This window comes from Chionomys nivalis, chromosome 9 (genome assembly GCF_950005125.1).
Source record: "Chionomys nivalis chromosome 9, mChiNiv1.1, whole genome shotgun sequence".
NCBI classification, from domain to species: Eukaryota; Metazoa; Chordata; class Mammalia; order Rodentia; family Cricetidae; genus Chionomys; species Chionomys nivalis.
The window spans coordinates 22,495,001-22,626,879 of record NC_080094.1 but is presented as its reverse complement, the minus strand read 5'-3'; the positions used below and the strand labels follow the sequence as shown (position 1 = coordinate 22,626,879).

The 131,879-nt window shown below is 45.1% G+C and overlaps 4 protein-coding genes across 10 annotated transcripts in view; 2 read left to right on the top strand and 2 right to left on the bottom strand.

Moving 5' to 3' along the window:
• Positions 1–13,910: 13,910 nt before the first annotated feature.
• On the bottom strand, positions 13,911–42,117 carry Ggt7 (gamma-glutamyltransferase 7). Of its 3 annotated transcripts, none has more exons than XM_057780592.1 (15): positions 41,818–42,117; positions 31,815–32,050; positions 31,424–31,575; positions 30,136–30,253; positions 28,806–28,873; positions 28,521–28,594; positions 28,016–28,212; positions 26,848–26,935; positions 25,055–25,182; positions 24,792–24,880; positions 21,433–21,582; positions 21,195–21,312; positions 20,369–20,506; positions 19,131–19,223; positions 13,911–15,096 (listed from the first exon to the last, which is right to left on the bottom strand). In XM_057780592.1, exons 1-15 carry the CDS (start codon positions 41,984–41,986, stop codon positions 15,034–15,036), a joined length of 1,881 nt encoding a protein of 626 aa, XP_057636575.1. In that variant the 5' UTR covers positions 41,987–42,117; the 3' UTR covers positions 13,911–15,033. The 3 variants fall into 3 exon arrangements, with proteins under 3 accessions (XP_057636575.1, XP_057636574.1, XP_057636573.1); XM_057780590.1 differs by having other exon boundaries at positions 13,913–15,096; positions 19,124–19,223; positions 41,818–42,110; XM_057780591.1 differs by lacking the exons at positions 31,424–31,575; positions 31,815–32,050; positions 41,818–42,117 and having other exon boundaries at positions 13,912–15,096; positions 19,124–19,223; positions 28,806–28,915; positions 30,136–30,248.
• A 4,427-nt stretch (positions 42,118–46,544) lies between these two features.
• Acss2 (acyl-CoA synthetase short chain family member 2) lies at positions 46,545–83,317 on the top strand. 2 transcript variants are annotated; one of them, XM_057780344.1, is made up of 19 exons: positions 46,545–46,808; positions 51,028–51,223; positions 69,073–69,164; positions 69,362–69,465; positions 69,685–69,757; positions 70,026–70,101; positions 70,258–70,372; positions 71,073–71,111; positions 75,233–75,370; positions 75,941–76,111; positions 76,386–76,519; positions 76,770–76,902; positions 76,984–77,040; positions 77,221–77,301; positions 78,368–78,476; positions 80,799–80,867; positions 81,208–81,384; positions 81,926–82,000; positions 82,133–83,317. In XM_057780344.1, exons 1-19 carry the CDS (start codon positions 46,631–46,633, stop codon positions 82,258–82,260), a joined length of 2,145 nt encoding a protein of 714 aa, XP_057636327.1. In that variant the 5' UTR covers positions 46,545–46,630; the 3' UTR covers positions 82,261–83,317. The 2 variants fall into 2 exon arrangements, with proteins under 2 accessions (XP_057636327.1, XP_057636328.1); XM_057780345.1 differs by lacking the exon at positions 71,073–71,111.
• On the bottom strand, positions 83,316–117,251 carry Gss (glutathione synthetase). Of its 2 annotated transcripts, XM_057780346.1 has the most exons (13): positions 117,177–117,251; positions 109,272–109,406; positions 101,153–101,298; positions 98,414–98,489; positions 97,998–98,137; positions 97,205–97,321; positions 92,254–92,334; positions 92,080–92,157; positions 90,505–90,571; positions 87,481–87,675; positions 86,951–87,032; positions 84,888–85,077; positions 83,316–83,824 (listed from the first exon to the last, which is right to left on the bottom strand). In XM_057780346.1, exons 2-13 carry the CDS (start codon positions 109,398–109,400, stop codon positions 83,701–83,703), a joined length of 1,425 nt encoding a protein of 474 aa, XP_057636329.1. In that variant the 5' UTR covers positions 109,401–109,406; positions 117,177–117,251; the 3' UTR covers positions 83,316–83,700. The 2 variants fall into 2 exon arrangements, with proteins under 2 accessions (XP_057636329.1, XP_057636330.1); XM_057780347.1 differs by lacking the exon at positions 117,177–117,251 and having other exon boundaries at positions 101,153–101,251; positions 109,272–109,405.
• A 14,052-nt stretch (positions 117,252–131,303) lies between these two features.
• The window catches only part of Myh7b (myosin heavy chain 7B), a 23,831-nt gene continuing 23,255 nt past the window's right edge, over positions 131,304–131,879 (top strand). The window contains exon 1 of one of the 3 annotated variants that reach the window (XM_057781939.1): positions 131,304–131,409. In XM_057781939.1, coding sequence (XP_057637922.1) covers positions 131,319–131,409 — 91 coding nt within the window. In that variant the 5' untranslated portion in view covers positions 131,304–131,318. The remainder of the gene's footprint in view (positions 131,410–131,879) is intronic. The other 2 variants (XM_057781937.1, XM_057781938.1) reach the window with 2 other exon arrangements.

Below are 131,879 nucleotides of genomic sequence, written 5' to 3'. Positions count from 1 at the left end.
CTCCAAGAGTGCTGATTTTGACTTTAATAACTTAATTACCCTGTTGTATTTTGCATTTGCATTCTCAAAAGTCAGATTCAATTATTATTTGTCTAGCGTCTGAATTTAGTATCATTCTATTTACTGCTAATGTCAATCTTTGATGTGGGATTCCTCTCTGTATGCTGTGAATATGTTTTATTACCTTTTGTTAATAAAGAATCTGTTTAGCCAATGGTTTAGCAGAGTAAAGCCAAGTGGGAGATCTGAACAGAGATATAGAGAGAGATTAGGCAGAGTCAAGGAGATGCCATGTAGCTGCCAAAGGAGAAAGACGCTAGAATGCCAGCACCTTACGTAGGCCACAGCTTTGTGGTGATACCTAGATTAATAGAAATGGATTAATTTAAGATGAAAGAGCTATCTAGAGAGATAACTAAGCCATTGGTCAAATAGTATTGTAACTAATAAAGTTTCTGGGTGATTATTCAGGTCTGGGCAGCCAGGGAATGAATGAGCAGTCTTTGTTTACAAATCTTTGTAAGAAATCAGTTAAGGTTTCTTTTGGGTCTTGTACGACTTTAGTAAATGACTCAATTTTCTTTCCTACTTCTTCAATTCTGTCCCAAGCATTCAAAGCTGCTGCGTGGCATAAAGTCAGGGGGTAGCCATCATATAGAGATTGCTTTTATACATTAGCATAATCTCATCTCAAAGAAGTTGGTCTTGTGAGATTTCCATACCTCTGTCCCTACTTTGTTATTCAGTGTTCTTAGCTTTATCTTTCCATCAAGTCCTCCATTGTAATTGAGGGCCAGGCTCCAAAACTGCTGTAACCAAGTCTCTCCAGTATGGAGGGATAATTCTATTATGAGTTGACCAAGAGTTTAACATCTGCTTCACAAAAGGTGACTGCATGCCATCTGAGACTACTGCTTCCTTGAATCTCCTTAAATAAAACATTTGCACAGGATTCCAGTCTTGGGGACTTCTGTCATTTGGCAGGTCCTGTAAGGTGACTGGATGTATTAAGTTTGGTTGTTTGAAAACCTTAGATGTTCCTCTCTAACCTTAAAATGCAATGCTGAAATTGATTCTCCTTTAAATTCTTCTTTCTGGATCTGAATATCTCTTTTTTTTATTTATTATTTATACAATATTCTGTCTGTCCATGTGTCTGCAGGCCACAAGAGGGCACCAGACCTCATTACAGATGGTTGTGAGCCACCATGTGGTTGCCGGGAATTGAACTCAGGACCTTTGGAAGAGCAGGCAATGCTCTTAACCACTGAGCCATCTCTCAGGCCCCTGGATCTGAATATCTCTTATCAAAATAATTAATATTATGATAATACCAGTTAGGTTAATTATCCCTTCATTTCATTGATTTAATTCTTCCAATTTTAAATCATGCATTGCATAATCATACAGAGACCTAACTCTCTCCATTGTAATGGTGTTTTCCTTTTTTTTTTAACATGGGAAAAACTCTCTCTTTTAACTAATTCCTCCCTTTAAGAAATCCCAATTTTCTCACCAAATTTGCTGTCAATGATGGTGAAGATGTGAGGCTGACTTCTGCTGAGTAGAACAGTAGACATCTGAGTGGGTTTCAAGGCAGATCTCTAGTTTGGCAGCAGCCTGAGAAGTGGGGTTCAGGGAAAGCCCACAATCCACCAGGAGAAAAGAAAAGAAAAACCTAGCTGACAGGCTGCTGACTATGGCTGTGTGTAGCTCTGGTCTGTGCCATTAGCTGCAAAGCCACAGGCAAGCAGCTTTTTTTATGAATTCGTGCCCTAAAGTCGGAAGCCAGATGTATCACGAGTTCTAATCAGTCTTGATAATAAAAACCCAGAGTCAGATATTAGGGGGTGAAAGCTGAAAGATCAAAGAAGCAGATCAGCCAGAAATCCTCAAACCAAATAGGGAATCCTGTCTCTACAAGTCTCAGACTGAATGTGCTGAGCTCCTGTCTCCTCCCACCTTATATACCTCTCACCACCCAGCCATATTCCTTCCTGTATCCACCTCCCTAGTGCTAGGATTAAAGGTTTGTACCACCCCTGCCTGTCCTCTATGGTAGCTAATAGCTAACTCCACACTCTGATCTTCAGGCAAGGTTTATTTGTTAGATCACAAAGAAAATATTACCACATATATACAATAAAATGAAAAAAATTACACATGTACATTATTATTATTATTATTATTATTATTTCTGGTTTTTCGAGACAGGATTTCTCTGTGGTTTTGGAGCCTGTCCTGGAACTAGCTCTTGTAGACCAGGCTGGTCTCAAACTCACAGAGATCTGCCTGCCTCTGCCTCCCGAGTGCTGGGATTAAAGGCATGCGCCACCACTGCCCGGCTGTACCTAATTATTTTTGTGGTGGCAGGAACTTGAACTCAAGGCCATGCACATGCTAGACAATGCTCTCCCACTAAGCTATATCCCTGGTGCATCTAATAAGTCTTTTATTTATGTTCCTGTGGTACCACCACTCAGATCAAGTTGCAGATCAATCAACCTATAAAGTTCCCTTTTGTCCCCTTCCAGTGAATCTCTGTCCCATTAGAGGTAAGAATTTTTTAAACTAATTTCTAGTATCATAAGCTTATTTTGTCAATTTTTGAACTTCTTATAAACAGAATATGTAACATGCACTCTTTTGTGTTACCCTAAAAATGTGACGCAGCAAACGGACCACTCTTGGTTATGATACAATGAATGAACTGCTTGGTTAATCAGACTTCATCCTGCAGAGACGGGGTTCTGACGACCAGCAGCCACCACCAGTTAGAAATGACGTCATTCATTCATCCAGCAGCTCCACAAAAACCTTCAGAGGTGTGAAAACTCTGAAAGGTTCCAGAAACTCAATAACAACAAGAATCCCATTTTTCAGTTTTAAAAATGGATAAAATTTGACTACAGACAAGCCTCCAAAGAAAATAGACAAACGACAAATAAGCAAATGAAAATGTTTAACTTCAGGGGGAACTGGTGAAGTATAAATCAAAATCACAGTGAAGGATCTGGGGAAACAGCTCGTGGAAAATGCAAGCATAGGACTTAAGTTTTACTTTCCAGCACCCATGGAAAAGGCCCAGAGAAATTGTTTGCACCTGTAATCCTGGTGCTGCGGAGGCAGAAAAACAATTCCCTCGGGCTTCATGTCTAGATAGTTTTGTAGAGTGGGTTCCAGGTTCAGTGGGAAACTATCTTTAAAAAAAAAAAAAAAGACAGAGAGTGATAAATGAAGAAACTCAGCTTCTATGCTACACACACCACACACACACAATGCACAAATTAGTGCTCATGTACACAGCCACAATCACAATGAGAAACTGGCTGAAATATAGCTCACTTGCTAGTGTGCTTGACTAGTATTCAGGAAGGAATCTGAGACTGATCCCCAGCACAGCAAACATCTGGAATCCCAGTACCCAGGAGGCTGAGGCAGAAGAGTCAGACGTTTGAAGTCAGCCTAGACTACGTGAGATACTGTCTCAAAAGGGTGGGGGGAGGGGGCAGAAAATAACAACTATCAGCAAGGACATGGAGGAATAGGAATCCTTATGTATTATGAGTGGGACTATAACTGTGGAAAACAGCCTGATAATTCCTCAAAAAGTTAAATATGGGATTATTACATGATTATTAGCACTTCCATCCAATTTAAGATATTTATCCAGAAGGAAAAAAGTGGCCTTGAAAAGATCTCTGTACACTCATGCTCACGGTTGTTATGACAACCAAAAATGGAAGCACTTCACGTGTCCTTCCGCAGATGAAGAATGAGCAGAGTGTGGCTTATATTGTGAAACATTACTCAGCCTTGAAAAAGAAGAGGCTACGAAGATAATGTGTGCTTGACATAAACAAAGCCTTAAATTCAATTCCCAGCACCAAAAAGAAAAGAAAAAATAAAGTTTGATACATGCCACAGTGTAGCTGAACCTTGATTTTTTTTTATTTTTTTTGGTTTTTTGAGACAGGGTTTCTCTGTGGTTTTGGAGCCTGTCCTGGAACTAGCTCTGTAGACCAGGCTGGTCTCGAACTCACAGAGATCCGCCTGCCTCTGCCTCCCGAGTGCTGGGATTAAAGGCATGCGCCACCACCGCCCGGCTGAACCTTGATTTTATACCAAGTGAAAGAAGCTTAAAAGAACAAATATTGTGTTCCTCTAATTGAGGAAGCACAGTCAATTCACAAGGACAGAAAGTAGATTACTGGTTCCAAGAAGCTGGAAGAAGGGGGACTCTAGAAGCCTTTCATGAGTGCAGGGCTCCTGTTACTGAAGGGTGATGATGTGGGTGGCAGGGTAGAGTTAGATGGTGCCTCTCTCTCTCTCTCTCTCTCTCTCTCTCTCTCTCTCTCTCTCTCACACACACACACACACACACACACACACACACACACACAGGGAGAGAGAGAGAGAGAGAGAGAGAGAGAGAGAGAGAGAGAGAGAGAGAGAGAGAGAGAGCCTAAACTATCATCAACCTCCACCTTTAAGACAGGGTCTCACTATGTAGCCCTGGCTGGCCTGGAACCTGCAGAACTCTCTGCCTGTCTCTACCTCCCAAGTGCTGGGACAGAAGGTGCTCGACACCATACCTGGCACCAACTCACTCTTTATTATTGCATTGTTATTATTTCAATTATACGTATATTGTGTTGGGGGAGTGCAGTGCCCACAGAGGCCAAAAGAGGGCATGGAGTTGCTGTTACAAGTAGTTACAGGCCACAGGATGTGGGTGCTGGGAAACGAATTCTGGTCCTCTGAAGAACAATGCACATTTCTAACTGCTGAGTTCTCTTTCCAGCCTCCCATAAAAACAAACAAACAAACAAAAACAAAGCCTCTTAATTTCATTTTTTCTCTTAATTACACTTTAAAACTGCACTTTAGAAAATTTATTTTGCAGGGCTGGAGACATGGCTCAGTAGTTAAACACTGACTGATCTTCCAGAGGACCCAGGTTCAATTCCCAGCACCCACATGGTGGCTCACAACTGTCTTTGACTATAGTTCCAGGGGACCTGACACACTTACACAGGGAAAACACCAATTCACATAAAAATAACATTTAAAAATTTATTTTGCATGTATGTATGTCTGTATGTGTGGGGTCATGCTTGTGCAAAAGTGTGTGTGTGGAGATCAGAGGACGACTTTGTGGAGCTGGTTCTCTCCTTCTACCATGTGGGTTCAGAGAACAAACTCAGGTTATCAGGTTTGGGGGCAGGTGCCTTTACCTGCTGAGCCATCTCACCAGCCCCTAGTTTTTGTTTTTGTTTCTGTTTTGAAAGTCTCATGTAGCTCAGGCTAGCCTCAAACTTGCTATGTAGTTGAGGATGACTTTGAACTTCTGAACCTACTGCATCTACATAGTAAGTACTGGGATTGATTACAGGCATGAACTACCATGCCTGGTTTTGATCATCCTATTTATATTTTGTTGTCTATCTCTTTAAACTAAAGTTGATGAGTTTTTAGGATGTCCAAGGATGCAGGGAGTTGAGGAGATAGGGAGCCACTTTGTAGGCAGAGACTGCTCGTTCGTTTCCCGACTGCTCAGATCCAAAAACATCACACAGAAACCACATTAATTACAACACTGTTTGGCCAATGAATTAGGCATGTTTCTAGCTATCTCTTACATCTTGAATTAACCCATTTCCATTAATCTATGTATTATTAGCCCAAGGCTGTGGCTTCCTGGTAAGGATCTGGTGTCTGTTTCCTTCTGCAGCTACATGGCATCTTCTTGACTCCTCCTACTCTCTTTATATATCTCTGTTCGGATTTCCCACTTGGCTTTACTATGCTAAGCCATTGGCTGAAACAGATTTTTTTATTAACCAATGGTAATAAAACATATTCACAGTATGCAGAGGGGAATCCCATATCACCTCTTCAGCATCTATGCAGGTAGCAGGATTATAAATACTTCTTGTCCAGGGGAAGGCAGCAGAGGAACAAAGCAGGCCATGAGTTTATTGGTGATTATCCAGGAGGATGGTTAACGGGTCAGAACTGAAGCCAAAGCACCCAAGGCAGATTCTATCTCTTCTACCTATTAGCTATGTGGCATCAGGAAGATTTACCCTCCCGTACAGGTGAGGAAACGAGAGCCAAAAGGACACAAATCATGTGTCCTACATGGCCCAGGGTATTTTCTCTTCTATCTTGTTTGTGAATGATGTATGTGTGTGTACATGTATGCACGTATGTGGAGGCTAGAGGTTGAGGAAGGGTGTTCTCAAGGGCTGTCTACATGTGTGCTACATGAGAATGCAGGTGCATGCAAAAAAAAATTAATTTGGGATTTAACTGAAAACAAGAAATGATGGCCAGCAATAAATCTGCATCTTGTGTGGGGGAAAAACAAACAAACAAACAAACAAACAAAAACAAATGGGGTTCAAAGAGCAACATCTCACTGTTTTCAGGGTTCACCATAAAAAGGCCAAATGATAAGGCCGATATGTTTAGTTGCCACCTAAGTGGGCACCATTCACTAGGCAAACATTGCACTGTTAATTCATTGATAGGCAACTCATTGACCAATAGGTGGCAGGAAAGGGCCTTGATACACAGAAAATGGAGGTGTGCCTCCTTAAGGGAAGGATTACTTTGTATAAAATTTATACTATAAATGCTTAATGTGGGCAAACAGTGGAAGAAAGAATTAAAAATGGAAGAATTATAGTGATCACTACATAACTCAAAAACCTGAATGGTATCAAGAAGTGACCTCCCTGAAGGTAGGTGATCTTAGAATTCAAAGATCAGTTTTTAAATATCCTGAACATTTAAAACTAAAAAAAAAAAAAACCAAAAAACCAAAAAACAAAATTATTTTAGGTGTGTGAGTGTTTTCCTTACATGTATGTATTTGGATCTCATTCATTTAGTGTTTGTGGAGGCCAGAAGAGAGCAGCAAATTCCTTGGAACTGCAATTACAGATAGTTATGAGCCTTTGTGTGGGTGCTGAGAGCAACCAGTGATCTAAACCCCTGAGCCATCTCTCCAGTTCCCTGAAAAATTTAAACTTCAAATAGCAAATAATACAAAAGGCATCAAAGTGTACAAATCATAAATCTGATGAGTCTTCACAAAAGGCACATGTCTAATCAGCATGTATATGAAGAAATAAAAAATGGGCTGGGGAGACTGCGCAGCAAGCAAAGGTGCCTACTACCAAGCCTGACGGCCTGAGCACCATCTCTGGGACCATCCAGGAGAAGGAAAGAACCAACTTGTGCATGACAGTGCCTGAGCAGGAATGCACGCATGCACGCACGCACACACGCACGCACGCACATTTAGAAAGAGGAGAGGAGAGAGAGAAAGAGTAAGGGAGAGGAGGATGAGCATGAACATGCATTATGAGCGCCATAAAAGCCCACTCAAGTCGCCTTCTAGAAATTACTAGGACTCTCCTTGGGATAAACAGCATTCCGACTTCTCACTCCACAGACTAGGCTCCACAGTTCGGCTTTATATGCTGTAAATGGAACCACACAGAATGGAGTCTCTGAATCTGGTTTCTTTTGCTTGGTCTTTATATTTTTAAGATTCATCTATATTGTTGCATGTAGTTGTAATTTACTCCATTTTGTTGCTGGATAGCATTTTACTATGTGGATATAATATAGTTTCTCTGTTCTGTGGCTGCTGACTGCATTTGAGTTTTTCACTCTAAGGGTATTTTGGGTTTGTTGTGTTGTGTTTTTGTTTAAGACAGTGTCTCACTATATAGCTCCAGCTGGCTCAGAACTTACTGTGTAGTCTAGACTGGCCTGGAACTCACAGAAATCCACCTGCCTTGGCTTCCTAAGAGCTGGGAGGAATGTCTGCCCTACCGTTCTCTGAAAGAGCAGGTAGTGCAGCTAACCTGAGACATCTCCCTCCCTCCCTCCCTCCCTCCCTCCCTCCCTCCCTCCCTCCCTCCCTCGAACAAGGCCTCATTATGCAGCTCTGACTGGCCCAAAACTCACTATGTAGACCAGTGTGGCCTCAAACAGAGATCCACTTGCTTCTGCCTCCTAAGTGCTGGGATTAAAGATGTGCACGACTGGTGTGGGAGGTCCTTCTGTATATGTGTCGCTTTTATTGGTTAATAAAGAAGCTGTTTTGGGTCAATGGCTTAACAGAGTAAAGCCAGGCTGAAAGAGATATATATAGAGAGAGAGTAGGCAGAGTCAGGAGACACCATGTAGCCACCAGAGGGGAAAGACATGAGCTACCACCTGGAACCTTACCAGCAAGCCACAAGCCTCGTGGTAAAATATAAAATAATAGAAATGGGTTAATGCGCTGGGCGATGGTGGTGCACGCCTTTAATCCCAGCACTCGGGAGGCAGAGGCAGGCGGATCTCTGTGAGTTCGAGACCAGCCTGGTCTACAGAGCTAGTTCCAGGACAGGCTCCAAAGCCACAGAGAAACCCTGTCTTGAAAAACCAAAAAAAAAAAAAGAGAAAAGAAAAAAAGAAAAGAAAATGTAAAATAAAAAAAAAAGAAATGGGTTAATGCTAGATGTAAGAACTAGCTATCAATATGTTTAAGCTATTAGCCAAACAGTATTGCAAATAATATAGTTTCTGAGTGATTATTTTGGATCTAAGTGGCCATGAATGAACAAGCGACCTCCACCTACAGATTGGTGGGTCAATGTGGCCAACTAAATCCACTTAAAACCTGAGAGAGTTTGGGAAGGAATTCTAGACACACACATACACACACACACAAAACCAGATTTTGATACAGCTTCTTGCTCTGTTGGGGGGGGGGCATGCAATTCCCTTAAGAGAAATCTTCCTGATTCAGCAGTAGCAAGAAAAAACAACCAAACAAAAAACTGTGTGGTTTCAAAATGGTGGCTCTTGAGCTATGCTGCTAGCACAAACTTTGACTTTTTTCAGGAAACTAAGCATTTAAGTGGGGTTTGTGAGCAGAGTGCCACAACTTACTTAATGGCAACACAGACCTGCTGTGACCTGACCCTGGATCTGGGCAGAGAAAATGGCTCTCAGGCAGGGAACATGTTTCTGCCATGTTGGACTGGGCAGAGCCAACAGGCAGTGCCATGGAGTTGGTCCTAGCCATGCCTGCTTAGCATTAAAAGAAGCCGTTTCTGGTCAGAAAATAATTACAGATACACAATAAAGACAGATTCAGATAAAAAAGACCTCTAAATGGGTCACAGTGTTGGATAAATGTACATAGGCTTGGGAGAGAAAGGAAAAAGAATATAGACAGTTACAAAAAGAAGTAAATGTTTTTTTAAAAAGGTAAAGTCTTTAAAGAGACAGAGTACAGACAGTCAAAAATTAAGGGAATAAAGAAAAATAAGCCACTTAAAGATGGAATATATACAGAGATTCTGGATTATATGTAATATTGTGTTTTCTTTAAATTATTTGACTGTGAAGGAGCTAACAACAGAGAAACATTTCATAGTATGGGTTGCTAAGCTCAACCAACATATATATTTTAAAGGTTTATTGACTTCAAAATTTGTGTCTAAGGATATGTTGCTTTGGAAAAGAGATTCTTCTTTTGTTTTCACGGAAGATGGCAGATTCCTTCCAGACTAATGTCATTTGATGGACTAAGACCTCCTGAAAGGTCGCCGTGAACAGCCCCCCCCCAAATTACTTTGTCTAACAAAAAGCAGGAAGCAATTTGGAGAGAACTATGCCAAAATTCCTAAATATTGTTAATAAATGTTTGTTTACATTTAAAGGGGGCATATGTTATAGATATGAATACTTTGCATTGGTATGGATCTTGGTTATTGATACAAATTTTAGATTAATTTTGTTTTATATATTTCTGCTCTTGACTAAAGTATTGTGTTTGTGCAGCTCATTTAAAAATTAATATAAATTAAGAAATACAGGTTGCCAGGTGGTGGTGGCACACGCCTTTAATCCCAGCACTCGGGAGGCAGAGGTAGGAAGATTTCTGTGAGTTCGAGGCCAGCCTGGTCTACAAGAGCAAGTTCCAGGACAGGCACCCAAAACTACAGAGAAACCCTGTCTCAAAAATCAAAATAAATAAATAAATAAATAAAAAATTAAAAAGTTATTTTAAAAAAAGAAAAAATACAGGTTAATAGTCATCTATAATAGTAAAGCTTGTAGTCATGTTAGTGAGGTTTTCTAAATGTACAGAGATATATTTCAGATGGGTAGAGATTCTTCAAATCTTTCAGAGACCTTCAGAATATGGCATTTAAAATGTTTTAAGAACTTAGAACTTTTCCTGGCAGCACCAATAACTTCAAAAGGAAGATGGTTATCGAAGAGGCTCCTTATGAATGGAGTTGGTTAGCCATTTGGACAAGAAACTGCTATTGTCTGCACTGCTTGATGGTATGCTGTATGAACTGGACATGCAGGACCCACAGAAAAATGACTGTTTAACTTGCCTAAAGGTGAGACGATCCTTCAGGGTTCCTGCTTCATGAAAGAATCTGCCAGACATTCTGCAGGACACAGAAGGAAGTGACTAACAAACTGCCAATATAGGCGGAACTGTCTTTGAAATTTCCTGCTTCATGGAAAAGTCTGCAGGACACTTTGGGCCTGTAGGCTGAAGAAGGATGCCCCAACAGTACAGAAGAACTTTGGGTGACTGTCCAGGCAGCAAGATGTCTCTGTCAATTCTAGAGTTTTGGAAGTTGCTTACAATGCACTTCCTGTTAACTTAGGTAATACTGCATTCTTTTGGGGTCTTTGACAGAATTGAAGAATAGATAGTTATAATTATAGTTTTCCTTAGCGATGATAAAAGATAAAGTAGATATAAATATTTTAACTGTAATTCTTGCTTGATACCTGTTTTGATATATGTAATTTTACTATGTTAAAGTTAAAACCTTCCTTTTCATTTAAAAAGAAAAGGGGAAATGGTGTGGGAGGTCCTTTTGTACATGTGTTGCTTTTACTGGTTAATAAAGAAGCTGCTTTCAGCTAATGACTTAACAAAGTAAAGCCAGGCTGAAAGAGATATACAGAGAGAGTAGGCAGAGTCAGGAGCCACCATGAAGCCACCAGAGGGGAAAGACACGAGCTGCCAGCTAGAACCTTGCCAGTAGGACACAAGCCTTGTAGCAAAATATAAAATGGGTTAATGCTAGATGTAAGAGCTAGCTAGCAATATGCTTAAGCTTTTGGCCAAACAGTATTGCAAATGATATAGTTTCTGAGTGATTATTTCAGGTCTAAGCAGCTGGGAACGAAAGAGTGGCCTCCGCCCACTCATGGCCACACCAGGCCTCTAAATTTTTTATATTGTATTTACATGAGATATTTTTCCTCATTCCTTATTTTTTGACCTCTTTGTATTTTTGAATCTGAAGTGTGTCTTTTTATAGACACTGAACTGCTGGATCTTATTTTTCTATCCAGTCTGATGAGGTTCCTTGATCAGATTGTTTTATCCATTCACATTTAATGTAACTGTTTGACAGTATTGGGGCTCAAGCCCAGAACTTCTTACATACTGGACAAGTGCTTTGCTACAGAACTACATCCTTGGCCCCATTCCCATTTATTTATTGACCTCTTGCATCTTTGAATGATGTAACTGACCCATATTATTTTCTTCCTCTTGTGAAAATATCTCTGAATTAAAAGATTTCTAAGAATCTGGCCTATAGAATTGATTAGTGCAATAATGATCATTTAAAATGCTCCCTAATATTAAGCAAGGGTCAAGAGATCCTGAAATAGCTGACTTCACTTGGTAGAGTGCTTACCTAGCATGTACGAAATCCTAAATTTAGGTGTGGTGGCACAAGACTGTAATCTAAGCTCTTGGGAGACGAGGCAGGAGGACAGAAGTTCAAGGTTGTCCAAACTGCACAGTAAGTTTGAGGCCAGCCTAGGACACTACCTCAAACAAAATGGTAAGGGAAATACCAAAAATTAATAGGCAAGTACTTTTAACCTTAGGTTATTTGAGGCTCAGAGACTATTGTGACATTCTTCAAAGTTCCAAGTTTCTTATTTTATTTCATAATTAGTCTTAATATGAGGCAAAATTTCCAAGTTTCTTATGCCATTACAAGACAGCACAGTGTAAATCAAATGAAGTGGTTAGGAGTGGGTCTCAGAGAACACCGACCTTGTCTTTCTCATCAGTGTCTCCTGTTCCATGGGCAATGCATGTCAGTGTAGACTCATACTGAATTTAATGGGATCAAATTTAGTGCTCCACATGCTTCATATACTAAATAATAAAGGGGGCTTTCCCTTCCTTCCTACCTTTCTTCAATTTTTTTTTTAAAGGATTTATTTACTTGTTATGTGTATAACATTCCTTCCATGTCTGCCTGTGGGCCAGAAGAGGGCACCAGATCTCATTACAGATGGCTGTGAACCACCATGTGGTTGCTGGGAATTGAACTCAGGACCTCTGGAAGAGCAGTCAGTGCTCTCAACCTCTGAGCCATCTCTCCAGCCCCTTTCTTCAATTTTTTTGAGGGCACTTGCTATGTAGCCCAGGCTGGCCTTAAAGTTATGATCCTTCTGTCTCAGCCTTCAATATACAAGGACAGTATTGAAACAAACTTCCTAAATCATCACAATTTCATTCAAGCTAATATTCAAGAATCTTAGCTGGATGCAGTAGCTCATACCTATAATCCAAGCTCTTAGGAGGCCATGGAAGAGGACTGCTGTGAGTTCTTTCTAGCAGCAGAGGAAGGGGGAAAGGTGGCATTTGTGAAATTATAGTTCCATTTTTACTTTTTAAATATAATCTATAAATGTGCAGAGGAAGGAAGTTGGAGGAATATGTGCTGAGTTATTGATAGTGCTATTCTTGCAAAGTGAGTTCTTTAGGACAGATAAGCTATATCATACATTTTTGAAATGCTTGACATTTGAATAATTGTTACATCTGTCATGTGCATACGAGGCATAGTATAGAGCTTACTGTGTTGATATTGTACCTTAACTTCTCTATATCATTAGCTTGTTTTATATTTTGTGGTGGTGGAGCTTGAACCCAGGACTTTGTGCATGTTGGGAAAGTGCTCTACCACTAAGCCACTTCCCACTTCCCAGCATCTCTCACCTTACTTAATGTTTGTCTTGTTTAGGACTGAAATCTAGGACGGGAGAGATGACTCAGCTGTTAAAGGCTAGGCTCAACCAAAAATATAAGGGCTGAAGTCTAGTACCTGAAATATAGTGACTAATAAAACACAATGTGGTGGTTTGCATGTGAACGGCCTCCACGGGCTCATATGCTTAAATACTTAGTCTCCAGTTGGTGGAACTGTTTGGGAGCAGGTTAGAGGAGTTGTGTTACTAGAAATGGGCTTTGAGATTTCAAAAAAATCTCCCAGCAATTCCTGGTGTTCTGTCTTCTACCTGCAAATCAAGATGTGTGATCTCAGCTGCTGCTTCAGCCACCTGTGGGCATTCCATCACTCTGACATCATAGACACTAACCCTCTGGAACCATAAGCTCAGTTAAATGCTTTCTTTTTAAGTTGTCTTGACTATGGTGTTTCATCACAGCATTAAAAGTAACTGATGCAGCTCGTACAAATGACATTATCTATGAAAGATACTTGTCTGTTGTGTGAAATATTATTGTTCATAACGAATAGCTCACCCAGTAGTTGTGAAATTGGTTAAGAACACAAGTTGTAGAATCAGTCATCCTGAGACTGAACCCATGTTCTTCTGTTTAATAGATAAGAAACTTTGGACAAGTCCTTTAAACGACTTTTTGCCCAATTCCCACCAATAAGGATAACAGTACCTAATTCATGAGGTTTGTGGCAAAGATTAGGCAAGATCAACCCCAGAAAGTGCTTAGCATTAAATGCTTGATAGATATCTACAACAAAAGTTGTTATTATTTTTTTATTACCAGTACAAGTTTTGGAAACACAACCCCTACAAAGTTGATTCCAGGTTGTCCTGGTGTCACAGGCCTCTGAGACAGGATGAGACAAGGTTTCCTCTCTCACTCCCACTTCCAACCCCACATGTTTGAGCACTTGGTCCCTAGCTGCGCATGCCTTGACATTTTTGGAGGTTATAGAAACCTTGGGGAGGCGGGGTAGGATCTAGCTGGAGGAGGAGGATCTCTGGAGAATATTCTCGAGGTTTAATTACTGACCCCTTCATCCCAGTGTTGTCTCTACTTGCTGATCTACCCAGGTGCAAGCAAGCTTCCCTGCCACAGCTCCGAGCTGCTGTCGTCATGCTGCCCCTGCCTGAGGGACGAGATTCCCTCGAACTGAGAGCTAAATGAAATCCTTTCTGCCTTAAGTTGCATCTTGTCAGGTGTTCTATCAAAGCAATGAGAAAGCAATCACCACATCAGTTAGACAGAGATCAAGCCAGAGTCGTGGTTAAGCAATATTCTTTCTTTAATTCCCTTTTGCAAATGGAAGCCCCTGAGCTGATACCCACCCCCACCCCTACCCGACTGCCTGGGAACCTTCAAATGCAAGGCCCCTGCCTAAACCTGGTGGAAAGGAACGATTACCTCTCCCTATGATGGCCTATTTTAAAAAATCCTAGTCACTTAAGAAATGGGGCCAGGTACAGGAGCTGGAAGACAAGGCCTAGGTCAGATCAGTCTGAAGGTGTCGGGGTTGTGAGACCCTTGAGAAGGGTTTGCAAGCACATCCCTAAGCTCAAGGGCAGCATGGCTGTGAGAGGAGAAGAGACAGACAGACAGTCTGACTCCTCAAGGTCCTGCCTGCCTGGTCATGGACACTGACGTCACCATTACCACCAAAAGCCTCCAGTTGGAGAATTTTCCAGTTACTCTGGGATAGGGTTTGCTAAGCATCCCCTCTGGCCCCTGATCTGAGGCATCCGTGGGGTCCCCCTGAGACCAAACCTGGGAGAAAGAAGGACTCTGGGGACATGCAAAGGCGGGGAGCAGAGGTCCCGCCCACCCCAAGCTCTACAGGATGGTGGCTCCGGCTGCATCTGGGCTCCGAGGGTCCTTCACACCGATGATGAAGTTGTTGGTTCTCCGACTGCCGTGGACCCAGGATAAGACATCTACCTTCTCCACATGGTGACCCCTGGCTTCCAGGAACTCAATCTCTTCCTCGGTGAACTCACCTGGAAACCATCCCCCCGGCAAACATGCATTTGGAGCACTGACTCAGGAACCTATGATTAGATCTGACTCAGTCTGGACTATCGCCACAGCAGGAACAGTGTGATTTTGCATAAACTGCTTTACTTCAGTGGGTCTCCTTGTCCTCCTACACAAAATGGGAGATTATAGAGAACCCACTACATAAGGATTACCAAGCTCGGAGCCTTACATACAGACAGGGATCAATGACGGGTAATCACTCTTTTTGTTTGATTTTTACAGACAGGGTCTCTTAATTATGTAGCTCCAGCCGTCCTGGAACTTGCTATGTAGATCAGGCTGGCTTCAAACTCACAGAGATCCGCCTGCCTCTGCCTCCTGAATGCTGGGATTAAAGGCGTGCGCCACCACACCCAGCCTCAGCACTCATTTTTAACAGCAAAAGGCCTGGACTCTATCTCCAGGTGTCACCACTGCTGTGTGGGTTACCGCATGATCTACTTGACGGTCATTCACCCAGTCCTGTCTTCTTCACAGCTTCACGCACTGGCCAAAGGCATCTTTCTCCCGCTCTCTGATAGGTCTCGAAATAAAATTCAAAGTTCACCTCTACGGCCCACCACCAGCTGGGACCCCAGTCCCTCTCTAGTCTTCTGACTTCCTTCTGTTCTCTACCTTGTTTAACTCACTTCCAGCCATACTGCACCCTTGCTGTCTCTTAAGGACAAGGCCTTTGTCCCTGCTAGCACTCCATTTTGGAATGCTTTCCCCTGGTTGTCACAAAGATGGCTCCTTTACTTCATTCCTGCCAAAGGCATCTCTTTGAGAATCTCCCTGTTATCTAGAATATTAGTCTCTGCCAGGTCTTCCTCCCTTCCTCCCTTCCTTCCTTCCTCCCTCCCTTCCTTCCTCCCTTCTTCCTTCCTTCCTTCCTTCCTTCCTTCCTTCCTTCCTTCCTTCCTCCCTCCCTCCCTCCCTCCCTTCCTTCTTTCCTTCTTTCCTCCCTCCCTCCCCCTCCCTCCCTCCCCCTCCCTTCCTTCCTCTCTCCTTTCCTTCCTTTTTTTTTTCCTTTTGAAATAGGGGTCTCATGTAGCCCTGCCTGACCTCAGACTCCCGATGTCCCTACTAGCGGAGATGCCCCTGAACTTCTGATCCTCCTTCCTCTACTACCGGAGTGCTGGAATTCAGGGCAGCACAAGCTTCAGTTTATATGGTACTGGAATAGAGCCTGGGGCCTCATGTACTCTGGGCAAGCACTCTACCAATGGTGCTATGTCCATAGTCATATCCGGCCATTTTCTTTGGTTTTGTTTGAGACAGAGTCTCACTGTGTATCTTTTGCTGGTCTGGAAGTTGCTATGTAGACCAGGCTAGCCTTGAACTCACAGAGCGTTGCCTGCTTCTACCTCTCAAGTGTTGGGATTAAAGGCGTGTACCACTGCACCTGGTACCCCCTGCTTTTCCCACAAAGTATTCACTATTATTCCTACTGATTGGCTGCAACCCTCTCCTTAATTTAAGGTTTTTTAAAGCAGGTTGTCTTGTTTGTGATTGCTTCCTAGTGCTTACAGAAAGTCAGCACACTGTAAAAATTAAGTCTATGTTTGCAAGATTATAGTTGCTTCACCTCTGGTTTGAGTTCAGGTTTTCATCATCTCCTGCCTTGGGCCATATCCCACGTGCTCCTCTAGACTTCCATTCTCCTCTCTTTAATCCACCTTCCCTTCCCAAAGCAAATCCGGCCGTAAGTCTCTCCCCAGTTGAGTGCTTCTTAACTTAGACTCAACAGACGGTCTGGTTTATGTCACTTCCCTTGTTCCTTTATAAAGATTTGGTCTCCTTATGTCCCCAGACAGGATGATTTTAAGTGGTTCTTAAGAAAAAGCATTATTATTTACTTATTAATTTTTTTTTTCAATAGCATCTTTCTGTTATATAGCTCTGCTGTCCTGGAACTCACTCTGTAGACCAGGTTGACCTCAAACTCACAGAGATTTACCAACCTCTGCTTCCTAAGTGCTAGGATTAAAGATATGCACCCTCTAGCTTGGCCGCTAAAACTCCGTATTACTGAATAGTATTAAATCATCACATCAGAAATCTGTTTCCTTTGTGGTTCACTTTTCATCCTTTTGATTATGGCAAGGAGCAAGTTTCAGGCTGGTCTCTAATATTTCCTGAACTCTTTCACAGTGAGAATGATCCTCCAGGCCTTTTGTAGACAACACCACCTAGCAATAACCTAAGCATATTTGACTTTTAAATAACTATTCAGGATCTATTTGTTGCAAATGCTGCCATTTTCCTATTTGTGATTTAGGTTTAAGTTCACACTACACTTAGTTAAAAAAAGGGGGGGATGAGGATGGTTTGAGCGATAGCTCAGTGGTTAAGAGCATTGGCTGCTCTTCCAAAGGACTCAGGTTCTGTCCCAGCACCCACATGACAGCTCACAACTGTCTGTAACTCCAACTCCAGGGGATTTGACACTCTCATACAGACATATGCAGACAAAATACAAATGCACAGAAAACAAAAATAGGTCATTAGAAAAATGAAGTGCATCTGTAGAGATTATGCACAGTGTGGCACAGGGTTTGTGTAAAGTCACAAAGGGGCTAGGCAAATTTAGAAGTTTGGAAAGCTCTCCCACGCCATTCTTTCTGGGTTCTTCACAGATTGTTCCTCCTGTCCAGAAAGTCATTTATCACTACGTGCTGAATTCCCACTCCTAATCCAGTCAGTTGCCACCTCCTCCGTGAAACCTCCAAAAGCCACTTGCTGGTAAATTTTTAAAAAATATTTCTTTTTTTTTTTTTTTTTTTTTTTTTTGGTTTTTTCGAGACAGGGTTTCTCTGTGGTTTTGGAGCCTGTCCTGGAACTAGCTCTTGTAGACCAGGCTGGTCTCGAACTCACAGAGATCCGCCTGCCTCTGCCTCCCGAGTGCTGGGATTAAAGGTGTGCGCCACCACCGCCCGGCTAAAAAATATTTCTTATAGTTTATTTAACTTTAATTTATGTGCATTGGTATGAAGTGTCAGATCCCCTGGAACTGGATCTTCGGACAGTTGTGAGCTGCCATGTGGGTGCTGGGAATTGAACCCGGGTCCTCTGGAAAAGAAGTCAGTGCTCTTAACCGCTGAGCCATCTCTCTAGCCCCTTGCTGGTAAATTTTTAACTAGTTTATAGTCTCCATGAGCTTCTTTAGCTGCAAAATAGTGATGATACTGACGGAGCAAAGACTGTCTCCATCAATCCTAGATCCTCTTTGAACTAGCCGAGTAGATTATAATAAAAACTACTCAAAAGTGCGGTGTTTTCCTATTTATAAAACTAAACCATGTTCAAAATGAAGCTTTTGTTGTTGGGACAACTCTGTCTCCTCACCATAAACTGCTGAGGTCGTGATCTTGTCCCTGCTCTCCTCTCTGATCCTAGCATCTCCTCATTCACCTTGATCTCTTTTTATCTCTTAAAAAGCACGAAGCCCAATTCTGCTCCAAGTTCTCTGCACTTGTTCTTCGTCTACAAAGCTCTGCCCCAGTTTCTGGCATGGCAGGGGCTTTCTCATTCTTCAGATCTCGGCTTAGATGTCACCTAAGAGAAGCCTCCCCTGATCCCTGAAGGTCCAGTTACATCATGCTGCTCTGATGCAGTGCCTGAGCTTTCCTTTTGCTAGCTCACACTCCTCTGATTATTCTTCCTTCTGCCTGTAAACGCAGTATCCCTGAAGCTGGGATGCTGCTTGGCACATAGTAGGTGTTCGTCATACCCCACAGAATGGAAGCTTGCACAACAACAACTGTTATTTTATAAAGGAGAAAATGAAGTCTCAAGAGTTGAGATATGGATTTCCTAATGTCACAGGAAAGGCCAAGATGGTTCCAATCTCCAGATCTTACAGTAGCCCTACAGGAATTTGTTAGGGGAACTCCCCAAAACCTTCACAAAAAGGAAGTTAGTGCTGGTCAAGGCAGGTGAAGCCTTGGGAGAGCCCTTCTCCACCAACCCCTGTGCCCATCCCACAGGATTTTGCTCTGCACTCACTGTCCACCTGCAGGAGGTTGGACTGCAGGTCTGGATGGAGGCGTCCTCGGGCCAGGCTGTCACTCAGGTTCCGGTTCAACGTCAGGACATTCAGGAGAACCTGTAGGCAGGCGAGGGGAGTTGAAGGAAGGGGCGCAACCAGCACCACTCTTCTATAGTCTAGCCAGGGGCTTCCTTTTTCCTCTCTGAGAAGGCAGGGTTAACAGTTAGGAAGATTTAGGGATCAACATGGGTAGTGTAGCTTAATGGTCGGGAGTTGGGTAGACTCCGGAACTGAACTTCCTACCCAATGCTACTAACCGAATCAACGTGAGTCAACTTCTTAACCTGCCTGAGCTTCAGTCTCCTCCTCTGTAAAACCAGAACAGTCATTCTGCCCAGAGTTGGAGGAGTTAAAGGGGTCAACACACACAGTGCCTAGCATCTAGCAAGGACTCTGATGTCAGTTATTGTTTTCTCCACTTCACAGGCGAGGACACTAAGGATCAGGAGGATAAGGATAAGGATCAAGTGATTTCCCCATTATCACTTGATTATTAGCAGCACTTGGGCTGGAACTCAGGGAAGTCTAGTTCCAGAGCTGTTAACCCATTCTATTATTTTATATTTTACCATGAGGCTTGTGGATGGTTATCTCTTGCTTCTTGGGCGGCTACAAGGCGTCTGCCTGACTCCACCTTCTTTTTCCCTGCATTCAGCTCAGTTTTTTTTTTAACCTACCTATATTCTGCCCTGCCACAGGCCAAAGCAGCTTCTTTATTAACCAATAGCATACAGAGGGGAATCCCACAGATTTAGCTCATCACCTGTCAAAAATATGAGTATTGTGTGTGTTAGGTGCTCAAGGCACTCAGGGAACTGTCTTCAGGTATTCTGAAGAGTAGCACGACCTTCCTTTCAAAATAAGAGTCCACAGAGTGCTGGTGGTCTATTCAGATACAGAGCAGGGGATGATGGGACTTGAGGCTTACAGAACACAGGCAGCCCAGATGTTATAATACTTCGGAATTCTATGGCCCTGCGATTTCCCCCGGAACTTGGGAAGACAGAGATCGTCAGGACCCCATTTTCACTATGAAGGCCAGCCCGGCATACCTGTGCCCGGCACAGGACCCGTGCAATGTGGTACAGCTCGTGATTGCTGGAAAAGTGATAGAAGACAACCCAGAGACGTGTGGGGTACCTGCAGACCACTTCACAGCACGGCTCCTGACTACAAAAGACTCCTAACGGAGTAAATCTCACCTGGGTCAGGCCACTGAGGCCTCGGGCGGCTCCGTTGGCCCCCAGAGCGAGGTAGGTCCCACAGAGGCCCTCTGCTGGTCGGACTACAGTGGGCAGCAGGAAAGAGAGGGGCCGCTTCCCTGGCTGTACCGAGTTCTCCTGTTGCCAGAGGCAGAGATGAAAAGGGAGATGGAGAGTGGAGCGACACGGGGAAGGGACCAGTTTAGCGCCTTTCCCACTGCTCTTCTACACGGTCCACAGATTCAGCTCCTGAAAGATGGGTCCCCTCCTGGCCACAATGTGAAAGAGGAAGTGTTCCTGGAAGACTAGCGCTGTAAGAGCGAGTGAGATGTGGAACCGTTGAGTTATGGGGTTGGTATGGATGGAAGGGGGAAAGACAGTCAAGAAAAATGGTAATGGGGACAGTAGACTTCCCATTGGACCATCTCTGTGTTTTTGCCCTATAGGAAGCTTGCCGGAGTAGAAACGCTGGTCTCCAAGTGGACAGTAATACCTAATTCCTCCTCCTGGCCCCTCTTTAGTATCCAGCCACAGATCCGAGCGCCATTAGCCCAGCATTATATAATCTTAGCTCTCTAGTGCTAGAAAGATCTCAAGCCCTAACTGGGGTCAGTTGTCTCATTGCCCAGAGAGGACGCAAGGTTTTTTCCCTAGTCTCACTAAGATCATGACAGAGTGGCTCAAGAACTCCTTAGACCCACCAGCCTCCATGTTCCAGATTTAGCAGGGTTTAACAGAAGTTCTTATAGGAAATAGGGGGGGAAGAAAGCCCCATGGTCCTACCTAGCCTCAAGGTCCCTGGGAGAGCAGAGAAGCAAGAGCCTACCAGGCTGGGTGCAGAGTGGTTAGCAGTCCTGTTGGGCCAGGAGAAGTCCAGCATCTGGCTGTTGAGTAGGATCCCAGAGGGAGTGATGAGGCCACTACCAAAAGGCCGGTTCAGGGAGCTGGGCAGGTAGAAGTGAGGTTGAGTGAGCTCTATGGTGCCTTCACCTTTACCCAGCCCCCACCTCCCATCCTGCTTGGAATGATTTCTTGTCACTGGTGCTAAGCCTAAACTGACATACCTGACCATGGCCACAATGAAGTCATCAGGGCCCATGATCAGCACCTGGGCAGCTGTGGGAGCTCCATCCAGCTCATAGACAGGCAGGAGTGGGGCAGGGGCTGCCTGAGAGTCACTGATGTGGCCCCGGAAGTTGGCAGCCTCCACCTTGCTGCAAAGGGGGCGGTAGAGGAATGAGAGCACAACAGCTTTGATCACATCCCACCTGTCTGTGACGTTCATGTGGTTCCTGGGTTAGATCTGCCTGCTTTGCTGGAATAATAAGCCTACAATGGTAGTTCGCACTGCTCACACATAGGAAACTCCCTTGGTTAGATCTGCCTGCTTTGCTGGGATAATAAGCCTACAATGGTAGATCGCACTGCTCACACGTAGGAAACTCCCTTGGTTAAATCTGCCTGCTTTGCTGGAATAATAATAAGCCTATAATGGTAGATCACACTGCTCACACATAGGAAACTCCCTTGGTTAAATTTGCCTGCTTTGCTGGAATAATAGGCCTACAATGGTAGATCGCACTGCTCACACAAAGAAAACTCCCAGGAGAGAACTACCGAATTGAAGCAACTTATTTAGGTGTTATTCAGCAAGCTAGAGTCAGCTTTTTATTTTACTTAATGTTCCAATCAAGCATCACAGTTATTTGGCTCTGCTCCTTTCTGTGAAAATGCCTGGGGCCTGGTGGATGCTCTGAGATACTTGTTTGGATAAACAAGCTTGCCTGATTTGGCCTAATGTTTGTAGTTTGGAGCTAAAGTTCATTTAGAATTTAGTTAGATGGGGCCCATGAGATGGCTCAGTGGGTAAACAAATGTTGCAAAATAGAAAGGACAATGCAGTAATCTCCATCATCAATCTTAAGTCAACACGGCATGCAGTTTGCTTCCTTCAAGGCTAGCTGCTTTCTGTGCAAGCCTGATAACGTGAGTTGTCCTCTGACCTCTACACACACAACGGCAAGTATACGGCTCTGCAGGCATTCACAAATCACACATCATCCTCATTAAATAAATAAAATAAATATTTAAAAACTGTTTAGTTAGGAGGTTAGAGGGTTGGCTCAGTGGTTAAGAGCACTGGTTGCTCTTCTAGAGGACTCAGGTTCAATTCCCAGCATCTACATGGCAGTTCACAATTGTTCGTAACTCCAGTTCCAGGGGATCTGACATCCTCACACAGACATACATGTAGGCCAAACAGTAATGCACATAAAATTAAAATAAATCTAATAAAGCAAAACAAACAAAATATTTAGTTAGAAGCCAGAAGTGAGCCGGCGATGGTGGCCCACGCCCTTTAATCCCAGCACTCAGGAGGCAGAGACAAGGTGGATCTCTGTGGGTTCGAGGTCAGCTAATCTACAAAACTGATGACCACACACAGTGAGCTACAGTGCTTTGGTCAGGCAGAAGAAGCTCAATTTTCACCCTTCATCCTTGCTGCTTTGATGCTCTTTAGTTTGCATTGTTCTTATTTTTGCTTTGTTTCGATCAATGATATTAACTTTTGTTTTTTGAGACAGGATCTCTCTTTATAGCCCTGGCTGACCTGGTACTCACTAGGTAGACTAGGTTAGCCTTACATTCAGAGATCTGTCTGCCTCTGCCCCAGAGTGCTGGGGTTAAAAATGCCTGCCCCCACTATATCCAGCACGATATTAATCTTTGTTATAGTGTGTGTGCATTTGTGTTGTGTGAGGGCACGAGTCTGCCGTGGTGAACACATGACATGATGCACATGTGGAGGTCAGAAAACAATCATGGGCATCTGTCCTCACTGTTCACTTTGAGGCAGGCTTGCTGCTGTTTTGTTTTTTTTCCCCACTGTCTATGCCAGGGTGGCTTCTGGGAATTCTAGCCCCACCTCAAGAGGTTACTAGAATTACAGATACTCATGCTGGGTTTTTAATATGGGTTCTGGGGATTAAAACTCAGGTCCCGGGCTGGAGAGATGACTTAGTGGTTAAGAGCATTGCCTGTTCTTCCAAAGGTCCTGAGTTTAATTCCCAGCAACCACATGGTGGCTCATAACCATCTGTAATGACATCTGGTGCCCTCTTCTGGCCTGCAGACATACATACAGACAGAATATTGTATACATAATAAATAAATAAATATTAAAACTCAGGTCCCCACACTTGTGCCGAAAGTGATTTTACCCACTGAGCTATCTCCCAGTCTCTATGGCTTTAAATTGACAGATACAATTAGATGTATTTCATACAAAGCAGCTCCCATTGTAGCTCAGGTTGACCTATGACCTAGCTCAGTAACTTACTGTATAGCCCCAGCTGACCTTGAAGTTATGGCAGTCCTCCTGCCTCATCCTCCTGAATGCTGGAATTATAGACACAAGACACCAACATATTGTGAGGAGGAGGTACTTACACATGGAAGAATGGTCAGATCTCACTAATTAACAACTGTGATAGTCCACAGTTATCATTTTTGTAGTGAAAATACCGAACTCTTTGTATTATTCAAACTGCAGTAGCTTGTCACTAACTCCAGTCACCATGTTATGCGAGAGCTCTCTTGAATTTGTTCCTGCTACTTGCAACTGGGCATCCATCCCTTTCTCTGAAACCTCTGAATCCTCCTCTTTTTGCTTTTAAATTATAAGCTGCTCACAACTGAATCCTTAGAGTGATGTTTGAGTAACAGTACAAATTTACATAAACCATATTTTTGGCTTCTGGTTTTCCTGGAGCTAGACTGTAAGTCAGGTACCGTAGCAGTCAAACAATTAACCCATTCTTACCTCTATGGCCAATTAATAAAAACAAATTGCATTTATTGCACATTTACTATGTTGCCAGTTAATGTGCTAAATGCTTTACATGTTTGTCTTTTACTTATTTACAGGTGATTATCATCAAAACCTCACAGAGTGGATACAGATTTGCCAGGGTCCCTGTGGAAACAGACTTAGTGGGTTTAAGTTCCTCTCCCAAGTGAGAGCCGGCAAATGGTAAAGTGTAAGTCTAACAGAAGCAGTCTCACCAGAGCCCAATCTCACCACTGTGTTTCTGGCAAAGACAGAACTACTCAGAAGCTCCATCCACTCCAGCATCTGCACAGAGACTATTTTGTTGCTCTCAGACTTTCCTTTTCTACCCAAAGTGGAGAGCAGCTGTGTCCATATGGGTGAGATCCATGCAGGGGTCAAAAAGGGTTCATAAGCAGTTGTGACCAACTCACTGTGCAGACAGGGAAGGCGATGCAGCCAGAGGCACCTAGTGTCACACCGAATTAGGGTTCAGCTGAAAGGGACTCGAGACTTCACTAGCTGCTTACCTGATCCCTTCTCCCATATCTACCCCGATTTCTGCAGCACCCAGGGTCATGTCCCGGGACAAACCTGAGCATGTCATCCATGCTCTCGGTGATGGTAGAATCGTAGGCAGGATCTCCCAGTCTGCTAGCCAGGGCCAATGCAATCTTCAGGGTCTGAAAACATAGCAGGGATGTGGGAAAGGCTGCCAGGCCCCTCCCAGCACCCAAACTCAGGGGATCCTCGTGTTTAAGAAAACTTAAAGGTGTTTCAGTCCTGCTCCAAGGAGATCCTCCATTTCCCCACTTCTCGTGGTCCCAAATCCAGGTAAGGTGGAGAGTGGGCCTTACCTCCGCTACCCAGTGAAGCGCCTGCTCACGGGACACCAGGCTGGTAAGGTTGAAGCCCTCTAGGATGTTGAGAGCACTGATGAGGGCAGGGCCTGTGTGTGGGGGTGGGGGACTGAGAACCAGGTGGCCTGAAAGGATAGGAAATGACCAGATGGCAGGAGAGGAGTCAAGTCATCTTCATATAGCACATCTTAAACGCACACCCCACCATTACACACACAGCAATAACCCTTATCAGACGAGGAAACCACTAAGAGGCAAAGGCACCCACGGAAGCTCACATACTGGTCAGAGGTGGGGCCAAGCTCGAAATCAGGCCCCAACTCTCCGCTCCCTCGGCCAGAGGAGGAAATTAAGGCTTAAGAGCTGTGCTGTACTCGCGTTGGCAGCAAACAAATTAAATCTGTGCTCAGAGTCACATTACAGGTCACTGGCAAAGCAGGGATGGGTGAGCAAATGTCCACAGAATCCTTGTTTGCCATGAATCCTTCAATCACTCCCACAGGCCAGGACCTGTTCAAGAGCCCCGATGGCTCTTCTCAACCTGAAACTTCTTGGGAGTGGCAGCTTTCCCTTCCTACTCTGTAATTTAGTGGCTGGACAATAAAAGAATAATCACAACACTGGCGGCATGGAACACTGACATTAACTACCTCATTCGTCGAATCAACCTTACTCTACAGGGGCAGAAACTGAGGCATGAGAAGCAACTGGGCCAGGACTAGAGGAGATCAAGTGAACCTATGGTACCCAAGGCCCTGGACCAGAGATAACCCAGTGCAGGGAGGAGAACAGAGGACCCGGTAATATTCAGTGTCCACTGTGCTCAAGGCCGCTTCCCATACTATCATCAGATCCTCATGGGCACCCTGAGATGTGGACGCCATTACTGGCTCCATTTGAAGGAGGGAACCAAGGCTCAGAGTGGGAAGTTCGAGGCGAGAGGTACAGCTGAGGCCCTCCTGACTCCAAGGCTATATTCTTTCCTCAACGTCATATACTACTACCTCTGGTTGAGGAATCGGGAAGACAGGCACCTGGGAATATGAACTCAGAGGAAGCCTCACCCGGGACTTGGGGTAACCTGTCCTTCCTAGAGTGGAGAGAACCCAAAAACTCCCGAGGGACCCAGAACCCAGCATCTTGGGGTCAGCAAATATAAATTGCATTCACGCCACAGGCTTGGCTTTCTAAACTTATGATTGGTTTCTTGAGTCAGGCAGGTTGTTCCCTTCCCTCCCTGGGCCTCAGCTGTCTTTTACTGTCAGTGAGGGGCAAGTCTGTGATTGTCTTGACAGGTTGATTCTGCCCTTCCATGAACTTGGGTCTGACAAATTCTTCTTAGGAAGCACAGGTCAACAAGAAGGGAGCTAGCGGATAGGGTTGAGGCAATACAGAACCCAAATCAAGAAAACCTCAGCATCTGGGAATGAAACTCAGTAATGGGGAATTCGTCCTCTATTAGAGTCCCAATTCCCAGCACTATAAAAAAAAAAAAAAAAAAAAAAAAAGCAAATAAATCACAAATCCCCACAAAACAAAAGGTCGTGTTTAGAACCCCAAACTTCCAGGTCTTAGCCATTGGCTATATGCCCCCACACCACATCCTCATCACTTAGGGTAACTGACCCCATGGTTATTTCAGAAGGTGGCTGGCTCTGGCTGCCTAGGGAGTTCATTGCCTCAGTATATCTCCTGTGACATGGAGAGGAGTTTCCAGGCCAAAAAGATGTGGCCATGGACTGGAAAGCTTCTCCTGAGTGGGGACCCTTAGGAGCTGGGGGAGAGATCACCTCGGTAAACTCCACACACAGGCTTCTCCATGAGGGCGCTATAGTTGCTAAAGTCCTCTTCAGTTATGACACCCCCTGCGTGCTGAGCCTGGAGGGGAGAAAATGTCCATCTGTCACCGTGAGCACGATACATGCCAATCACCAATCTTGCACAAATCAATGTGCTCATTCCATTCTCATAGCAATTCATTGTTAATCTTTTAAAAATAATTTAAAATTATTTCATGTATATAGGTGTTTTGTCAGCATGGTTGTCTGTGCACCACATGCATGCAGTCCCTATGGGGGCCAGAAGAGGGCGTCAGATCCCCCTTGGAATTAGAGTTAGGGATGGTTGTGAGATGCTGAGAAGCAAACCTGGTCCTCTAGAAGAGCAGCCAGTGCTCTTAACCACTGAGCCATTTCTCCAGCCCCATGCCAATTTTAAATTAGTATTACCACTATCAACCTTTATACTTTCTAGTTTGTAAAACTTTTGACTTATCTGCCCTTAGTGAACTGCTCACTGGATTTCTAGGGTAGTATATAGTAATGTGTCTGGCAGATTAATAAAGCACAGTACCTGGTACAGAGAATTCCTTCAAGCCTGAATGACACACCTATGTAATCCCCACAGAGACAACAGAGGTTTAGATAAATGTCCCCAAGGCGTAGCACCACTCATCTGGCCTGTGCACACCGTTCTTGAACTTTTCCTTGACAACATTGTCAGAATCGATGATTACCCTAGACTAAGCCTCTTTGGAGTTAGGGGGTACCCTCCTATGTCAATCTCCTCACTCCTGATGGTTACCAGGGAAGAAAATGTTACCATCAGATCTTGGACAATCCCAAACAGAGCAGGGAAGATTCTGGGCCCAGGGGAACTGAGACTAATGCTGACTTTCCACCAGGCCTGGAAGGAAACAGGCCAGCCTCCTATACAGCTGGCACCAGCCCGGAGAAGCCCAGCTTTCCTCTCAAGACAGAACATCTCCAGCCCTTGTTTATCCTGTCAGTATAGGCAATGCTTCTTGCCCTAAATAACCACTGGTCTCATTTCTATCACCAGAGGTTAGCTGTGTTTATGAAGCACACAGCCAGAAACTATATAGAGGAGAAAAGGGGAGGATGGCATCCCTGCCATAGGGTCACTGGGCATACCCCACCTTCCACTGTTAACACTCACCTCGACCACCATCTCTAACGTGAGGTTGCCGCCATTGTAAAAGGCAGCAGGGCCAGAGATGCCAAGTATATCCAGTACTTCGGCTAGATCAGGCCGTCGCAGCAGGGAGCCAGGCAAAGGTGGGTGGCCCGATGGCAGGAAGGTCTCCAGGAAACGTTCGGATGCATTGGGAGGCAGCTGCTCGGCCAAGGCATGGGCTGGGGGGAAGTTGAGAGGCTGGGTGGGTGAGGCCAAGACTGGACTGGATGGCTGAGGTGTGTATGGGTGGGGTGGATGAGGGCTAAGTGACTGGCCCTGAGAGCTCTGGCTCCCCAGAGCCTGTCATGGCGGGTAGGGATACACATAGGCTCTTCCCAGACCCTCTCACTGGAGGCTGCCTCCAGCTGGGATGGGAAGAAGTCTGAGGAGCAAACTGGAAAAAAGAACCCCTTTGCTTGGGGCCCAAATCTCAAAGGCCTCCCCCATTAACCTTGTACCTCCCCCCCGACCTCCAGGCCCCACTGACCTAGATCATGGGTCACGTTGAAGCCATCTTGGGCCACAGCTGCTGCGAAGGCCAGGACTTGGGACCAGGGCAGCCTGAGGGGGCCGGAGAGCAGGGGGTGGAGGAGGTCCTGGGGGGAGGAGGAGGGGTCCTGGGGGAAGGGGGATTCCTGGGAAGGAGAATCCTGGCAAGGGAAGGGGATATTAGGAAGGGGAGTTGGGAAGGGAAGAATCCAGGAGGACAGGAGAAGGCCGCCCAAAGAGGGATGTAGGCAGAGGCCCCTGGTCCCCAGGGGAGAGTCTTTACCTGCCATAGAGCTGATGAGCTTCATGTAGCCCTTTCACCATTCCGGGGACCCCCACCAAGAGCCCAGGCTGGGCGAGGCGGGCAGGCGAGGGAGAGAGGAGACCAGGTCACTGGAAGGGGGGGGCTGGGCTGAACTCCGCAGAGCCCCAAGCCAGGAATGGCTGGCACAGGGGAGAGACACAGGCCAAGGATCCCAAGAGAGGGCCAAGCTTTCCCCAGGGAGTACCTCTCCCTCATCCCTGATTTTTTATATGCAAATGCAGAAAGGTCTTTGGCTCCCATAGTTGAGGGGTTTAATAAGTTAAGCAAACCCTTTCAAGAGGCAGGACAGAAACAATCTGAGTAAAGCTGTTCACACTGGATAATGGGACCCTTATCTTTTTATATGAGGAACAAAGGACCTCAGTTTAGTCAGTTCATTTTCATGCCACCACCATTAGAGCTGTGATAACTCAGGGGTGTGTTTGGGTTTTCCCATAGCACTAAACACCTGCTTTCCCAAGTTACCCTGTTTCCTCCTCTGCTCTCAATAAGTAGTGAGTTTGCCTCTAGTGTTTTTCTCCCAGTATAGCACAGCCTGGGAAAATTATAGCCATCAGGCTTAGAGTGAGAGAGATGAGGGTTTTGCTTGTTTGCTGTTCTTTTGGGGTTTTTGTTTGTTTGTTTTTGCTTTTTTAAGACAGTTTCTCTTTGTAGCCCTGGTTGTCCTGGAGCTCACTCTGTAGATCAGGCTGGCCTCGAACTCAGAAATCTGCCTGCGTCTGCCTCCCAAGTGCTGGGATTAAAAGCATGCGCCACCACTGCCCAGTAGAGATAGATGAGTCTTGTGGCAACAACTGAGTAGTATTTTGGGTACTCAAAGGAGGCCTTCTACTCTCTTCCAGACAGACAAGACTGCCAGGGAAGTAAGATGTTGTGGTGTTATCTGTTATTAGTCATCTAAATCTTTTTGTCCATTTTATTTTAATTTTAAGATTATATTTATTTAATTAGTTTGTGTGTATGAGAACGTGCATATACCATGATGTGTGTGTGTGTGTGTGTGTGTAGAGCAGAGGACAACTTGTAGGAACAGGTCCTCTCCTACTGTGTGGGACCTGGAGATCAAACTTAGTGGCAGACGCCATCACTCTCGGTTGGTCCTTGTTTATTATTCTAGGTGGGGGCAGGCAAGTTGCCCGCCTTTAGATGGCCTAAGAGCATTTTGCTCAACTCATTTTGCCACCCACACAGTAAATATGCAACAAATCAATGCTCAGGTTGCCAGAAGGGAATGTAGGGAGGCCCCTAACCCTCTCCTTGGGCCCTCTCTTCTCACCAGGGTGCTCACCTTGGTATCCCAGGACCTCTGCAGGGCCTCTTCCCTGAGGGCCCCTGGTGCGGACTCCCGGAAATCGATCAGGTGGCTCTCATTCCGTCGGATATCATGAACCAGCATCACACCCCCACTGGGAAAGACACAGACAGTGGAAAGTGATGAGAACATGGCGCCCTTCTCAAAGATTAAACTACCAGTCCCTTAATCCTCTGTGGTGAGGCTGTTTGCCACATTGGGTCAGATGCTGGAGCCCCCTTCCCAGCAGGAATTCAGAAACTCAGTCATCCTACAAGGGTAAAGTAAAATCAAGGGGGTAGGAGACCCAGGTTACTGGAGACTTTAATCCCTGATTAAGAAAAATGCAGAGACTGGGGGAACAGGTTGTTCTGTCCCCTCCCTAGACCAGAGCTGGACCCCTGCCAGCTTCCTGCACCTGCCTGCCTGGTATACCCTCCCTTTCCCCCAGGACTGGATTATGTAAGGATAAACCACGCAGAGCCAAAAGGGGAATTTCGTTGGTAGAGCCTGGAGGGTTGGTCCTACCAAGAGAATGATTTTTGTCAGCTTGTTCCTTTTTTGTGGCATATTTACATCTGAGATGGGGGTGGCAAAGTTAAATACGTGCAGCCAAGTAACAAAATAAGGAAGGCAGAAGAGACAAATGACAGCAAAGTGGCCAGCACTCTGACCCGTCATGGGAAGCACTCTGCTGAGCTCCAAATAACTGTAGCCACATGGGAATGTGGGCTCCATGTTACCAAACCTCTTGATTGTTCCAGAGAGGTTAGCAATCTGGACTTTTAGGAAAACTATTGACATTTTAACAATAGCAAACATTTAAAAAAAATTTTTTTAAATGAGAAACTCAAACCATTCTAGTTGCTGGGTCTGGCTTTTGATTGGCCAGTTTCCAACCTTGGTTTTAAGAGCTCCAAGCCTGGGGTGTATTTTCTGTGGACGGAGTCACGGGGATTTGTAAACCTAAAAGTTGGGGCATCATCACAGCTTCAATCCATGCCCCTCTGCTCCCTGTGTACCCCGTTTTATACATCACAACATTGCTCTCCTGGTGGAAAACCATGACTGCTTCTGAACACGCCTCCATTTCTCCCATATGCTACTGCGATTCTGACTCCATCCAGGGAGAAAAAAAGGGTGAAATTGGGTATTGACAGAGAAAACGCAAGGAGGATAGGCCTACCTTTGCCTCAAGTTCAAATCAAAAGAAACCTGCAGCCAGGCCACAAGAAGTAGGCCTGAGGGACTCAGGCCTCCACCCGGTCCTTACCCAGCTCCTTACCCGCCTAGGCCAGAACTGTGTGGAGCCACAATCCCCAAACACAAGGCTGCGGCCACAGCTGCATCCACAGAAGAGCCTTGTTTACTGAGCACCTCCATGCCCAGCGCCGTACAACGGGAGGCATCCGTCACCACAGCACCCTGCTGGAAGATCTAGGAGGCAAGAGAAGAGTGGCCTAGTAGGGCCCTCTACCACCCGCAAGTACTTCTATTAACCTAGAACCTCGGCCTTCATGTCCTCTTGATTCTTAGAGTCATTTCCTTTGGGAGCCTTCCTCTCTTCCCATTTTCTAGCAGGCTCCCACTACCCAGCTATTCAATTCCCATCACCCTCTCAAGCTTTTTCTCACTTCCTCCTCCCAAGTTCCCTTCTGCCCATCTGCAGTCCTCACCTGGGGGTCCCCGAAGTAGATCTGCATGACCAGCGCCACGGTCACACCTGTGGCAAAAGTGAGGCAGGCCGTGACGATGACCGTGAGCCCATCCTGGCGGCAGGAGCACTCAGCCGCTGCAGCTGAGAATGGGTCCTTGCGTGTCTCCCGTAGTGGTGACCCGTCCTGGCTGCCCATCTCGGATGAGGACGAAGGCAGCCGCTGTAGCCGGGCGGACTTCAGGAAGGAGTCCGGGTCTGTGGGGCAGCTGGGTATCGGTCTGGCAGCCCACTACCTGGCCCTGCAGTCGTCAGGGTGAGGCGTTCCACACGCCCCCGTGCCCCGCCCATCATACAAACCCCACTGCCCCGCAACGCCCAGTTTTTCTCTACTCCAACACACCTTAGGGCCCCGTGGGAAGCCAGTTTTCAGGTGAAAAAAAGACCTCAAACTGGCCAGCTGAAAGGTTGGATTCCTGCCTCTGGCAAATACCCATGAGACTGGTACCCGGGTGTGAGGGTGTTCAGCCTCCCCTGGAAACCTTATCCTGTCTTAGTTGGGTAACAAAGCCTCCAGCACACGGGGGTAACTACCAAGCCAACTTCCTTGGCTTCCCGCCTTGCTCCACGCACCCATTCATTCAATAGCTACAACAGATAATTGCCATGTTTGCTTTCTCAGGCCGATGGAGGAGAAGAAGGTAAACAAGCACACAAGTTGTGGCAGAGGTTATACAAAGTTGTTATACACAAGTTGTGGCAGAGGTTATACAAAGCATGAGGGGCTGGGGCGCTGACTCAGTGTTAAGGTCTCTGCAAGCACGAGGACCTGATTTCAATTCCCTAGCTCCCAAAGAAAATGCTCCTAACACCATGGTGAGGCAGAGGCTGATCCTGAGAGTTAGCTTCCCAATCTACCCGAAAAGGACAACTTCTGGTTCAGTGAGAGACTGTATCAAGGCAATAAGGCCAAGGGCAATGAGGATCTATATTCACAGTTTTACTCTGGCCTCCACACATGATCCCATGAACAAGTGTGCGTGCGCACACACACACCCCAGAGCATAAGATGAAATGTGAAAAGGGAATGAGGACCTGCTTACTGGGGAAATCAGGGAAGGGCCTCCCGAGGACATGATTTTGGACAGAGAATGAAGGGACAGAGAACAAGGAGCTCATGTGTAGAATGTTCTAGGAAGAGAGAGCAGCAGATTCAAAGGCCCTGATGCAGGAATGAGTTTGACGTTTGAAAGAAATAACTAAGGTCTGGCAGTTCTGGTGAGGCAGCAAAAGATGGGGCAGGAAATCAAGCCAGATGGTGCTAGTCCTGTGTGCTGGTACTATGGACCTGAGAACTTGGACTTGACTGGTAGAGGCCACTAGAGAGTTGTACGACTGTGAAGCCATCTATAGGAAGGTGGGAAATCCAGCAGAGATAGAGGGGAAAAAAAGGTGAAGTCAGACAGGCGCCATGTAGCTGCCAAAGGAGAAAGACACCAAAACCTTACCGGTAAGCCACAACCTCATGGCAATACACAGATTAATAGAATGCGTTAATATAGAATATAAGAGCTAGGTAGAAATATGCCTAAGTTGTTGGCCGAGCAGTGTTATAATTAATATAGTTTCTGTGTCTGGGTGGCCGGAAAATGAAGACACAGTCTCTGTTTACAATCTGTGGTGGTTTGAATAAGAACGGCCCCCATTGGCTCATATGTTTGAATGCTTAGTCATCAGGGATTGGCCCAATTTGAAAGGATTAGGTGTGGCCTCATTGGAAGTGTGTCACTGAGGGTGGGTTTTGAGGTTTCAAAAACCCATGCCAGGCCCAGTGTCATGAGACCTGTGGATCCAGATGTAGAACTAGTTACTTTTCCAGCACCACATCTGCCTATATGCTGCTATGCTTCCTGCCAGGATGATAATGGACTAACCCTCTCAAACTGTAAGCAAGCAACAATTAAATGTTTTCTTTTATAATAGTTGCCATGATCCAGAAGGATCTCTGTGAGTCTGAGGGCAGCCTGGTCTACAAAGCAAGTTCTAGGACAGCCAGACAGCCAGAGCTGTTACACAGAGAAACCCTGTCTCAAAAACCAAAAAAAAAAAAAAAAAAAAAAAAAAAAAAGAGTTGCCATGGTCATGGTGTCTCTTCACAGCAATAGAACACTGACTAAGACACCATCTGTCTTGTGTTTTCAAATGATCCCTCAGGCTGCTGTGCGAAGAGCAGAGTGGAGGAAAATAAGAATGGAGGCGAGGGAGAATTGAAAACCACTTATGGATCAGACACTGCAGCTCATCTCTAATAGACAGGTCAGGCACAGGAGTCCAGGAAGTGACGTCTGAAGAAAGTCATCTCCTTTTCTACCCACGTAAAATGCTGGGCAGAGCTGTGTACACCTGTAAGCCTAGCATTATGAGACAAAGCCAGGAGGATCCTGAGAGCTAGCTCCCCCGATGGTCTCACTGCTAAGGCCAGCCACTGGTTGCTGGTCCTGTGAGAGACTGTCTCAAGGGGTAGGCAGAGAGTGATGGAGAAAGGGCCGGGGTCTTACTCTAGCCTCCACACACATTTGCAGTGACGTAAAACCTTCTCTTATCCCATAGTCCTCTCCTCTGGGTGCTACTACCCTTGATCCCACTCCCCAGTACCAGAAAGTTCTACACATTTGTGAACAAGGAAATAAGAGGATGACATTAAACCCTTACTGTTGTATTCATGGTACATTCTCTGTAAGTTGAAATGCTTGAGTGATAACATTAAAATTTGACTGTCATATTTTTCATGTTGACTTGATAAAAATCCAAGGTCTAAGACTTGGTATTTAAGGACCTTCAAGACTCACACCCCCATCTTTTATGTAAATAAGAAATCATATACATAAAGTAATGATATGTTCAAAATTATTGGAATGCATTTATGGTGGTCACTTTTATGAAAAGACACATTCTTATTTACTTTGTGTGTGTGTGTGTGTGTGTGAGAGAGAGAGAGAGAGACAGAGACAGAGACAGAGAGAGAGACAGAGAGAGAGATAGGTAGCCCTACCTGACTTTGAACTTTTTAAGTAGCCCAGGCTGAGGCAATCAGCCTGTCTTTCCTTCCTGAGTACTGTGAGTACAGATGCAAGCCACCATGTCTGGCTTAAATTCCTAAAAATATTTAAAATTCTATTGTTATTGTTATTATTATTAGTGTGTGTGTGTGTGTGTGTGTGTGTGTGTGTGTGAAAGAGTGAAAGAGAGAGAGACACAGAGACAGAGAATTGGAGACAAAGACAGAGACACAGACGAACTAGACAAAGGGCAGAAAGGAGTGTGCGTGCCACAGCAGGAGTGACAGTCAGAGGACAGCTTCTCTGGGTTTGCATCTCTCCTTTCAGAAGGCCTCTCTTCTTGTTTCTGATGCTTTTCACACCCCAAGCGAGAAGGCCAGCAAGTTTCCAGATAATTCTCCTGTCTCTGTCTCCTATCTTACTGGAGACGTTTTGGGAGTAGAGCTGCACACCACCACATCTGGTTCTTTCTGGGTTTGGAGAATCAAATTCTAGTCACCAGGCTTGCATGACAAGTGCCTTTACCCACCGAACCATTTTTCTTTCTGTGTGCATGCACATGTGTGAGAATGCACATGCATGCAAGCATGTGTGGAAGTCAGAGGACAACCTCAGGTGTCATTAGAAATATTGTTCATCTCCTTTTGAGACAAGATGTCTCACTGGTCTAGAGCTTTCCAATTAGGCTAGTCTGGCTGACTGTAAACCCAGGGTCCCTTCTGTACCTTTCTTCCTAGCACTGGGCTTCTACTTGTAGGTCACCATGTCTGGCTTTTTTTTTTTTAAACTTTTATTACATTTAGCAGGCAGTAGTGGCACATGCTTTTAATCCCAGCACTCAGGAGGCAGAGGCAGGTAGATCTTTGTGAGTTTGAGGCCAGCCTGGTCTACATAGTGAATTCCAGGACAGCCAGAGCTACTCAGAGAAATCCTGTCTCGAAAAAACAAAGACATATTTCATTACATTGATTTACTTACTTACTTATATAGTCATTGTATGTGCATGTGTGTGTGTGCATGTACATGTCCACATGTGGAGCTCAAAGGACAACTTAACTTGTCAGAGTTGGTTCTTTCCTTCTACCACATGGATCCTGGTATTGAATTCACAATGTCAAGCTTGCCACCAAGGTCCTTTACTGATGGAGGAAGGTCATTGGCTAATGAAGAAACTGCTTTGGCCCATTTGATAGGCCAGCCTTTAGGTGGGTGGAGAAAACAGAACAGAATGCTGGGAGGAAGAGGAAGTGAGCTCAGATGAAGGGCAGCTCCTCTCAGAGGCAGATGCGATGAAGCAAGCCGCCAGGTCAGACATGCTGAATCTTTCCCGGTAAGACTGGTGCTACACAGATTATTAGAGATGGGTTGATCGGGATATGAGAATTAGCCAGTAAGGGCTAGAGCTAATGGGCCAAGCAGTGTTTAAAAGAATACAGTTTGTGTGTTGTTATTTCGGGGCATAAGCTAGCCAGGCGACCAGGAGCTGGGGCGGCAGGAACACAGCCCGCAGCTCCCATAATACTTTACCCCTGAGCCTTCTCATCGACACCACACCCAGCTTTATCATGTGGCTTCTGACTGAGCTATCTTTTCAGCATTTATACTTCAAAAATTTAAGCATATATATATTGAAATAAAAAGTAAAAATTACACAGAGATAAGAAATGGAGGGTAGGCCAAGCAGTGGTGGTGGCACGCCTTTAATCCCAGAACTCAAGAAGCAGAGGCAGGTGGATCTCTGTGAGTAGTGGATCTCGGTAAGTTTGAGGCCAGCCTGGTCTACAGAGGGAGTTCTAGGACCGCCAGGGATCTTAAACAGAGAAAGATTGTCTTAAAGAAGAAGAAGAAGAATTGGAGGGCTGTGGGTGCAGTGTTACACACCTTTAATCCTAGCACTCAGGAAACAGAGGCCAGTGGGCCTGTGAGTTGGAGGCTAGCTTGGTCTACATGATGAGTTTTGGGACAGCCAGAGCTTTTTAATAGAAAGACCCTGTCTCCAAAAACAACAAAAAGAACTGGAGAGTGGGCCTAGATAACTGGCTCCGTGGCTAACAGCATATGCTATTCTTGCTGAAACTGGGGTTCAGTTCCCAGCACCTATGCTAGGTGACTCATAATTGTCCATAACTCCAACTCCTGGGCATCGACACCTCTGGCTTCTGTAGGCACTATACTCACATACAGAAGCCCACGTGTACACAACATTAAAGATAAAAATAAAGTCATTAAAAAAAGAATAGGCCAGGCATGGTGGCACACACCTTTAATCCCAGCACTTGGGAGGCAGAGGCAGATGGATCTCTGTGAGTTTGAGGCCAGCTTGGGCCAGCCTAGTCTACAGACAGAATTCTAGGATAACCAGGGTTACACAGAGAAACCCTGTCTCAAAAAAAAAAAAAAAATAGAGACAAGGACTTTTATTTTCCTCAGTATTTTATTTTGTTTTTTATAATAAATATTTTAATTTTCTTTTAACTCTATTGCTTTTAAATTATTTTATTTTATTGTAGTTTTATGTTCTGTCTGCATGTATATCTGTGTACCACATGTGTGCCTGATGCCCTGTTTTTAACTTTCCACTTTTTAAGAAAGTCTGTCAGGCTGGAGAGGTGGCCCAGTAAGAGCACAGCCTGGGTTTGATTCCCAGCACCCACATGGAGACTCACAAGGGTCTGTAACTCCAGCTCCAGGGAATCCGATGCCCTCTTTTGGCATCCTCAGGCACTTCATGCATGACATGCACAGATAAGCAGGCAAAAACCCCACATACATAATGATAAAAAGTTTGTCTTCCTGGGGTCTCCCTTAGTTAATCGTGCTTGTGTCTAAACTACAACATCAGCACTAGCAGGTTGTAAACCATAATTCATTAAGCAGTTGTTAAATATCCTCTGTGGCTGGAAAACCCTTCTGGCCCCATAGAACTATCAAAGAAGGGCAAGAAGGGGCTTTGAATTTTTATTTATCTATTGTATGAGGTATATGTATGTGTGTATGATGTATGTGTATCTGATGTGTGTGCACATACACATAAGTTCTTGTATGTGTCTTTGAGCATGTGTAGGAGTTAGAGGACAGCCTTGGGCACTTGTCCTGGTCTTCCATTTCGCCTGAAGCAGACCCTTGTGGGCAGCCATGTACAGAGGCTAGCTGGCCCCTGTGGCTCTGGGCTCCTGCCTCCATCTCCCACCTCACTGTGGAAGCACTGGAGTTACAAGTGTGCCCTGTCTGTTTCCATGGGTTCCGGAGACCTGAGCTAAGCTCCGCACTTGGGCAGCAAAGGCTTTACCCATCGAGTCGACCCCGCCCCCCAGCAAGACTCGTATTTATTGGTGCCGATGATAAGCTAGGTTTTTTGCATATCTTTCCTCATTGAAGTATTTTCATGACTTCACGAGCTCGGCTCCACTTTTCCCACTTTACAGATGAAGAAACGCGAGGCTAAGTGGGACCACCTGTCTAAGACCACCACGCAAGTAAGTGGGAGAATGGGGACAGTGTGCCTCCTTTTTATTGTCCCATGTGTCACTGGCAGCTATTTCCAACCCCCAGAGCCAATTTAATGAACTAGGTGACTGCGGCGGCACACATCTGTGATCCCCATATGAGGAAGTAGAGGCAGAAGTATCAGAGATCAAAACTTGCCTGGGATACATGAGGCCTTGTCTCAAAAACAAAGCACAAATAAACAAGAATTCAACCTTACCGGCTAGTTTTAGTTATTATTTTCAGGCACCTGCCTTTTCATTTGTTTTCTCCAATGAGATAAAATGACTTAAGATGAAGATAATACGGCCCCACCACAACTAGATCTATTTTAGATTATTCAGCCAGCATACCAAGTTGCTTGTCTATTCAGCAAAATTATATACTGAGGAAAAAATATCAAAAATAGGAAAAATGGTTTCTTGAGTACATGATATGTGCCCTGTGTATCTGGTAGGGCAATAATCCCACTAAGAAAAACATGCTGGGGAAAGATTGGTTTGGGCAAGAAGAAAGAAGTTTATTAGAGACAGGTATTGGGGTTTAAACGTGCAGTCCCAGAACTCAGGAGACTGAAGCATCCGGGTTGCCACAAGTTTGGGGCCAGTGTGGGTTACAATAGTAAGTTCCAGAACAGCCTCATTTACATAGTAAGTTCCAATCTAACCTGAGCTACAGAGTAAGAACTCAGTCTCAAAGCCCCAACAAACAAAACAACCCCCCCAAAAAACCCTACCAATTAAACAAACAATAACCTAGTATGTTTTAGGAGAAAGGTGGGCTTAGTTTTGATAACCCTGAATTTGTGAAGCACAAGGAGCTGCTGTTTGAACGTAGCTTGTCAAAATATTTAATTTTCTTTCTCCTATATTTATTTCAACAGATTATAATACAACCTAGGCTGGACTCGAATTCCTTAGGTAGCCTAGTCTGAACCTGAACTCTCTTAAGAGAGATTTCTGAACTTGGGAGTGACGTGACCAGAAATACAGAATGGTGAGTGGATTTGGGGTGAGGGCAGCAGCAACAACAGCTGGGAACTCAGGGGTCACATGGGTATAACAGATTAGTAGCTTAGCCTAGAGTGCTGAGGACATGCTGGTCAGATGGAATTCAGGAATCTCTTAGGAGGAAGGACATAGAAAACCAGGTCACATTTTGAAAGTGAGAAGAAAAGAGGGACAGATCCGAAGGCGGCTTCTAGGCTTCCACTTTGGACACTGCCCTTCAGCCAGTGTCACTCACTGAGAGTGGCACTGGACAAAAAGGAAGTGTGTGGTGAGGACGTGCTGAAGTCGGCATAGAGCGTTCAAGGTAGCGTATCCGCAAGACACGTGAGGCTAATGCCTAGGAGAGGAAGGCCCATGTGGCTTCCATGTGAAAGAAAGGGCACACAGGCATTTCCTAACCTGGAGGTGGTCACTGTCCAGCTCTCTTTTCTCTGTGGCCTCCTTGGGATGCCTGGCACTAACTCAGGTTTTGGCTAAGAAGACGAGACTGCCACTAGGTGGCACTACTAGGTTGAGGCTATAGAAGGTCATATTAGCCAACAAGCTGGTCTGGCTGGACCAAAGGATTCTTGGGACTTGGAAACAGGCCTAAGTGACATGGCATCTAAATGCTTATATTGTTATGATGGCAAGGCACTCTAAGGCAAGGCCCTGGGAACCTTGGTGTACACCCATAGGATAAGGTTTAAGTTTCCAGGAGCTCAGGTAACCAGGGTCTAGGCTGAATTTCTAGGCAAGTGTTCTACCACTGAGTAATACTCCCAACCCCTCTCGGTTGAATTGCCATGCACACCAGGACACAGCCTATACTGAACTCCCCTAAGGCATTCTTGAGGTTTGGGAACTCCATTTCCTGACATTATTTCATCCTGGGATTGTTTCTTTCATCTCTTCATTCAACAATTATTTATTGAGTATCCAACACTTTGCTGAATGCTAAAGAAAGGATAATGAATAAAAAAGCCATGATTCCTGCCCTTAGAGGACTTACAGGCATGCAGAAATCACATCACTGCCCACACAAATAACCGTAGGCTTTTATAAAGCAATGACTTTAACAAGGAATCTGGAAACAACAGATCAGAGGATCCAATCTGTTATTTAGGACAGATGGGCATTCTTTGTTGAAAGAGAAAACTAAGGCCCAGTACAGGGTAGGCACACCTACTATATATAGTGAATTAGGACTGCACTATTCAAATCTCTGAATAGAAAACCTGGGTTGACCAGATGGCTGGTTCCACCAGCACATTCTTCCTTCTACCACCAAAACTAATCCCCCAAGAAAATTAGTTTTAATGTGCATGTCTGATATTTGAGGACCTAAAGTCAGCACACCCCATGACAGGTAAAGTGTGATCTAGTCAGGTTGGTGGAACCTGCTGGTCAGAACCGTATGACCAAAAAACAGAAGAGAACTGCCAGCTGCCGGGCCAGGGGCGACAGCAGAAGAGTCAGACTACAAAGAGCTGGGTCAGAGAAGCAGCATCTTCCAGTACAGAAAGGGACGGAGCTCAAGAGCAGGCATCCGGAGGGAGACAGAGAGGGAGGCAGAAGGATGCTCTAATGCCAGGAAGTGACGTTGAGGGAAAGAGGTCAGAGGGGTGCAGGATAAAGAACGGAGGGGAGTACAGAGCTGAGCCACATGGATAGGAGAGATGAGCTCTTGGCCCTCAGCTCTCTCTCAAACCCTGCTTCCTCCCCCCACCCCCATCTCCTTCAGTTTCTGCAGAGGGTTGAGAACACAGTAAAATTTGGAGACTGCTTCGCGGGGAACAAATCTTGCTGCTGACCAGAAGCTCCTACTAACCCGGCTAACATCCAGGCCAGACCCACATCTCTGGAAAGGGTAGAATGACCCACAAAATAGCAAAGACGCTGTAGTCCCCAAGGGCTTTGAGAGGTCATGCAGTCCATCCCCCTGTCTCCCAATACCCAGAATTCTCAGACAGAAGGAAATCATATTTTCTTTACTCATCTCTGGACATGAAGAGATAGAGTCTCAGCTCTTCTCCAGACTCTCTGCTTCCCCATAATCCCTGGCTGTGGTGAAGTTCGCCCAAAGACCTAGACCCCATCCATCCCTCCTGCTCAGCCTCTGACTTGGTTTCTTCTATCCTGGTTTCTGTGACTAAAGAGAAGCCTTTACTAGGTGATCTCAGACGTTCTTTAGGCTCTCCCTTCCAGCACTCCTTCCTTCTCAATAGATTCTTCCTAGCAGGCAATCATAATCCCTCCTACTGCGGTCCTTGCATCCCTCTCCCGTGTCGCATCCTACGCCTCTAAGGCAAAAAACACCCTTTTCCCCAACACACAGTTAATAGAGCTGAGGGAGAAGGAGAGGTCCAGGATGAAAGGATGAATGAAGGAGATGGGAGACTGAAAGTGGATGCCCAGAATAGAAGAAGGAGGTCCGGGACCCCCACCACCACCACCAAGGCGGGGTAGGGATAGGGACAGAGGGCCTCACCGGTATCCGGGTCTCCCAGGAAAGCGTCCTCGTCCTTGCGGCCCCTCAGTGGGGCGGCAGGGGCTGGCTCGTCCTCGGGCAGCCGCGGGAAGCTGGTGATGCTCATGTAGTCCACCGGTGAGTAGGCGCCTAGGGCACTCTCCTGGCTAGCCTCGTTCTCTGCCGCCATCCTCGCCCTAACCCCCAGCAGCGCAGCGCCTGCCGGAAGTGGCAGTGGAGGGGGGGGTGTGCGAGGGCGGAGGGCGGGGTCTGAGCTCCTGGACAGCCGGGAGGGGGCGCCCCCACCCTCAGCAGTGTCCTGGTCTGACTCGCCCCCGCCTGCTTAAAGTCTCCTTGCAGGCTGCGCGCTGGTGCAGGAGGATGGGAGCCCGGAGGGCAGTGGAAGGTTGCCAGGAAGAGGATGCAACTCTGGGCTCCTCATGCAATCACTGGTCTTTCCTTCTTCCAGTCTGAGTCCTGCTCAGATCCCATACGCTCCTAGGACCACAGACTGACTTCTGATCGCAAACTCCACTTTGACTCCAGATCTTTTTTTCTGATCCACTCTCTTTCTTGGACCCAAACCTCTCTGTGGGCACCAAGATTCTCTTCCTCTGATCTCAGACTAGCGCTCCCACCCAGCTCAGACTACTCACCCCAGACTTACGACTTTGACTTCACCTTACCTCCTAGAGTCCTTTCAAAGCGCCAACCCCTACTCCATCCCGACTGCTTTTTCATCTGCAGACCTCTCTTGAGCCCCTCTTTCAATCTCACATCCTTTTCTGCGTCCTGACGTTTCCCACATTTCTCTTTTAAACCCAAACTCCTGGAACCATCCTAATGTGTCAGCATGGAAGACGGCCTCTTACCCCAATTTTAGGATCTTTAGAAGCAAACCCTCGAGTTCCACTCCAGGAAACGAATTCAGTAGACCAGAACACGATCTTTGGAACCTTAATGGTCTTCTGCGTTTTAAGAGCTCTTGATGTGGTTCTGGAACTAAGGTAATAGAAGTTCTGACGGTGCGGCAAAGCAGACGGGTGGATGGGAAGGATAAAGGTGTAAGATCGGGGCTTAGGCCGGGCGGTGGTGGCGCACGCCTTTAATCCCAGCACTCGGGAGGCAGAGGCAGGCGGATCTCTGTGAGTTCGAGGCCAGCCTGGTCTACAAGAGCTAGTTCCAGGACAGGAACCAAAAGCTACGGAGAAACCCTGTCTCGAAAAATCAAAAAAAGAAAAAAAAATCGGGGCTTAGGAAGTAGCTCTCTGGTAGAATGCTTGCCCGTGTGAAGGTTTGACCTCCAGCATCAGGAGGAAAAAAGAAAGGAAAGAGAAGAAAGAAAAAGAAGGGGAATGTTAAGAATGAGAACACATGCCTGCACTCAAGGTGCCTGCCAAACTCATCTTGCAAACGTCTGCTGTTCAGCCCACAGGCAGAGAAATAGGGCTGGTGAAGCCGTGGATACACAATAATCCTTTCTTTCCCAATCCCTAGCTCCAGGCTCAATGTGAGTTGAACTGTTTTAGTATTTACTACGGACACCAGGAGCCGCAGTGCCACTTGTAGACAGCAGGAGGCAGCAGTAGATAGCGAACGGCTGCGGGAGAAAGGCTTAGGAAGGAGTGCAGGATAGAACTGAGCCCTGTTGTGGAGAAAGGGGTACACTCATCCATTGCTGGTGGGAATGCAAACTTGTGCAACCACTTTGGAAAGCAGTGTGGCGGTTTCTCAGGAAATTCGGGATCAACCTACCCCTGGACCCAGCAATACCACTCTTGGGAATATACCCAAGAGATGCCCTATCATACAACAAAAGTATATGCTCAACTATGTTCATAGCAGCATTGTTTGTAATAGCCAGAACCTGGAAACAACCTAGATGCCCTTCAATGGAAGATTGGATGAAGAAAGTATGGAATATATACATATTAGAGTACTACTCAGCAGTAAAAAACAATGACTTCTTGAATTTTGCATGCAAATGGATGGAAATAGAAAACACTATCCTGAGTGAGGTAAGCCAGACCCAAAAAGAGGAACATGGAATGTACTCACTCATATTTGGTTTCTAGCCATAAATAAAGGACATTGAGCCTATAATTCGTGATCCTAGAGAAACTAAGTAAGAAGGTGAACCCAAAGAAAAACATCTAGGTATCCTCCTGAATATTAACCTTCATCAGGCGATGAAAGAGACAGAGACCCACATTGGAGCACCGGACAGAAATCTCAAGGTCCAAATCAGGAGCAGAAGGAGAGAGAGCACGAGCAAGGAACTCAGGACCGCGAGGGGTGCACCCACACACTGAGACAATGGGAATATTCTATTGGGAACTCACCAAGGCCAGCTGGCCGGGGTCTGATAAAGCATGGGATTAAACCGGTCTCGCTGAACATAGCGGACAATGAGGACTACTGAGAACTCAAGATCAATGGCAATGGGTTTTTGATCCTACTGCACGTACTGGCTTTGTGGGAGCCTAGGCAGTTTGGATGCTCACCTTAATAGACCTGGATGGAGGTAGGTGGTCCTTGGACTTCCCACAGGGCAGGAACCCTGATTGCTCTTTGGCTGATGAGGGAGGGGGACTTGATTGGGGGAGGGGGAGGGAAATGGGAGGCGGTGGCGGGGAGGAGGCAGAAATCCCAAATAAATAAATAAATAAATAAATAAATAAATAAATAAATAAGAACTGAGCCCTGGAGGTAAGAGATGATGATGATGATGCTCTTCAGGCCTATAGGCAAAATTATATGTGCCATCTTCCCCACGGGAAGGTTCTTATCTTATTAGTGAGATCTGTAGGGAGCATTGTTTCCATGATCTCCTACTCTCATGAGTGAGTTTGTCCCCACTAAGTGAGATCTGTCACCCAAGTGTTGTCTGCTCCTTCAGTGAGGATTGAGCCCTCTCATCAAGGTTAGTGAAGTCTGTATCTTCTAGAGGGAAATCTGTGTTTCCAATCCCATTAATGCCATCCATGTCCTGTAAGCAGGGGCAGAGCTCTTCCATAGGATTTGAGACCACCAGAAAAAAATCTATGCCTCCTAACACAGTTCGTGCAATTTCAATTAAGTATGTATCTATTCAGAGGAGCTGACGTCTCTTTGATGAAGCTATCTGTTTTCTCTTTGAGATCTATGTCTATTCTAATAGGTCTGTATAACTTAGTGGGCCCCAAGATTCTCCCCTCAGGATCGGGTAGACTCTCAATCATAACTGAGCATGAGGAGATATTTTTCTGACTTAGGGTGTGTTACACTTATGACTAGTTGGACAAAGATCGAAGTAGCAGGTTGGTAGGTGGGTCACAAGCTCCAAGTATGGATCAAAAGGCAGGAGCTGCCTGCTTCAGACCACAGATTCACTGGTGTAGTTAGATATTTAAAGATCCTGGTCTTGACAGCAAGTCTGTGAACTGTTAGATGAGGTGGCCCCTTCTTGGTGATAACTGTATGTAGGAGATAGAGGGTGTCCTACTGGGTTAAGAGGATAGAGGGAAGCCAGAGATAAGTAAACTCAATTTGTGGCAGATGGGAGTATACTTAGGTGACTTAAAGAATGCAAATGATTCCTCTTTATATTTTTATTATTTTATTTGGCATTTGGCATTTTCAAGATCTAGCGTCTGTTTGCTTTGTGAAATTTCCTTCCCCAGTTTTTTCCCTTCTTCCTCCCTTTCTCCTTTTCTTTCTTTCTCTCTCTCTCTCTCTCTCTCTCTCTCTCCTTCCCTCCCTCCACCCCTCTCTCTTTCTCTTTCTTTCTTTCTTTCTTTCTTTCTTTCTTTCTTTCTTTCTTTCCTTCTTCCTTTCTTCCTTTCTTTCGTTTTGTGGTTTTTCTACAGGGTTTCTCTGTGTAGCCCTGGCTGCCCTGGAACTCTGTAGATCAGGCTGACCTCCAGCTAAGAGATCCCTCCTGCCTCTGCCTCATACATACAAAAACATGCGTGGCTCCTTTCCTTTCCTGAATTTACCTTTTGTGCAAAGAGAACTTGTACTTTTTGGCAAAGATCTGAAGGATCCTCCTTGTCTTCTTTAGAGTTTTGTGCTTTAGATCAGGGTGGAGGATTTATGGAGACAAAAAAAAAAAATGACAACATGTCCTCAGAGGCGGGAGAGGATCAGAATGACCCGAGTTGGCAGGAAGGGCCATATCCGGGAACTGTGCCCTCAAGATCGTTGGAGGAATTTTTCCATGAGAACGGAATAGGGGTGTTGCTCAGCGGCAGACTTGGAAGAGTGTTACTCAGAAGGAACTGTGCTCCACCTGGTTATCCAACTCGGTGGAGTGACAGAATTGTGCAATCAGACCACGGTTGAGTGCACAACGGGATGACCCAACGCCTCTCATTAGCCAGCCGTTTCCGTCTCAAGCTGCGCGGTGCCCTAACCCAACCCCCACCTGTCACTCCAAGACCCTAAGTTGGTCACTCCACAGCCCTGCCTCCTCTCCTGTCACTTCCAGCCGGGCTACACCCCATCACTCCACGACCCGCCTTCTCGCCTGTCACTTCTGGCCCCGCCCCTCCTCTGTCATTCCAAAGCTCCACCCCTCTCCTGTCATTCCCAGACCATTCCTTCGACTTTCACTCTATGGTCACACCCCTTCCGGCAAGTCAGCTCCGCCCCTACCCCGACTTTTCCCGAGAGGTTTCTGTTGACCCCGCCCCTTCACGCACGGCCCTACCCACTATTGGATGCTTAAAGAGCGGCCTTCAGCCTCAGGCTCCACCCCCGCCCGAGGCCCCGCCTCTAGGGTCGACCTGTTTTTTCCCCGCCCCGGCACCCGCAGCGACCGCAACGGTGGCCAAGGTGCGCAGAGCTTGGCGCGATGGGGCTGCCCGAGGAGCGGCGCAAGAGCGGTAGCGGGAGCCGGGCTCGGGAGGAGACCGGCGCCGAAGGCCGGGTGCGGGGCTGGTCCCCGCCGCCGGAGGTCAGACGCTCGGCGCACGTCTCCTCTCTGCAGCGCTACCGCGAGCTGCACCGGCGTTCCGTTGAGGAGCCGCGGGGTGAGGCTGGGCCCGGGCTACTTTTGGGGGCTCCAGTGAGCAGAGCAGCGGGGCTCCAAGGGGCACTTACCGAGCTCCCGTACGGAGCAGAGGAGGCAGGGGGGGGGGGGATTCGAAGAGATGGTGTTCCAGGAGAAGAAGAGGGTCTGGGAAGTGAGGGTTCCTAGAAGTTGGGGGACTCTCTGGCCACTAGGCAGTTTTGTGAGATGGGTGTTTTCACAAGGAGATGTGGGTTCTGCGAGGAGAAGCGGGGTTCGGTGAGGAAAGGACCCTTTGGGGAGACTAAGGGGTTTCCGTCAGGAGAAAGTTCCATTTGAGAGTCCCTGAGGTAAAAGAAGGACTCCAAGGAGCAAGGGCGCGTGCGCCTTGAGGGAAGGAGAGCCCAGAAGAGAGAGAACCTTTGCCTCCGATTCAACAGTTGCCTCCCTCAGATTTTTAGCGCGCTCATCTCATTTTGCTCAGCGGCAGTGCCAAGTCTGGCTCCCTTCTTGGGGTCCTATATCTATTTAACATAGTAGCAATCCCAAAATACGATTGAAAAAGCTGTAAATATGTTGTTTTGTTTTGTTTTTTTTTTTTAAGAAATAAATTTGGACCTAAGTTGTACTAACACCGATTCTAAGAGATAATTCTGTGACCTTAAAAACGTGTCAGGCCAGGGGGCGAAACCACATCCTGATCAGGCCTGGTGGCACACACTTTTAATCTCAAGAACTGAAGAGGAAGAGACAGGTCTTCGTAAATTCAAGGCTAGCCTGTGTGTATAGGTAGTTCCAGAACAACCAGTGCTACATAGTGAGACCCAGCCAAAATAAGACAACAATAAAACCCCACTACCACTTACCGGTTGAGGGGCAGCATGATAAACATAAATCACACTCAGGAAAGTACATAAAAAGCTATTCTTGCAGTCTTAGGCAGATTTAAAAACCTATCTTAAATTTCCTTATCTCCAAGATAGGGATAATAATACTAGCTTCACAGATTATGAGAACTAAAGTGGGTAATAAGGGATCCATTATCAAACGTTTGATGCCCAGCCTCCATTAAATAAGTCATGATTTGTTTAACAACAACAATGAGGAGGAGGCAGATACTAAGCAATGCAAAATCGTATTAAATCAAGTGTGAAGTTGTTCATTGTTACAAGTAGTGTCCAACTCTGAGTCCTTAGGTGTCTTCCCTTCTCTTTCGTATTTTCTTCCATCATGAGTTACGTCTGTTTCCCTGGGGTAAGCTAGCACTACCTTAGTAATTACTAGTCTATGTATCTAACCTCCTACCTTGTATTTCACTTATATTCGGGCTCCAAATTTCATAGGACTATAGACCATTTGTATTTCACACACCCTGAAGATTTACACTGAACCAAACAAGACTGTGAGTGATGTTTCCCAGTTTCTCTCCCGAGCCTGCTTTCTTCCCCATTATCTTTCTCTTTTGCCTTAATTTTCTGTTTTCAGTTGGGGTAGTGTCAGTGGCACTGCCCCAAACTGTAAACCTCTTGCATCATCGTCTTCTCTGATATCTCTTTTATACCTTACGAATTTATAGAACTCTTATTGTTTACTAAGCAGTGAGTGTTTCAGTTTGATTTGGCCTGAGAATGACCCACATTTTACAGAGATAGAAATAAAAGCCTAGAGAGACTAATTCACTTACACAAGGTCATAAACCAAGTTTATGACGGTTGGGGTGTAAACCCACATGATCCTGACTAGAGAACTATACTCTGAATATTGTGCTATTCTTCTCTGACTCTACAGTTTGCTTTTCACCAAATTCTGTCAAATACTACTTTAAAATCTCTCTCAGACTGACCCTTACTACCAATTTCCATAGATACTTTAAGTCGGGAAAGCAGGAGACAATTTTCTAATTTGTCCCTTCCTCCCTAGTCTTAACGCCTTCAGTTGCTCCAGCAGACTTATCTAAACATCATTAGATTGATATCCTGGGAATGCTCTTTTATATGGTATTGTAAAAAACTAACGTTCTTTCTTTCTCCTTCCTTCTTTTCTTTTTTCCTTTCTCTCTTTTTCTTCCTTCTTTTCTTCTTCCTCCTTCTCTCCTTCCCCCCTTCTTCTCTTCCTTCTTCATTCCTTCCTCTCTCTCTCTTGTGACAGGGTCTTGGTATATAGTCCTGACTGGCATGCAACTCACTATGTAGATATAGACAAGTCTTGACTCAAACTTGTGGTGATCCAGCCTCCTCCTGAGTGCTACAGTTATAGACAGATGCTACCATGTCTGGCTTTTAAAATTATTTCCCCTAATTAAGATTTAGTTTTTTTTCCAAGCCTCTGGGTCATCACCTCTTCAATCTTATCTCTACCATTCTCTATTACATTCTTCATTCTAGATAGATCTTCTTGATATCCTAGCTGCACAAAAGTCCCTTTCCATGTCTTTGGTTTTGCCCAGTCCCTTCTGTGCCTATTTACTTAACTAAACCCCACCTGAACTTACCTATAAAATTAATATAATATATATACTTCATAAATCTATGTCATAATGATTAAATTAAATTAATCCAGTCCTAATTAGTTTCATCTTCCATCTTTACATATAATCACTAAATGTCAGTTTTTATTTTTTAAAATGACCATTCAGTATTTTGTTATATTGCAATTTACACTACTAGTTTTTACCAGTTTTTAATCGTTGGGCTTTTGAGTTTAAGGTGTGCGTGTGTATAGACTAGCGGACAAGCTTGGGCATCACAGCAAGCCCAGAAACCCACCTGTCTCTGCCCTCAAAGCACTAAAATGACAAATGAATGCCACTACGCCAGATCTTCACGCTTGTGTGGCAAGCACTTCGTGAATCGAGCTATTTCTCCAGCCCTGGTTTTATTATTTATGAATTTTTTAAATCAGGGTTTCAGGTAGCCCAGACTGGCCTCAAATTTCCTGTTGAGGCTAGCCTTGAACTCCTGATTCTCTGGCTCTCCCTTCCAAGTGCTAGGATTACAGACCCACATCATTGTACCCTCCTCTAGTTTCACTTTGTAGTGTTGCTATAGAAACCTTTTTAGTAATGCCTTCTTTCCTTCTTTTGGATTATCTTCTTGGAATATATTACCAAAATTGAGTTAGCAAATAAAGGTTCAAAAAAGTTTCATAACTCTTGCCAGACAATTCTTATAGTGTTGTTACTGTATAAAAGTATCAGATTCTCTAGACAGATCTCATGTAGTGAAAGCATAGAATTAAATTAAAAAAAAATCTTTGCTAGTTTTATAGGTATACTATAGCACCTTGAGTTGATTTCATTTTTATTTCCTTAATAGACCAAAGGGTGGTATAACATGTGGTTTAGCTTTTGATTTTATTGTCTTGTTCCAATATACCAAATTATGAATTAGTTCCTGCTGATAAGTTTCTTTATTTTCGGTCTGAAATAGTTTCTCAAAACATAAACCCTTGGTTTTCTCTCATACCAAAATAGTCACTTTCTTTTGGCGCAGGAGTAAAGTATATGCCTGTCTTTGGAAAGTTAGCAAACATGTCTTCTCAAGGAAATTCAAATCTTGATTTAGTAACCTGTGAAGTCTTGGCAAACTATTTAATGTCTCCAAGCCTTGATTTTCAAATCTATAAGAAGAAACAAAATAATGCATACCTCTTAGGGATGTAGTAAGGACTAAATAATAATACATATAAATAGCTTTAAGTAACACCTGGCACACAGGAACACTTGTGCAAATAGCAATAAATAATTGCTAAGTGAGAATGAACAAACTAAGAGATGATCGTGGAAGACTATACGGGTAAAGAATTTCCTAATTATTGATTACCTCCTGGTTACTGGTCATTATGCTACGTACTGCACGGATATGATACTTTCAAGTGTGTGTGTGTGTGTGTGTGTGTGTGTGTGTGTGTGTGTGTGTGTACTGGAGATAAGGCTGGGTTTAAATTCCCTATGTTAAGGCTAGTCTTGAACTCCTGATAATTCTGCCTCCACCCAAGTGCCTGGATCATAATAATGTGTGCTACTACACTCATATAGACAGCTTTGGGTATAGAAGGAACAATCTGAATTGAGATTCAGGAATAAACTGTAGGCAGGAGAATAGCAGGCAATTAGATAAGGCAGATACAGAGTCCTGGGACAAGATGATTGTAACTTGGTCCTGTGCATATGCTAGTAACCCATCTGATGATAAATATGGTTGAGATACCTAGTGATATGTGGGCATCTCTTTTTGTTGCAGAGTTTTGGGGAAACATTGCCAAGGAATTTTATTGGAAAACCCCATGCCCTGGCCCATTCCTCCAGTACAACTTCGATGTGACCAAAGGGAAAATATTCACCGAGTGGATGAAAGGAGCAACCACCAACATCTGCTACAATGTGCTGGATCGAAATGTCCACGAGAAAAAACTTGGCGATAAAGTTGCTTTTTACTGGTAAAAATATTTATAGTCTGTGACAGATAAATATCTCATGTTTATATAGTGTTTCATAATTCACAGCACACTTTATTTTTAAATTGAAAATTTTTAAATTAATTAATTAATCAATGTGGGTGGCATGTTAAGGTCAGAGGACAACTTTCAGGAGTTGGTTCTCTCATCCACACTGTGGGTCCTAGGGATTGAACTCAGATCATCAGTCTTGGGGACAAATGCCCTTTACATGTTGATCTATCTTGCTACCCCCAACTCCTATCTCCAGATTTTTTTTTCTTTTTTTTGGGGGGGGGGGTTTGAGACAGGGTTTCTCTGTGGTTTTGGAGCCTGTCCTGGAACTAGCTCTTGTAGACCAGGCTGGTCTCGAACTCACAGAGATCTGCCTGCCTCTGCCTCCCAAGTGCTGGGATTAAAGGCGTGCGCCACCACCGCCTGGCCCAGATTTTTTTGAGACAGAGTCCAACTGTGAAATTCTGATTGGTCTGGTATTTGCTATGTAGTGAAAACTGGTTTTGAACTTGTAACAACCCTCCTGCCTCAGCCTGTTAGCCGATGGAATTACAGTTGTTTGTTATCCACACTGGACTGTTGCGAAGTACTGTAAATTTCATCAACTTACTTGATCCTTACATCACCCAAGAAGAGTAAGCAAAATATCAGTGATTTGATATTTCAGTAAGGAATAATGCATCAAGGAAATTAGTTTCTTTAGATCACACAACCTCTAGTAACAGAGTCACCACAAAATCTTGTTCCTGGTTTACGGTTGGAGGCGAGGAGAGTGGGCATATAGAAGAGAGAGAGACTAGGACTAGGTTGCTTTTTTTTTTCATTCTTACTTTGGAACAAAAAATGACTGTTAGGTTTTTCACCAGATCTATCATTGTTATCATTATCTTTTATTGAGTTAAGGGTTAGATACTATGTTTAGGAGCTGAAGAAACACCTTATTTGACGCCCACAGTAGCGACAAAAGCCACTATGCATGGCAAGATTTCTTCCTTTCTTTTTCTTTTTGGTTTTTCAAGATAGTTTCTCAGTGTAGCTCTGGCTGAACTGGAACTAACAATATAGACCAGGCTGGCCTCGAATTCAGAGATCTACCTGCCTCTGCCTTCTGAGTGAAGGAATTAAAGGTGTGCGCCACCACCACCCGGCAACCTGGCAAGATTTATTTTTAAATTAAATGTTTTGTTAATTTGTTGATCCTTTCTTATATTAGTATTCAACTCCATCCTCCCCGTTTCCTCCTAGATCTACCTTCACACAACTGCCCCCTCAAACTTGTCTGTGCTGGAGCCCTAATGTATGTTAATACTCTTTCTAAGAACCAGTGTTCAATGGAACACCAATTTGAGAAGCACTGCATTGTGTAATCTACAAAGTTACTTCCAATGCAAAATTTTATAACTTTGTGGTAAGACAGTATTATTTGGCTTTTACATGATCACTTGTTCAACAAGAATTTTTAAAGATACTGGGTACTGGAGAGAGATGGCTCAGTCGTTAAGAAAGCATACTGCTCTTGTAGAAGACCCAAGTTTATTTCCCAGAACCCACACTGGGCAGTTTAAACCACCTATAATTCCTGCTCCAGGGAATCCGATGCCCTCTTGTAGATGCCACAGGCATCTGCACTCTCTGTCTTTCTCTGCCTCTGTCTCTGTCTCTCTCTGTCTCTGTCTGTCTGTCTCTCTCACACACACATTTAACAATAAAAAATTGTAAAAAAATATTGGATATTCATCCTTGTATTAGGTGTTATTAAATAAGGTGATATCAACTGGACAATTAATTTTCAATTCTTTTATGCTTATAGTAAACTATGGACAGCATTTGTTATAATAAGATAAAGTGCAAATATGATAGATATATAGCTGCTTCCCTTGTTGAGCCCCATATTTATGAACATTCTTACACTGCTTTCTCTTCCTTCTCTTTCTTTTCTTCCTCTGCTGCTGTTGCTTTTTGTGATATTGGGGATTAAATTTTTGCACATTGCACATGCTAAGCAACTGCTCTATCACTGAGCTACATGCCCTGCCCCATTCTAGTCTTTTTTTTTAGAGGTCAGCTTTCCAGGAACAGATCTCTTTCTTTCTTTCTTCTTTCTTTCTTTCTTTCTTTCTTTCTTTCTTTCTTTCTTTCTTTCTTTCGATTTATTTATTATGTATACAGTGTTCTGTCTGCATGTATGCTTACAGGCCAGAAGAGGGTACCAGATCTCATTACAAATAGCTGTGAGCCACCATGTTGCTGTCACCAAAAAGCAAACAAAAAATTAAACAGCAGCAACTCAGAGGTAGAGGCAAAAAGATGAGGAGTTCAAGGCCAGACATGGCTCCATAGAGGGTTTGAAGCCAGCCTGGGTTGCATGAGACCCTAGTTCCAAAAACCCAGAGCAAAAAATAAAATATCCTTAAAATAGCTTTTATATTATGGAGTTGTCAACTGAATAAGATTAATAGGATAACAAACTCGTGTCCGATATACTGGCATGGTGAAAGAGCTTACTAGATATTAATCACTATTACTATGTATTTGGATGGTAAAAACACCAAGTCTCACCAAGTTTCAGCTCTGAAACTATATCCATAAAGCAATACTAAGCAGACTCAGCAGGTTGTATTTATATATTTATTTACATATATAAAATAATAATAATTTTTTAAAAAGAGACTATGAATTTGACAGAAAGTAAAGAGAGGATTTGGGAGGGGGTTGGATGGAGTATAAATATGTAATTATACTTTAATTTTTTAAATGGCAAAAAATAAAAATAATTTGGATCAGAAACAAAACAAAACTCATCAAGTCTCTTTAGACTAAAAGGTTTATGCAAGGAACAATTTATTTCTTCAACAAATACTTCTTGAGGACTTACTGTATACCAGGCACTGTTCTGAGCAAAACACAAAATTCTTTTTTTATGCAATGTAAAGAGACAGACAGTAAACAAACAAAGTAAAACAAATGGGAGTTGAGGAGATAGCTCGGTTAGGGCTTCCCTTACAAGGACTTGAATCCAGTCCTCAGAACATACACACAAACATGCAGACACACAAATGTACCAGGCAGTGACAAATGTTCTATAAAAATGCAGATCACTGGGAAGGGATGACAGCACAGAGTGGGGCTGGAAAGGGAAGATCCTTGCATAGTGACATCATTTGGGCAGAGATTTGAAAGAAATGATGCAGTATGCCATGTAGATAATGTGAGTAGGGGGAGGAATGTTCCAGACAGACGGAAGAGCAAGCATGTGCTGATGCTCGGTGTATTTGGAGACAGGTGAGATGATGGATGGAGAAACACTGAGGCCCACAGACTGCTGGATCATTTAAAATAATGAAAGTCGATGTCGAGTGTGGCTTTTTGTGCATGGTGAAATGGGAACGCACTAGACAGTCGTGAGCAATGACTTGGATTGTACTTAGGACCTCGATTTTAAATTGAGAATAAAACGTAGAAGCTGTGAGACCAGTTACAAGGGTGGAATCTAGGTGAGCCATGGTAACTTAGGAATCGTGGCAGTGTGAAGGTGGTTAAAAGTGCTCAAAATCTGCATCTATTTTGAATCAAGAGTCCATGGAATTTGCCCCCTGGGAGGTTCTGAAGATCTAGCAGCCTGCTGACTGCAACGCTTCTTTAATAGCAGATAAGGTTCAGGAATGGGAGGTCACAACTCTCAAGATATGTCAAAAATATTCTTATAAAGAAAAATGGTGTGGCCACAGCTAGATTTAAGAATGTTAATCTAGAGCTGGGCAAGTGGCACAAACCCTCACATCTGAGCAGTGGAAGGAGCATCAAAAGCTTGAGGCCAGCCTCAGCTACACTTGCTGGCTTAAGAAGGCCCTGTTAAAAAGAGCTAATGCTTAATCTAGTCATCCTAGTTTTTATTTGGATTTCTTTTACTTCCACTTAAATTGTGAATATACTGATTACAACTTCAAAATTCCACATCTAGGGTCTTTGAACTCTAATTTCTTTGAACGTTTTCCTTTAGGATCGCTTTTATTGTCCATGGATTCTCCCTGCTCCTCACATTCTAACACTGTCCCTAAACATTAATAAGTTCAAATCAGATCCATTCCTTAAGTTATCATACTCAAGAAACATCCTTGTAGGATATGCTATAGGGAAGGCAAAAGAAATTATTAGAACTTTCATATTTTTGTTAACTGTCTTGTAGTTCCTTCTGACAAACCTGGAAACAATCCTGTAAACAAATTTAAACCAGAGTCACTCTGCAAGGTGTTTCTAATAATGTTTGGCTACTGGAGGAGACCCATCAACAGAGACATAAATAATTCTTACCTCCTTAAGTCTTAGTTTTCCCATCTGCAGAATGGGAATAATGACTATTTCTATCACAGATTGTTGTAAGAAGCCACTGGGGAATCTTTGTAGACGCACAGCTAGAAGCCCAGAGCCACATTACACTGTTTCCTTTCCCGTACTCCTAGGGATTCTGATATGTGTGTGGGAACATGCTGAGTTCATGGGAGATCTTTGATCTACTAACGTGTTCTTGTTGTTCTATGGATGAGGTAATACTGAGTCCACATTCTCTGGTTCCTCACATGATACAGTTTCCTAAATAACCCTAAGATCCCTCATCGTCCAGCTGTGGTCTCCCTCACACATCACATGGCTGCCATGCTTTGACTTCATATCCGCGATGATATTAGCTACTCAGACAGCTCTGCTTGACAGCTCAGCTTCTACCGCTTTCCATGATACCTAGGGCTGACTGACAGACTGATTCTTTTCTTTTCTCTTTTCCTTAGAAATAGGGTCTTGTGTAGCCCTGACTGGGAAATCCTCCTGTCTCAGCCACCTAAGTGCCAAGAGTACAGGTATGTGCCAGCACGCCTAGCTATAAATTTCTCCATTTTTTATAATAATAAACTATGTCTCCCACTTGCTGCACTTATGTATTTGTTCCTTTTTTTTTTTAACCTGGGTATGGTTCATAGCATTTGACAGATGAGGGGCTTGTGGCTCAGACTTGGCCAGGGTCTTAGAGTAATTGTAACTTATTCTAGACAGGAAGACAGTTTACATTCCTTCCTCCAGACACCATGCTTCTACCTTCACAGCTTTTCTGACACTTGGTCATTTGTCTAGTCAGTAGTTTATTAGAGGGTGTAGGGCTGCTTTTGGAAGTGTCAACTACTGTTTATAAAGCCAAAGATGTTAAGGTGCAAGCTTAATAAAGTAATGTCTTTTCCTTAACTGAGATATGCTCACTCATTAAATAATTTTCCATGGGATATGTGCAAAATATAGTCTACATAGTAACTTAACTTGAGAACAAGCTTAGGGCAATACATATGGGATCAGCAGAGAGGCACTTTTATAGTTCAGGAAAGAGTTGACAGTAATGATAATGGTAGAAGTCAGGGAAATGGTCAGGTTTTATCTATTATGAAGGCAAAGTCAATAGACTTTACATTGGCTTGAGATAGTATCTAAGAGAATGAAGCAAAAAAGTATCTCCACGGAGAACCTGCAATATGGCTCAGCAGGTAGTGGAGCTTGCCACCAAGTCTGATTACCTGAGTTTGATGCCCAGAACCCACAACTTGTCTTCTGACTTCCATACATATACTGTGGCATGCATACATGTACACATACACAATGAATAAAAAAGTAAATGTAAAAAATACATAGAAAAAGAATATCTCCCAGGAGCTAAACATGGTATCTTACGTATAATCCCAGCACTCAGGAGACTGGAACAGGATTATGAGGATAAATTACATAGAGCAACTATGTTTCAATAAAAATAAACAACAAAAAGACACATCTCCTAAGTTTTTTTCCCATCTGTCTTATCAACAGGAAAAAATGAAATTTCCATTATTCTATATGGATAAAATACTTGAGGGATGCCGGGTGGTGGTGGCACACACCTTTAATCCCAGCACTCAGGAGGCAGAAGCAGCTGGATCTCTGTGAGTTCGAGGCCAGCATGGTCTGCAAGAGCTAGTTCTAGGACAGGTTCCAAAGTTACAGAGAAACCCTGTCTCGGAGAAGTTCTGGGAAAAAGACCAGGACTTTTTGTTTCATATACAAACACACAAATTGTAGTTGTGACAAGTGCTAGCAAGTCATTGAAGTATAGGTATGACAAGCCAGATTTATATTCTGAAAGAAAAAAAAACATTCTTTTAACATTAGTATAGCTGGTGGTAGTGGTGCACGCCTTTATTCCCAGTACTCAGGATGCAGGTAGATCTCTGTGAGTTCAAGGCCAGCCCCGTCTATAAAGTGAGTTCCAGTTCCAGGGATGTTATACAGAGAAACCCTGTCTTGAAAAACAGAAAAAGAATACTTTGAAACTATAAAAATGAAGAAATAATGTGAAAGAGTTCTATGACCCATAAAGTATTGCACAAATGTAAGGAACTCTGATGTAAGCACAGCCTCAGGTCATTTTCTCCTTCCACTAAGGGGGTAGAAAGTGGAAACAACATCATTTGACAAATTAGCAACTTAATGTTCCCTGTGGGTACTTCTGCTCTCACTGCAGCAGAAGGGCTGAAAGAGAGGCGGAGGGAGGCATACCTCCAAAACTGAATACAGTAATCACCAGAAAGGTTAAAGAAGAATGGAGCCTTTTGACATCTATCATTTTTACTTACCCTAAGGCACGGGAATAGGAAGTGATGGCCTTGGGGTTCCCAAGCAGATTACATTATTCTAAAGTACTGCTGTCCAACACAGTAGCCATTAGCATATAGAACTATATGTGATAGTTCTATATGGTGTGTGTGAGTGAAAAACAAAGTTTTCTTCCATTTAATCTTACTTTAAATATAAAATAGCATGTGGTTAGCAGTCATCACATTAGACACTGCAGCATGATATTCTATCAACAGCCATTCAAAACATTTTCTTCCTAAACAACATGGCCTTTTCCAAAACCAGGGAGGAAAGGCATGGAAGAAAATCAGTATGTTAAAATCCTGAAAACTGTATGGTTGAAGGAACTCAAACAGAGATTTGCCTGCTTCTGCCTCCTTGGTACCACTAATGTACAGCCAAGAAATTTTAAGAGACTAAAAATCGAGTTCCTCAATTTCTGTATGTCATCTTTCCTAACATTGATATATTAGGAAATCTGGAGAGGATTTTCTTTCCCTACTTTATCTCACAATTACCCTTTCTCTTGTGTTTTAAAAAATGCCTGTTTCCTATCCTATACGTTATTATGAAGGTAGTTGAACCCTATGCCTTGCCCCACATATTCTAGGTATATGATTTCAACTGATCTATAACCTCAGTGCCGAAAGAATTTTCAGGGGCACTCCATTCATATATAACAACTATTTGAGAAGCTTATAAAAACAGATTCAGGTATTTTATTTCCTAGAGATTCTGATTAAATAGGTTGGCAAGGCTAGGGAGATGGCTTAGCAGTAAAGAGCACTGTCTGCTCTTCCTGAGGACACAGGTTCTGTTCCCAGCATTTACATGGCTGTTCACAACCATCTGTGAGTCTAGTTCCAGGGTATCTGAACCCTCTTCTGCCCTCCACAGCTACTGCACAGATGAGGTTCACGTATATACAATTCAGGCTAAAAACCTATACATATAAAATAAAAATAAATAATAGGCTGGGATGGAGTCTTAGACTTCTAACAAGATTTTCAAGTGCTTATATTTGCATGGAACAATGAATATCCTCTGGTTCTGAATATGGAGTTACTAGACCTAGATTTACTGTTTATCCCTAATTCAGTATATGAATTTACACAAACTCAGACTCTATTTTTTTCCTCTGTGAAATAAAACATGGGAAAAGGGAATTAAAAAAGGGGAAAGGCTGGTGTTAGACAGGATAATCTCTAGTGTATCTTAAATTTGTTGATTATTTTCAATTCTTTAAATTCTCTAACTCAGTTTCAAAGAAAATATGTAGACACAGGAAGGATAGAAACAAGCAGAATTTGGAGTCAAGTCAACAAATGTGCCTGAGTTTCTACAGTGGATCTGTGGGCTCCTTCATGGAAGATCCAAAGTATGAAACTTACCCAGAAATTGAATACATGCTTACAGGGGGTAGAGGGAAAACTTAGCCGATATGAAGATCAAAGAAAAGTAATGCCATACCTGCTCACATGTTAAGTGAGTCAGCACAGGTGCATCTCACTCCCCACAGGACCACAGTGTGAAGCCGCTTAAAAGGTCACCCTCAACCTGATCCTCACAGCTCCCTAGCAGCAGGTAGACAAGTATTACTATTCCCATTTTAAAGTTACACGTCCAGAGGAAGAGGCCTGCCAAGGTCACACAGGGGATTAAATGTAAGCCTGTGAGTAGGGCCCAGGATTTGAATTCCAGACTATTTACCCCATTGCACCAAATGAGCATGGAGAAATCACTCTCCTGAAAACCTCTAAAAGCACTGTGGGAAGTCAAGAACACACCCATCTACTTTGAACTTGAATTGTGGCCAAAAACGCATTTAACATGATCTTTTCAACTGCTTCACAATTTCCTGAAAGACTCACAACCTCAAGCAAAGAAGACCTCATATGCCAACTTGAATAGTCCTTGGTGGCTGGTGAGAGAGCTCAATAGGCAAGGGTGCTTGCTGCCACACCTGCCGACCTGAGTTTAATTCTTAGAACCCACGTGGTGGAAAAAAAGAACTGCCTTCGACAAATAGTCTTTTGGCCTTCACACACACATACACACTAAACAAACTAATTAATTAGTTAATTAATGTAAAAGAAAGACAGTCCTTGGCATTGTCAAGAATCATGGGAGGCTGGGCGGTGGTGGCGCACACCTTTAATCCCAGCACTCGGGAGGTAGAGGCAGGCGGATCTCTGTGAGTTTGAGACCAGCCTGGTCTACAGAGCTAGTTCCAGGACAGGCTCCAAAACCACAGAGAAACCCTGTCTCGAAAAACCAAAAAAAAAAAAAAAAAAAAAAAAAAAAAAAAAAAAAAGGGGATCATGGGAGACACGTAGAGTTGTTTGCTCCTGGAGACATGCCCTCCACATCTCCACTTGAAATATTTTTTTTTTATATTTGTTTCCTTTTTTTCCACATTGATCCTAACAATTCATTCTTTTTTTAAGAAGATCACAGCTGACAATCATGTAAGCCCCATGAGGACAAAGACCTGATTTCTCTTGCTTGTCACCTAAATATTTACTGTAGCATCTGAAACTTACCTATGAATATCAAAAAGTTTAAAACCTGGTGCTAGAGCAGTATTTATGGATAGATGTTCACTGAATCTAGATACCTTATTTAAGAGTCTCTAACTTAATATACACTGGTATGCAATAAATAGCAACCAATTTAGTGTGTAGGTGACATTTTGTTGGCTCTTAAGAGTGAAAAGATAGTCTTATAAAACCATGATAGTCAAGACTAAAGGACTACTCTAGACTAAAGAAAACTAAAAAGACATAGCAGCCATATGTAATATTTTAATATTGTATGTTATATGTTAATTCTATTTAGCTCAGCCCTCTTGCTATAAAGGACAGTACTGGAACAATTTCCACAAAGTGGCAATGGAATCCAAGGGTTAGATGGCAAGTAATACATGAATATTGATTTCCTTGTTTTGGGAGTTGTATTAGTTATAGAGGAAAAAGTCCTTGTTTATCTTACTCTTAAATTGTTTAGGGAAAGGTTATTTGTATTGTATTTGCAACTTTTGCCTAACTCAGAACATTTGCATAACATGTAGAAGGCCCTGAGTTTGATTACTAATACTACTCAAATAAAATAAAGTAAAAAACAATTTGGAAGGCCATAAAGTTAATTTTAATAATCTTCATGGGACATAAATTATATGGTGGGGGAATTTGTTTTTTTGTTTTTTTTTAATATTTATTTATTTATTATGTATACAATATTCTGTCTGTGAGTATACCTGCAGGTCAGAAGAGGGCACGAGACCTCATTACAGATGGTTGTGAGCCACCATGTGGTTGCTGGGAATTGAACTCAGGACCTTAGGAAGAGCAGGCAATGCTCTTAACCTCTGAGCCATCTCTCCAGCCCATGGTGGGGGAATTTGTAAAATGAGAAATCCAAGATCGTTGTGGTGGCACACACCTTGTAATCCCAGTATTCATTGGAGGATTACTGGGAGTTTGAGGCCAGGTGAGTTACATAGCAAGATTCTGTCTCAAATGCCAAACTCTAACAAAAAAATACCAATGCCACATTCTCTGAAGAAGCATGTAGTACAAATAGGTACATAGTTTCACTGAACAATCCTATTCTTTTTTTAAAATATCTTTTATGATTTATTTAACTTTTTTATGTGCATTGGTGTGAAGGTGTCAGATTCTCTGGAACTGGATCTTCAGACAGTTTTGAGCTGCCACGTGGGTGCTGGGAATTGAACCCAGGTCCTCTGGAAGAGCAGTCAGTGCTCTTAACCACTAAGCCATCTCTCCAGCCCCAACAATCCTATTCTTATGTGTGTTTAGGGAGGGTGTTTTAGAATCTGCATTATTGGCATTATTTGAATATACTTTGAGAAAGGCTGATTTTGCTTGGTTCTCATGACAGAATTTGATTTTTAGTATCTCTGCAAATCTCAGATTCCATGTGTTACCTCCAGAGTTAGAAAGTTCCCAAAGGAGCACATCCTGTCTTTGGGCTCTCTGTATACCCAGCTCTCTAAAGAGACTTAACTACTTCACTTAGAGTTACATAGTGCTAACCTGCTTCATTCCCATAATAATCTTTCAGAATTATTAGTTCATCCAGAAAAAGAAATTAAGTACCTACTATTGAAAAAAGGTTCTGTGCAAGACACTGGGGATTTAGCAGTGAACAAGACCAACTTGGCCTCTGCCTTCAGGAGCTATGGGAAACAGCCAATTTTCTTTCATTGATTTGTTATTAGTTTTGGTGTGTGTTTCACGTGTGTGTAGGTAGGTATGGAGGCAAGAAGTTGACATTGGGTGTCTTTTTTTCTGTTGCTATCTTATTTTTTGAGACAGGCTCACATATTGAAGCTGGAGCTCACCAATTCAGTAAAACTAGCCAGCCTACAAGGCACAGAGATCTGCATCTCTTTGACTCTCCAGCACAGGTATTTCAGGCACAGGCTGCTACACCCAGCATTATTGGGGACTGGGGATCCCCGCACAGATTCTCATGCTTGTGCAGTAAGCACTTTACTGACTGGCCCTAAAACAGCCAAATTTAAAAGCAAGTCACAGAAGTATAGCTTGAGAAAAACACAAAGAAAATAGGTAGAATGTGATGGTAAAAACAAGAAGGGATGGTGCTGTTAGGATGAGTAGAGGAAATCTCACCTGGTAGCTGACATTAAACTGAGGTCTAGCATAAGCTAGAACAATCTAAAGAACTACAGGAAGATAGTGAATGAACATGGAGTGTTCTGTCTATCAGAAGCTGGTGTGTGTGGAGCCGTAGGAAGCAGACTAGGAGAATGGCACAAGATGAGGTAGAGGAAGATGCAAGGTTTAGGAGTTTGGTTTTTCTTCGTTATGTAATGGAATCGATTGATGAGTTTTAGGTAGGAGACTCTGTGGTCTGATTTATGTTTTTAATTGAGCATTCTGAATGGTGTGGATAAAAGGGGGCAAGAGTAAAATGGGAGACTGTGTGGAGGCCATTATGGTCATCCAGGCAACAAATGAAAGCAGGTGTAACTAGGTGAAGGCAACAGAGTGGCTAGGGCATCCCTCAATAGCTTCTTCCCCCAAGATTAACATCTGGCTAGTGCTCCTCTCATAAGAGGTTGGAGGATCTCAGTGCATGCTAGGCAAGTACCTGAGCCTGCCACTCACCTTTCTCCCAATCCTTTGGCTCTATTTCAGGCTTTACTTGTAGTTGTAAGGAATTAAAATCTCCAATCTGAAGCCTTTCTTCTGATAGTAAGAAAGGATCTCTAGTCTTCTCTGTTGTTAATCACTTAACAGCCTTCTGATGTTTTGACTATGACCCTGAGTACCCTATTGTGCTGACCTTAGTTGGAAGAGGCAGAGAACTAACATGACCCTTGCCCTCTGGGTGCAATAGGAAAAATAAGACCCATATAAATGCAGTACAAGGTTGTGTGTGTCAGGGAATCACAGGAAAATAAAGTGAAAGGCACTAGAAGGGTGAAAGACTTTTCAGCTTGGGGGTTAGATGAGGGAAAGAGAAACTATGAATGATCTCATGGAGGATGTTCATTCTGAAGGATAGGAGCGTTCTTCCATGGGATAGTCAAGGATAGCCTCACTGAAAAGGCAATGTTTCCTGTAATTCCAGCACTTGGGAGGCTGAGGCAAGAGGACTGCTGTGTGTTTGAGGCCAGCCCAGGCTACATAGTGGTTCCACCCCAGCTTGAGCTACAGAGTGATACTCAGTCTAAAAATAAATAAAACAAGCCAACATTTCATCAGTGCCTTGAAGAGAAAGAGCAAGCCACGTGGGCATCTTGAGGAACAGTGCTACAAGTGGAGGTTGAGGATTCTGGGAATAAGTGTGTTTGCCAAGCACTAAGGCAGTCGAGTGTATGGAGCAGGAGGGAACAGGAGAGGAAGCCAGAACAAGAACATGTGAGTACAAAAGGGACTAGATAATGTAAGAATTAATAAGACTATTGGAAGTACATGGACTCTGACTAAAAACTGCACGAGAACCAAGCAAAAAGAATAACACCCCTGAATTACCTAGTGGTGATTTTGACAGAGACAATTGAAATAATTGTGAAAACACATATACATATATGCATAGACATATTTAAAATTTTATTATTTATGTGTATGAATGTGTAGTTGTGCATGTGCCCAAAGAGGTCAGAGAGGTGTTGGCTCCCTGGAGTTGAAGTTCCAGGCAGTTGTGAGCCGCTTCGTATGGGTGCCGGGAATCAAACTCAGGTCCTTTGCAAAAACAATATGTGCTCTTAACCGCTGAGCCATTTCCCCAGTCCCTAAATATATTTTGAATTAACAGTGGACTAGAGTAAAGTTGGAGGGTATATAAAAGGATAGTTTAAAAAGACTCTCTGCAGAAGAAGGGCTATGTATCCTGTGTTCTCCCACTAACTGTGACCTCCAAGTGAGGCAGGGAGTAAAGGTCCATCAGTAATCTATCAGTTAAATCTCTCACTAATAGTTCTGTTTTGCTTATGGTGTTCTAAACTTTTGAAAATTAGCTACCAGTTTTAAAATTTTTGACAAAAATATATTCCAGACTTTAAAAAAATGACATCATTGAGCCCCATTGAATGAAATTTAGCAGGAGCTAAGTTTAGGTACCGGATGCCTCCTTTAGCCAAAGCATGGATTGTGTTTTCTAGTTGATTCCTCTATTGTTGCCCCTAAATTGAAGCTAAATATCATTTACATATATTATTGCTCTCATATAGAAAGCTAAGAGGAGGGAAAATAATTTCCTATCTCTGTCAAGTTTTATTCATGTGATCTACTTCACTCCCTCACCTGCACATGCTCAGGTTAGTCATGTGATCTACTTCACTCACCTGCACATGCCCAGGTTAGTCATGTGATCTACTTCACTCACCTACACATGCTCAGGTTAGTCATGTGATCTACTCCACTCATCTGCACATCTCAGTTTTTTCCCATTGTGCTGATAATTGAACCTGAACCTTGCACGTGCTTGAAAAATGCTCTGCCACTGAGCTGCACCTCAAGCCCCGTCCCTCTTACTTTTTGATCTTACAATTCCCCTGTGGAAGAAAGAGGACTGAACTCTGAGTCCCTGTACTTGTTCTTATGCAAACCACCCTTTGATTCCCATCATAGCCAACAGTCTCTTTGAATCTCAAAATTACACCTAATTAATTTTTCTGTTAAAAGTTCAAGGATCCTGGTGGGCTTTGGATCTTGAAAAGGCCAAGTTTTGTTCCCTTCCCCCTTCTAAGCAGCCAGGGTCCCCAGTCCGGTGTCTGTGACAGGGAAAGAAGACACTGGAATGAGTAATGCACCTATATCAATAATGTATAGCTTGTGCGCACAGCCAGAGAGCTCTGCATATGTGAGCTGTGCACATCTGTTCCCATTCATCATGCACATACCAGGCTTGTTTTCAGTGCTAGAGATTCAGCAGTGGACTGAATAATAACAAGCAGGTAAAATAAATGAGATTATTTCAAAGGTTTTATTTTTTAAAAAAAAGCAGAATGATTTGATGAAAAGTTTCTAAAAGGCAATGTGCATGTAGGTGGGTATGTAAATGCACTTTCAGGCAGACTCATGTTTGAATTCTGCATATATATATATATATTTATGCTTATTTGTGTTTGTGTGTGTAGCTCAGTTTTTGTGAGTAGACTGTTCCTATATTAGTATATATGACTTTATTCAAGTGCATATACAGAGATACACATTGTATAAGTGTATATACGGGGTACACATTGGGGATGCACACATGAGGACACACATATCAGCATTCCGCTGCAGCTGGAGATGTTTTGAAGTTTCTGTAGCATTTGTCAGTGGGCAGCTTTTCTGCTTGTGGCATTCAGGGACATTTGCCAGCTTCCTCTCTCCTTGTGCTGTCCCGTTTTAGTAAGCTTGCTATGCTTGGCTTCTCTCAGCCCTAGGAGGGTTAAAGCCAAGGAGAAGATAGTAACTGACTCATCAAGCCAGAAGCTGGAAAGACTGATAATTTCTGTGTGACTTTTCTCAGTAAGAAAAGCCCTGAGATCCTTGCCAATCCAGTTCCTTCCACTGTGAGAAAATAGTCCTGACTTGAAAACAGAAGATCTGAGGATCTATTCCTGGCTCTGTCACTTATTGTGTGACCTTGGCTGGCTAGTTCTCCCTAGGTGTCAGTTTCCTCCTTCATAAATACTCTGGATATAAAGAAGGGGAGGGAACACAGATGGCTTGTTGAGGTTGAGGGGTATTATATAGTATTGCATCTGGAAAAGGAGAGCAGAAGCAGTGGCATGGTAGGAAGTGTGGAAGAGGCTGGGCAGATGGTTCACCACCAAGCCTGATGACCTGGGACCCCCGTGGTGAAGGGTGGAACCAGCTGCTCCTGATTGTCCTCTACACATATGCCATAGTATGCACCCTTCCAAACAAGCAAAGAATATAAAATGGAATTTTAATGTGGAGGTAGACATGAACTTTGTGGATCAGGAAGCCAGAGAGAATACACTCAATAAAATTTAAACTTACCACTCCTACAAGGGCCTATCAGATTTGACTGATGCCTAGCTCTTGTTCTCATCTAATCTCTTGTTCGCTATATCATAACTTAAAAATATCTTGGTTTAATTGTTGCTTATATATTACCTACACTGTCATTAGTCTATAAGCTCTGTGATGGCAGCTGTCTTGTTCTACACATGCATATAGCATATAAAATTGTAAATAAGCAAAGAAGGAATTACTAAAAGAAATCAGGCCAGACTTAGGGAGTCAAGAGATAGGAATTATGCTATAGAATGTGGGTGACATTTTCATTGCTGTTTTTTGAGTTGAAAATTATGTACTCACCTTTAATCCCAGCTCTTGAGAGGCAGAAGTAGGTGAATCTCTGTGAGTTCAATGCCAGCCTGGTCTACATAGCGAGTTCTAGGCCAGCCAAGGGTACATGGTGAGACCCCATCTCAAAAAGAATAAAATTTATTTTATTCATTACTTTCTTTATGTATTTATGTATTCATAGGTAAAGTCTCACTTAGCCCAGGTTGGCCTGAAACCTACTATGTAGCAAAGGATGATCTTGGACTTTTATGCCTCTACCTCTTGAGTATTAGGATTATAAGCATGTGCTGCTGTACCCATTTTATACTGTGCTGGAGACTGAACCCAGGGCTTCATGCATGTTAGGCAAGCATGCTACCAACTGACTATATTTTCCGGCCCCTAAAATGTTTTATTTTTAAGGATGTTACCTCTGGAATTAAAACTAAAATTTCATTTTAGAAATTATTTTATTTTTATAAAAAAAAGTAATTAAAAATTGTGGATAAAGGGTTTTTACCAAAATGGTTTATCATGTAAAAGTGCCTGTCACTAATCTTGATAACCTGAGTTTGATCCCAGAATCCACATGGCATAGAGAGAGATCTGATTAACAATTTTTGTTCAGCCATCAAAAAAATAAAGGTTTATAAAAACCAACCATGTTGGTGGCTGGAGAGATGGTTCAGAGGAATAGAGCACTGGCTGCTCTTCCAGAGGTCCTGAGTTCAATTCCCAGCAACCACATGGTGGCTCACAACCATCTGTAATAAGATCTGGTGTCCTCTTCTGTACTGCAGGATACATGAAGGAAGAAAACTATGTACATAATAAATAAAAACCTTAAAAAAAAACCAACCATGTTCAGTGAAATCAAAGTGATAAAAAATATTCCATCCTATGATCATCTTATCTAAGAAAAAGAAAGATTGGAAAAACAGCACGTGAGCCAGGTGTGGAGGTTTATAGCTGTAATCTCATTGCTTTGGAGTCAGAGGCAGACAGGAGAACTGGACACTTAAAGCCAGCATGGTCTGCTTAGACAGACCCTGCACCAAAAGACAAATGAAGGGAAGAGGGAGGGAGGGAAGGAGGGAAAAGAAAAGAGCCAGTGAGATAGCCAAGTGGCTAAAAGCGTTAGCAGTGCTAGCCTGAGGACCTGGGTTCAATCCCTGGTCCCATATACGATGCCAGATGTGGTAGTGGACATCTGTAATCCCAGAATTCTTTCAGTGAGATAGGAGGCAGAGACAGAGAATTGCCTGGAAGCTCCCAAGCCCGCTAGCCTAGAGTACAAGACACAGCAGAAACCAAAGATTCTGCTTCAACAAGATGAAAGGAGAGAACCAACTCTGAGCTCTGTGCCATGGCATGTGTACCCACCCACACGCAAGTAAATATGTAAATATTTTTAAAAAGAAAAAAAACAGTCATGAAAAGCAGGACAAAAGCTCTTTCTGTTCTCTTGGTGCATGCAGAAGCCTGCTGGAAACTGGATTTCTTCTTTCTTTTTCATTCTCCTCCTCTTTTTTTGTTTGTTTTTTTCAAGATAGAGTTTCTCTGTGTAGCCCTGGCTGTCCTGGAACCCCCCACCCTCAACTTGAGAACTTCCTACCTTAGTCTTCTGGATAGTGACATTACAGATGTGAGTCACTACACTGGGCTTTAATTCAGGCTTGATACTTTATAAAAGTCATATATTGCTGGATCTAATGGCACACATCTTTAATCCCAGTACTTGGGAGGCAGAGACAGGCAGTGGGTTAGGCTAGCTTGGTGTATATAGTGAGTTCTGGGTATGAGACCATGTCTCAACAATAGCAGCAACAATTACAAGGCACATCCGCTATGTCATTTCTCTTTAATACAACCCTAGAATAAAAGAGAAGAGCTCAGCACTCCAGTTTGTCAACATAAAAAGATTCAGAGGTAGACAGCACTTTCCAATCTCATAAAACATGCATACAAAGTATCTTGAGAGGCCAAAGTGTCTGTCTAGTCAGTTCAAGATATGGTATCAGGGAACTGGAGAGATGGCTCAGCAGTTAAGAGCATTGCTACTTTTCTAGAGGATCTGGGTTCGATTTCTGGCATCCACATGGTGGCTCATAACAATCTATAACTCCAGTTCCAGGAGATCCAATGCTTTCTTTTGGCCTCTGGTGCAATAGACTTGCAGGTGGTACCCAAACATACATTCAGGAAAAACACTCATACACATAAAAATTTTAAATTAGCTAATTAAAATTTTTTAGAAAGATGGAGCAGAAGATTCACTAACAGGAGAGTGCCAGGCATTGAGATGAGCAGATGGAATTTTGCTACTGCTCCTATCTTGTTTATAAGAAAACAGAGCTGTGTTCCTAATTACTGATTCTTTCTGGTGTATCTCAGGGAGGGCAATGAGCCAGGGGAGACCACCAAGATCACATATCGTGAACTTCTGGCCCAAGTGTGTCAGTTCAGCAATGTTCTCCGTAAACAGGGTGAGTATGGGGTGCAAGAGAGGAACTAGAGAACCTTAACCCTGAGTCCTCTGAGGAACTAGAGAGAAAGAGGACAAGAAATGTGGGGATCTGGTAACAGGACCAGAAAAGTTAGCTAGGAGAGGCCGTCTGAGTGGGAGGGGGCAAGGATAGCAAAACTGGTCCATAGTCCTGTCCTGTGTCTTTCTTTGCTGTAGGCATTCAGAAGGGTGACCGAGTGGCCATCTACATGCCCATGATCTTGGAACTCGTGGTGGCTATGCTGGCCTGTGCTCGCCTTGGAGCTTTGCACTCCATTGTGGTAGGAGCTGGGGCTGGTGACAGGAACCAAGGGTGAGGGACAGGGTTCTGGAGAAGGAAATTGGAACTGGATGGTGAAGGATCATAAGTATAGGTCCAAACCAGATATCCGGTATCTTCTGGAACCCAGTTTTGGAGATGCTGAATTTCACGACCACCCCTTCCTCTATTGCTCAACCCCTAGCCCTCGCCTTCCCCTCAGGTCTTTTTCCCTCCCTAGTTTGCAGGCTTCTCTGCAGAGTCTCTCTGTGAAAGGATCCTGGATTCCAGATGCAGCCTTCTCGTCACCACAGGTGACTAATTCCTCCCCCTTCTCCAGGTCCTCCGATACCTCAAGTTGGTCTCCATTCTGTCTGTTTGTTGATTCGGGGCTACTTGGGATGGAGGGTAGGGACTGCTTGCCTGCCTTCTCCTCATCCTACCTCGGCCGACTCTTTGTCAGCCCAAATCATCTGGAAGAACCAGAATCAAGAGGCCTATTCAGGAAGGGCCCTGTGGACATTAGGCCCACTGGGGAGCATGGTGTGTACTAAGGCCTGGAATGTTTATTGCTCCCCAAAGATGCCTTCTACAGGGGGGAAAAGCTTGTGAACCTGAAGGAGCTGGCTGATGAGTCCTTGGAGAAATGCCGAGAGAAGTAAGTGTGCTGACCTAATGGCTACTAACTTGGGTCGACAGGCCCTTTCTCCATTGCCAGCTTCCCTTTGCTGTATACTCCTAGAGGGGCATGGGTACATCTTGTTAGCTTCTTTTGGACAACCAGACCAATACTTCAGCCTTTTCTTTTCTTTAGGGGTTTCCCAGTGAGATGTTGCATTGTGGTCAAACATCTGGGGCGGGCAGAACTGGGCATGAATGACTCCCCCACCCGGTCTCCCCCAGTTAAGAGGCCATGTCCAGATGTCCAGGTGAGTCTGACACCACTGTACTCTCCTTTGGGCTCTAATTCCCTCTCTTTTCCTACCCAAGGATTTCCTATTTTTTCCCCTTGGCTTCTTCATCATAATACTGAGATCTGGGAACAATTCCAGGAAAGCTTCCTCTAATAGAGCTGGCTGACAGCAAGGGTATGACCTTGAATATGGGTAGAGAAGGAGCCTAGCATGAGAAACTGTGAAGGTTGAGAGGCAGAGGGTACCCTTAGGGCTTAGGCTTGGGCTTGGTTTGGAAATGTGCTGACTTGGGTGACTATATATACCCATTTTGATTGGACTGAGACTTGAATGAGCTACATTTGTGGCTTTGGATCCATTACTTCTGCTGAAGGCTGTAGGAAAGTTCCATTGACAACCTACAGTTTGGAGGGGCATAGGTATGTAAATTCTGTGGTCCAAAAGGAAAAGGGATTACTTAGATTCTTTGATTTGAAGTATCCTGAGCAATGTTGGGACCAGAGAGGCTAGTGTGGGACTAGGGAGATTGGGGCGCCCAATCAGTATTAGAAATTCTGTACATAATAGGGGTAGGAAAACGAGGCTGAGGGCTAGTGAGAGGGCAGGCTGGGAGAAAGAAGGCATCTAGGGGTTTAGGGAACACTGACCCTTCCCTCTCTCACCTCTATCTTTGGACCCTGCTCATCAGCCTTTCCATTCCATGGGCTCTTAACAGGGTAAGCTGAAAGAGAAATCCAAGTGCATCCGACCCCAGGTATCCACTTCTTCACTGCTCTTGATCACTGCTTCCCTGTGTGCTTGTCTGTCTGTTCATCTGCTCTCTGTCTGTTTGCCCCAGTGAGGTTACTGACAGAGCTAAGTCTGTTCCTTTGATCCTGGGCTCCTTGACATCCGTGTTATTTGGAAGGATTAGAAAAGCAAATGTCTGTTCTGTCTCTGTTGACTCACATATAACAAGGATATCAAAGTTAGCAACAGACATCCCAGCTCACTCCTGCTGCACATAGATCCTTTGTGGGAGGGGGACTAGGTAACCTGTCAGAAAGCATATGCTGTGCATTTAGCTGGGTGGGTGGTAGAGCCAGGGAAGATAGGAAGCATATAGAGGAGGTACAAACTCTGATCTTGAGATTTTGCCATCAAGTTGGGAAGTTAGACCTATATTGTAAAAGGAAAAAGAAGTTTTCTATGGGACAGCAGAGAAGAAATTCCTAAATACATTTATATGCAACTTGGAATTTACAACCCGTATATAACTCTGACATAATTAAGTACTAAATTCAACAAAAGTCATGCTGTAGGTGGTACTCAAAGGAAGTTAGCGTGGAGCAATGGCTTATGGTCCAGAGAGACCAGGTTGTATGACTTCAAATAAGTCATGTCTCCTTTCTATACTTCATTTTAAAAAATAAGTAATAAAGACACAATATATGATTAAACAAAATATAAAGGCTACTGTTCCTGTGAGCTTCAACATCTTCACAGGGCACTTTGAACCCTCCGTGGCTGACTTCTGTGCTATGGGACATAAGCCCTTGCCTGACTCTCATGAGTATTTGAACACAGACCAGATTTCTAGGAAACTGTTTTCCTTATAAAATATAGTCAGCACTGGGTTTGGGAATGCAGGCCTTTTATCCCTACACTGGGGAGGCAGAGTCAAGGATCCCTGTGAGTTCAAGACCAACTTAATCTATATGGTGATTTCCAGGCCAGCCAGGGCTGCATAGTGAGACCTTGCTCCAAGTAAAAAGGAAGGAAGGAAACAAAAACTAAATGAAACTTCTTTTGAAAAAGGTAACAAATTTGGTGGTTTGGAATGTAGGCTCCAAAGCCAGACTGCCTGGGTTCAAATCCTACCTACCCTATCTGCTCCAATGTAAGCCTGGGCAATTTAAGCTTTCTTGCTTCAGTTTCTCTCCATGAAATGTAAAGACAATAATTGTACTTACAGGATTTTATCTATATATAGTATTCGGCATGTAGTAACTACTCAAAATATATTAGGTGTTGTCACTGCCCTTAAAAACATCAGATAGACTGGTAATTTCCAGAAAGAAGACTGGGAAAAACAAGCAAACACATAAATATATAAAATTTCTTGTAATTCAGTCTCAAGCAGCAAACTACTGGGTTTTTGTTTTTTAGAGATGAAAGTAAAATCAATTACAAAAACAAAAAAAGTAAAACAAAACCAAAAACAAGCAAGCAAGCAAGCAAAGTGAAATGAGGTACACAATGTTCAGGTGTTTGTGTAAGAACCGCAGCAAAAGCTGCAGAAACCGTGGCAGGCTCCAGGCTCCTGCCCTGTGCGTCTCCAGTGCAGGGCCTGCTCCAGTTTGCGGGTGTTCTTCTCAGTCACACCAGCTACGTACTCCATATTCCCTGACGACCTGGTAGCCTCCGAGACTGTTCTGGTGCAAGGACAAGGGCCAGCTCCTCAGTTTTTATTTTAGAAAACACAGCCCTTTCCTCTTTCAAGGCCATGGGCCTCATAGGTACACACGAAATCCACAAGCAATGTTTGCTTCCCTAACAGCTCCTCTCCTTCCTGATCTCACCGTCAGCTCCGCAGCTGGAGCACCACACCTACCCCACTCCTCCCTACACACAAACACCTATAAAGGAAACAGGGTTTTAAGATTGTAAAAGTTCTCTCATTGCCAAACCACAGTGTAACTGTGTCTTATCTTGTCAATTCAACGTACTATACACTATCTATAAGGAATATTGACACAGCTCCACTCAAAAGCAGAATGCCCTCAGCTCAAGTAATAATTTGACAGGAAGAAAGTATTCATGTGATAATGTATACTCATACTGTATGTAAACTCATACAGATCTTCCACTAAAAGATTAAGGTACTTTATTTATATTTTCTTGCTGGGACAGCTTGTCTCCTTTCCTCCCCACAACCCTTAAGACAGGGTTTCACTTTATAGCCACAACTGACTTGGAACTCCCTGTGCAGACCAAACTGGCCTCGAATTCAACATGCCTCTGCTTCCTGAGTGCTAAGATTAAAGGCATATGCCACCCTATCCAGCCTCTTATTTTTAATGACGCCCTCACTTAGATCATTTTTATAACACTCATTCTCTTGAGTAAAGGGCAGGTAATACAGAAAAACAAGAGTGGTTAAAGAGTCATTTTCCAGTTTATCAAGGTATATATTTAACACTTTGTGATTTTTTAAAAAAAATATTTACATAACAAATTAGCATATGTCTATGTATTAGAGGAAGGAATTCATTTAACATTGCTATATTTACCAGTTAACCAGGGCCATTGCACATTCAAGAATAATGTAATGGACGCAGATGTAATGTCATATACTTGACATATGGAAGCTGAGACTGGAGAATTGTAGCTGGAGGCAAACCTAAAACCTTGTCTCAAAATAAAAAAAAATTACTGACTATGAAAGGGCTTTAAGATAGCCAAAGCAAACCCCAAACATTCCTCACCATCTTAACCTTTCCCCGGTGGTCATTGAACTTCTCCCTAAACTTTCTGACATTAGTTGCTCTCAACCTGCCGCAAAGGCCTGGTGCTATTAGACAACATCTTTCTCTATTGACATTTATAAGACCCTATCAGACCTTTATGGCAAAAGGAACTTGCCTTGTTTAAAACCCCTTAAGAGGTTAGAGAAACTGCTTAGCATTAGGAACACTTGCTGCTCTTGAGGGGAATGGGGCCTCCCATCACTCACATCAAGAGGCTCACAACCACCTGCAGCTCCAGTTCCAGGGAAACCAAAGCCCTTCCAGGCACCTGCATTTACATGGCACACAAACATACACTCACATGCACACATTCACATAAATAAGAAAAAAGAAAACTGAGTGACTTCCCATGGCCATACGGCATAATTTTTGAGACATCTACAGAATCCAACTTCACCCAACAGAAGGGAGAATGGAAAAACTAATTTTCAAAGAGGTGATAGCTGGGAAAAGAAAGCAGTTTCAAAGGAGAGGAAGAGAAACTGCAGGATAGCAGGTCCTGAGGCCATTGTCAAAGGCAATGCAGCATAGTGGGACACCCCTTCCCTGAGAGGAATTCACCTTGGTGCTTCTTTGCCAATTTAAACAAGACTTCCTGCTGAATGGAACCTGACTCCTGAAGTAGGGGCTGCTGTGGGTTCTACATCTGTAAAGATACCAGAGAGCACCCCCAGAATGGAATGGAATCCAAACACGTGGGAAAAAACCCAGAATCCAAATCTGTTGGGTTCTCTTGCTATTAACTAACAGAGTTAAGTGCTCACCTGTAGGTAGTGACTAATTTGTTCTCCTGAGTTGTGTGGTTGTCTACATCCCAGCTGATGTGTGCCACCAGTCCCACAGTACATATGTGTGTATTTGGGCTGTGTACGCATAGTCATATATGCAACAAAAATGTCTTCTGAGTGTCAGATACATTACTAGGTGCTAAGGCTATGGGGAAATGCAGAGATACCACTGCCCTCCTAGAGGTCCCTGTCTAGTTGGGGAGATAATCAAGAAAGCAGAGTGACTGGAAATGTGTGCTGTGTGGGAAAGAAACCAGGTGCTGTGGTGATAGCAGCCGGTGGGATGGAGTCTGTCAGACACTGGTCAGGGATGCTACTTCAGCTGAGTACCGCAAGACTGGAGGAGCCAGGGAAATGGCAAAGGAAAGTCGGGGAAGGGGCGATCTGGAGTAGAGGGAGAGCAAGAACGGCAGAGTGAGACTGTTCTCTCTGCTCCATTGTGCCCTGGAGGGGCCCCTTCTTTTCCTGTGCACCTATATGCAGGGCCCTTACTCCCCCAGATGCCAGACAGGGGTGTCTGCTGTTTCTATCTTGAATTTTTACAGTTTTTCCCTGCCCATTCCTGTTTTCTTCCTCAGATCTCCTGGAATGAAGGGGTTGACTTGTGGTGGCATGAGCTCATGCAAGAGGCAGGGGAAGAGTGTGAGCCGGAGTGGTGTGATGCGGAGGACCCACTCTTCATCTTGTATACCAGCGGTTCCACGGGCAAGCCTAAGGCAAGTGGTGTGTGTGTGTGTGTGTAAGAGTGTGTGTGTGAGTGGTGTGAATGTGTGTGTAGAGTGTGTGTGTGGTGTGAGTGTGCAAGTGGTGTGTGTGAGTGGTGTGCATGTATGCGTGCAAGTGGTGTGCGTGTGTGTGACTGGTGTGTGCATGTGTGCATTGTGTGTGCATGTGTGCACAAGTGTGTGAGTGTGTGCATGTGTGTACAAGTGTGTGAGTGTGTGCATGTGTGCACAAGTGTGTGAGTGTGTGCACGAGTGTGCAAGTGTGTGTATATACAGATGAGGAGTAAGTTTCTGAGGAAGGTTGGAATGACAACAGAAGCCATTAGATGGGGTGCTAGGAATGTGACTCAGATTTCAGAGAATGTAAGTGGTCAATATATTTATGTGACATCAGGGTGTAACAAAGGCAATGGAAGAGAAACAAATGCTATGAAATATGAAAGAGCATCAGCAGGGTTAGAATCTCTAAGAAGGATCTCTTTCCAGCTCTGTGTGGGCTCCATTTATTGGTCAGCAGAGGTGGACACAAAACCCTAGCCTGAGGCTCCATTCTCCCCACAGGGTGTGGTGCACACAACTGGAGGCTACATGCTCTATGTGGCTACAACTTTCAAGTATGTGTTTGATTTCCACCCAGAGGATGTGTTCTGGTGCACAGCAGACATTGGCTGGATCACTGGCCATTCCTATGTCACCTACGGGCCACTGGCCAATGGTGCCACCAGTGTTTTGGTGAGATGGGAACTGGGACATGGACAAAATTCTTCCGGGTGACTACCTCCCAAGTTTCTTAGTCTAAAGATGGGGGACTTACACAGGGACCTACCTCCTGGAGAAAGAGGAATCCCGAGGGGTTGTATATCATACTAAAGAGTTCCTTGGCTTGTGTGATCAGAGGATAAAGACATAATTGGTCAGAAAGGGCGAACGATGAACCTGAGGGAATGGTAGGGGAATGGAAGGACTATTGTGAAGGGCCAAAGTAACCAGATTTCACTGGGGTCAGTTTGAGGGGATCCCCACATATCCAGATGAGAGCCGTTTGTGGAGCATTGTGGACAAATACAAGGTGACCAAGTTCTACACAGCACCAACAGCAATCCGGATGCTCATGAAGTTTGGAGATGAACCTGTCACCAAGTGAGCCCCCTCCCAACCTGCCACCCCATAGGTGTCCTTCAGAGCTGAGCACTGTCCTGTCACCAAGTGAGCCCCCTCCCAACCTGCCACCCCAGGTGTCCTTCAGAGCTGAGCACTGGCCTTTGTGCAGTCTCCTGTTGTCTCAACTTCCTGACCTGGAACAGGGGACGGGGCAAAGATTCTGAATGCATGTGTACTTTGGCTTCTGGTGGTACTCAGAATTGTCCTCTCTTCCACTCTCCTGCCCAAGGCATAGCCGGGCATCCTTGCAGGTGCTGGGCACAGTAGGTGAACCCATCAACCCTGAAGCCTGGCTATGGTACCACCGGGTAGTAGGTTCCCAGCGTTGCCCCATTGTGGACACCTTCTGGCAAACAGAAACAGTGAGTAAAGGGGTTCAGGAAGCTACAGCTTGGGGACAATATGGGAAAACCGATTCAACCCCTGATCTTTGACTTCCACAGGGTGGCCATATGCTGACCCCTCTCCCTGGTGCCACACCCATGAAGCCTGGTTCTGCTGTGAGTAGAGTGCTCTGCTGGTCCTCGGCTTGGCAGAGGGTGGGGTTGGGGCTCTGGGCCTATTAGAGAGTGAGTGTTGGGCTGAGAGCTATGAGGAACTTGGAGTTCTGGGGCCCCTTGGAAGTTGAGTCAGAGTTGCCTCATTCCTCTTCTTGGACTGTGCCTCTTGTCTGCTTTTAGTCTTTCCCATTCTTTGGTGTAGCACCTGCAATCCTGAATGAGTCTGGGGAGGAGCTGGAAGGTGAAGCTGAAGGCTATCTGGTGAGAATCTGGGATCTTTGGGAAAGGAAAAGGGTCTGCTAATATACTTTGTTTTAGAGTGTATAATCTTACTGTCCCTGGTAGCTGCTAAGGACAAATACAGTTGAGAGTTTGTCCTCTGCTCAAAGACACCAGTGGAAACCCTTCCTCTTTGTTACGTAGGCTCTAAAGGCCTTCTTGGAGTGTGTTCCCAGGCTCATGAGGATGCTTTTTTAGAGTCAGGAAGGCTTAGTCCCAGTTCTTCCTTAGACTCACATTTCTAGAGACAGGAGTCTTGGAGCATAAGGAACAGACATGCAGGCTCTGGAGTCAGAATGCCTGCCTGACTCCGAATCTGCCTCTTCTGTGACCTCAGACAAGTTGTTACCTAATGCCTTTGAATGTCATTTTCTCATTTGCAAAATTGAGTTAGAATATATACAAATAATGGTACTTTATCTCCTATGTCTTATTGAATTAGACAATGCACAGGAAAGGGCTAGCCTGGAGCTGAGCAGTCAGTGCTCACAGATGTCGGTGGTGTGGTTTCTGTGCAGTACCTGTCAGATCCCAGCCCATGTCACTTTTCCAAGTTCAAGTGGGAAACTGAGGCAGGACTTGAATCTAAGCTTTCTTACTCAATCTAGATCTCTGCTGACACAGAATACTATTGATTAGAAATACTATGGATTATTCACTCATACAGGCTCCATTTTATATGACATTTTTGCCTTTAATAGGACCTGCTTTCCTGAGAAATCACCCAAAAGAAACCCCAATTTTCTAGGTGTTCATTATTCACAGAACACACTGCTAGGCAATTTTCACATACTATTAATTTAACCCTTATAGTAACTTTTAAAATTTATTTAATTTACAGATGAGAAGTTCAGAGAAGCAAGTTTACTTACCTGAGGTCATACAGAATTGGGATTCCAAGCCAAGCTCATCCATCCCCCAAACCCTACACTTTGCACTCTTCTCAGGGACGGCAGTTAGAGTTTTCCTTCAGGTTTAGCAATGCAATGGTCGTCTTCCCGTGAGACAGCCCGGAGGATCTGACCACTGTACCTTCTGCACTCCTCAGGTGTTCAAGCAGCCCTGGCCAGGGATCATGCGCACAGTTTACGGAAACCACACACGTTTTGAGACCACCTACTTTAAGAAGTTCCCTGGCTACTACGTGACAGGAGATGGTGAGCCTTGGCTGTCCTGCTCAACCCCTCTCTCCAAAACATATACCTTCCCTTTCCATTTCCGGAAGAGTTGGCCAGGGGTGAAGAGTAGAGAAAGGAATGGGCCCCGATGTCCACACCTGGTGTCCAGGAGAGCTACAGCATGGCTGGAAGAGTAAGGACGAGGGCTCACAGCACTTGTTGAGTAGTTCAGAGCACTGGCTACTCCTGCAGAGAACCTGAGTTTGCTTCCCAGCACCTACGCCAGGAGCTCACAACCATCTCTAGCTCTACCTCCAGGGGATACAATGCCCTCTTCTGTCCTTGGAGGACACACACACAGACACAAACACACACACAGGTGAACACACTCAAACATAGATACACATACATATAAATAATAAAGAATATTTTTTTTAAAAAAGAGCAGGGATAAGTGTTGCAGGGAGAATCTCAGCATGGTACCATCCGAGAATAGATTCTAGGGAAAACAGGCTCTTATTTTTACTCTAGTATTGACAGAGATGGGACATGTAGAAATGGGTATTACTAGGTCATGTTGGCCTCACGTCTGGAGCCTGCTTGTCCACTGTCTGTACCAGCTCATCCGTCCATCAGTACTTATTGTGCCTACTATGACCAGGCACTGATCTGATGAGCACATGGGATGTTCCTGTGAATAACACTGTTAATTTCTCTAATCTTATGGGGCTCACATTTTAGTAAGGAGGGGCCAGACAATAAACCAGTTTTATTGGTTACAATTTAGTCACAGGTAGAGATAAGTTCTGTGAAGAAAACAGTGAGATAGTGCCTCCAAGGGTGGTCAGAGAAGGCTTCTCCAAGTGATCCTTGAGCAGAGGCCTGAGGGTTGAAAGGGGGTCAAGCATGGAGAAATCTACAGTAAGAGTAGTGTAAGAAACCACAATCCCGAGAACTTAGACAACAATGCGGACACTAAGAGAGACTCACATAGATCTAATCTACATGGGAAGTAGAAAGTAGAAAAAGACAAGATCTCCTGAGTAAATTGGGAGTATGGGGGCCTTGGGGCAGGGTTGGAGGGGGGAGGAGAGAGGCAGGGAGGGGAGCAGAGAAAAATGTAGAGCTCAATAAATATCAATTTAAAAAAAGTGGATACAACCTTGAACTTCACAAGGAATGAACTGAAGCCTGTGATGCTGAGTGAAGTAAGTCTAGGGAAGAATGCTTCATTAAGTTGGAAGATGAGTATTAGATAATACAGAGTCATGTAGACGGGGTAAGCAGCCTAGATTTTACTCAAAGCATAGTCGTAGGGCTGGGATATAGCTCAGTTGACAGAGTGCTTGCCTAAGCATGTACAAAATTCTGGTTTCTGTTCCCAGCACATTAAACTGGGCACAATGAAATTTCATCACTCAAAAGGCAGAAGCAGAATTAGGAATTCAGTGAATCTGAAGCCTGCCTGGGGTGCATAAGAAGACCTTGTCTTAAAAGGGGAGGGGAGGTAGAGCTATAAGTCGGTAGTAACATAGGTTTGCCTAGCATACCTGAGGTCTTAGGTTTAGTCCTCAGTAACACAAGTAACACATACACACATACACACACAATGGGGGAATGGCTAATTAGTATCTGGAAAGTAATTTTTAATGTTCTAAAAATATACATGAGATTGGGTATATTACTTATTGCCATGGAACAAATTATACCCAAAGTTGGCAGCTTCAAATAACACATTTCTCATAGCTTCCTGAGGGTCAGGATCTGGGAGTGTCTTGGTTGGGTGGTTCTCAGGGTGTCTCATGGGTTAAAATCAAGCTGTTAGTGGAGGCTGTAGTCACCGGGAAGTTTGGCAGAGCTTGGAGGGCCTATTTACATGCTGGCTCACATGGATTTAGGCAAGAATCCTCAGGAATCCACTTGATGCGGGTGCTGGGAATATGGGTGCGTGGGTTCTAGGGCCTCTGAAAGAACAGTAAGTTTAGGCAGAATCTCTCCATAGGATTACTCACAGGACATCTGGCTAAGCCACAAATGACCCAAGAGAATATGACCAAGATGGAAGCTAAAATGTCTTCAATAAGCGAATCTCAGAAGTGACATCTATCATTTCTGTCAAATTCTGCTGGTCACATAGATTAATGAATGCTGTGTAACGAGAAAGAGAGCTGTAGGCTATAAATACTAGGAGATGGAGATCAGTGGGCCATCCTGTAGGCTGGTTGCCAAGGTAAACAAAAGTGGAAGTAGGAAAACTTGTTAAAAGATTACCATAAGCTACTGTAGTAAGTTTGCCAGTTTTTATAATATAAATCGTGTACCCTGCTGTAGGGTTTTACTGTGTTGAATATTTCTTTCCAGGCTGCCGCCGGGATCAGGATGGCTATTACTGGATCACTGGCAGGATTGATGACATGCTCAATGTATCTGGTGAGAGCCTGCATCTCCTCCCATTTCATTAGCTCTTTCCCCTTGCAAATCCTAGCAAAGACTTGAAAGAGAGAGCAAGGACTATCCCATTTTGAGGCTGTGGTATAGCATTTGTCATTCAGTCCTGGCCCCGGGTTGTGGAGGAAAAGTATAATGCGTGCTAGGATATGCCAGGCAAGGATCTAGGATGGTCGAGACAGGCTCGGAGGTGTGCCATGGGGAACAGTGAATGAAAGCCTTCCTTATTGGACCAGATTAGATCAGGCCTGTGCAGATGGAGCAAGAGCTGGGGCAAGGAAGGGCTGAGATCCCTCTCACGCATTTCCCTTCTCTTGACAAGGACATCTTCTGAGTACAGCAGAGGTGGAATCGGCACTTGTAGAACATGAGGCTGTGGCAGAGGCAGCTGTGGTGGGCCACCCTCATCCCGTGAAGGGCGAATGCCTCTACTGCTTTGTCACCCTGTGTGATGGCCACACCTTCAGCCCCACCCTCACCGAGGAACTCAAGAAGCAGAGTAAGGAGCTTCCTTGGGCAGGAACTGAAGGATCTGCAAGTTACCGGGGAGAGGCTACAGCAATCTAGAGACCCCAGGAGTCCTGTGGGGTGACTGGTGTCTTCCCACTTAGTCTCCACACACTGGGGTAATAATAGCCACGAGTTTCAGAAAACTCTCTGTATCACCACCAGGATCAGTGCTTTAAACGCTTTATCCCTTTTAACTCCTATAGTTACCTTCACAAAATAGATCCTGTTGTTGCTCTAGTTCTAAAGGTGAAGAGACTTCAGGTGCACAGAAGTTAAACTATTTGCTCAAGGCTATGCTGCCAGAGGTCTGACTCAAACTTTAGCAGATTCTAGGGACAAAGTTCCATGGACATGGATTAAAATAAAACAAAGGAGTAAAGAGACACCGTGTTAAGAGAGCCAGGAACAGTAAGCTTCAGAGTGACTCTAGGCAGAACTTTGAAGAAGAAACAGCTGGGGAAGCAAAGCCATAGCTTCAGGAAGTCTGGCTAAAGGCACTAAAGAAATGCTTGATAATTTGTTGGTTCCAGTTAGAGAAAAGATTGGCCCCATTGCCACACCAGACTACATCCAGAATGCACCTGGCCTGCCTAAAACACGCTCAGGTAAGTTCAGAGTCCTCCAGGGACTGGGACGGGCTAAAGCCCAGTGGTGGCTGGTGTGTGGTTGAAAGTCCTTAAAAGAGCAGGGATCAGTCAGCATTGTTACCAATTAATAAGAGGTGTGTGGGTTACCAGGCAAAATCATGAGGCGAGTACTCCGGAAGATTGCTCAGAACGACCATGACCTGGGGGACACGTCTACAGTGGCGGACCCATCCGTCATCAGCCATCTCTTCAGTCACCGCTGCCTGACCACCCAGTGACCATGACTCTTGTCCAGGATGTCCCTGTGCTTGGCTCTCCGAACTTCTGCCCATCCACCCTGCCCCCTGCCCAGGAGTATAAGAGCCAACGCTGGCTGACACTTCAGCTGAAACTAGGGAGACAGTTTCCTAGACTAGTGGGTAGAAGGGACAGGGCGCAGGTCAACTTCAGACTGATATGCTCCTAGACCACAGAGAGTCTCCAAGCCCAGGGCAGAGACTTGACACCTGTCCTCAACCACAGTGAGCTATTCAGAGTGAGGGCCTCCACAGAAGCAGGGAAGTAGCTCTAATCTTTTCAGCTTTCTGGAAAAGCACCAGTTCTTTTCTTGGGTAAGCCCAAGCCTTTAGAAATGACAGTTTGTGAGTCTATGAATAATTATTTTTTAAAATTCCTTGTTGTTTCTGTTCCATGTCTGAATTCCTTGCCAGATGGTAGCACTGTCTGCCCATTTGCTCTGGAGACTGTCCAGGTGGGTTCAGTCTGCAACGTGTTTTCCTATCAGCTGTTTCATTGAAAGAATGAGATATGCTTTGTTCCCAGAACCAAGGGAGTAACCTTCCCCGTCCTGCCCCACGAACAGAAGAACCCTGCCCACAAGGGGCACTCTTGGTGAAACTCTTCTTGTACCCTTTTGTGCTCAAGACTCACTGTTGAAGGAATAAAGTTTATGAGCTCAAGAAGAGAACTGGTTTCCAGGCATCTGTGTGTTCGTTAGCTGCTCTGATGTGTGTAGCAGACGGGAAGAGGATTTCAATTCTACAGACTGCCCCAGAACCCTGTGTTTGGGCAGAGCTGGGCGAAGCTTCATTCTCAAGACTTCTGATAAACCCCAAGCCAAGAGTATTGAAGCCAATTCACAACTATGACGTCACATCAGGGGTGCTCTTCCAGTCTTGACCTCACTGTCCTCTGAAAGCTTTAGCAAGTGACTAACGATTAGGACTTCAGGGTCTCTTCTACAGGAGACCCCCAGTACAACCCAGTCACCTTTCCTGCATATCCACCCAGGGCTGCCTCCTCCCAGTGGTCCATGAGACAATGAATCACTGAATCAGCATTGTTGCTTTATTTAGGGCAGAGCTGGGGAAAGTCTATGCCCTTCTCCCCCGCTCCTCAGTCCTACTCCAAGCCAGGCACTGGAACCCCTGGAAAGGCTCACGAGAGGGTAATGAAGACCTGCAGGGCTTATGGCCTTTACCTCAAGCAGCTTCTCCCCACACTCTCCAAGATCTGGGGACCTCCAGAATCATAGCTTTTATAGTCCTCAGACAGAAGGCCAAGAGAAAGTACACAGATTTTTCCTTCCCTGAAGACCCTGGAGGTCTACAGAAGAGACAAGCTTCCTTAAGGTGGGGACAGGGGTAGACCCTCAGGAATTAGGAGAGGAATGCCAAGCACAGGGGACAGAAGGTCTCAAGTGAAGTTCAGGATGTGCCTCACACAGGGTAGGGGTTGTCCAGGACTGCTACTCCTGCAGCCACGCCTCCATCTGCGTGCTCAATGGCTTTGGTGCGAAGCAGGTGCCCCACGTGCTTGTTCATCACAAGGGTCGTTCCCTGTCTGTAGAAATGGGGTCAGGAGACACAGCATTAGGAAGCCAGGCCTTCTCTGATTCTACCTGGCTGGCAGACTGGACGGGGCTACGTTTAAAAAGTGCTGTGACATTAGAGTCAGATTGGAATTGCATCCTAGCTTAGAAATTATTAGCCTTGAAGTTTCCTAAAAATGCCCTTAATTTAAAATTGAGAAATACCCCTTATATACAAGATGGCCATTTGGATTAAATAAAGCAAGCAAAGCATACAGCATGGTTCAGGTGTACATTTACGTCCTGGGCTAGACACTTCCCGTGATGACAGTAAGAGCAGGGTAGGGAGAGTAGCAGGTAAACGTGGCAAGTGGTTAGAGGGTTTGTGGAAGGGCAAGGCTGTGGTAGAGGGCATGGAGCATTTGCTGTCTTTACCTTGCCCTGACCTTAAAGGATTTTGCAGGAAGTTGCATTAGGGCCTTGATTTTTACCAATTTCAAAGTTCTCTTTTCTTTTCTTCCTTTCTCTCTTCTTTATTTGAAATAGGGTCTCACTATGTAGCCTTTGAGGTCCAGGAATTCCCTAGCCTCTAACTCATAGATATCTGCCTGTCTGTCTCCTAAGTTCTAGGACAAAAGGCATGCACTACCGTGCCCACTTTCTTCTTGATTCTTAGTATTCAAGTCTAAATCCAGAAGCCTCTCAGTTCTTCAAAGCCACTGAACCCCCTCCTCTCTCTCATCTTTCCCTGGAATCCCTATTGGTTTTAGAGCTGGACCCAAACTTTCATATTTCCTGGAGTCTCCTGTTCCTTCTTGCCAGTATCTTTTCTCAGTCCTCTTCGTACCACACACAACGTCTTTTACAGCTTAAAGCATGTCTCTCCCAGGCTTCTCTTGTTAGCTCTGTGGGCTGGGTACATCCTGGGTCTTTGGCCTTACTTAACAGACAAGGAAACACATAATAAAACTAGGACTTGGCAGAGCTGAAACTGCAACCCAGGACTCACAACTCTATTCAAGGCTCATTCTGTGCTTTCTTGGCTGGCACTCTTTGTAGGGAAGTAGTAGGAGGAGCTGCTCCTGACTGGCTTACCTGACATAGACTCCAAAAATACCCAGTTCTGAGATGCACTGGACCACGCAGGCAGGGCTGCCAGGCCGCAGGAGGCAATTCCCAAAAGGTTCAGGCTCAATCTTCTCCATGAGGATGTAGGAAGCCCTCTCCTCGCTGTCCTTCAGCTGCTCCAGAGCTTGCACCATTTCCTCCCCATACAGGTTATTACCTGCAATTAAAACGGCCCGTCACACAGACCAGGAAATGTCACCTTAACAAGAAAGTCCTTATGCAAGTGAACACACCCATCACCACACTGTTCTGCCGGCTTTGCACATCTATGGACATTTCTCTTCAGTCACCATTACTGGTTCCTTCTCTTTCTTAACTGTTGGGGTTCTCTGGGCATGGGGAGATGGCTCAGTCTGTAATGTGTTTGTTGTTCAAGCACAAAGACCAGAGTTCAGATCCCCAGCACCCACATTAAGCTAAGTGTGTGTGTGTGTGTGTGTGTGTATGTGTGTGTGTGTAACACTCTCTCCTAGTGCTGGGGAAGTGGAAGGTGGAGACAGGAGGATCCCCAGAGCTTGCTGGCTAGCTGCTAGACTAGTTAGCTGGTGAGTTCCAGGTTCAGTGACAGGCTATTTAAAAAAAAAAAAAAAAGGCAGAGCGCAATAGGGAAGACACTGGATGTCAACCTCTGGCATCTACATGCATGCACATATGTGGGAATATGCACACACAAGTGCACACACACATAAACACAAAGATGTTGAGGTTCTCTAGGAATTCTCTACCCTTGTTCTGTCCACTATGTACTTCTGTTCCTAAGGTTTCATCCAAACTGTATAAGTTATATCCCAAATCTTTAATTCATGCTCTTCTAGAAATCAAAAGCATATATCTCAGGTCTCTACTGCAATATCCACATGGAAATCTGTTTCTGCTAGAACTTGCTTCTCCTGAATCTTCCTACTCCTAATAACATGAAAAGCATCCCTGAGTCCTGTTTAAGTTCACTCTCCCTGTTACCTAAGTTACTAACTCAGAAAAGTCTCCATCCATGTTCTATATGGTCATAACCCTAGTCTGGGCCTCTACATGGGCCTTCTTGACAATGGTGTCAGCCTCCTTCCATGGCCCCTCTCAGCTGAAGCACTAAGCAGTACAAGTTTCCATCACTGCTAAACTACTTGTCTCCTGGATGGCCCACGTGTCCCTTCCCCGCTTGAAACTTTAATGGCTTCCTACCTCAGTTCTGACAAAATGCAGTCTATAGCCCGTACCTGTGTCTACACATGTGGAGACAGACACCAATATTGAAGCCTCTTCTTCAACTGCTCTCGACCTTATGTTTTGAACAGGTTCTCTCACTGGACCTGGAGCCCACTGTTTCAGCTAGACTGGCTAGCCAGTGAGCCTCAGGATCTGCCTTTCTCTGCCCCGCACCCCCAAGTCCTAGAGGCAGAGATGCTTGCCACTGTGCTGGGCTTTACAGTGGGGGCAGGGGTCCAGTGCTTGCACAGTAAGCACTTCATTGACTGAGCTACCTCCCCAACCCCAAATTTCCCCAAATATTTTCAGTATTTCTTATAATCGGGTCTCCAATACCTATGCCCAGTCCAACTCTAGCCTCACCATTCCTTATTAACCTCTAGTCCAGTCCGTGTTTTCATGGCCTACTGTTTTTGCTTAAATGGTCTTCAGTTTAGAATGATCTTTCCCCTTTCCTACCAAGAAAACTCCTACCTGTCCCTTCAGACCCAGGTGGAAAATCAAGTTTGTATGGCAGACATGATCCCTGCCCTCGAGAAGATGACAGTAAACAGGAGTACAGCCAGGTAGTCCCTTAGATCTCAGAATGCACCCATTCTGTTTCTCTATAGTCTGCCCATAGGCATCTCAAACTAAGGTTGTCCAAATTCTCCAGTGTGGTTCATCTGGGCCCCTTGTACTCCACAGGGCTCAGACCAGGGTGCTGGGAGATATGCTCTACTCTATGCAGGGATCTGTGTGGCTTTCTCTTGTAACCATTAAGCCTGAGACTGTATCCACTAGCAAATGCCCTTCACTGGGCAGTTCTACAGAGGAGATCCACCTACCTCCACCCTCTCTCTGGGGCTTCAGCACAAAGTGGCTAGGAGCAGCAAGGGCTTCAGCAATGGCCCGGTCCCCTTCTTCACCCTGAGAGCAGGCAGAAAGTAGTCACTAGAATTCAGACTGAGTCAGCCGAGGTCCGAGTGGTCATGCAGGGTGGTATCAGCGGGAGGGACAGCAGGGGAAATCATCTTAATTCCTGTAGGCTAGACACTCCAATATGGATGTGACCCTTAACTCCCTTGCAGCACTAAACATAGAACAGGCTCTTTAGGACTCTGCAGAGAGCCTGGAGAGTGGGTACCAATGTTCCCTAATTCACCTTAGTTGCTTCCCTGGGTTTCCATCCTTATCGTCATCATTGCTGAGGAATGGATTTTAGCTCCCACATTCTGGTCTCAAGGTTCAAGTGTTCTCCAGAGCACCAAGGATGTGAGTCATGCCAGCCATAATGCCAACTGCACTGCACCCTTCCCAACACATTTGGGTGCAGATCTTTGCTATACGGCCTAAGGTAGGAAAAAACACTACATACCATGTCCAATGAATAGAGGCCAGCAAAGGTGGCACGGAGGCGGGCCACAGCCTCAGGCTGGCCTGGGAGCAGCATTTCCAGCAGGCCCACCCTGCTCAGTTCCTGCTGCACCTTCTTGGTCCCAGCCAGCTGTGTGGCAATGTCCGGACACTTGGCAGCACATGATCTCTCTAGCAGTAGGCGTGCTTCCCAGTTCTGCAGAGGTAATAAGACCAAAGGGCCTTTACTGAATAGGTGCCAGACACCATGCCTTTTAATCTTCAAGCTGATTATCATTGCAACATCCTTGGGAGGCAGATATGACCTCTCGGTTCACAGGATTCTTGCCTTTAGGGAGTTTGTGATCTAGCAAACTAATGCAAGTTCATAACTAAATGGAAAATTACTAACGAGGAGGGATAGGGGCTCACTGTATAGCTTTGTCTGGTCTGAAACTTGCTATGTACATAGAACAGGCACTAAAGGCACAGGCCACCACATTCAGCAGAAGACATTTTCTAAGAGTATAGAAAAATTGGTGAGTTTTTCTCCCCCCATCCCTCCCTCTCTCCTCCAACCATCCTATCTCTTGAGACAGAGTCTCATTTGGTAGCCAGGCTGGCCTGTCTTCCTACCTCAGCCTTCAGAGAGCTAGGACATTTGTCGTTTTTAACAAGATTTGGTTGTGGAACCTGGGACTTGCAATCATCCGGCTCCAGCTTCTGGAGTGCTGGGATTATGAACACGTGCCACCACACCTGGCTGGAAGGTTTGAAGGGCACGGGGCACTTGAATATACTTAGCTTCTCATAATAAAATCCAACACTTAAAAATCCGGTTAACATATAATCTTTAGCCCTTTATCAAATAAAAGTCCATTCCTTACCATGACCTACAAGACCCTGTGAGACCAAGTTCCCCATGGTTTTTCATTTCATGCTGCTGCTTCCAGCTACTCCCCCTAACTATTGACCCCCATGTTCTAGCCAAACAAGCCTGCAATTGTCAAATTTCATTCCTTCTTCAGAGCCTTTTATGTATGCTTTTCTTTTGCCCAAAATTCTCTGCCTTTGGCTTTTCCCATGGATAGTCATATCTTTCTTATTTTCAAGTCTTCGTTCAGTCAATTTCCCCCTGACTATTCTACGTAATGTGGGGTTCCCCACAACATCTAGCTTTTCATCCTGTTCTTTCGGTCAAAGCCAATTACCTCTCAACTAGGGATTCCCCCGCAAGCTGGGTATAGCATTACATATTTGATTTGTAATGCTAACAACGCAGGGTATAGTATTACATATTGGTAATGCTAACACTCTGGCGCTTCAGCAGGGTCCTGAGCCCAAAGCAGGTCAGTTACAATAATGAGTTCCAGGGCAGCCTGGGCTATAGAATATGAGTCTGTCTCAATAAACATAGCAAAACCAAATCTCAAAAAAAAAAAAAAATCATTTGTCTATTGTTTTTCTTCCTGACCCAGCTGTGTGTTCACCATAAGAACCAGATCCTTGGTTTCTGCCTTGTTTTCTCTTGTGTCCCCACAGAAAGGCAGTTTCTGACACCTCCCAGGTACTCAGTATCTGTTATTGTTGCTCAGTGAAGTGAAATTTGAGTAATTTCCTGACAACAGGCAGCCTGACAGGTGAAACTCCCTGGAGAGTGGGTCCTCAGGCAAGCAGGATCAAGCGAACAAAGGCCTGCAGCTGGCTAATCACAGGTTGAATAGTCTTGTTGTGTTAGGAGCTTAGAATACAAGAGACATCAGAGGATTGTGCCTCTAAGCTCTGGTTCCCATTCTCAGGCACTGGGTAGAAAATCTTGTCCAGATTACAGGCACCTGTTCACAACTGGCTCAAGGCTGAGCCCCCACCCAATGCAATGCTCTCCACTGGAGCGGCTTCACCTGATCTTCACCAGTCAGCTAACTAGTGGTTTGAGTACCACTAGAAGCCAAAGTACACATGCCAGAAGGCCCTGGATCTCCTTCCTGGAACTGGAGTTACGGAAGTTATAAACTGCCAAGTGGTTGAGAAGCAAACCTGCGTCCTCTACAAGAGCAGTAAGCGCTCTTAACCGCGGAACCTCTCCCCAGCCCTTATTTCTTTACATCCGGGAAAGCAGGGCTGTGCAGCCTTTCCTCCACGGCACAGATGCTAGCGGGGCGGGGGGGGGGGGGGGGGGGAGAACGGCATATTCAAAGAGCAGTGGTCTGAGAGTCGGAATCCGGGGGAGTTCTTGTGGGGTTTTAGACAAACCTCTGCATGGCTCCCAGCCTTAGTTTCCTCATCTGTATAATAGGGATAATTATAAATCTCACAGGATAGTTGTTAAGAGTTAAATAAAATGTGTAGAAAGTAATTTTTGAAACTACATGGTGGTTAGCAGGATGAGGTAATATCAGGATTGCCATGAACATAAATGAGAACATGATAAAACAAACAAAAAACCTTTCTGATTCAGATAGAGGAGAGATAAGGAAAATAAAAGTGGTCAGGAGAGCTGGGGATGATGACTCACGACTAGACCGTCAGTGTCTGCACGGCTGAGATGGGAGGCTGCCACTCACTGGAGGCTAGAGTCGGGCTGGGCTACAAAGGAAGACCTTGCTCCTCCCCATCCAAAGAAAAAAGCCACAGAAAAGAACAAAGAAAGGTAGGTGGGTGGTTGGCCTGGAACTCTTGCATCAGCTAGTAAGGGCTTACTGTTCCAATCTCTTCCCAGATCTTTGTTCAAAGCTGTGAAACTCAACATTGCACCAAGGAAGTCAGCAGTGCTATAGATTAGGGGTCTTCCTCTTAGGAAGATGTTTGTTCGCCAACACATCTCCAGAAAATGTGTGAATGGCTAACACACCACAGACAGACTCCAAAGGACTCAGAGCCTGAAGATCCAGTGGAGGGGAAGGGAACGAAGCCTACAAGGAGAAAGGCGTTCCCAGGAGCCGTCCCCTGAGCAGAAGGCAAGCAGAGTGGTGACGCCCGAGCTGGGTTTCTGTGGAGCTCTGGTAGGCTTCTGGAGGGAGAGACTGGCCTAATAGAAAATACCAACCTGTGGATTATACTGACTGGGCATGTAGCCATCTCGGAAGTAAACCACAGCAACTTCCTGGTCATCCCTGTAACACAGGATAGAAAAAGCTTCTGAGCGAAATCCTTACTGATATGTTCGGTAGTTCAGTCTATTTCAGGATACATCAGAGTACACGTGGCAGTCCGTAAGGCGAGCCTGGGCGGGGTTTGCTAGAATTAGTGAAAGCAGAAAGCTAGTACGTCTATTAAAAACAGGTGTGCAGCACACAATGCTTTAGAATATTCTGGACCTAAAGTTATTTTAAGACGGCCACAGGGGCCAGACAGTGTAGTACACGTCTTTAATCTCAGTACTTGGGAAGCAGAGGCAGGTGGATCTCTGTGAGTTCAAGGTCAGCCTGTTCTACAAAATGAGTTCCAGGACAGCCAGAGCTACACAGAGAAACCCTGTCTTGAAAAACAACAACAACAAAATGGAAACAAGAAGGTCAGTATAGGTAAAACTAAAAACACGTGTATCCAAAATTCTGAGTGAAAGAATCATATTGCCATAACCAGCAAAGCAGAATTGTATTTCATATTTCTACTGCTTAAAGAAGCAGAAACCGGACAGTCTAAAATTTCTTAAACCAGTGGTGGGGATGTGCAGAAACTTGACTCTAATTAAGATAAGTTCTTCCCCTTTCCCTTGGCCTATTTTATATTATCTAGTTTATTTAAAGAGAAAACTAGGTGCTTTGTGTTGTTATGATAACAGCCCATTTGGAAATATCTGAAGTGGGATTGTGAAAGTCCGTGGAGGCTCTTAACATTTGTGTTACTTTGTTTTTTGAGACAGGGCCTCTCATATCCCAGGATGATCTGGAGCTCACTTGGAAGCTCACCTGGTACCTGAGAATGACCTGGAACCCCTGATCTTCCTGCCTCCACTTCTCAAATGCTAGGATTATATATGTGTGCCATCAAGCCAGGCTACATTCTTTTAAGACAGGCTCTCACTATGTAGCTTTCTAGGTACTTAGAACTTTCTATGTAAACCAGGCTGGCCTAGAACTCAGAGATCTGTCTGTCTCTGTCTCTGGAGTGCTGGGACTAAAGGCACGTGCCAGCAGGCCCAGCCCTGACTAGGTCTAACTCTGTAAACTGTAGTGCACCCAAATATGTTGTACTAAAGCTACAGAGTGGTGGCCCATGGGAAAAAATAGGGTCTGGCTTACAAGACAAATCCAGGCTACAGACCAGACGGGTGAGAATGAGCCTATGCCCCTGCCTGCCCAGCCTAACTGCTCTGGCCTGTCTTGTCCAGTCACAAAGAGCAGCAAGAAAACTTTGAAAACCTCAGGGTGCTACAGGAAAGACTAAGGTCGTCTTTAAGGACGATGCCCTTATCTAGAAGGTCAGCAGCTCTGACATACCCCGTTAGAAGCAGAGCGCGGCTATGCATTCCTAAAGTTTCCTCCAAGGATGAGGTATTTCAGAAATTAGGAGAAAAGAAAACAAGTTATCATATTCCCAAAAGGAAAGCTCATTAGTGATAGGAGGAAGCAAGAGAGGTTCTTCAGCAGCTGTCTAGTGCCTCTTTGGAGATGCTCACATGAACAGCCTTCGGTTCTGGTCTAGGGAACCCCTTTCAGCAACATCTTCAAATCTTCGCCGGATTACATGGATGTTCCTGGGAAAGAAGGATGAGAATCAGAGGTAATGGGTGCAGCGTTTAGAGTGGCCCTCCCACTAGGGGCCACACCCGCACGTCTCTTCCTTTACTTGCCTGTCCAGTAGCTCATTCTCTATGGCACGCTGGTCAAATATGTTCCTTTCTTTCTCTTGAGCGATCAGTAGTACCACAGCACTGGAGAGAGAGCATACGTGAGCGGGGGCTGCTACCCAGCTGGTCCTTCCTGCACTCCTTTAGAGCAAGGTCAGAGCACAGCTGCTCAGGTAGCCCTGAGGATGCAGGCTCTAATCCCAGCACTTGGGGTGGGATGGGGCAAGAGGATCGTGACTTTGAGGTCAGTCTGGGCTACACAGCAAGAACCTGTGTCCAAACAGAAAGGAAGGAGTGAGGAGGTGACTCGGAACCCCCCCCCCCACACACACACACACAAAGCTAAGCAGCCTGTCTGTCATCCCATCACTGGGGAAGCGGAGACAGGGGACTCCCTGGGGCTTGCTGGCAAGTCAGTCTAGCCAGATTGGTGAGCTCCAAGTTCAGTGAGAGGCTGTCTCAAAACTAAGATGAAGAGATATTGAAGAAGACAGTAGACATTGATCACAAGACAGACAGACAGACAGACAGACAGACAAACAGAATATAGCTTCCCTGCAAGAACAGACGCAGTCTCAAATTAGGATTGCCTGAGGCACCAACACATTTCTTTAAAACAGGAACTGGGGTGGGGAAAGGAGGCATCTCTTATCTGTTCTCTAGTGGGAGATGAAATATTGTAATGATATCAAATATCTGTACAACTTAAAATTTAGATTTAAAACCATCTAACCGGGCTGGGGAGATGGCTCTGAGGTTAAGACCACTGACTATTCTTCCAGAGGTCCTGAGTTCAATTCCCAGCAACCATATGTGGCTCATAACCATCTATAATGAGATCTGGTGCCCTCTTCTGTTCTGTAGGCACACATGCAGACAGAACACTGTATACAAAAAATAAATAAATCTTAAAAAAAAATAAAAAAAATAAAACCATCTAACCTCACCCATTTTTTTCCCTAGAAGCCATCTTGAGCCATGTAAGATGGCACACTCTTGTGATCCCAGCACTCAGGTCGTGAAGGCAAGAGAATTAGGAGTTTAAGACTGGCCTGGGCCAGTAATGGAACATGGCTTTAATCCCAGCACTTGGGAGGCAGAGGCAGGTGGATCTGAGTTCGAGGCCAGCCTGGTCTACAAAGTGAGTTCCAGGACATCCAGGACTACATGGTGGGGGTCGGGGGGAAACAAAACTTTGTTTTACAAACAAACAAAAACAAGAGAGAGACAGAGACAGAGACAGAGAGAAACTGGACGGGGCTGCGTGAAACCCTATCCTAAAACAAGCAACAGAAAACCTAATACAATAATACAGCGATTCAAAAATCTGTCTAGGAGAATAAACACTGAGGAATGTTGGGTAAATGAACGACAATGCTGGGGTCAGAGGCTAACGACTCGTTATCAGACAGTAAAGAATATGATCCAAGAGTGGAGTTCTTACATGAAAAAACAAAAGAGCTAAGCGGAACCCTCCAGAGGCAACTACAAACAAGGTATCACCTCTGGGGACCACTCAGCCCTTCGGTGATGTCCACAGAGCCACGTTTGGTCTCACAGTATTATTCATGGGATCACTAAGGTATATGGGCCTCTCTGTTTATCTAAAAGTTTCTTAAAGAAGCAGAGGCTTGAACACTCAGCGAAAAGTTTATACCAGTTAAGATATCCTCAGTGTTAAACACAGGCTCTTCCTTCCCACAACTAGAGTCATGAGACTGGTGTCTTACAGTACCAAACGCCCTTTCTGCTATGGCTGCTCTGTTTTGTGCCGTGGCTTTTTACTCAGGCATTGGGAAGTCCAGACTTTGACTTAGTATTCTAAGCGTATATTCTGACCTATGAATTGGCCCTTCATCCACCTCTGCTCTTTCCAACCTCAGCTGAACGTCTTAGTCTAAACTGTGTTCACCTGACCTCTTTCTACTTGGCTAAATACTCTTCCAGCCTGCCTCAATTCAAGAGGACAGATAGGACATTTAAACTGAAAACTGACTTTAAGCTAGGATATGCAAGACAACATGGAAGTGGTTTCTCAGAAGCCATCTTGCCTTGAGAGGTCCAAGGGCCAAAGGCCTTGCTCTTCCATTTTGTTCCCTGAACCACTCTGCTTTTAGGTGTTTGGGGTAAGTGGGCAGGGTGGCACCTGGCCCAGGATGGCTCACCTCCAAGAAGAGGCAAAGGAGGAAGTTAAAATGGAATTTCAAACTCTGGCCAATTAAGCCAGCCTTTCCACTTGGCAGGCAATGGGAGCCAGGTTCAGAAAACACATTCTACCTCCTTCGATTCTGAGAAATGCGGGCTGAGCAGACTTGGAAAGCTGTCGGTTGAGGAAGGTGACCTGGAAATAACATGCTGGCCAGGAGAGAGGGACAACAATCTCAGTCCCAGCTCTGCCAGTGATTTGTGGTGTCCTTGAGCAGGGCAGTTAACTTTTTCCCTGAGTTTTAATTGTCTCCTCTATGAAACAGAAGTGTTAATATCAATAACCATCCTTCTGCTCATTCTAACTCTGGGCCCTGTATTTTACTGTTGTTTCTTAAAGACTTAATTCTAGTTATGCATGCTTAACTGTGTGGTTGTATGCCATGTGCATGCAGGTGCCCCCAGAGGCCAGAAGAGGCTACCTGATTCCCTGGAGCTCGAGACATAGGTGGCGTAAGCGACCCCATGTGCTGGGAGTCAAACCAGGTCCACTGGAAGATCAGGAAGCACTCTTAGCCTCTGAGCACCTCTCTAGCCCTAGGCCCTTAGTTTTGAAAGCATGTGTTTAACTGAAATCACAATTTTACAGAATGTTATAAGCAACCCATCTGGGAATTGAACTCAGGTCCTTTGCAAGAGCAATAAATGCTTTTAACTGCTAAACCAACTCGCCAGCCCCATTGAAATCAAAATTTTATAATCAGGACAGGTGGTACAGGTATACAACTCCCTACTTTGGAGGCTAGAGCAGAGGATTGTCCTGAGTTCAAGGCCCATGTAGGCTATATAACAAGACCCTGTAGCCGGGCGGTGGTGGCGCACGCCTTTAATCCCAGCACTCAGGAAGCAGAGGCAGGCAGATCTCTGTGAGTTCAAGGCCAGCCTGGTCTACAAGAGCTAGTTCCAGGACAGGAACCAAAAGCTACAGAGAAACCATGTCTCGAAAGATCCAAAAAAAAAAAAAAAAAACAAGACCCTGTCTCCAAAAAGCAAGCGATAATATAGCTGGGAGGCAGAGCACTATTCTGGCACACACAGGCCCTAGATTCGATCCTCAGCCTGACAAAAAAGTTTTTAAAAAGGTAAACAAATGCCGGGCGGTGGTGGCACACGCCTTTAATCCCAGCACTCGGGAGGCAGAGGCAGGCAGATCTCTGTGAGTTCGAGACCAGCCTGGTCTACAAAGGGAGTTCCAGGACAGGCTCCAAAGCTACAGAGAAACCCTGTCTCGAAAAACCAAAAAAAAAGTAAACAAAATTATAATTTAATTCTCAGATTTCTTTTCTTAAAAAGATTTCTTCTCAGGCAGAGTCTGGTCTGTATTCCTGGTATGACTGACCCTGAACTAAAAGAAAGGCCTTCTCCTATTTCAGCTTCCTGAGTACTGAAATTACAGGTGTGTTTTGTTTTTTGAGAGAGGATCTTGATATGTAGATATATGGAACTTGCTATGTAAACCAAGCTAGCCTTGAACTCATAAAGACTCACCTGCCTCTGCCTTCTAAGTGCTGAGATTAAAGATACATATCACCATGCCCAGCTCAAGAAAAAAAATCTCAGAAAAGACATGCCAAGGTCATGTGCTCACTCCACAGACGAGGCTTACCCACTCTCACAGTGGGCAAAGCCAGTACCTGCTCAGGGCCACAGAGCCCTTACCCACCAGTGCCTCACTCTGGGTGCATGACTTTCTCCCCACATTCCTCTTGGCCTGGCCAGAGACTCCCTTTGCAGTGTTTGCCACTGGCAGTTTCTCAGGTGACCATCTCCTGACTTCACCTTCTTAAAATGGAACCTGGCCAAGGATCTACTCGACATCCTGTTTGTCTACCTTGTAAACGCTCAGAACTTGATGGAACCTAGAGAGGCGAGCAAGCCCAGAAAGGCTCGCTTGCAAGCAGCAGTACCATTACATATGTGGGTTCCAGGAGTTTATCACTGGGTTCTACTACCGACTCACCATCTGACTTCGAGCAAGTCACTGTACTTCTCTGAACCTCAGTTTCCTGGTCTGTAAAACAGGGAAGAGGAACGGCACCCCTCAGAGCACTCGTTCTGGGGGCTCAGTGGGACCCTGGGTGTAAAGACTCAGCAGGGGAACTGTGCTCACAGCACAGCAGCTAGCAGCGGCCTCTCAACTATCTGGAAGTCACTTACCCAGCATCTTCACACATCTGGAACATGGTTGAGAAATAGGAAGAAAGCAAAGAAAACACTTCTAAGCAGTTAAAATGGACACCATAAAGTTCCCAGATCAAAACTGACCTCATCAAAGAGGTCCTCACGCTTTTTACGCACGATTAGAACAACCAGGATCCCTGTTTTCCCCCAAACCACAGCAAGTGGGGAGGCAGAGGGAGAGCAGCAGAGGATCCCTATGGCAAGCACACTGAGAGCGGTGAAATGTGAGCGCGGTGACGACGAAGCCAGCATTACAGAGAAAATGGATAGGAACTGAAGCCAGCAGCGCAGGCTCCTTCCAACCCTCGGTGGCACCCCTGCTTTACAGCGATCACCGTCCATCATCACAATGACCCCCCACTCCACAAGGAGACAGCAAGTTACAGTCAGCATCTCTTATTTTAGACGGAAACCCAGAACTCCACTAAAATATTTTTGGCACTTAAATGTGTAGGTTTCTATTCCTAGGAACACCCTTTTGTCTCCTACTGACGTCCAGCAAAGGAGAAGCTGCCCCACCATGACTGCTGACTCTAAAGGACACTGATGGCACCTTTCCACATCTTACTTAGCTGAGCCATAGAGCTCCCAGGCTTTGGCGATCCCCAGGGCCAGGCCCTTGCTGGGATTATTGGAGAGGATCTTGGCAGCTTCTTTGGTCTTTTTCAGGACGTTGAGAACATGTCTGTTGGAAAAAAGATGGCTGCTCAGTAATTTGGCAGACCAGCACACCATTCTACCCGTGACCTCGCAGACACCTGTAGGAGCATTATTCTGAAAAGCAGCCAAGTGCTTAAAGGCTCTTTGCCGCCATTCCTGGAGGACCCGCTATCGCTGGGATGTGCTGAGCTGTCCTTACCTGGATGGACATGCCCAGAGGAGCCCTGAGACCCTGTGTGGTCACTCCACCCCAACTCAGCTTCTAAGGGAGTAGGAGTACCTCACCTTGGGCTCCCAGGTACCACGTGGCATCCTGAGGCAGACCATATAAACTTGTAGTGACCGGGAGCACCCTGTGGCTAAGAAACCATTACTATGGCCTACCCCTCAGATGGAAGCTTCTCGAACCCCTCTGCTTTGGGTTCTGAGCTGCTCTCAGGCTTCAGATATGTGAGGCCTCTCGAAGGCATCATTCTCTGAGCCTGGAGTGTTAATTTGCATAGTGAGGGGCAGGGCTAAAATGCCATGAGCACTCCTCTTTCTGGCACACAAAAGATTTGATTTCAAGTAGGAAACTGTTCTGAGGAGAAGATGGTACCCAGGAAGATACAGTCCCAGAAGGAGATCCTTGGCTTAGCCAGTGACCAGAGGTCCATTGAGCTCTTCCCCACAATGTGCTCACAGCTGCCCTAGGAACCCACCGGTGCACAGCAGGAGTCCGGGAGGCCAAGCCCCCAAAGCTGGCAGAGATGGTGTTGATTTCAATCTGTTTCAGGGCTTTGGATCCATCTGCACTGCACTGGAACATGTAATCTGAGCGGTTCAGGCCCAGGAACACAGTCTGTGGAGAAACTGAAGGCTGAGGATACTGGCCCAGGGCTGACTTGGGGGTCTAGCCACAATGCACTCTGTAGAGCTAAGGAGGACCGCCTAATACTCCCATGCCCAGAAGGTCCATTCTGTCTTCCTGGACTGGCCTCTGGTATGTAGGCCCAATAGAGACCAGTCCAAGGTAGATTCCTATGAGAAGAGACTGAGGCCAATTCTATTAAGAAAACAAAAACAAAACAGCAGAGATAGAAGAGACAAGTTCCAGATGAAGGCTAGGAGTGGTTACCTGGGCAACGCCCTCTTTCAGGACTTGCTTGTAGATGTCAAAGAGACGGGCAGTATAGTCGTCCTTTTTGATGGTGCTAGGGAAGGAAAGACCATTTTTCAGGCTACACAAGACCTGCAAGCTGCGAGTCCCACCCCTACCCACTGACTTCTAGATACTTTCTGGTTTTGAATACCCATTCCAACCCAGCAGAAAATAGTGTCCAATAATCTACTCTAGAGCTAGATGACCTGGGTCCAAATCCAAGCTCCACCAGGCAATCTCAGGGAATCCTATCTGCTCTCTGTGTCTTAGTTTGCTCAACTGTGACAGGAAAAGATGACAGCCTTGTGGGGGAGAGGCCACGACACAATATGGTTTTTAAAAGTTCACACATCATGAATAACTGATAAGTGTTCTGGCTGACCTCACGTTAACTCTCCAGAGCTCCCCCTGTACTCTGGTCACCTCCCAGAGAAGTCTCCCCTCTTTCATGATGGCTCCCAGGGCAGTTTGCTGTATGCCTGTGGGTTTTTCAGGCCAGAGTACATATCCTGGTTTACTGCGTAGGTTGATCCTCGCGTGATGCCATTTCCTTAAAGAAGCCTCGCTATCCGTGCCAGATCCCTTATCTAGGTTCTCCCTCAGCACTGCGAATGGCTCCTTGACAGAGGTGATCAGAGATGCAATGTTCACTTATTATATGACAACCAATGGCATCCCTCCTGTCGGGCTAGAGACCGCATGGATGTGGGGCTAAGTCTAAGTGGGCTCATCGTCTTAGCCTAGTGTGCTGCGGTGGTGGTGACACGTGCTACGGGCTCATCCAGGATGGTTTTCTGGAGCCTTAGGAAGAAGCACAGCCAGGAGGAGTCTACCAGTCATTAACATCCATTGCTGCGTCTCAAGACTCAACAAAGTCTGTCCCTGGCCAAGCCAGGCTTATAGTTTGACCTGGTTACAGAAGTCTGTGGTGGAGCAGTGTGGGGTGGGCAAGTATAGCTGTCCTGAAGGCTCTTTAGGAGGACGACTTCATTCACTGGGGCCTTTCTTAGGCTTTAGCCCCCATGGAAAGTAGGACACATTTTCTCTTCTCTGAAGAGGAGATGCCTTTACAGCCAAGGCTATTTTTCTCTCTTAGAGGCTAGCTGTGATGGCGGTGGTGGTGATGGAGGTGGTGGTGGTGTGTGTCTGTGTGTGTGTGTGTGTGTGTGTGTGTGTGTACAGAAAGGAGAAGGTCTCCCACATAATCACATTGTCAGGTCTAAATGGGCTAACCCAGGCTGCTTGCAGTGAGCACAAAGCAAGCTCGTCCAGAGAAAGAAGGTGGCGGCAGGGTTCACACGTCACGACCCACTTGGTTGTTGGCTCCAAGGCAACGGTTTCCACACTCCCTATGACTATTGCTCCTCCTCACATTCAGCCTGTCCCCAATGAGTACGTCTGAGAAAGAGTTGGTCTCTAACAAAACAATCTAGCTCTCCATTGAAAACTTAATCATAAATACACAATTAGATACATATAGCACATGTATAAAACATTTATATATACATTTATTTCTAAAATAAGCAATTTATACTTAATTCCAAAATTAACCAAGAAACTTCACTTGCCTCAGGACCTGAAGTGGGGAGAAAAAGATCTAGCAAGAAGAGAGGAAGGAGTGACTACCTACTTGTATCTTGGGTATGGCTCAGTCTGCATTTTGTCCTACCCAAAGATATGAGGTTTTAGGTGACAAGAAAAGGTCATTAAAAACATTAATTGTGTTGGGCAGTGGTGGCGCACGCCTTTAATGCCAGCACTTTGGAGGCAGAGGCAGGCGGATCTCTGTGAGTTTGAGGCCAGCCTGGTCTACAAGAGCTAGTTCCAGGGCAGGCTCCATAGCTACAGAAAACCTTGCCTCGAAAAACAAACAAAAACAAAACAAAAAACATTAAACACATCCTTCTAAAGGAGAGATAAAGAAGGACCTTTGCTTAGAAGTTAAAGCCCAACAACCTCTCTTTTCTCCCAAACCAGGTCGTTTCCATAATTCCAAATGGAGACCTTTTCATCTTTGTTTTTGAGACAGGGTTTCTCTGTGTAACAGTCCTAGCTGTTCTAGAACTAGCTTTTGTAGACCAGGCTGGCCTCAAACTCACAGAGATCCACCTGATACTGCCTCCTAAGTGCTAGGATTAAAGGTGTGCACCACCACTGCCTGGCTAAAATGGAGACCTTTGAAAGACTTTATTTTATATATATGAATGTTTCACCCATGTGTGTAACTACACTTTGTCTAGTCCCCAAGGAGGCCAGAAGTGGGTGCTGGGTCCCTGAAACTAAACTTCTGGAAGGCTGTGAACCACCATGTATATGCTGGGACCTGAACCCTGGTCATCTGCTATAGCAGCAAGTGCTCTTAACCACTGAGCCACCTCAGCCCTCCCTCCCCAATGGAGATTTTGTCATCAAAATCGGGGTGGGGGTTACTGATGACAGAATCACAGCAACTGTAGGTCTCAGCCAACCTCATTTTTCAGATTAAGAAAGCAAGTCTCGGAGAAGAAGGACTTTCCTTTTGCTTGTCATACAAAGAGCAGCAGAGCCAGGATTAGAAGGCAGCTCTCCTCACTCCTTTTCTACTTTTTATTTCCTCTGAGGGGCACCTGCTCCCCACTCTACCAAGTTAATGAACACAGCAATAAGTCTGGCTTCCCAACTTTCCCATTCCAAGCTTTTAACATCTCTGGCCTCAGAGGCCTTAGCACTCAGTACCTAGACAGAGTTTGCTCCAGGAAGGCCACGTTTTGGCTGACAGCATCCACCAGCATGTTGAAATCCATCTGCACAGCATAGGCCTGCTCCAGCAGAGCACTAGGGACGAGTGAGGGGAAGAGCGTGAACGGGGCGTAGGTCACCACCTGATCAATGAGAAAGTGGGGCAGAGGGAGGGCACTGTGAATGGGGTATCTTCTTGCAAAGTCAGGCCTATGGATAACTGAGCACACAATTGCAGAATGGCAGTTACTTCAGGACAAAGTCGGATCCATGCATTACTGAGCACACAATTGCAGATCAGCAGTTACTTCAGGGAGGGAAGGATGAGAAAAAGCAGGAAAGGGTACAATGACAGCTTCTAGGTTCTGTGATGATTCTACAGGATTTTCTTTAAATGAGAGGCAAACAACAAAATAAAAACTCCCACAAAAATTAAGTACTTCCTGCATGTAAATCATTGTGCTGAATCCTTAAAGGGCCCATCATGTAACTCTGTGCAGAAGGTACTACTGCCATCCAAACTTAGTACATAAAAGACTTGAGAGAGAAATTGTGCAATGGGCCTGAAATATATTCAGCTGCTGGTGTTTGGACTTGAGCCAGGATGGTTACTAAACCACTCTGACACGCTCAAACGACATGTTCATCCATAACCATGCTCCCCTCCTATGCTCCTGAACGATATTTAAGCCAAGTCTATCCCCACATCAGGAACTCACACCCCAGGCCCCTGGCCTTCTTGCTGGGGTAGAGGGGAGAGCCTACTGGCAGGGCTGCTGAAGTTACTGAGTAGAGACCACCAGTGCCATGCCCTTGTCCTACTGCTAGAAATGACGACTCAGGTTAACAGGCTGGCACTGAGTTACACTCTGCGTTCTTTGAACTTTGACATAGTCATGAAATCAAAATGTCACGTGGGACAGTTACTCTAAAAGGCAAAAATGCCTTCTGAGATTTCTAACAATGAACTGGAACTTTGGAGATAATAAATAAACCCTGTGACTTGAATGACTTACCCTCTGAGTTAATATTAATTTGTCATTTAAGGTAGAAAGGGTTTATGGTGGTAGAAGTTTTATTAATATGCTTACTTAAAAAATTGCCTTGAACGAGATAATACAAACAATCACACACATTTTAAAAGAGTTCTAAATGGCTGGCCAGTGGAGGTAGTGGTGGGAGGCAGAGGCAGGCATATCTCTGTGAATTTAAGGCCAGTTTGGTTTACATAATGAGATCCAGGACAATCAAGGATATGTAGAGAGACCCTGTCTCAAACAAACAAACAAGCAAACAAAGAGTTTAGGGTACGTGGTAAGAACTGTGTCTCAATCCCACTTGAGCCTGAATCACCCAGTCCTCTTCCCGAGGACGAGGTGTATCTGTGTCAGTTCTCTTTATAGTGATATTTATGCTTTCAGACACACCATCTCCCTTTACACATGTAGAAAGATCTGGTCTCAAAAACACAGGAGCGGGATTATGCGGCTCATGAGAAGGGTGACCCAAAACACATGTACAATGACAACAGGTTTTAAGACTCGGGCTCAGGAGACTGTTTCTCTCAACGAGTCCATCTAATCTGAAAATTTCCCAGAGGTTTTCTGCGAAGACTTCTCTCTGTCCTGACCCCAGAACTCACTGTACCACTTGAACTTAGGATGAACAGCACATAGCTGTTCTGTGCCGTCCACAGGCCAAAGGCTGAGACACACAGCCTCTCACTTTTTTTTTTTTTTTTTTTTTTTTGGTTTTTCGAGACAGGGTTTCTCTGTGGCTTTGGAGCCTGTCCTGGAACTAGCTCTGTAGACCAGGCTGGTCTCGAACTCACAGAGATCCGCCTGCCTCTGCCTCCCGAGTGCTGGGATTAAAGGCGTGCGCCACCATCGCCCGACCAGCCTCTCACTTTTTAGAGAAAACAACAGCACACACATGGCAGGACCACTGTGCTTTGTCTCCAGGGAAACAGCAGGAATGGTGAGATGATGAAGAGCAGCAACTGCATCTTACCCCAGGCTGGCCTCACTATAGGCTGGGTGAGCTTGAGCTTCTCTCTCTCTTTAGTTATATAATTTTGTGTGTGTGTGTGTGTGTGTGTGTGTGTGTGTGTTTTCTATGGCATGCATGTGGAGATCAGAGGACAATTTCTGGGAATTCAGTCTTTCCTTCTACCACTAGGTCATGGAATCAAACTCAGGTCCTAAAGCTGAGTGGCAAATGCCTTTACCCACTGAGCCATCTAGTGGCCCAGTCTGGAACTTCTGATGCTTCTGATTCCACTCCCCAAGTGCTGGGATTCCTAAGTGCTGCTACCATAGCCTCCCAGTTTGATTTGGATAGATAAGCTAGCTAACTTTCCAATGCGGTTGCTGCTGCTGTTGTTATTATTATCTGCATGTGTGTGTATGGTGTATATACTTGCTTGTGTAGGTGAGTACCCGTGTACTGAGAGTTGTGTGCCGTCCACGACTGATCTCCACCTTTATTTTTTGAGACAGGGTCTCTCACTAAACGTGAAACTCAGATTTGACAGGACTGGCTAGCCAGCAAGCTTCAGAGATCGGCTTGTCTTCTAGTCCTGGGCTTCCAGGTGCCTACTACTGACTCAGGTGTGGATTTTGGGATCTGAACTCAGGCTCTCATGCCTGCTCAGCAGGTATTTCACAAATCTATCCATCTCCCCAGCCAGCCCCTACTGTTTAATGCTCAGTGGTAAGAGCACCAACTGCTCTTGCAGAGAACCTCAGTTCAACTCCCAGCACCCACATGGCAGCTCACAACCATGTGAGACTACAGTTCCGGGGGAGCGGAAGCCTCTTCTGTCCTCTGTAGGTCATGAGCACACATACACTTGGGCACACACAGAGAGCCATAAAATAGAAATAAATATTTTAAAATAAAAATGCTGGTAAATTTAAAAAGAGAGAGATGGAAGACGACACTAACAAAAATGTAATGCTGGCTTGCCTCTGCGGGAACAGCAGCGGGAGAGGGGAGCCTTCCTCTACATGGAATGTGCTTTTGAACAGCGCACCCAGCGCGTGTTATCATTTCAAAAATGAACTCATTTCTGAACCCTAAGATCTGGCTGCAGGAGCCAGATCTTCAGCCCGCATGTGCCTGGTCTGCCACGCTGATCTACATGGTGGAGGTCACAGTCCCCTCTGCCCAGTATCAAAAGCCTCTTTGGACGTCTGACTTCACCCACTGAAAAGCCCTGCCTAGAATACTTTTGGCCTCTCCCTACTTTTGGGCCCCATCTTTCTTTTACACCCTAATTTAACTAACCTTCCCCATTTTGCCTCTAATCAAAATGAGTCACTACTGCTACCAGGCACCCCAAGAGCATGGCCTCAGGAGCTAAACTCTAAGGGATCGGATTCTGGCTCTGCCAGTCTTCCCACCAATGACCTCAGTCAAGTTACTTAACTTCTCTGAGCTGTGATTTCTTCATCTCTGCTGTGGCGAAGGTTAAATGAGTCAGCAGTTCCCGTGTTGGGAATAATGCCTGACGAGCAGCGAGAGTCAATAAGTGACAGTTAATGTCACACTGCACACTGCCTGCACCTCCTCTGGGGACAGTCCTTAAGTTTATACTCTGGCACATTCTCCACCTAAGTCCCGGCTGACTCACCTAGTCTTCCATGTCAGGGCTGTGCTAGCATGGAGCAGGGTATGTATTAGAGCAGAGTCACACACATGCGTGTGTACATACACACACGCTATGTATTAGAGCAGAGTCACACACATGCGTGTGTACATACACACACGGTATGTATTAGAGCAGAGTCACACATGTGTGTGTACATACACACACGGGGGGGTGTTTTCTTCTCTTTTTAAAAAAATATTATTTTATTTTAAGGGATTTATTTGTATTTCATGTGCATTGGTGTTTTGCCTGCATGTATGTCTGTGTGAGCGTGTCCAATCCCCTGGAACTGGAGTTACAAACACTTGTGAGCTACCATGTGGGCACTGGGAATTGAGTCCGGGTCAGTGCTCTTAGCTGCTGAATTATCTCTCCACTTCATCTTCCTCTTGATTAGGACTCTCACTGAGGAGGGCAGGGAGATGGCTTAGAGGATAAACACAAAACAAACAAACAACAACACAACTAGATTTGGTACTGTACATATGTAACCCTAGCACTCCTAGACGAGAAGGCAGGCAGAGACAGGAGAACTGCTTGGGAGCTCCCAGGCCAGCCAGCTTGGGATGTGCAGTGCAGTAGCAGAAAGGTGGAAAGAACTGTCCTCTCGCCCACACATGCATACTATGGGACGTGGGTGCCTGCATTCACACACATACTTACATACATACTTACATACACAAACACATACGCACATACAAATAATAACAAATTTTTAAATAAAGAGAGCAAACTCCCTGAGTCAGGGCAGGTGGTACACATCTAAAATCTCAGGACTTAGAGGCTGAGGCAGGAGAATTGCGTAAGTTCCAGGCCTGTCTCAAACTATCTCCATTTCCCCAAAGAAAGAAATCTCATTGAGGACTGTGCCTTTTGTAGGCCCCATTGAACCCCAGAAAAACTTAATATTAAACTTTCACATGATTCCCATTTATTAAAGGAAGAAATAAAAACTTGAACAAGAAAACATTCCATCTTGGATTCTGACAATTCATAAACTGAAGTTCCTAGACCAAGCAATACTATTTCCAAAACCAGAGGCCGACCTTCCATGGTATCAGCCAGAACTCAGAAATGGCCATTCTCATGTACCTGAGCCTCAAACAGGTACTTCCTGAGTGTGGACAATCCACCAGGCCCAGATCTGAGCCACACAGAGACAGCAGCAACAACAACAAAAGAATGTGGTTAGGTTAAAGAAAACAATGCTGGCACCTCTTCAGTAACCAGCATGTGGTGTTAACGCAAATGGCAAAGAGAAAGAGAAGAAGAAAGGAGGGAGGGAAAGAGGGGGGAAGGAAGGAGGAAGGAAGGAGGAGGGAGGGAGGAGAGAGGGAGGGAGAGGGAAGCAGGCAGGGAAAGAGAAAAGGAAAGAAGAAAAGAAGCAAAACACAAAAGGGCTGATCTAGTGCATGCCTTTGCAGACAAAGAGGGAGGGGCTGGGTGTGGTGGTATCGTAAGCACAGCCACTCAGGAGGCCGAGGCAGGAGAATAGAGGGTTTGAGGCTGGCATAGTGAGACCTCATCTCAAAACAAACAAAAATTCGGAGAGAAAATAAACATCTAGTTATTTACTTGCTATTCGGGAACACCCTGAAAGGATAAGTAAGACCCTAAGCATAGCTGCCTTCAGGAGAGGGAGGTGGGTAGACAGGGGCCATGGAGGAGAGGGTTAACCGACTCTTGCAACCTTTGAATTTGGACACAGGAAAATGTTTTCTGAATGTATTATCTAGTTGCAAAATAAACAGATATTTTTGCTTTTTAAAAATTATTTCTTATATTTTATGTGCACTGGTGTCTTTGCCTGCATGTGTGTCTATGTGAAGGTGTTGCAACTGTAAGAGTTCCAATTACAGACCATGGTGAGCTGCATGTGGGCGCTGGGAACTGAACCCAGGTCCTCTGGAAGAGCAGCCAGTGCTGAGCCATCTCTCCAGCCCCAGTTTGTTTTGTTTTAAGGACAGTGGTTTTTGCTTGGTTGCTGTTGTTGTTTTGAGATACTATCTCAGTATGTGGTCAAACTGGTCTCAAAGGCCTGCTTTCAAGTGATCCTCCTGCCTCCGAAGCGTGACTGAGTCCAGTTAAAGTGTTTATGTCTGTATACAGCAATTCCACATTTACATTGCAGTCCTGGAGAAACACAGACAGCTGCCCAAGCATGCATGATTGATTCCTTGTTGTGCTATCTGCAGACATAAAGTTCCCTAAATAACCATTGGTACCAGAAAGTTAAACTGTAATTCCTCCGTGCTGGAACACTACAGCAGAATGAAATTGTCCCTGAGTAGTTATGCATAAGCTAAAATGTGTCAGTGTGCAGCCAGAAATTGTCCCTTAGGACAAGCAGTGAAAGTCGGTTTCGGTAAAAGCTGGGTGATGGGAACACGAGCGGAACTGTGTGGAGTTCTGCTCGGCACCGAAAGTATCAGCAGTTTATGGCTGTAGGGCTAACTGCAGGTGTCAGAAAAGTGTGATAATGAGGACAGACTCAAATCAACATATCAGAGCTTCAAACACTGGGAAAGTATAGTTAATGAGAAGCACATTTGGCTAATATATAAATGAACTGATAATCTGATTAACTCCTTTTGACCATATAACATTCTTATAATTACAAGACACTTGTCTACCTTCATACTTATGGTAACAAGTGTAATACCAGATGATATGTGTGGGCAATGGTAGGTATCTCTAACAAAGCATTTCTTAAAAATGATACACTAAGCTGGGTGGTAATGGTGCACACCTTTAATCTCAGCACTCAGGGGGCAGAGGCAGGCGAATCTCTGAGTTTGAAGCCAGCCTGGTCTACAGAGCAAGTTCCAGGACAGCCTTGGATATACAGAAAAAACCTTATCTCAAACAAACAAAAAAATAAATACACTAAATTTCTTTTAAAGTTAAATATTTGTGGAGTGAAGGCTGAAAGCTAGAGCCACCCTTGAATTTAAACAAAATTTTGCCTTTGACTGTCTTCATCAGTTTATTTAATAATCTATTTTAATTTACAAAACATTTATAAAATATGCTAGAACCAGTGGTGGTGGTGCATGCCTTTAACCCCAGCACTTGGGAGGCAGAGGCAGGTAGATCTCTTGAGTTTGAGATCAGCCTGGTCTACAGAGGGAGTTCCAGGACAGCCAGGACTACACAGGGAAGTCTCAAAAAAGCCAAAACCAAAAATTGCTGCCTGACAAATTAGTGTACCAATGAGTGTTTACTCTGCAAAACAGGTATGTTCAAATAATATTGCGTGTTGCCACATGTTTACACAAATGTGACATAATTATGACTTTAGGAAACAGTATTCTTAAGAGCAAATAGAATAAGCAACTAAGTGAGTACTTTTTTTTTTTGGTTTTTCGAGACAAGGTTTCTCTTTGTAACAGACCTGGCTGCCTGGACCTCGCTTTGTAGATCAGGATGGCCTCAAACTCACAGAGATCCACCTGTGTCTGCCTCCCAAGTGCTGAGATTAAAGGTGTGCAATACCACCATTCAACTTTGGCATTTACTTTTAAACATTTAATTTGTTATAACCCTTGGAAATAAAAATAAACTGATGGGGGCTGGAGAGATGGCTCAGTGGTTAAGAGCATTGCCTGCTCTTCCAAAGGTCCTAAGTTCAATTCCCAGCAACCACATGGTGGCTCACAACCATCTATAAAGAGATCTGGTGCCCTCTTCTGGCCTTCAGGCATACACACAGACAGAATATTGTATACATAATAAATAAATAAAAAAAAAAAAAAAAAAAAAAAAAAATAAACTGATGATTGTTTTATCAAAAAATGAAGCTATCCCTCACAGAAGGCTAATTCCTTAGAAAGAATTGAAACAGACTGCTAAACAAACATTAAAAAAATCATAGAATAATATATATGATTCAACTTGGATTTTGATTTATACATACATGTATATTTTATATTTTAAATTACATACATGTTAACATATACATGCACATGTATATATTAAAATATACGTGTGTGTGTGTGTGTGTGTGTATGTAGGGAGAAGCAGGAGGACTTTCATGAGTTCAAGGCCCTCTAGGTCTACTCAGTGAGGTTTAGGCCCTTTAGGGCTCTATGCTGAGACTCTGTTTCAAAAACAACAACCAAAAAAAGCAATTGCAGAAAAGACATGTGATTGGGGGTACTTGATATATAATAGGTCCCCTGACAAAATGCTTCTGGGGAATTACCTCCTAACAGTCCTACATGGTCAATTATGTGGTCATTTTGTGTCCACTTATTGGAAGAAAGTACATCTTACAGAAATTAAGAAGCTGCCTTCAAATCCCAGATTTAAGTTTGATTGCTCCAGCCTGCTGCTTTTTACTTTATATACTTTTAGAAATCATTTTAGTTATTGAATAAAATAAAGGAAAGAGACATAGTCTTTGACCCAACGGGGCTGCCCCATCCCGAGAGGGTGGGCTCAGAGCAGCATGATGAAGCTTACGTCCGAGGAGCTGGGATTCTGCGCAGTCCTCAGCAGCACGCCCTCAGCCAAGGCCCGGTCTATGGCCTGCCGCGCCAACTCTTCAAGCTGCTTCTCATCCTGCAAGATGCTCCCCCAGCTGGTGGCCATCCCAACCTGTGAAGACAAGAGGGCGTGGTGACAGAAGGCCGAGGGCATGGCAGCCACTGAAGTGTGGCAACATCCAGGACTGTGGGACTTGAGCAGTCCCCACAGAGGGGCAACCGTGGTGGGGAGAAAACTCCCACTTCCTCCACGTGCACAAAACAAGTTGACACACGGCTTCCATGGCTGCTCGTTCTCTCTTTGGATTCCCAATACATCAGGGTCACTCTCACAGTGAGGAAGCAAAGGCTCAGAGAAGTAAAATGACTTGCTCAAGACAATGGCAGGTCTAGCGGGTGTTTAAGCCTCTGGACTTCTCGTCAAAAACTCTTGAGGTGATATTTTGTTTATAATCTAACAAACTAAGGTTGCCTGAAGATCAGAGTGCAGAGCTAAGTCACTAGTCACAGAGGTCAGGCAGTAAGGGCACACACCTTTAAACCCAACATTTGGGGAGACAGAGGCAGGTGGATCTCTTTGAGTTCAAGGCCACCTGGGCTACAGAAGATTAAATCTGTCTAAAACAGAAACAGCTCACATCAAAGGTGATCCCAGCACTTGGGATCACATGTCTTTAATCCCGGCACTAGGGAGGTAGACGGGAAGAGATATAGCTGGGCAGAGAGTGATATATAAGGCTGGAGGAGACAGAAGCGCAAATGCAGTCTGAGCATGCAGTCTGAGGATTGGTAGAGACAAAATCACCCCTTTAGTCTGAGGATTCGGTAGAGGTAAAAGGTCCCCTTAGTGACTGGCTGCACTACTTCTGTCAACACCGCTCAGTACCCCTATCTGGGAAAGTGACGGATTGGGTCTGCTAGGCTTGCACAAGCAGGAGAGCATGGCAGATTCCCACTGCCATACACAAAGACATTTGCAGGCCATGCAGTGCACTGCATGGCAGATTTAGCTTTTACTCAGATAAAAAGGGTTTATATGCTGCACGGTGCTACCCAGAGTTGAGGTGGTGAGGACGGCTCCCTCCTGGTGGTCCCCGAGCTGGCAGTGAATTGTCTCTGCCATGTAAAAAGGCTGAGAGAGGCAGAACCAGCATCCAGGGCTGCTGTGACCACACTGCTTACCATTTTGAAATGTGTTTTGTTAGAAAAGGATTTCAGATACACAATAGGACAGATTAAGACATAAAAGACCTCTAAATGAGTCAGTGTGCTTAAAAGATGTAGGTAGGCTTGGGAGAGAAGAAAAAAATATAGTTATAAAAGAAGTAAATCGTTTTTTAAAAACAAAAAATGAAGTCTTTAAAGAGACAGAGTACAGACAGTTATAGATTAAAGAAGTAAAGAAAAATAAGCCATGTAAAGATAGAAAATACACAGAGAGTCTGGGATTATGCATATTATTGTGTTTAATTTGAATTTTTTGACTACTGAAAGACATTTGATTCTGATTTGATTCTGGAGACTGCAAAACTACACTAATATATATATTAATTAATATAACACTAATATAATACACACACACACACACACACACATATATATATATATTAAAGTACCTTGACTTCAAAATTTGGGTCTAAGGATATACTGCTTTGGAAAAGAGGTTCTGCTTTTGTTTTCACAGAAGATGCGAACTTTTGGATTCCTTCCAGACTAATGTAGTTTGATGGACCAAGACCCCCTGTAAGGTATCTGTAAAACCCCAAAAATATATCGCCCAACAAAAAACAAAAGCAAGCAGTTTGGAGAGAACTGTGCCCAAATTCTCAATAATTATTTATAAATGTTTGTTTACATTTAAAAAGGAATATGCTATAGAGATTTGCACTGGTATGGATCTTGGTTTATTGATACAAATTAAGGCCAATTTTGTTATATGTATATTTCTGCTCTTAAGGTATTGATTGTGTTTGTGCAGCTCATTTAAAAAATGTAATGTATAATTAAGAAATATATGTTAATAGATAATCATCTATAATAGCCATGCTTGCAGTCATGCTAGTTAGGTTTTCTAGATGTACAGAAATATATTTCAGATGGATACTTATTCTTCAAACCTTTCAAAGACTAACAGAATATGACACTTAAAATGTTTTAGGAACTTAGGACTTTTCACGACAGTGAGACACATCTGCTCCTGGCAGCACCAATCTACTTCAAGAGAATGATGGGCATCGAAGAGGCTCCTTATTTGAGCAAGAAACTGCTCTTGGCTGGGCTGCTTGATGTTATGCTGTATGAACTGGACATGCAGAACCCACAGAGAAATGATGGATAAACTTGCCTAAAAGTGAGACAGTCCTTTAGGGTTCCTGCTTCAAGAGAGAACGATCAGATATTTTCCAGAACACAGAAGAAAGCAACTGATGAACTTTGCCAGTACAAGGCATAAGAGGTCTTCAAATTTCCTGCCTCATGGAAAAGTCTGTCAGATACTATGGGCTTGTAGGCTGAAGATGGATTCCCCAACATTACAAAAGAACTTTGGGTGACTATCCAGGCAGCAAGATGTCTCTGCCAATTCTAGAGTTTTGAATATTGCCTACAATGCACTTCCTGTTAACTTAGGTAATATATCTTTCTGGGGTCTTTGATGGAGTTGAAGAATAGATAATTATAATTACAGTTTTCCTTAAAAGATAAAGTAGATATAAAATAGATATAAATATTATAACCATAATTCTTGCTTGATAACTGTCTGTTGAATATTCTAGGCCTGTAAGGTGAAGACAGATGCCTCAACCTTGCAGAGGAACTTTGGCTGACAGTCCAAGCAGCCAGTTGTTTCTGTCATTTCTCACATTTTTTGGAAGTCGCTTGCTCACACTTCCTGCTTACTCAATTAATATCATTTCCTTCTTGGGTCTCTGAGGGAGTTGAAAACTAGATAGCTATAGTTTTTCTTGTTCACCAGACTCAAAAGAAACTCACTAAAGGGGTGTAAAGTGTCTAAGGGACTCACCACAGAGGTGTAAAGTGTCTAAGGGACTCACTACAGAGGTGTAAAGTGTCTACGGGACTCACCACAGAGGTGTAAAGTGTCTAAGGGACTCACTACAGAGGTGTAAAGTGTCTACGGGACTCACTACAGAGGTGTAAAGGGTGTAAGATTGAAGACATCAGAAGGTAGTTTTAGATGGTGCAGGTTATGACAGAAATTGAACTAGGTGCAAGACTTGGGACTCATCAAAATAGGATAGATAAGGTGTGTTTTCTCTGAGTTTGTCAAATGCAAGTGATCTAAACATTATTGACTAATTTATTGCCTATATATTGATATATATTGTATATAATTGTTGTACTTATTGTATATAGTCTTTCTAATATTAGTTATAGCCTTCTTTTTTTATTTTAGACCAAAAAGGAGAAACGTAGTGATATTTTGTTTGTGATCTAACAAATAAAGCTTGCCAGAAGATCAGAGTACAGAGCTAGCCACTAGTTAGCCAGAGACCAGGTAGTGGTGGCACACACCTTTATTACCAGCACTCAGGAGACAGAGGCAGGCGGGTCTCTGTGAGTTCAAGGCCACCCTGGGCTATACAAATTAAATCTGTCTAAAAGAGAAACAGAGCTCACACAAAGGTGATTCCAGCACTTGGGATCACACGCCTTCAATCCCAGCACTAAGGAGGTGGAGAAAGGAGTGATATGGCTGGGCAGAGAGAGGAATATAAGGTGAGAGGAGACAGGAACTCAAATGCAGTCTGAGGATTCAGTAGAGGTAAAAGGTCTCTTTAGTGACTGGCTGCACTGCTTCTCTGATCTCTCAGCTTTCCCCAATGTCTGACTCCAGGTTTTTATTTTTAAGACCAATTAGAATTCGCGCTACAAAACTCCTCAATGGAGAAAGAGGCAACAGTGCCACCGATATGTGACTGGACCTAATAACTCCCCTCCCAGAACTACAGATTCCCTACCTGTGAACAAGTGGGAAGGGATAAGCGAGTGGTTTCCAAGCCTGGCTCAACATTCTGGGTTGCTTGGGAAAAATACATACTACTGAGCCCCACCCCAGAGATTATGATTGAAGGGGCTCAGCCGGAGGAAGGAATTGAAATTGCATTTTAAAATGCTTTCCTAAAATGGAAACTATTGTAGTAAATTGTTAACTTCCCCTCTTTAATTGTTTTATTACATTTATTTCTTAGTGTGTGTGCTGCCATGGAATGCTTGGTAGAGGTCAGACAACAATCTGCAAGTCAGTTCCTGCCTCCCATTATGTGGGTCTCAGGGCCAAACTGAGGTCATTAGCCTTGGGGGCAAAGACCTTCCCCTAATGAGTCATCTCTTTCGGTGCTATTGCAGGGGAGGTCAAGAGTTGTGGAATATTCCTTTACACTGTGAAGATGTGCCACTGTGATTGGTGTAATAAAGAGCTGACCGGCCAATAGCTAGGCAGGAAGTGGTTAGGTGGGACTTGGGACAGAGCAGTCTGGGGAAGGAGAAAAGAAGGGTCACCAGCCAGCTGGGAAGAAACAAGATGGGAAGTACAGAGTAAAGGTAACCAAACCATGTAAAAGAATGTAGATTTAAAAATATGGATTAATTTAAGCTAATTTCAAGACAGGGTTTCTCCTTAGCTTTGGAGCCTGTCCTGGAACTCGCCCTCTGTAGACCAGGTTGGCCTCAAACTCACAGAGATCCTCCTGCCTCTGCCTCCCAAGGGCTAGGATTAAAGACATGTGCCACCACCACCCAGCCTACAGAAAATATTTTTAAGAAATCACATTATCATCAATCCCAGCGCTCAGGAGGCAGAGGCAGGCAGATCTCTCTGAGTTCAAGGCCAGCCTGGTCTACAGAGTAAATTCCAGGACAGTCAGGGCTATTACACAGAGAAACCCTGTCTCAAAAAATAAAAACAAAAAAAAAAAGAAAGAAGTCACATTGTCAGGGTGCAAATACCTGACACCCAGCAGCCCAGCCCAAAGTGAAGGAGAAGTCCTCTGCCCGGCTGCCAGAGGTGCTGAGAGGGGCACTAACTCATATTGGGCTACTCATTCATTTTGCAGCAGATTCAGAATTCAGAGGATCTGGATAAAAATATGGAGACATCTGGTCACTCTTTCTGTTCTACCCTGCTGTCATTTAAGTCTAAGAAACAAACATGGCTGCCCACGTCAGTGGTTGTCAGGAAGAGAATTAAACAACAACAGACCTCCATCATTTCAGCCTGTCTCCTCACGGATGAGCTGGTTCTAGACAATCCATCCGAGTCTGCTGGCCTCAGCATAAAGCTTTGCCAGAACCAGCATGTGACCTCAAGATGGCTCAAACAACCGCCCTGCTGGGTGAGAATGGGAGACAGCAGTCATTGAGAACAGACAGCAGCAGACAGACCTGGGTAAGGACACCGCAGGTTGAATGAGAAATGAGTGAAGTTTCTCAGCATGGTCAGGGCTTCAGTAGTCAGTTCTCTGCTCCTATAGAGAAAGGCCTGAATCTGAAGAACTTTATAAAGAGGTTTATTACTTAGCATGGTGGTACATTGTCTATGATCCTAGCAGAAGCGGGGCCATTTCTGAAAGTTCAAAGCTAGCCGGAGCTACATGTTGAGTACCAGGACAGCTAGGACTAAGGTACTGTCTCAAAAAAAAAAATCTTTTTTTCTTCCTTTCTTTTTGTGTTTATTATTATTATTATTATTTAGACGTGGTTTCTCTGTGTAGCCTTGGCTGTCCTGGAACTCTACAAACTGGTTAGGATCTTGCTATGTCACTCAGGTTGGCCTCCAACTCAGCAATTCTCTCCTCTCTCAAGCAAGAGCATCGCGGGCAGGAGCCGCCACGCCCAGCTGAACAATTAACTAATTAAGCTCTCCATTTTGAACCTGCAGGGCATGGCTTTGGCGAGGACTCCCTGGCTGGCAGCCTTTCTATGTGAGCAGGAAGGACCCAAGTGTACAACTCCGTCTCACTTATAACAGCTCACTCCTGTCTCAGTGCCTTCCAAGGGCAGCTTCTTAACGATCTAGGGACATCCCACCAGGCCTCACCTCTTAAAGGTCCTACCACCTCCCAAAGTCACCACACTGGGGACCAAGCCCAACTCATGAACCCTAGCAGAGAGCTATGCATAGGAACTTGTCCCAGCTCTAACCACTTCATAAGCAGTGGGAGACTTGTTAGCGGTCAGATAGCAATTTGTTAACCGGGTCTATGGCTCCAACATTAGAGCAGCCGGACCGCCACTACTCCCATCTACACACTCGGAATTCCAGTAGCTGTCCGTTGCAGGGCTTTGCTTAGCTGACAACACTGCTAATGCCAGGCCCTTGGCTAGGTGCTGGGGACACAAAGAAAGATAACACATTGAAAATAATTACTATGGATAGGTGCGGTGGCACATGCCTGGAATCCCAGCACTCAGGAGATAAAGGCAGGAGAACTGTGAGTTTGAGGCTAGCCTTGGCTACACAACAAGACCCTGTACCAGTAATAATAACAGTAACAGGGTTGATGCAATGGCTCACAAGCGTGAGAACTTAATACCCAGTACCCACATAAATGCTGGGCAGGTGGGGGTGGTCTATAATCCCAGAACTTGAAGGGCAGAGACAGAGATAAGCGGGGAGTGATCAAGGAAGACATCTGATGCTCAGGTTCCACATGTACATGTACATACAGACACACCCTCACACACACACACACACACACACAAGCTCCAAAATAAGGTGTAGCACAACGGAGGAAACTAGAACGTTGACACCGGGCATCCATGTATACCCAAGCACACAAACACTATAGTAATAATAACAATAATTAGAAAACTGCTAGCTGGGCCTCTTGTTCTTCTTTCTATAGCTTTAACCGTTCTGTGACTTGTCTGGCTGGCGACACTTCAGTTTGTATGTTCACAGTAAGTATTTTCCTGATTTGCAAACAGAACATTCAGCTGCTCCCTGGGACGCGCCTCCTCTGGCGACTCTCACCCTGGCACCCAAGCTTCCCAGGCACGTTTCTCTTACATGTCATCTCTTCCAGGCCTGTGGATTCTGCTGACTAGATGCAGCGCCTGAATTCCTCTGTGTCTGCCTCTACTGATCTAGCGGAGCACTGGCCAACCCCCTCCTCTTCCCTAAGCGCTAAGTGGATTCGGACTAGGAAAGGCATCTTAAGGGACTGAGACACACCAGCCTCTCTCCCACTTCCAGGTCTTGGCTGATGCTGGTGTCCCAGTGACTTAAAGGCTCTCCCGCAAAGCTACATTCCCCAGCCGCTGTGTTCATTCTGGAACACTCCCCCCAACTCGGGATTTAGTTTGGGAAGCCATCCCTGGACTTCGTACCTCTACCATAAATACTGCGTTTGCCTTGATACTCTCTGTTAGTACCAGATCATAGTAGTCAATGAAAGTTAAATAAGTAGTGATGAATGAATCACCAAAACTTTAAAACGCCCACATAGAAATCCGGCCGGACTTTAATCCCATGGGCGAGGCCAGTGAGGGTTCAGGGCCTCAAGCTACGACAGGGTCGCCGGCCCAGGCTTGTCCCCCATGACGGGCCCCGTTCACTCTCCGTCCCTGCACAAAGTTTGGTGGTGGCTTTTAAAATATTTTTCCTAGAACTCTGGCTCTAGCCTCGTTGACCGCGTCCGAGCTGGAAGCAGGCGAGCTAGAAATCTAGGTTCGGCACGCGCCAGCCCAACCCCCTCACTGGACACAAGTTTCCCCGGTGCCGGCCGCCGTCCCAGCCGCCGCGTCTGCCCGCTCGCCCGCCCGCCCGCCGCGTTCCAATCACTCTCAGACCCCTCCCTCACAGCTCTCCTCCCAAGGAAACTTGACCCTCGCCAGCCGCCGTCGCCGAGCCCCGACCTACTCGTTTGTTGTCCAACAGCTCGCCAAGCACAAACTCCGCACGCCGTTACCCAGGCTCAGGGGGCGGGGCCTCGGCACGACCCAGTGCGCCTGCGCAGACCGCCCCGCTGGGCTTAAAGAGGAGGGTGGGGAAGGAGCCCCGCGGCGGATAAGCTGGACGGCGGCCGGGAAGGGGCACTCCGTGAGAAGCGACCTGAGCTTAGGGATACATCGGTATCCTGGCTTTGGGAAGCAGGGAAGGGGTGTGACATGGGCAGGACGCTGCCCGTAGGCTTAGATCCCAGAGTCAGAGCCAGTGACATGTTGAGAGATGGGGACACTCCGTGTAGAATAGGGCGTTGGCTCTCCTGAGAGCCGAACTGGGCCTTCTGCAAGAGCAACAAGTACCCTTAACCGCCCTCTCCTCAAGCCCCGTGGAACTGTTTTTAAATATGCAACTTCATGATTTTCTTAACCCCAACACAGACCCCTCACCCTCTGGCAACCCACAGCAATTTCACTTTCTTAATCCTAGATTGTGAGAGGTTTGTTCAAAATCTGAGAACCTGATTTTTTTAAAAAAATTACTTAAATGACGTGTGCCTGACCAAACCCTAGGGAATTAATTACGACTAAGATACCAGACTCCTAATTGGTTTGGTGTAAATAAAAAGTGAGCCCTAGAGTGTGGGGCAGGCTGTTCAGAGTCCTTGGGACTGGGGATTTAGCGGAGAAAAGAGACAGTTTACTATGTTAGGTTTGGGCAGATGCGGCCATATTTTAGGTGGGAGACGCTGAGACTGAGTAAGCCATGGTTGTGGAACTAGAGAAAGGGGATGTCAAACTGAAGACAGATTTAGAAGGGAGAATTGTTACTGACTGTAAATCAATGTCCCAAGCCAGGGACCAGAATCCTTCAACTCCCTAGATAAAGCATGTACATCTCTCCCTAGGACATACAGCCCTCCAAACTTTTTGTATAAATGGGGCAGAGTTGGTGGTCTGGTAATTGCCAAATCAGTGTTTGCTGTCTGATACCTTTTCCTTGTCGCTTCTGTACCTAACCAGGTAGGAAGCAGCAGTTCCAAGTGACAGCAAAGAAAACCATTTCTAATACATAATGAGATTACAACAAGCAGGGAGTCCTGGGCTTGAGTCTTTAATCCCGGCCCTTGGGAGACTGAGGCAGGAGGATCTCAGTGAGTTCTAACCCAGTCTGGTCTGCATAACAATTCCAGGCCAGCTAGAGTTAGATTGTGTGACCTTGTCTTAAAACCCAAACAAACAAAAATGAAATTATAATAAAAACAAAGGCACCATGGCCCCAGGATTCCTGTACAGGTTCTTCTCAGGTAAGACGGATCAGCAGTGACACACCTACCTGGTGATTGTGGGTGAAATATGGGCAGGATTCCAGGTCTTAACAGCCCTTTGCTTGAGTCTCCTCACATGGTGGCTTTGTTTCCATTTTGTAGATGTGGCCGCTAAGCCTGAGAAGTTACCTAATTTGTTCAAAGTGATATGGTGTATAATGAGAGTGGGAATGGAGGGCCAAAGGTCATCCCAGCCAGGCCTTGCCCTTCCTGCTCCTCTTCTAAATCCTGGCATCACTGGCTCCTTGTCATTCAGATGTTTGCCCCTTAGAAGGCACCCGCCTTGTCAGTCTGACACACAGCAGTTACGAATGCCTGAAACTCCTTCTGCTTGGTTATTGTTTCCATCTCCTGGTGTGAATTCCATCAGCATGGCCTCTGTCTTGTTCACTACCCCCTGAAAGGCCCAGGAAAGGAAAAGACGAACAACGTCAACAATAAAACAGGTTTAGCCCGAGAGAAGATCAAAGCCTTTGGAAGGGAGAGCTCTAGATTGAGAAACCAGAGGACTGGTGCTGAAGAGATAGCCCAGCGGTTAAGGGCACATGGAAGCTTACACCTGCTTGTAACTCCAGCTCCAGGGTTTCTGACATCCTCACACAGACACACATGCAGACAAAACACCAATGAATATAAAAATAAAGGAAAGCAGAAGAGCTCACTGTTCTCTTACACCTGTGGGTTGCTGCCTTTGGGATTCAAATGGCCCTTCCACAGGGGTCACCTAAGACCATCTGCATATCAGATATTTACATTACAATTCATAACAGTAACAAAATTACAGTTATGAAGTCCCAACAAAAATAATTGTATGACTGGGGGGTCAGAACACTGTATTAAAGGGTCGCAGCGTAAGGGAGGTTGAGAACCACTTATCTAGACTCTGGAATGGTGCCTGGAATGATGATCTAATAGGGTGGGAGAGAGGGAGGTGGATACTGACATTAATTAGTGAAAGCTAAGATATCTCAAGGGCTTCTCTCAAGTTCCCGTTTAATCCTCCCGCAGCCTTTCAGGCAAACATTGTCTCCATTAATTGGTTTGTTTCTTTAGGACTGAGGCTGTAGCTCAGTTGGTAGAGTATTTGCTGACATACATGAAGTCCTGGGTTCGATACCAGCACCACATAAACCAGGCATGGTGGACACCTGTGATCCTACCATTTGGAAAGTGGAGGCAGGCAGACTGAAAGTTCAAGACGACCCTAGGCTATGTGAGACCCTGTCTCAAAAAACAAAACCAAACCTATTCATTGGACAAAGACGTTTGTGTATACCATGTGGGAGAAATTAAAAGATCTAAGATCACAAACCCAGGATGGAGGATTGGTAGCGTGGTTGCCTAGCAGGTGTGAGGCTCAGGGTTTGACCCTCCGCCTCCCCTCAAAAAGGCTTTACCAGGCTCCCACTGTGCTCCATCACGAACACTTCTTTAGAAACTGGCCACGGTGATGTGTATCTGCAACTTGAGAAAGGTGGGAGGCTGAAGCGGTAGGATCGTGGGCCGTCCGGGGCTGGACATAGATGGACATCCAAACAGAAACATAGGCCCCATGCCTTTGCTATTGCATTAGTAGACACCAGAGAACCTGCTGAAGCTTCTACAGAGGAAGACGAGGATTCAGTGAGCCTTGGTATCTAAGATCTGAGTTCAAATCCAGACCCCACAACCGAGCACTGTGACTACACAGAGCAGTCTGGCGTCTAAATCCTACAGTCTGACTTCCAATGTGGAGCTATTTTTTCCTTGCCTAACTGCTTTATCTCACTGGTCCCAAGTGCTAGGAGCTTGGCTAGTTCCTTCTTACACAGAGTTAGTCCATTTCTCCAGGGGGGATGTGGAGGCATGAAGAGGTGTCCTGGTTTGCCAGAGTCACCCAGCTCTGCACTCTTAGCCATTGGTCCTTTTCCTACACTTTGGGATGAGGTCAAGCTTCTCAGAACTGACTGTTGAATCCCCGGCAGTCTACGCTGAAGGGTTTGTGGGAACATTTTAATATGAGTTAGAAGACAAGCAAGGCCACCTTTAACTTTATGATTCCTGTTTGCCCTGTGATGGCCTTTCCAAGTCTCAGGTAGCTTTATGGAGAGTGAGGTTGAGACAAAGTCTCATGTATCTTGTTAGTTATGGATCCGAAGATACCCTTGAACTCCTGATCCTCCTGCCTCTACTTTCCAAGTATTGGGATTACAGGCATGTGTCATCACACCACACCGAGCTTTGGGCTGGTCCTTTGATTGGGAAATCCCGCTCCCACTGCCCCAGGATCTGGGCAGCACTTGGCTGAAGTCTCTCTTTAGCCATGACATCACCCCTTCTGGCACTACAGTTTATGAGGCTATGTATCTGTCCACCTGACATCACCCCTTCTGGCACTATGGTTTATGAGGCTATGTCTCTCACTCCCTGGCTGGGGGCCACTGCTTCAGCTATACAGAGTGGAATTCCTCTGCCTTCCAACCTCTAGATGGGCCTGGCCCAGACTTGCTGCTCAGGAAATGCCTGCGGAATCAACGTGGGGCTCTTGCATATCTTGAGGATTTGCCACATGCCAGACCTGTCCCTGACATTTCACAGGAGCGATCTCGTTCCCACCCCTGCAGCAATCCAGCGATCCTGGGAGGGAGACACTCTTGTCCTTGTTTTACTGGGAAGAAACAGAGAAGCCCACTTGCCATTGCTGTCAGGACCAAAACTGGCCCTAGGGCAGCAGTTCTCAACCTGTGGGTCGCGGCCCCTTTGGGAGTCAAATGACACCCTTACAGGAGTTACCTAAGACCATCAGAAGTCAGATGGTTCCGAACAGTAGCAGAATTACAATTATGAAGTAGTCATTTCATGGTTGGGAGTCACCACAGCCTGAGCAACTGTGTTAAAGGGGCGGAGCATTAGGAGGGTTGAGAGCCAGGGCTCTTGGGCACCCACGCTCACTGTCCTCCAGAACTGGGGAGGCTGCTACTTCCAAGCCCCAGGATCCTCAGAGACCTATCACAAATTCTGGTCAGCTCTAGCCTCATTTATGAGCAAAGAAAAATCCCAGAAAGGAGAGAAAACTGAGCTAGCGAGAAGGTGTCTTGGGATAAGGCTTTCGCCACCAAGAGTGAAGATCTGAGTTCAGTCCCCAGGACCCACATGGTGGAAGGAAGAACCGAATCCCACGAGTGTGCTGTGACTCCTGCATGTGCACAAACACAGCTAATTAAACGCAAAAAGATTAAACTTCGTGACTTTTCCTGTTATGAATATTTTATATGAATGGAATTGCATCACACGTGAATTCTGTGGCTTTCCCTTAGCCAGCGTGATGTAGGCTGGCTGCTCTTGCAGAAGACCACTGTTCAGTTCCCAGAACTCACAGGGCAGCTAACTCTACTTCCCGAGAATCCTGAGCCCTCTCTGGTTCTATTGGCAATAGGTATATATATGGTATACACTCATACATGCAGGTAACACGAAGAAGACAAACTCCATTCCTTTAGGTTAAATACTCACATTTGTGAATATACCACATTTTTGTTCTTTAGTTTAACACATTTGAGCTATTTTCCCTTCTTAAACATTTTTCCCCCTTAAGACAGAGTCTCATTATGTATCCTTGGCTAGCCTGGAATTCACTCTAGACCAGGCCTGCCTCTGCCATCCAAATTCTGGGATTAAAGGCATGTGCCACCCTGCCTAGTCTGTTCTCACTTTTTGCTATTCTGAATGTTGTTGATATCCACATACATGCCTGTGTGTGAAGTTTACATCTTATAGTCCATTTGAGACGCCTAGGAGTGAGAATGTGGGTTGTGTTAATATAAGTTAAATCATTTAAGGAATTGACCACTGTTTTCCCAAATGGCAGTGGTATATGAATTATGGCTTTTCCATCTTCTCTAGTACTTGTCTGTCTGATTATAGTCCTCTCAAGTAGGGTGAAGTATCTCATTGTGGATATTTTATTTTGTTTTGTTTTTGAGTCACGTAGCTCAGGCTGGCCTCCAACTCTTATGTTGTTAGCATTCCTCTGTGGTTTCTGTTTCTGTTCCTGCCTAGGCTTCCCTTGATGGTGGACTTTGTGCTGGCTAGTCTTAGGTCGACTTGACATAAGCTAGGATTGTTAAATCTCACTAAGAAATTGCCACCATAAAATCAGGTTGTAGGCAAGCCTGGAGGGCGTTTTCTTAAGAGTAACTGACAAGGAAGGGACCAGCCCACTTTGTGTGGTGCTATCCTGGGGTGCTATTAGAAAGCAGGCTGAGCCAAACAGGAGAAGCAAGCCATGGCCTGCGTTAGTCCTACCTCCAAGTTCCTGCTCTGTCTGAGTTACCACCGTGCTTTCCGTCAATGGACTATCACCCACGAGCTACATAAACCCTTTCCTTCCAAGCTGCTTTTGGTCAATGTTTACCTCAGCAACAGAGAAGCAGATGAGGACACCGAGACTCAGAATTGTCCATTTATTATTATTATTATTTCTAATCCACTGGTTGAGAAGTGACCGCTCACCATGGCTTCCCAGATTAATCGCTATTAATAGTGAGACCTTAAATAAACAAAAAGTCACCAGGAAAATTCAAGTAAGTTGATCATCTCTCATATCTGTGTTGTCACAGAGCAAACCTTCCCTGTCTTTTGGGGGGTGGTTTAAGATAGGGCCTCCCACTGTAGCCCAAGCTGGACTGATATTCACAATGTTGTGTACCATGGCCTCAGACCCATAGCGGCCCTCTTGCCTCAGTTTCCTGGGTGCTAGGATTATAGGCATGAGCAACCACAACCAGTATTAACAGCTGAATGTAAATATACCAAAATAAAATACAAATTAATAAGAAACACAGTCTGGCAGGGGGTGTAGTTCAGGGGTGTATGGCTATCATGCTCACGGCCTTGGTTCAATTCTCAGCACTACAACCTTTTTGAAAAATAGAAAAAGAAATTTAAGCCATAAAACCTCTAAGGGCTCTGCTTGAGTCCCCCTGAGCTTGAGCTGATGAAGCCCAGCTTTAGAGACGTGAGACTGAGGTAGGGTCACCCTCTGGGTACCCGGAATGGGGCTATGGCACCATCAGCCAGCTTTCTCAGTTTATTCTTTTGAGAGAGTTTCTGCTCTCAGCTCCCAAACTTGCTGACCATGACCACAAAGCAAGGGCAGAGCCAAGCCTTGCCCACCCCTTCCCCTTCCTGCTTGGCCTTTTACTGAGGATGGTTAAGTGCTCCTTCTCTGTTCTCTGTTCCCACTCCACCAGATGGGGCTGTCTCCATTCCTTGGAGGCCCCAGGTTTGTCATTAACCCTCTGTCTTGGGTGTGCCTTCCTTACTAGTCTGATGACCCTTAGGAGTGAGCCAGGTCCCGGACTGGAGATCTTAGCATCTGATGCCTTTAATTAAGTGGGCAGTTCACCCATTCTGGATCAGTCGTCCTGATCCCAAGACCCAAGGCAGGGCCTGAGCTCTGGCACAGGATTTGGGCTGCTGTGGTCCTATAAGCTCGGGGAACTTCCCTCTTGTGTGTTGGGCCCCTTAGGGCCACTCTTGCAAAATGTTGACTAACCTGGGCACCATCTTAAATTTCATCCCCAGAGTGTCAGACTCAAGATTTCCCTACCACAGAACCCCAATTTATCCACAGCCAGAGCCACAGTCACAGCCATTCCTGCTCCAGGGTAAGCACTGTGTCTGGCTACTTCTCTCAACAACTTCCGTTGAGAAGGGACATGAGGCTCAGAGGCAAAGCAACCAACTTGTAAGTGACAGAGCAAAAATTTGAAGGAAGCCTAACTTGTCTCAGAGTAACCCTTGCAGATACTCAAAGAGAAGCATGGCCAGCCAGGCAGTGGAGGCACACACCTTGACTCCCAGAACTCAGGAGGCAGAGGCAGGTGAATCTCTGTGAGTTTGAGACCAGCCTGGTCTATAGAGCGAGTTCTAAGACAGTCAGGGCTACACAGAGAAACCTTGTCTTGAAAAAACAAAACAAAAGGAAGGATTGCCTTCTCTGCAGGAGTTGATGCTGCTGTCGGCATACTGGGTACTGTAGAGCAGACACAGGCTCGGTCTTTTGCATAGATCATTTAATTGAATGCACACAACTCAGTGCACATAAAGTTATATCCACTTCACAGCGGAAATCAGGGCTCTAAGAAGAGACCTGTGCAAGATCACACGGGAAGTGATTTTCTTCTGCCATTTCTTCCCTAAACCTCCTGTTGTTGCTTTCCTCCTTCTTCCTGCACTGACTTCCCAGCCCCTCCCTAGTGCTATGGCTGCTCTTTCTTCATCCTAGGACTCCTGGCTAACCCGTGTCCATAGTCCTTCATTCATATCCTTACCATGGTTTGGGGGTATCGGGCCAAGCTGTATGGATTAGCTGTATGGGGGTAATTCCACCTTTGGGCATTCTTTAGCCCTTACCGCTTCCTGCTGCTGGGCAAGGGGAGGGACACATCGCCCTCTGAGATGTCTGCATATTTGTGACTAGAAGGGTTTGGAGGGTAGAGTCAGCAGAATGCCCATACCTGGCAGGAAGGTCAGATCCACCAAGGGTGGGGTCAGGATTGGCCTCTGGAGGCTGGGTGCTTCCCAGGATTGGGCCTCTCAAGCTGGAAGCTGATATGAGCAGCAACAACTGCTGGCATTATCTGGCCTCTAAGAATAGTTTGAGGTAAAGATCAGAGGCTGGGGCCAGGGAGGACAGGGTCCTCTGTCTCCCTCTCTATCCCCTCTGCTTGACAGGAGTCATGCCTCTGGTTTATTCTTTGTTCTGGGAGGTTTCAGATGGACGTACTCTGGGCTCCCAGACCTCAGACCCAGGATGTCTGACCTGTGGCTAGAGAGACTGAACACAGTGAAGGGGCTGGTCCTCACCCAGCCATCCTCCCGCATTATAAGGTTTTTTTTTTTTTTTGAGACAGGGTTTCTCTGTAGCTTTTTTTGCTTCCTGTCCTGGAACTAGCTCTTCTAGACCAGGCTGGCCTCGAACTCAGAGATTCGCCTGCCTCTGCCTCCCGAGTGCTGGGATTAAAGGCGTGCGCCACCACCGCCCGGCCATTATAGCCATTATAAGGTTTTTCTTCGCTTAGCAAACACTTTCAAATGAACCTTATATACATATGTGATTAAAAATTCAAAAGGTATTAAGAAGGAAATAAATCAGTTTCTCCCCTTGTCCCTGCGACTGCTTTCATCAACATCCTGAGGAACTAGTCTAACCCCAGGTAAACGCATGGCCATACAGGCCTCCCTGACACACACAACCCATTTCTGAATTTTTGTTTTTTGTTTTTTGTTTTTTGTTTTTGTTTTTCAAGACAGGGTTTCTCTGTAGCTTTGGTGCCTGTCCCAGAACTAGCTCTTGTAGACCAGGCTGGCCTTGAACTCCCAGAGATTTGCCTGCCTCTGCCTCCCGAGTGCTAGGATTAAAGGCGTGCGCCACCACCATTTCTGTACATCCTTTTTTCCAGTGCTGGGGATAGAACCTAGGGCCTGTGCGTTCTAAGCAGGAGCTCTACCACTGAGTGTACCCCCAGCTCCTCACTTACTTTTCCTAATGTTCTGCCTTAAACAGAGTAATATATTGAGTATCCACTCATACTAAATGCTAGTCTCAGCACTTTGGATGCTCCAACTCCATCGTCATGTTCAGGACTATGTTGTGGATATTCTGCTCACTGTTAGAAGCATACATAAGTGACTTCTCAAGATGTCATGGCTGGTAACGGCAGAGACAGGATTCAGTAAGGTGTTCTTCCTCTTAAGTTTGAGTCCTATCCCTCTGCCATGCCTTCTCTCTCTCTAGGGCCGAGGTAAGAAATGAAGTGAACATTTGCCAGGCATCAGGCTGAACTGGGACACAGCAGAGCACACAGAAGACCAGGTCTCCACCCTCGTGGAACTGGTACCCCAGAACTCACAAGTGCCTGTCAGCTAAGGCTGCAGAGAGGGGAACCACACACGTCTTACATCCTGTTCAAGTCTTCTGTTCCTCTACCCACGAGTCCTCCAGTCTTAATGCTCAAAAGAAAGATGAAAGGTAGAAGAAAGATGGGGGTCCAGACAGAGGTGGAAGATGGGGGTCCAGACAGAGGTAGCTGCCTATGAGGTCACCATGGAGCCCCGGAGAGCCTCAGCGCATTCCCTCTGAGATCCGCTTCAGCAGGCCTGGTGGGGGTGTCTGTAATCCAGGGACCAGCCATTGTTTGAAGTTGGGAACAATTGAAGGGCAAGAGAGCTATAGATAGATCCACAGCTGCTGTCACCTGTCCCAGCCTGGGCCTAGGGCCCTGGCATTGTCTTCACTAACCACTCTACCAGCGAGAGCCCCTGGGGGTGGGTGGTGGAACAGGCCCAGCTGAACCTTACAGAGACACCGTCAAAGGCCAGGAGGAGGAAATGCTAAGTCTCAGAGGGCAGAGAGGGGCAGGTAACGTGGAAAGACCAAGTCTGAACGGAGCTAGTGATGGGAGCTAGAGACCCTTGGCACCACATGAGCCTTCCGGGAAGCCTGCGCATGCACTTTTTATACCTTTTATAACTTTATCTTTTTTGCTGGGTGACCACATCCCAGAATTCTTTGTGGGGAAATTTGAAGGATCCTTATGAATGCTCTGAGAGCCCCCCCACCAGGGTCTTTAGAAACTTGAGGCTATACTGCTAGGTGATAGCTTCACAGAGACCTTCACCCCCACTCTGTGCCTCAGTTTCCCTGACTTCAATGAGCTCATTTGTGCAACCATTAAAGTGTCTTTTTGTTCTCTGATGCTGGTAGAACGCCATTCCTCATGTGTCTACCCTCCCTTCTCTTGTTGCAGATGAGGCCACAGTCCCTGTACTTAGTCCTTCACGGGGATGGGGGACAGCTGGCTCTCTGCTTCCTCCCCCCAGTAACCTTTCAGACATAAATCCATGCCGAGACATCTCTTCTCTGGATAAACAACCTCTATGCCTTTGGCTCCCCTCATCCTATTTTCTGCTTGGAGCATCAGAGCTGGGGCCAACTTGAGCCCTCTGCAGCTGCCCAGGGCCCCATGAGGAGGACAAACCTGGGACAAGCAGGGGCCATCCACCCCCAGGGTGCCAGGGTGGCGGGCCCCTCTTGGGGCCTCACCACCTTGCATGTGGACCATTATGGCAGCCTCCTCCTGAAAGAGTCTTCCTGCCACCGGTGGGGCTCGCCCCTTCAATCCATCCTCCACAGCAGCTGCCACAGGGATCTGGTGAACACATAAATCTGACTGCACAGTCGGATCTCATGCTCAGGGCTCTTTGATGAAGAAATAAATAAAAACGCCTTTGATGGTGCCCCAATTTATACAGGAGAAAGCTCTAAATCCCAATCTTGCTTTTGAAGTTCTCCACAGTTCTATCCTAATGACCAGGTCCAGCCTTACCCTCTTTATGCCCCGGGGCCTAGCCTCAGGCATGCAGTTGCTCAGGCCAGATCCTCATTCTCTTCCCCCTGGGACAGCGGGCTCAGGATACCTGTCTCATCTCCTCTCTCCTGCCTTCAGCACCCTGAGCCATGCCCTTCTACCTGGGTGACTGTAGCAAACTTCTCAACTCTTCCCTGACCGGCTCAACCTCCCCAGTCTCTTCTCCACATGGCAGCCGGGATGGCCACTCTTGAACTTTAGGCCACTTACATCCTTGCCCTACAAGGTCCCTATTGCTCTTGCCATCAAATCGTGTGCCTCAAGTGTTTTGAGATTCTGAAAAATCTTGCCTGTTTTCTACCCACTGTTAATCTTTGGTAAAACTCTCCTTCCAAAACATACACTTTTTAAAACCATACCCAGTTTTGTGGTTATGTCGGTGGCAGAAATAATTTGGAGCTGGGTTCTAAAATCTTGGAGTCTAGCCTCCTGAAGCTGAACCAGACTTCAGCCATTGCCCACGCCAAAGTGTTGAACCCTCTGCAGCTATTGCAGGCTCAGTTTCTTCCAAGGTTGGGTCTTCAGTCACAGGCTGGCTCTGAGATTTTTCTTTTTTCTTTTTAATTTTATGTGCATTAGTGTTTTACCTTTATGTATTTCTGTGTGAGTGTGCCCAGTACCCTGGAACTGGAGTTACAGACAGTTGTGACCTGCCATGTAGGTGCTGGGAATTGAATCTGGGTCTTCTGGAAGAGCAGCCAGTGTTCTTAACCACTAGCCATCTCTCCAGCCCTGGCCTCTGAGCTTTAGAACCCACCCATGTATACAACTTTGCTTCCTTATCATTGCCCTGCCCACAGGTCTATCCTCCCATCCCAAATGGCAGGGATTAACCCAGGGCCCCGGACTTTCCAGAGACGTGTTCTACCATGAAGTCATGCCTTCAAGTCACAGCAGATTCACCTGTGAGACTGCCCAAGTTCCACAAACTCCCTTTGCTCCCGACAGCATAAATGTATTTGAAATCAACACCTCAAGTCCTTGCAAGTTGCAGGCTACCTTGGATCTCTCAGGACATGGGTTTCTTTGTTTGCTATTCTGATCTGGATCCTCAACTTAGCAGGAAGATGTGGCCCAGGTGGCAGAAGAGAAGCTAGCAGGACACTTCTAGGCCTGTATTCTGGGTTTTTTTCTAAGCATTTGGGTGTAACTCTAGAATTTTACCCACATTTTATTTTTGGTATAGACAACAGTTATCAAAAGTTCTGATTCTTTAAGTTAGTTCTGTCGCTCTGTCCTGGGGTAAAAAGCCCTGCATGCTGAGCACCTTGGAGCATTAAAAAGTTGTATCTACTCTCTATACTTGTGTGTGTGTCTGTATGTGGAGTGTATTTTATGTATTTCATTACATAGATATGTACACACATTTAAAATGTATAGTTTGCTTTGGGTCACGTGGTGACACAGCTGTACAGCTATCACCCAGGTCTGTGTCTAGAGCATTTCTTATATTCTAGAAGTCTCTCCAATGTCCCCTCCTCAGAAGCCCTCAACTTTTGACCCCATAGCTTAGTTTTGCCTGCTCTGAAAACATATGTGGTACCAGTGTACAGAATTATTTTGTGTATTTTGTTTGGCACAGCTACATATCTGGAAAGGACTGCCTATTCTCACAGAGCATTCTTCTCCTGAAGTCTGTTTGGAATGCCCTAGGTCTGTGTCCACTGTCCAAGGATCTTGAATCCTTTTATTCTCTGCTTAGCCTGGCGTGTGTTTGGAATCCTGGTCCTCGGTCCTTCTAGCTCTGTGTCCACTGTTCTGGGATCATTTGAGCCCATAACTCTAAAATCCTGCAATGTCACCAAGCCCTGAATAATTGATGGGCAGAAGAGTCTAGAAGTTTCATGACATATTCTGGAGTTGTGTCAGATGGACTGAGTTGTGAGCACCCCACTCCTCATGAAAGTGGGGTACAAGAAGTTGGCTTTCTCTAAGTTCATAAATTAAGTTCATAAATGTCAGAATATGGAGGCGTGCCTAACTAGTTTAATTTTCTTCTTTCTTTTTACTGTATGATCCCAGTTCTGACCTTTCTTTCTTTCTTTCTTTCTTTCTTTCTTTCTTTCTTTCTTTCTTTCTCTTCCTTCCTTCCTTCCTTCCTTCCTTCCTTCCTTCCTTCCTTCCTTCCTTCCTTCCTTCCTTCCTTCCTCTCTTCCTCCCTCCTTTCTCCTTCCTCCCCCTCCTTCTCTCCTTCCGTACTCTCTTTCTTCTAAGGACCGCACCTAATGTCTTAAGCTTGTTAGGTAAGCACTCTGTCACTCAACTATATCTCCAGCCCCCTTTCTACCTTATTCTTTTTCATTTTGAGATGGGGGTCTTGCTAAATTACCTAGACTGGCTTTGAGCTTGGCTTCTTCCTAACTCATCTTCCTGAGTGCTAGGTCTCAAACTCAGGACAAATGGCTAACTAAGGTGCCCCAAGTGTGAGACCTAACACTGAGTACCAGGAGCTGTAGGTGTCTGCCAAGCCCAGGGAGAGGCGGAGGAGGAGGAGGAAGGTATCCAGGTGCTGCAGAGGGATGTGTATCTCTTCAGTGCTGTCTCTGATCCGCTGAAATGCAGTTAGTGCTCACTTGCTTTCTCCAGACTTCATTCTTCCTAGCGCACTTCCTAACCAGATAGGCAGTTTCAGTGAGCATTCTATGGCTCCCTTCCCCGATCTCTTTACTCTCTGTTTCTGGAAGTACAGATCTTTTTTCTGCATGCATGAAACTCCATGTGACTCAGTTTCCCTCGAGTGCCTTACTGCCTTGTCCCTGTCCCTGTCACTCTCCGAATCCCAGCTTCCCTGATGAGTGGACTCTCTCTTTCTCTCTCAGCCTTTGTGATCCCCTGACAATGGGAGGTAAAAATAGCCCAGGGGCTGAGCTAGAGGAGATAAAAGGGAATTTGCCTTTTGTGTCCTGTGGCCAGGCTGGGGGGGGGGGGTTGCTGTGACACGTGGAGATTGCTGACATAGTTCTCCTTTGCTGACCTTGACAGCAGCAATAAAAGGGGTAGCAGAGCTCCCTGCTCTTACTGTGGTGCCAAGGTGGGTGATCAGGGCTGTGGGGTGATCAGAGCTGGGGTGGCTGCTCAGGGCTGTGGGGTGATCAGGGGTAGGTTTGGAGCTAGAGAGAAGGCTGGAGGGAGCCCATTGGAGGATCCAGGTCCTCAGGACCTGTAGCAGAGGATGCTCTTATGTTTGGAGGTGTGCGTTTGCAGGCGCACCGGGGAGACCCACTATCAAACTTTGTGGATTAGAGGGTCATACTCCCGTGCGGAACCCGGTCCCGGTCCCTGAGATTTCTGCCGTTACCATCTCCCAGTGCCTGCTGCCTAGGACTACTTTGAATCACCGCCCAGGTTTCCAGACCTCTTCCTCCACCTCTCACCACCATGATGGATGTGAGTGAACTCGGAGAATCAGCCTGCTATCTCCGCCAGGGCTACCAGGAACTGATGAAGGTGCACACTGTCCCATGGGATGGTAAGTGGGAGCAGAGAGGGCCACACTCATGGAGAAGCCTAAGAGACTAGGAGTGAAGAGGGCAGCCATTCTGCTTGATGGTACAGGGGCACCGTGGCCTGACACCTGGGACCTTCCCTCAGTTTCTGGGTGCCAGAGGCTATACATTGCAGGGACCATGTGAACATGATTGTGTGGCTGCAAGCAAGGTTTGGTTTGTCCCTCTGTAAAATGGGGTAATGTCATTTTGCCCATGACATCTCTCTGAAGACTCAAGCTGGTCCAGGGCTTCTGAGAAGAGACAGATGTGTGCAGGTGGCCTCCATGTCCACAAAACCTGTGCTGAACTTATTTTTAGTGTTTTCCATGGAGCCGAAGCCGCTGTTTATTAGGGACAGGAATAAAGACTACTATTTATGACTTGATTGGCTCATAGTACAATAATAACATAGGAAGTGTGTCTAGGGCTTTACTGTGTGCCGGGCCCAGAG

Bases quoted from the DNA above. Each gene is read 5' to 3' on its own strand.
- Acss2 (XM_057780344.1), top strand. From the start codon at position 46,631: ATGGGGCTGCCCGAGGAGCGGCGCAAGAGCGGTAGCGGGAGCCGGGCT. The intron at 76,520-76,769 runs GTGAGCCCCCTC...CTCCTGCCCAAG, and splicing joins GGAGATGAACCTGTCACCAA to GCATAGCCGGGCATCCTTGC. The intron at 78,477-80,798 runs GTGAGCCTTGGC...ATTTCTTTCCAG, and splicing joins CTACTACGTGACAGGAGATG to GCTGCCGCCGGGATCAGGAT.
- Gss (XM_057780346.1), bottom strand. From the start codon at position 109,400: ATGGCCACCAGCTGGGGGAGCATCTTGCAGGATGAGAAGCAGCTTGAA. The intron at 98,490-101,152 runs GTACTGAGTGCT...TTCCTTCCCTAG, and splicing joins CTGGAGCAAACTCTGTCTAG to CACCATCAAAAAGGACGACT. The intron at 90,572-92,079 runs GTGAGCATCTCC...CCTGTGTTACAG, and splicing joins CAGAACCGAAGGCTGTTCAT to GGATGACCAGGAAGTTGCTG.
- Ggt7 (XM_057780590.1), bottom strand. From the start codon at position 41,986: ATGGCGGCAGAGAACGAGGCTAGCCAGGAGAGTGCCCTAGGCGCCTAC. The intron at 30,254-31,423 runs GTAAGGAGCTGG...TGTCTTTCCCAG, and splicing joins CACAGTTCTGGCCTAGGCGG to TGGGGGTGTGATGCTGGTTC. The intron at 26,936-28,015 runs GTGAGTGTTAAC...TCTCCCCTCCAG, and splicing joins CGTTAGAGATGGTGGTCGAG to GCTCAGCACGCAGGGGGTGT.